The 121896-nt window shown below is 43.2% G+C and overlaps 3 protein-coding genes across 6 annotated transcripts; 2 read left to right on the top strand and 1 right to left on the bottom strand.

The window, feature by feature from the left end:
• Positions 1-1061: 1061 nt before the first annotated feature.
• On the bottom strand, positions 1062-89508 carry DOCK7 (dedicator of cytokinesis 7; the record flags this gene model as incomplete). Of its 4 annotated transcripts, none has more annotated exons than XM_079536160.1 (51): positions 1062-1104; positions 1578-1745; positions 2720-2826; positions 3675-3818; positions 4223-4459; positions 5178-5267; positions 6163-6297; positions 10703-10717; positions 11692-11823; positions 12491-12634; positions 13183-13375; positions 13887-13987; positions 14225-14383; positions 14783-14935; positions 15653-15787; positions 16458-16554; positions 18208-18225; positions 18660-18756; positions 19484-19619; positions 20091-20273; positions 20844-20998; positions 22262-22431; positions 25905-26044; positions 27098-27268; positions 27613-27726; positions 27897-28037; positions 28165-28260; positions 29269-29358; positions 30537-30629; positions 34813-34982; positions 35863-36027; positions 37206-37437; positions 38193-38279; positions 38785-38886; positions 39080-39218; positions 40053-40123; positions 40621-40738; positions 55089-55251; positions 56834-56927; positions 58837-58979; positions 59651-59816; positions 61338-61418; positions 63359-63508; positions 64683-64749; positions 66384-66469; positions 66874-67086; positions 67193-67322; positions 69736-69804; positions 69962-70137; positions 82097-82202; positions 89471-89508. In XM_079536160.1, 51 exons carry the CDS (start codon positions 89506-89508, stop codon positions 1062-1064), a joined length of 6423 nt encoding a protein of 2140 aa, XP_079392286.1. The 4 variants fall into 4 exon arrangements, with proteins under 4 accessions (XP_079392286.1, XP_079392287.1, XP_079392288.1 ...); XM_079536161.1 differs by having other exon boundaries at positions 6163-6288; XM_079536162.1 differs by lacking the exon at positions 18208-18225 and having other exon boundaries at positions 6163-6288.
• ANGPTL3 (angiopoietin like 3) lies at positions 45871-52982 on the top strand (the record flags this gene model as incomplete). Its single annotated transcript, XM_079536164.1, has 7 exons — positions 45871-46368; positions 47323-47433; positions 48207-48327; positions 48979-49092; positions 49951-50046; positions 51257-51529; positions 52801-52982. The coding sequence occupies 7 exons, from the start codon at positions 45871-45873 to the stop codon at positions 52980-52982; spliced, it is 1395 nt and encodes a 464-aa protein (XP_079392290.1).
• A 10380-nt stretch (positions 89509-99888) lies between the features above and the next one.
• Positions 99889-118703, top strand: ATG4C (autophagy related 4C cysteine peptidase; the record flags this gene model as incomplete). Its single annotated transcript, XM_079535627.1, has 10 exons — positions 99889-99967; positions 100476-100559; positions 101224-101457; positions 104564-104891; positions 106851-106921; positions 108323-108459; positions 111161-111239; positions 111901-111977; positions 115993-116112; positions 118533-118703. Exons 1-10 carry the CDS (start codon positions 99892-99894, stop codon positions 118701-118703), a joined length of 1377 nt encoding a protein of 458 aa, XP_079391753.1. The 5' UTR covers positions 99889-99891.
• Between the last annotated feature and the right edge of the window lie 3193 nt (positions 118704-121896).

Genomic DNA, 121896 nt, shown 5'->3' with positions numbered 1-121896 from the left:
TGCTTCAATGCAGAGAGGATAAAAGACACCCAGACTGAGTGGCTGTAGGGTTGGTTCCAACTTTGAGATCAATTTCCTTGAAGTTCTGTGTCAGCCACCAAAATCACTGCCTTACAACAGATCCTTTCATCACACAATTAACAACGCGACGACTGCTGCCCATGTACGCTCGTGACTCACTTCATCTACTTTATCATTTTGTTCTTGTCTTGAAATTAGTTTTTAAACTGAAAAAGGGCCAGAAGAAGCAGCCTAACTGCAAGTTGCTGAGTTGAACTGCACACTGACACTACACTGCGTTACTGTAGTTGGACTTCTAGTTGGTGTGGGCAGTGATGGTGCTGGAATTCTCCTTCACTGCTACCAAGAGAGGTGCAGCACCAGCAAGGTGTGCCTTGATTCTGCTGATGGTGACAGCTGGAATTATTTCCCTTAGCAGCAATTTGTATTCAGTTACAAAGAAGAAAGGGCAGGAACAGCAGAACAATCACAGCTTGGATAAGAAGTGTTAGTAAAGACTTACCTCGTTCTGAAAAGCTTCCCCAAGGATGGTGAGCTCTGAAGTCCAATTCAGCACAGGGAATTAAAGTGTAAACATTCACATATTTAATAGTACCATCAAAATAACCATCATCACTACATTAAAAACTTCAAAAATGCATTTGCGTATGGTCCTAATATAAATTAAATATATGAACTAAAAGTAAATAAATTTAACATTAGAGAATGCTATTATAAATAAAGGTAAATGCGTTAAGTGTACCTTTGAGTCATAAAAATGCCTTAAAAAACAGGTAACTTTACAGCTTATCACCAATACTCTGGATACCACTTGGATTTTTTTCTCAAACATGGATAAAGTAAGTCTACATTTGACAATTCAGAATGATTTGTTTTGGCCACTGAACACTCTGATGGAGGAGGAGGTGTGTGGGAAGTCCAGGATGAAGTCCAAGTTTTATTTCACAATAAAACTTCTTTGATTCCCAGCGCTGATAACAAGGCTCTTTCTTTTCAAAACCTTACTTTTAAGTGCTTTTTTATTTTGGTTTTTAACTCGTTTAGATATCCATTTTGCGAAGGCTCATCCTGCTGAAGGAGTCTCTGAGGGAGAGAAAACACAACGATGAGCTTGTGTTTTTCAGGGTCAGATAAGAAGCCTCTTCAGATGAGAGATACATAATTATTTCCAGTGTTTTCTACAGGAGAAGCAGCACAAACCCCCTGCACTCCTTAAAGATTTGCTTGGAATATCCCTATCACACTCTTTCCAAATTTCTCTTTTTGCAACGCTTCTTTATCTTCCCCGTTGCTCTTTTCCTCTGACCAACACTTCCATGAGAAGCTCAGAACCAGGGCCGTGTTCTCCTAAGCCAACTGAGGAACAAAAGGGACCATAGCAAACACCACCTACCAGAACTGCCCGGAAAGGGACGTGCTCTGAGCTCAGGAAAGAAGGGGAAAAGGGACGGACTCAGCCAGAAGCCCCACATTAAGAACAGGTTTCACAAGAAGGTCAGACACCCCCTCTTCCCACCCTCCTTATCTCTGCAGAAAAAATAAAAGCAAATATCCACCTGTGGCATGTGACTGGCAACACGGCCTTATACAACTGCGGGATCTTCCTGTTTATCAGCGGCTGCAGGGCTTCCTTTAAGCGGTGGTAATTCCGCTCGAGCTCCCGCTGGTATTCCTTTTGGTCCGGGCCGATCAAGCTCTTGTTCTTGCGCAGAGCATCCTCACATCTGGAAAACAAAAGCCTGTGAAACTTGGGCACGTAAAAAAAGGACAGATTTGTTAATTTAATAACACAACAGCTTTCGTTTTCTACTTCTGGGATGACGCACAGTATCCTTTTCTATCTTGTCTTTCGGGTAATAAAGACTCAGCTAAAGCAGCTGACCTCCGTGGGGAAAGGAGAGGGTGTCACGTTTCCAGTTTCCATTTCTAGAGTGGAAACTCGGTTTTTATTTCTGTTTCATTCTCCAATTACATTTATCTTTGCTGAAGAGAAATGAAAAGCCCATCTCCACACAGCGCTTCCAGTCCGAGATTTAAAGACCTACTGTGAAGACAGACCTGAAAGATGTTCACTGGGAACTTCTACTGGAAAGACGTGATTTAAACAAAGGGCATGAAGAGAACTCTAACATCACCACCACCTATTATATATGGAAAAACTACATTGCCACTGATCTGTCTGCGCTGAACATTTCAATACGTATTCTTTTAATTCTTCAGTGCTTACAAAAGATACTGGCTTAAGACTGCAGTTTGCATTACTCAAGAGGAAAGTACAGAGGCCAGAATAATTCCTTGAGAGAATTCTGCCAACGTACTTCCACGTGGCTTGGACAAATTCACATCAGAAGGAAATCAGACCTCCTGGCCCTGCCAACCTGTGAGTTCATTTGTGCCAGTGTGGCTAGCTGTGTTCTGAAATGGGAACACTTGGTCACGACTGAGCTGTGATCACTAACTCCTTCCCAATATTCAGCAAAGCCAAATGACTTCAGCACTTGACCTGATGGAAGTCACGGACCAGCAGCACCAGAGAAACAGGGAGCCAAGTGGGAAGCTGAGGAATACAGCTGCGTATGGAAACCAGGCAGATGGTTACAACACAAGCACTCCTCTCCCAGACAGCCCCTGTGTTAGTGCTCCTGCCTGGCGCAGCAGTACTAAAGGCACCTGGCAGCTGGAAGAGAACACTCCATACCTTTTTGTGAAGTCTTTGAAACAGAGCCGTAGCTTGTTATGATGCCTGAAGAGCTTTGGGTCGTTGGGTATTTCTGATAAGAAAACTTGTGCAACTTCTAATGGTCCCTTTAGGAGCAGAGAGAAAAAGTAAGTTTCTCAGCGCTGTCACAGCCACTCACTGCAGACACTTCTTGCACACAGAAACATTTGTAAAATGCAGCATTATTTCCTCACAGCGTGCTTCTTAAAGAACTGCAGCTGGTAGATCTGGCATAAATCACCAGACATCATGACTGCTGCGTGGCTTTTAGGCATTTGTAAAAATAAAACTCCGCTTTTGGAAAACAGGGTGACAATGTGTGCAGATTCTGCATTTGTTTTCCCTTACAATGAATCCTGACAAACTCTGCAGAACTGACAACTAAGTTTAAACAATGCAGATGGAACCAAGTCCTTGCCAGCACTGTGAACTCGGCCCAGAACTTGAAACTCCAGCCTTGTTTTTCCCAGCTTGTTCCTTAGTGGAGGTTTACTCATATTCACTCAATTTTTCCTCCATGTTTCTCCACTCTTCGCTTCGCTTTCCACTTTGTTCAAAAACCACAGCAGGACACAATCCCACTTTCAAACACCAGTCCAGCTAACTGAAGGTGAAGCAATAAAATCTCATGTTTTTCTTTAAACAGGGGGAGGAGAAGCAGTCAGAAGTGACTGCAGATGCCAGGAAGGGACAGATAATGAGGGAGAAGGGCTATCTCTATCTACTCAGCCACTTCCCAGATCTAACCATGTTTTCAGGACTCTTAGTCAAATTGCGAAGTTACCCAGAATTGGTCTAGACTCATCAGTGATCTTGAACACATTCCATACACTGAATGGTAAAAAAAACCCACAGTAATTTGGAAATAAGGCCCAGTGCCTGAGCAGAGCGATACACAACCCCACTTGTCTCCAGTTCAGAAAACGGTTCTCACCTGATTCACTGTGGTACCTACTGATCCCTGTAGCACCATCTGCAGCATCTTTGGGTCTGCAGGGTCTTGGTGAGTTGCAAAAGCTAATTCTTGTGTTTTCTTCTGCATGTCCTCTATGGCAACTTCAATGGGTGTCAAAATGATCTAAGCAAGCAGCCAAAACACAGGACACTCGTTACGGTGGAGACAAGTGGCAGAGGACACCAACAGGACAGATATTGTGTGGCAGTATGAAGGGATGACAAGCATTGGAACTTGCTGCCCAGGGTGTGAGGTGGTCACTGTCCCTGGAGGTGTTCCAGAGCTGTGGGGTTGTGGCACTGAGGGACACAGTCAGTGGGCTGGGATTGGGCTGGATGATCTTAAAGACCTTTCCCAACCCAAATGGTTCTACAATTCTATCCATGACTCCGTGCGGCCCTGGGGTTTAACTAAATGATGTACCAAGGTACACCATGCAGGAGTTTCAGCAACATCTACTTCCCTTACTGTGTAATACTTCAAAGGAGAGCCGTGGGGATGTCTGCTGGGCAAAGTGCAGGCCTCACCTCCTCTTTGTGAATGACGTTTATCCTGGTTTTGATGTAAGGGAAAGCGTGGGACGTTGTCAGGATGGTTTTACGCTTGAACTGCTCGTGCAGCTCCCCGTGAGCTCGGCCATCCAGCGTGAAGGGCGTGCAGTACATGAAGCGCCGCAGGTTGTAGTTCTTGTCAAAGTAAGTTATTCTGTCCTTCATCTCATACGTGTCAAAGTAAGGCTCCACATAGGTAATCTGGATGTATGCCTGCAGGAAGGAATCCAGGTAAGCACAGAGATGAGATGACCTCTACTCCTTGCACTGCCATAGCCTGGTGTAACTCCTCTGCAGAACTAGGATTGCTCCTTGCCTTTACTCAGAAACATCACACTGATGTTGCTGGAGTGCCTGGTGAGTGCTCAGCACCTTCTGGACTAGATACAGCACTCTGCCCCTCTCCTCTGAAGCTCTTCACATGAAGTGTTTCCTCCCTTTCTCTGCAGATAATACCTTCTTCTAAACTGGAGTGTTAATTTCCTAGCCAAGCTCCCATTATTTCTGTTACGCCTAAAGGAGCTTAAAAGACATAGGACAAGAATGATAAAATGCTACAGCTGCAAAAAAAACAAAAAACAAACAAAAAAACCCTACAAGGCCAGTGAATGGAAAACTCCCTTCCTTCCTTCCTTGCATTTCATAGACATTACAGAGACAGGCAAATGCAGCCCGAGACTGCAGTGTCTCTTTGTCTCTTCACCTTCCCTTCTGCCAAGCCCACAGGACACATCACAGGGCAGGAAGGAAACGGCTCATTCTGCACTCCTTTGCTGGGAAGATTTTCCCCACCTCTCTTCTTTGAGACGTTCTCTAGCTCTCTTCATGGAAACATCACCTACTTGGTGAAATCCAGGGCAAGGATTTGGCCCACCATGTTCATGTACATTCGGGACCAGTTCTACTGCTGACTCTGTACTCGTGTTCTTACCTTGTTGGGATCTAGTTTACATTTGTCCACAGGATTTGAGTCCTTGATCACTTCAAGCACATCTTCACCAAACCGTTCTCCATAAAATCCCTACAATCAAGAGCAAATGCACTGAGATACAGCATCATAGGCATCCATCAAAGGTGGGGGTTGGAGAGACAAAGGGGGAGGTGAAGCTTCAAATGCCTTCAAGCGCATCTGCACCAGGGCTGAATGTGATCTGCTGAACCTAGGAGAATTCAATCAATCGCATTCCAGGGCCAACAGGAAACAAATGAGCCTAACACCCGGAAAGCCAAGAGAACTCGGGAGCCTTCCAACTGCACACACGTGCTGCAGGGCTTTGAACAGACCTCTGAGCTCACTGTGTGTCTGTGAGCTCAACTGAAAGCTGGGGTCAATGCAGGATCTGCTTGGAAATCAGGTGCCGCGTCAGAGCGCGGCTCTGCTGGGCCGGATGAATGGGTCTGAACTCAGCTCCGTGCGCCCAGACCTCAGATAACACTGCTGCTTTCAGTGCCATGTGACAGCAACTGAAGCATGAGCAACAACAGGAGAGCAGATCTATTCCAGCAACTAAACAGGGCCAGGTCTGAGGAACGAACTGGTGCTTACATTGGCACCCAAAGCCAAGGTAGATTTATGAGAGTTGCCTTCGCTTGCTCACAGCTGAAACAAACTTCAGACACCTGAGAAGCCCACTCTGGGGGCTCCGAAACTCAGCTTCTGTTAAGGGCACTGTCTCTAGGAGAAGAGGAACATAATGCAAAGGTGAGAGCAATGCTTTCCAACAGCTGGATTCTGACAGCATCTCAGCCTTTTTTCAAGCCTAAGTCATCCCACTGCACCAGACAGCTGATGAGAAATGCAAACACTGTGAAAAGCCACAGATCTTCAAGTGATCATAGCAGGTCTGCAGCACTCATGATTTGTGAATGACAGATGGAAAACAGATAAACTGCAGTTCACAGCGAGATCATCTCACCTCGAGCCTATGGGAAATCTCAGCTAACTTTGTTATCGCAGGCTCCTTGTAAACAAACTCTTGCTCATCCAGGTCTCCAAACTTGGTTCCATAGAAACCGACCCTGAAGTAGGTGCCAAACATCCTCTTTCCATCCTAGGTTTGGAGAAACAAAAGGTTGTTTCAGTGCGGGGACAAGCACAATCTAAGTGTGGCTGCAGGAGGGCTCCTGACGTTATGCAAACTCAAAAAAGAAATTAAAAATGAACCAAGAAAAAAACGGAAAGAAAGAAAGGAAAGAAAAACACACCTGGAACTCAGCATGAACACGCTTAGCAGCAGACACCGCAATGAAATTACAAACTAATGTGAGGTTATATGGATCAAGGATGACCATCAGCCCAACCCCGCAATGCCTTCTGCCACCCCAGGAGGAGCCTGAGGGCGTTGGATGTTGGGGAACAAAGGTGAGTTCCTACATTTGGGTATTACTTCAGGCCTGGCCCATAGCTGCCGACAGCCTGCAGCACGCAGGGAGGACACAGCACACAAACATCCCTGGAGATGCCCTTCAGGGCCCCACGATCCACCCTGAGCTAACTGCAGGGTTGGGCTGATGTCCATGTCCAGGGCACTCACACACGCACACACAGCAGTGCTGGAACAGCGCACGGCCCTGGGGGTGTCACAGCCTCCTAGGGACTGACTGCCAGGATGGAGGGAGGGCCAAAGTCACTCCTGCTGAAAGCAGATGCAATTCACTGTGTCATGTACCTGCTTCCTTTTGAGCCAGTGGTGAATTTGGCCCAGAAATGCAACAAAAAGAAGAGAAACAGAAAGATTTTTGCTGGAAAGGAACAAAGAAAATCTGATTAACAGAAAGAGGAAAAACACTTTAAAAATAAACCACACCTCTAATCTTGTTAAAACAATTCACTCCGCATGCACAAACCAGAAATGCTTTTCAGCAAGAAACTGTGAGATGTTCACCTTTACTCTCGTGAGAACGTGTGTGCACAGCGCTCTGGTTTGGGTTCAGAGAGCAGCTGTGGTGTCCTGGCTGCTGCACATGAGTCTTATCTGCTATTTATTTCTTATTTTTGCTACGGCAAAACTGATCTATTGTGATGATGGTGAACACAATCTATGGAAGGCAAGGAGTGTAAATAAGGATATCTCAGGAGAGCTCTGAAGCACTGCCATGGTGAGGTGCTGGCCTGAAGAACACGGTGGGCAATGCTTGTTTTTGGGGTGAAGCTGCTGCCTGCCCCATGCTACAGAGGGCAGAGCTCAGCTGTGCCCAGCTCTGACCAGAACTGACCAGGATTTGGCCCTGTCTTTGGGCATGTGAGGTTTGGGGTACAAAGCATTTGCAGAACCTGGTCCCTACAAGGTAGGAGCCGCACAGCCATCTGCACATCACTTCTTATAGCTGGTGGACGTTGCCATAAAAATATCAATAAGAGGGGAAGAAAACGCTGTCTATTATCAGCTCTAATTAATAAGTGGTTCTGGTAGCATTTACTAAATACATAAAATAAGAGCCATGTGGGACTGGGAAGTCCAGGGGCTGGGAAGCCAGGTGAGATCCAGCTCCCAGTGCACGCTCCATCACCATGAAGTCCAGCTGCACCAAATTTCCCCTATCAATCCAGTTGCTGACATTCAGTTATCATGAGGACCTCATGGAGAAGGAGCACTGGTTGGCCCAGGTGGGACAGAGCATCTCCACCACACAGCCCTGAGCCATCAGCCACGGGCTGAGCAGTGACGGCTCCCCAGCAAAGGAAGCACCAAACCCTTTGTGCTGCCCTCCACAAGGTTTTGTAGGAGTGTCTTTGGAGTGAAAGGGTCTGCAGCGGGAGGAGTGGAGCAGGAACGCCTCCATCCTCTTTGTAGAGGCAGTTTCCCAGTCTGAGGCCATGTCTGGCAATCTCAGCATGGAAACACTCCTCAGGTGAGCGAAGGCCCACAGGCTATTCCCTGCCCCTTGGGGACACTCAATAGCTGTGAGCCCCACGGGATGAGGAGAGCTCAGTTTCTTGCCTGGAGTTAACAGGAGACGGCTCTGCAAACCTCACTAGGTTGAAATTTAGCTTACACCAAAGTCTCTGGAATAACAGTACTGAAATGGAAACGTGTCACTTAAAAATACTCCATGGTCTTGTTTCTGAAAAGAGCTAAAATGCAGATACGAGGGAGAAAATATTAAAAGCATTTTATCTCCTATTATTTTTTGAAAAATAATAGGTCCTGGGGAGGAGAAGAGAATGAAGGTGAACACTGAATAGCCATCACAGAACCGGCAGAGCAGATAACAGCCATCATGACATATGAAGGTTCATGATTTGTTATTATGCATGGTAAATACCTTTCAAAATTGCTGGGAATCAAGTTTGAGTTATCTCTTGCATACACACAAAAAGCTTTGCCAACAAGATCCGAAAGAATCCAACACTGGAGTTCTGCTCTGCTTTCTCCACCAGCAGAGCTGCAGCTGCCTGCAGGCAGAGCCAGCCCCAAATATGCATGAGGGAAAGTGACTCCTTCATACACACTGTGCAGAATGCAAAATCCAACCATTTCTACCAAAGAAAGCATTCTCTTTTCTTGCCCAATTTCACCCAAGGTCCTTTGCAGCATTGCCAACTATTGCAACTCTTTCAATATGCATTTTTCAATACTTTTTTGTTTCTGGAGTGCTGCTGTTCGAGGCAACATCACTTTGTATGCTGAAAAAAAACAAGCAAACAAACAAAAAAAAAACCCACAAAAAAGGGATTCGATATTTATAAAACCAAGAGCAGAGCAGAAGAACCCACCACTCCAAAGGCATTGGTGCCACGTGGGACACTGAGGCCTATAGTTGGCAATGCTGCTTTTCCTGGGACACATGGGGTGTACCCTGCTGTTGGCATAGCTTGTTGCTACAATGAAACTGGGATTTCCACAGAGAAAAACAAAAAATAAAAAGGGGGTGGGGAGGGGAAGAGGGAAGGAGGAAGCAAAAAAAAAAAACAAACAAATCCACAAGTAGGAACTTACCACAACAGACAATAGTAAGAGTGGGGAGGAGGGTCAGCAACCAGGGCGATAGAGGAGAAAACAGAAAGTATTTAATTAGGGAAATTCCAAAAAACAAACAAGCAGCAAATTGGCAGCAAATAAACTTTAAAATTAAAAAAAAAAAAAAAAAAGGGTGAGCATCAATCGAGGTATTTAAAAATAAGGGAAAAAAAAGGAAAAAAAAACATGCAACAAATCTGAAAGCTACGAAGCACAAAGATCAGAAAAGTGTGGCAATGAAAGAGCACGATGACAGACGAGAACATAAACCATGGGTGTCTTTTACCATGCAATAAAACATGACTGAGTGATGTTAGAACCATAACCAATGACAGAATTTTCTTCAGGGGTCGATTTAGGGGCAGACTAATCAAGATAGATGCTCACAGGCCTTCACGTGCATTGGCTATTGGATGTGGATGGTTGACATTCCCGTGATGTACTCCAAGTCTCACCTGCTGGGACTTCTCACAGGAGCAAGCAAATGATTTACAGGGCCAGTCCTTCAATAGCAGGGGCTATTTTTAAGCTACTGAATTTCACTTCTTGCTGGGCCACAATTGAAAACCATCTTTGAGACATCATCAGCCCAAATTATTTGTCACACAAGTCAACGAAACTTTGATCTTGGCCCCAGATCAGACAGTGTGGGCTTAAACGCTCTCCTGTGATGGAAGGTTGGGGTGAGATGGCTCACACTGAGTCGCCTGATTCACAGAAAAGCAGAGACTAACCGGACAGCTGAAGTCTATGTGAATAATGCAACACTCATGAACCATTCAAAGTTTCTTCTGTGACTTCTTGACACTCGTGTACCAACTGTGTCAGCTGGGCTGGGCCCTCACTGATCCAACCCGTCTGTGCTGGGTGCAGCACCAGATGAAGCTGACTGCTATGCTTGTTTCTAAGCCAACATGTGGTTCTCATGGTGTATCGCTGCAGAAATGGGAACAACCAGCCCCTACAAAAATGGAAGCAGCAAAACTGACTCCAGTTAACACAACTGAGCTGTTTTACTGCCAGATACAGCTACATAACAAATGGATTGTTCTTAAACGAACAGAACAAAGGAGCCTCTTGTCTGAGATACAGTTTGCACATGCGATAAACCAGTTTTGTATTCCAGTACCTCTGAGCACTATTGCTTAAATCGACCCCTGTGGGTGGGGTGAAAATATGGCATGAAGGGATGTTGATGCTGATGAAAAGAAATATAAACAAATTATAAAAACAAACTAGTGATGATACAGTGGCTCATTCACCAAAGAACCTCATTAGTGGAATACATCAGCATCCATGCACTACCTACAGCTTCTTATGAAGAATTTCCTACTACGACCACGATCGGTTTATTGGTATTTCTTTGGTTAATGAATTCAGTTTTAACAGCAGACAGCAACAGAAATACCCACAACTAGCACATGTGGGCAAGCATTGGCGTGAGTCATCTGATAAATCTATTAGTGTTCTTTACTAACTAAATGGAGTTACCTACCTCCCAGCCAGTACTCTGTGTAATAAAAAGTAAAAAGCGCATGTCACAGAAACAAAAAAAAAAGTCCAAAGGCCAAAACATGACCATCAATGTAAGGCAGCATAAACTTGAAATGGTTTCAATGATTTTAAGACATCATGCAACCGAAACAGACTTCTCTGGCCCAGAATGACGCCCAATGATTGCTCCTTATTGGTTCATTCAACCTCACAAACCTGGCAGTGCCAGAACATGGGAAACAACCAGGCCCTCAGCTGCTGAAGACCAGCTGGAAGTTGATGCACTGATTGACATCCACTGTTAGCATAAGGGTAAGTATACCAACAGACAACAGTGCACCAAGCAGCCCACAGCCAGAAAGCTGGCAGGGGTGGGGGCTCAGAGTAGCACTGGCACTTACTGCCCACGCCTGCCTGCAATGAAGGCATGCACCCATCAAGTATCTCCTAGAGGCTTCTAGAAAGTTGCCAAGTGCTCTCATCCCCTGCTTAGCTGAGGTCTGCTGGGCTTTGTGAAGGCTGGTGAAGTCTGATGTCTCCCATCAAATGCTCAGCACCTACGCTGGTGGGTTTTGCACCAAGTTTAAAAAGGTTCTTTCAACAGCTTAGCTACCATTCTAACAGGCAAATAAAACTCCCAACATTCCTCTGCGTTACCTACCAGGCTAGAGGCAAGAAACAGTGGTTCTCCCAGAAACAGAGCATGCAAAATACATTTTAAAACAACATCTGAAAGAATTAACTGGCACGCGATTGGAACTTTTTAATGCTTGGATAATTCTGAAGTCACAATAAAACTTGGTATGCAATGTTCTCCTAAGTTTCTTAAGTCAAATACACACAGAGAGAAAACTCCAGTTAGTGATCCTTGCATTTACTGCAGATCACCATTTGGCAGTTCTTGTGTAATCTATCAAAATGTTTTTTTCCTTAACAGGTAGTTTTCACTTGACCACAATTCACACTGCAGCTGAAAATCCAAATCATTACCTGGTGGACGATCTTGCTAAAAGCTTCTTGGAGTTTACCATGAATAGTGGATAGCTTCTTGGCATCTCTGTTAGCTTCATGAATAGGAATAAGGACTTTGTAAACCTCATTAACTGCTTCATACATGCCAGCCTAAAAAAACAAGGGCCATCAGATTGCTCCATCAGTTCAGCAGCAAGAATGATACACACTCCCAGCATTTACATTTTAAGACTGCAAAATAAAAAGGTGGCTCACACACCAAAAGGCACTGTGATGTAATCAGCACCTTTCCCTTACAATATAGCTATGTCTCTAATGGAGATGATCGATGTAAAGAGACAACACACCGTGCAACTTAGCCAGCCTGCTACAGCACATCTCTTTGCTCCAGAGTTACTGCTGCTTGTACTTAAACCCACTGAATATTTCATACTGTGTTGTCGGATATAATTCATTGTTTTCACTTGTTTCTGATGGATACACTACCACCAGCTCACTAACACTGCTCACATAAAGCTCTCAGCCTACCCACTTTGAATAGGAAGAAAAACAGTATGGCCTTTATCTGCCACTGTGAGCTCCAAAATGTGCAGTGTTGAAATGAAAGATGCTAGGAAACCAAAAAGCCCTTTGCTCCCCGACCCCGCTCGCTGCAGTTCACTTGAGAGGGCAAACTGAGCTGTCTTGAGCAGCTCAAACTCCCAATGCTCCACATGAATTAAGCAGTTACAACAGAGCTACACAGTTTCACTGAGAAAACATTTCCCATTCTTTTGCCCAGGAGAAGGAGAGAGAGAAAGAAATTCAAGTCTTCTACCATGGAGAAAGATGCTGCAGCCTGCTCCAGCAATCCCACCAGACCAGCTTCTGTGAAATACTTTCCAGAACAGATACCTTCTTCATCTGGTGACACAACATCGTCAGAAACTGCTGACTCTTCCAAAACATTAGAAGATATGTTCTATGGAGACACAACACAGGTAAAAAATTGTGCTCAATTTCAATGACATTCAACACTTTGAAAGCTTGATGATTTCAATCGAATCCTACAATGTTCAAAGCAGCAGCTGTTACGTGCTTTTTGTTTCATCTCCTTCTAAAACAACAGGATACTTCAGCACATGGTTGAGCTGATTGGAGTGGCCCATGTGTTCACAGCTGTGTGCTTGTTTGCTCTGCTCAGCGTTGCCCTGCCTAATGTGAGTCACAACAACCCCTCCATAAGTTGCTTCGGAACAACTGCACTCACTTCACAGTGACTGGACTAAACAGATGGTAAAGAATTACAACTTATATGAAGAAATAACCTCAATTGGATTCATTCAGCCTACAGATGAGAGGCTCAGGGGAATCAAGCCGTGTTCAAGCATAAAGATTATTTTCAGAACTTGCTATGATGCATTCTCCTCAAAATAAACTGAGTGAATGCAGTGTGAACGTCTAAACATAGGAATATCTGTCAGCAGCAGTGACAAAACCCCAAAATACACTACAGAAGATAACCTCTACCTGAAATGTAACGCATCCTACAGGGAGGTATTTTCGGTCCTCGAGCATGCTCAGATACTCAGCCACCAAGGCTGCAGAGTGGACCAAACACTGTGCTGACTCTGCATGATTGCTCCTCTCTGAGTGCTTTCCAGCCATGTTCTGTAACCAGGTCAAGCGCAGGTCAGGGGAATTCTGATAGCCCTTTGCAATCCTAGTTAAAAATAGGGAAAAAAAAGAGAGAGAAAAAAAACACACACACAAAAACTCTGCAATTAGTATGCAGTCATTTCTGTTTAAGCAACAATCACTTCACAGATTTCTTAGCTAGCTACTGGTGGGCGAGCAACTGGATCAAGCTAGTGATGGCTCACTGCTTCTAAGGGTGACTGCTGAAGCTCTTGACTAAATTTCATATTTCAGACTAGAACTGCAGCGTCACTGCTCCAAAACGATGCTCTGTAAGGGCTCAAATGGACAACATCTGAGTTCAAAACCAAAGAGCAATTACCTGTGTTTATATTAGGTGACGTGTGAATCACAGGAAGCAGTGCAAAACAAGCTTAAGTTAAAAGTAAAATGATTGCCAAATGCATGATCAAGATTCACAGCAACACAATACTCAGTGCTCTAAATACAGAAGTGCCCTAAGTACTAAGATTCTTCAAACACCAGCTGGACACTGACATCTACTGTCCCTGCTGTGCAATGGGTATGGACTCTACCTGTACATCAGGTCAATTAGCATTTCTGGATCTTCCTGGTGCTCCTTCATTTTAACTGTGTCAGAGAGGATCATGTGCAGGTTGAACACTAGATCTTGGACCTGTAAAAAATACACTGCTGTAATGAAGTAGCAATGGGAATCAAGCTACTTACTGCTATGCCAGGGCCACAGCTGCTCTGAGCCTCTGTGTGGTTACCTCACTGTCAGAATTAACCAAGGATCTGGGTTTGGTGTACTCAGGTCACAAAAAAAAGTATGAACCTCCTTCGAGGAATGCATGCAAATATTCCACGCTGGAAATAAACTAAATGCCACTTATTCCTGTGGTTCTTTTACCTGATCAGGAAATGTTGTCTCTCTGAGTTCCAGATCTTCTTCAGCATATGTTAAAATAGTCTTCAAGGAACGTCGTAAAAATTCCTCATTGAAATTCTGGGATGTCCCCACCAGGGATGAGAGAGACATAGTCACCTGCATTTTCACTCTGGCAAAGTTCTGCAACAGAGAAACTGTATTTCAACAACCTGCCAATATTGTGCACTCACTGTTATCAGAGTCAGTGAATCCCTCCAGTTCTGCTGCTCAGCCTTGGTGAGCACTTTGTGACAGACAGGCACGTGGGTACTTGCAAAATACCAGCTGGAGGAGCTGAAGCTGAGAACTTTCTTAGCACTTTGAAGCACATGTGAGTTAGTAAACCTAAGATCTAATTAGAAATTAGTAACATCTGGAGGAAAACAAAAATCCCAGTATTTCTAATTCATTTTCATGCTTGTCTAGCTGATAAGCCCTCTAACAGCCTTTCTTTCACATGAATGAATACACAGTGCTCCATCCAGAGGTCCCCAACCAGTTCCCATATAATAACCTAATGAAGTGCAGCAGGACACTCACATTCCCAATCTCAAAGTTTTGCCTCATCAGAAGGTAAAGTGAGGCACTCGCGTGTGACCGTATTGTGCTGATGCTGCTGCTACAGTGTCTCAGGAGCCTCAGGCACAGATCTGCACACTGCTCCGTCTCCTCTTCAAACAGCAGCTCAGGGAACTGGAAAAACAGCATATGAGAAAACTACTGCCTGGACGGACAGAAACAAGCACTCAGACGTAAAGGCCACGATGATCCTATCAAGCAATAATACATCAAGCATACATCAGCATTAGAGGAAGTTCAATCCCCTCAAAGCTTCCTTTGAGGGGAATTGTGCTGGTTTGAATCACTTCACTTTTACAGTTAGAGAGATGCAGAATCACTGGTAACACTGGAAGACATTTTACCTACTATTCATTTTACCTACTCCACCACTCCTTCCTTGCTCCTGCATATACACCTTTCGATTGATTCACACTGATTCCAAAAACTCAGGCTTAAACCTTTGGGCTATTACCAGTACATATGCAGAATCATAGTTTAAATTATGGTACAAGTAAAAAAAAAAAAAATCAATTTTAAGCAAGATTCATCCTTAATTTCAGCTGTTCCTTGCGCTGCCTGCTGGCTAAGTACATCTGCTAGCCTCACCATACTCACTCCTCGTGAACTGCACCTTTGTGCACAGCTATAAAACCCAAACTGCATAAAAAGAGTGCCCCAATCACAAAAACCATTCAGGTTTTATCCATCCCGAGACCCCATTTCCTGAAAATTAGTCCTGCACAAAACAATAAATGCTTGGTGAAGTGACAACGATATGAAGGGAAAAAAACAGCCCCATCCTCCATCTGCACTGCTCAGGATATATTACAGCATCTGCAGAGAATTCACCTTTGAGACCAAAGCTCTCTGTGTGGCGAAGCAGTGTTGGAGATAAAGTGCACTTTGGTTGCAGGCCATGCTGTGCAGAAGCACCTTCAGCACCCCGCCGAGGATGCTCTCTTTGGACTCCGTCACAGAAACAGTCTGCAGGCAAAAGAAAACCAAGGGTCATACGAGCACAAGCAAACCTCCTGGGGGAGCTGTAATAACTCTGCTGAAAACCCCTTTGGCACGGAAAAACTGCCCACTTTGCTGAGCCTGTGGAACAGTCGCATTTCTGAATCGGCTCCAGGTGATGGAAATCTGACCCGTGAGCTGAAGGAGATGGAATGACACAAAACTGCCGTGTGTCCATGCTCACTAGTGGGTAAAGGGGAAACAGACAGATTTTGTACCACAGCAAGGAGCCTGGAGGCATTCCTGCACTGTGCCACTGTGTACAAACACAAGAGACCGACCTGGAACTGAATGACTGGAGGCAAATTTGGGAAGGAACCAGAGGAGTTGGTTGTAATAGGGCAATACTAGCCAATTTTCACTGTTCATTAATAGAGTTTTAAAAACAAATACTTCTTACACTACAAAAAAGGAACAATTTTCAAAAACCCTGAAGAAAGCTACAGTACTTAAAAACCATACTGTAAAGGGCTGAGGATGAGGAGAGGCATTACAATCCTTCCTGCTGCAGCAGTAGACCTGAACAGTTCTGACAGTGTTCAGGCAGTTAGAATGGCAGGAAGGCTCTATTTAATGAACTGCTGCCAGGCCAGCTGATCCTAATGGTATCACATCTCTTTTCTTCTACCATCCTTACCTGTACAACTATCTCTAGTGTATCCAAAATAATTAGATTTGCTTCTGTTGCAAGATTTCCATCAATAAGTGCTTCATGTTCTATCTCTGCTCGTGATCTATTCGGAGAAAAGAAAGCAATAAAATTACCTTCTGTTTAAGAAGTAAACCCAATATTATTCTCCACTTGAAAATATTTCCTCATTGGCAGGAACCCCTTGATTACAATGCACATACTTATTGCTGGACAACACAACGATCCTTGAATGTATCCATTAAGAGGACAGGAAGACTTGCTTTTTTTACATATACAAACTTACAGGTGATTTACGTTCATCATGCTCAGGAGAGATCACACTACTTCTGACACTTCATTTGCTCTCCCAGGAAGACAACAGGCATTTAGAATCAAAGTCCAACTCAAACTGGTTTAGTAGCATTGTAAGGCATGCAACAGCGAAACCAGGAATAGAATGAATGGTTTCATGTTGTAGGCTATGGACACACGGTGGTGCTACACGAGCTGGTATTTATGCACTTTGTTCCCAGCAGTCAGACTAGTTGCAGGGCAGAGTGCACAGTGTGCAGATGTGATTTCTGCCCTCTTATGCTACATTACGTTACAGTTTTTGAAGAATATCTTCCATGCCACGAATAAAAAACCCACACAACTTTGCTGTTTAATACCAGGCACTCACTTCCCTCAAAAGGCTGACAAAGTTCATATCCCCACTCACAGCAGAGGTCTCAGGAATTCAGCAGAAACCACCTCAATTCAGTGACAGGAGCTGCACTTGGCAAAGCCCCAGTGCTACATCTAAAGGGCCCAGCTACAGCTTGCCCGACTCAGGTGCTATCTCTGACAGATTCAAGCCAGGCCAAATGGCACTGAAGGCATGATGCAGAGTACTGACAAAATCCAAACAGAGCACACATCAAGGAGGATGGAGCTGACTTGGTTGACAGTGTTCCTGGAACCTGTATTGCAGCAACACTCCTGTGCCACACAGCTTCCCATGGGAGCTGGGTCATACACTCATTGTCTACTCCTCAGTCTCCAGAACATGAAGGCTTGGCGCCTCATCCTTCTGGGCCAAAGAGAGAGGCCCAGCCCCTGTGTCAGTAGTGAAAGGATGAATTCTGCAGGCCAAACTTTAATCCAGTAAAAGTGCCCATGGCTCGAGTTGAACCATGGTGAAATTTATACCTACATTGCTTCGTGAGGAGGTTTAAAAGACACTGTTGATCTGGCTTTCCTGATGCCTCAGCCAGACTGCAGTCCTGGACAAGAAGCCACTACCTGACATAACAAGAGATCTACACTTCTGTGTTGGACAAAATAATGATAAACTGTAAAGATGTACTTTCAAATCCAAGAAGTATCTCTATGTCCTTGTGGGTAAAATTTGGCCTGACTTCCATCCAGGCTGAGGACCTGGCTCCTCAGTTTCTTCAGAGCTTCACTTGGGCTGAGATTACTTTCCTAGGATTAGGAACAATTCCAGACTGCAGACTGCAATTTGAGGAAACAGAAAACATGCACTGCAAAGCTCAAACACAACTCCTGAGCCTTCCAAATTAAACCACACTGGGAGAGGGAATTATAAAGGAAATGGGTGTAATAAGCAAGAGGAGCTCATTCCAACCAGTTGCACACACACGCACACACACACTGAAAACTTCTGCCAAGCATCACAAACAAGGCTGTGATGATTGAATCTGCAGATGTATAAATGGCAATTTATAAGAACTGCACACCAACACTACAGTACCTGGCTGGTTTGTGGCTTCTAAAAGCACAGCACATGTGGAAAAACAATCAAAGTGATGGATTAGGGAAGGAAAGGAAAGTGAGCTTTGACAACTCCAGAATGCTCTTATGTAATAAAGGAAATATGACATGGGATATATATGCTATCTGTGAATACTGTTCATGAATCTTCTCTCTAAATTACAGCTTACTACAGGATTTTTAGAAGGCCATGGATTGTATTAGTCTTGTTAAATCTCTTTTAAAAATACAGAGAAAGTAAGGAATGGTGGAAAATAAGAGTTAAAACAGGGCAGTGTCAGGCAAAAATCTATTTGTACATTGCCAGACCTGCTCCAGTGGAGGGCTCAAACAGGCTAAGTGGACTGCTGCCACTGACCATCACTGGTGAGAGACCCTGCATTCCCACAGGCACTGTGACATGGTTAAAATAGAAGAATAAGGCAGAGTTACTTGTCAAGCTTCTCCGTGTTTTGACGCCAGTGAGTCATATCCTTTCTCCATCTCAAATTCTCTTGACTTCCAAAAGCGCTCCCAGAAGGACTTCTCTCTGTAGGATAATATTAAAATAATAGTAGCCATTTAATTTTTATTTTTTTTTTTTTTTAAGTAGCAACTCTACGTTGTTAACAAGCAACAGGTGACAGCAAGCTATAACTTATTCCTTAGATCCAATGCTGTGGCACTCAGACCCAAGCTGTCTATATGGTGTCTCACTAAGTGCCATGAGAGGTAACTTGACTTGCAGTCATTTTCACCCAAGTACTGAGTACAGACTGAGCCAACTGAGACAGACTGCTGAGAGGTAACTATCAGGGTTGCTGAGAAGCAACTTCTTTGGACTATTCAGGAGCCTAGGTTTAGCAATCCTCAGCAGTCTGACACTACTGTTTGTCAGCTGAAAACAGTGATGTCTTCAGGATGGTGCTGAGATCCCATTTCCTGCTTCACAGGCTATCTGTCTTTATTGCCACTGCTGGAAGGGCAGGGAAATTTCATCACACAGCATCCCAGATAAGAGATAAAGGCAATCAGGTCAGATTTAGGAGGGAAAAAAAAAGTACAAAGGTCCCTAACTCTGTGAAATGACTCATTAATTATGTCTCTAAAATATTTATTCAATGTAGCCCACTGTGAGTGACTCACATGTACCAGGAAGCCTCCAGCAGAGTAGGAGACTGAACCCAGTTGATTCTTGTCCTAATCCCTGGGCCATGTAGGGAAGGGAGTAGCAGCTTTTGAAAAATATGTAGAGTGCAGAAGACGTCTTTACTCACCTAACTGCCCTCTGCTTCTTCGGACCATTTCCTGCCTTGCTCCTATGCTTCCCAAAATAGCCTCTTCAAGCTTGGCTCTCATGTCTTTTGACTTCTTGAACGTCAGACTGTTCATTCTTTCAAACACTTTCTTGCCCTGCAAGTTTCAAATGATAGTGAGGGAAGAGACTTTCAATTTGGATTATTTATTAAGTGCAACAACTCAAATCAACTTCATTCCTGTATGAAGAGAGAAAGAAAGGAACATAGCTTTAGTTGCTAACTAGATAATCTACCCAGATCCGGCAACACTTCAAAAAGCTCTCTTATTGTTGGGAGCAAGCAAAATGACCAAGAGATATTTCCTTTGCCTTGCTGCAGTTCCCAGATGAGTGGCAAGCAACACAAGCTACATAAAAAATGAAAGGAGACAGAAACACTTACATGACTGAAAAGTAAACATGGAAGAAGGCCAGAGGCTGTACAGAGAAGTGCTTAGCCATGGGATTTAGATTACAGGAAATACTGAGAGAACAGGAAATGCCTTTCTGGAATTGTACAAAGGATGGGAGTGTTACATTTCTCTGCGAGCCTTAGAAGAAACTCCAGGAGGTTTAAATACCAGTACCTTGTATTCAAAACAGGATACGCAAAGATAAAGCAAATCCAGCAGGCGATTGAGCTGCAGCACTGACAGGTCTGTGAACCACTTCTGTAAGACACTTTCATCTGCATTCTTGAGCACCCACAAGAGACAGATCAGGAGGCTGCGGCTGGACTCTGTTGAGAAGGTGGAGTGCTGCCTGCCGCTCTAGAACAGATAGGACAAGACATCTGTCACATTGGATTTCACATCCAAAAATGCTTCAGTCACCACTGAAAGGATTTCCATAAGGTGCTACTCTGGCCTAAATAAATGCCAGGTAGGAACAGAAGTGAACAGGGAGAAATGGAAGGGTCTGCTAGAACTGAGGAGATTCCCTTTCCTGTGCAGAGAACAAGGGAAATGGCCCATTTACATCTTCAGCTAGGTAAGACTTGGATGTGGTAGGAATTTTTGCTTAGAACTTATAACAACCATTGTAATTCAAAGAGCTTTTATGCAATTGTTTCAGAAAGAGAGAATCTTTATCAGAAAATTCTTACATATTCTAAGGTTTGTTGATTCTCATCCCTGCCTGACACTTATAACCCCAATGAGACAGGTACAACAACATTCAGTAGTGATTTGTTCCCTTGTCTTTCACCCTCTACAACACCCAGCCATAAACTGATACGAGTTTCTGCTGCTCACTGATCAGCCCTACATGGCGTGCACGTGTAAATATTTGCTTATTGACACAGGGTGAGGGTCAAGGAATAGGCAGAAATAGCTTTGTACCGATGAGGTGAGTAGAAAACTGCTGGGCCTGGTGAGCTGAGGGACCGATGTTCCTGCAATGGCCATGGCAACTGTCTGGCTTATCATGCTTCCACTCTCGCCTTCATAATCATCAGCAGTGACGCAGCTCGGCCTCCCTCGCTGATTGTGACTCTCTGCCAGAAACACACACATCCTAGTTAATCCCCAAACTCAACACTTTAATCCCCAAACTCAACCCCAGCCTCCCTCCACAGTGCTTGTTTCACTGAACCATCTAGGAAGGCAAACTGAGAAACATCACACCCACTGATAGGGTCCTGCAAGTAAACAAGGCTTACTATTATTTGGGATTATGCAAGGCTAAGACAGTAACAGTTTTTAAAAGCAATCTATACAACCTCAATATCTAGAACACTTTTGAAAATAGACTTTTCACTCCTTTGAAGTCCCAACACCACAACTTTACTTTTTGCTTTACTGTGCCATTAAACTCAAAGGATGGCAAGGACTCCAAATCCCAAACTGCTCCAGACCAGATCACCTGCCCTGAGCTGACACATCTCACCTCTGCTTCTCTGCAGGACACACCTGAAATGACCTGCTGATAGAGTACACACAGAAAGGAAGTAGAGGAACTCTGCTCCTTCTTTTTAACCTTTGAAAGATTGAGGGGTCCGGGCTTGTTTAGTTAGGAGAAGAGAAAGCTCCAGGGAGACTCACTGTGGCCTTCCAATACTTGAAGGGAGTGCATAAACAGGAGGGGGAATGGCTGTTTGTGAGGGTGGATAGTGACAGGACAAGGGGGAATGGCTTTAAACTGAGACAGGGGAGGGTTAGATATTAGTAGGAAGTTTTTCACCAACAGGTGGTGAGGCACTGGAACAGGCTGCACAGGGAGGCTGTGGATGCCCCATCCCTGCAGGCATCCAAGGCCAGGCTGGATGTGGCTCTGGGCAGCCTGGGCTGCTGGTTGGTGACCTACACACAGCAGGGGGTTGGAACTGGATGAGCATTGTGGTTCTTTGCAACCCAGGCCATTCTAGGATTCTATGATTCTAATTGTTCTGAGCCCTGCACAGTATATGGGATGACTTTTGAATCAGGTCAGAGCAGAGAGACAGGCCAGCCTTATGCAGATAGCAATTAAAATGCACTGCTCACTTTTCACTTTATGCAAACAAGTGGCCAAATGCAGCTTTGAGTGTTCAGCCATCGAGGATTTTGCAAGTGCACTTCAGGAAATGGATGTGGAAACACATCAAAGTTATTATACTTCAGAAATACAAACGACCTCATCCACCAGTAACAGGTCTTGTTTTAGAACCAACGGAATTTGTTCTAGGCAAGAAACGCTCAAACTTGGTGAGCAGCTGAACATATACCCACAGCACAGAATATGAAATACCTGTAAAATCATAGCACAGAATACAAAATACCTGTAAAATCATAGAGCTGAGGCACCGTTTCCATGATCACACCAATCAGAGGTAGATACAGCATTGCCACCCGGGCCTTTACCTGCGGGTCAGCGTACCGCGGGTCCGAGTCGTGACTGGACAGTAAGTTGTGTACCATGTTGATGACCTTCTTATGCAATCCAAATAAACTGTTAAAAGAGAGTTGGGTCACGCAGATTAGTTAATGCCTTCAAAGCAAACTGTGTGTTGTAACTGAGTGGTTTCGGTTAAAAAAAAAAGGAAGAAAAGGAATCCTAGTTTGTATTTTTAACTTTGCATAAACTGTCACTGCACATATTCTTCCATCACCCAAGGATTTTACAAATGGCTGGCTGCTGACCATGCCATATAAAAGGTATAAAAACATCCTGCTGAGGTGTACACTCAACATGATGCAAGCACTCTCACATTTTCCATACAAAGCCCCAGCTTTGCAATGCTGCTGTACCGAGTCAACTGAAGAATGTTAGGAGAGATAGGGAAATATAGAGGATGGGGAGAGAAACTCAAGAGTAGGTTTAGTGACATCACTTGTAGTGCTCTTTTCTGTTTCTATTTAACTCCATTTACAGAGAGAAAAGCCCTCCTAAAACAGAACATTGCTTTTATCAGATGATCAGGAAGATTCTGCCTCAGTTCCCTGAATCCCCATGCAATTATTCAACCGAAACAGACTACAGCTCAGTAGCTGAATGCAAACTGTCAGAGAAATGGAGGGGCAGAAGGAAAAATCCAGCAAGAAGTGGCCTTCCTCATTATTAAGCTGCAAACAATGGCAGGGCCCAAGCACCATTCCCTCTTGCACAACACTGTGTGTAAGCCTACTGGTGCTCATGCCTTATGAACATAAACCCCTTTGACTCCTGACAACTCACTCTGCTCCTCTCAGTCCCCTCAGCCACCACACAGAGGGCAAACTCTTCCAGAGCAAATAGCATGTATCTCTGTAGCTATTTGCTTCTGGAGGCAAACCAGTCCAATGCAACAACCCTACCCCATGCACAAAGCAGCCAAAGAAGCTCATACATGATGCAGTAGCAAAACATAAGCTTCAGTGTTCAGACCTGTGGTATTAAAACAAGGGCCGAATTTCAGGCAGTATCCACTTTACCTGAAAAGTAGAGTTGAGTTCTGGTTAAAAAAGACGAGAGGATCTGACTGGATTGTTGTGGGTTTAAAGTGGTTATAAAGACACCAGTACAGGTTAGGAAGGCATCAGGTAGATGAAACTACGTTTCTCTCTGTGTTTTTTACATCACACCAACATAAATCCTACAGCTGCCTTGTCATTATCAATGAGATCCTAAACAGCTAGGAAGGAAATGCTTATTTAAATAACTGGCAGCACAACCTTCAAATTAAGGTTAAAGAAAAAGCTTTGTATTGTTTTGAAGGAGTGGCATCTAGGCTGCACTTGAATAGCTGGAAACAAGCTATCCAACAGGCAATGGAACTAAGCACAGGGAAAGCACATTCAAACAATGCAGTGTAATTAAAACCTAGGGCTACATGGGTTTCTTTTTCCCTTTTCCTGAACAGAACGGGTACAGGATCAATCTGCATGGAGGAGGAAATGTGACCTGCTTATCTTTCTGTCTGATAACGCAATGAAGTGATCCTGCTGCCCTGCACCAGCCCCTCTGACATCTCAGCCTTGGATTTGTGACAACAGTGCACACGTCTGCAAAACTGACTTTTGTTGGTGAATACCCAGGGTCAAATCTGATTTTCTCATATCTGCCCTGTAATGTCAGTCAACACAGGCACTACGAAATGAGCAGTAATTGTTGTTACCATTGAATAATCAAGACATGCAGTGCTGTCAGCAAAGAAAACCTGTTCAAGGTCTATCTGCCTGGGCTGACTCTCAGCTTCTTTAATCCACATGCTGTCTCCTCTTTTAGACTACAGGTGCTCTGGAGGAGGACTGTGACATGCTGTGTTATTGTACAGCACCTAGCACAGGGGGATGTAACCAAACCTCTAGGCAACACAGCACTGCAGTCTTTCCTTTTCAGTGGAATCCAAGGAGCTCTTATACAACGGGTGAACTAAAATGTAATGTATTTTACCAAGGGAACAAAAGCATGGAAGGAATAAATATAAGGCTCTACATCACCTAACAAGATCTAATGCAAAGCTCTACTGGAATAAGCAGCTAAATGGGTGGGCATCCCTCTCCACTCCTGGGATCAATTGTAAGCTTTTTCCAACAGTGGCCAAAATACTTTAATGGTAAGCATGCCTAAAACCTCCATTAATCATCTGGTAATGATCCTCACACCTGACCATTAGAACTCTTCTCAGGCATGAGAACGATAGACCCCATGGTGCATCTATCAGGGCAAAGACAGATTTAATCCTGAGAAGAGCCAATAAGCTGCAAACCACAAGTCATTCTGGAGAACTGTAACAAATAAATGCTTTACTGATACACATCTTCACCAAAATTCAGGAGCCTTTGATTAAAAGGGATTTCCAGAACTGAACTGGTATCAGTGGGCTTTTGCTGTCTACAAAGGGCCCAGATAGGAGCTGTCTCTCTAGTGGACACAAATCATACTGATGGCTCCTCTGAGCAGCTGGACAAAGAGGTCCAGCACCCAGGTCCAAGCTTAAGGGCTGAGAACATCAAGGTGACAGAGCTCAAAAAGTAGTAGGTGAGAAAAGAAAGATTGTGAAAATAAGGGGAAATGAGACCAGAGACAGGGAGTAGGATGTTCCTATGCTACAAATAGGATTTCTGCAGTGTGTGAATGGGTAAAGATTTGCTGCTTTTTCAGACCAAACAAGTGGGACTACAATGTGTTATGCACACATACAGGACAACAAACACATTTATGGCATCACTTTCTTCTCCAACAAGAAACAGAATTAATGTTTAACTCCTGAGACCTCTTGGTAAAGGGGCAGAATTACCCATGAATCATCAGTATTCGCCGACTCTGCTGATATTTCTGGGTCCACCTTGAGAAAATGCCTGTGAGAGAACTTAGGACTGCAGAAGCAATCAATAATTTCTATTGAAATCCATTTCAAAGGAGCAAGGCAGAAAACAGCCTTAAATAATACAAGTAACAGACTGGATGTCAGGTCTACAGGCTACACTCCCACTTCAAAAAATTATTTGCTCCACAAGCCAGGCAAGTCACTGACCAACTCTGCACACTTGACTCTATTTGTCTATTTATGTAACCCATGGGGGTCTCACTGATGCATAATTTATGTTGAACAGAGGGGACTACAGGCAAAATGCACTGTAATATTTAAAAACACCAGCAACAGAGACTTCTTAAACACAAAATTATTTTTTTGTTATAGTTGATAAAAGCAGTTCTCCTGTTGGAACTCCACTGGTGCCCCTATGGAGCTGGGGGCTCCAGAGGGAATCTCTTTCCCCCCTCAGCTGGAAAAATATGATTGAAATCATGTTCACAGTGCCAGTGCTAAGGAACTGAGAAAAAGAGGCAGCAAGGAAAAAGAGGATTCTCAGAGTTAAAGGTCCCTTACCTTCTCAACTCACAAATATAACTTAATTCTGGCCATGCCAGAATTTGCTTGCTATCCACCATTTACTTGGAACTACAGAAAATTCTTGAGGAAAAAAATTGCAAAGATTTACCCCTCTGCATCAGGATCTAAAATGACAGCCAGTTCTGTTAACACAAGCCCAGCCAAGTAATGCTGTTGACGGAAAGGCACAGACAATTCAAACATATTTGCAATCTTCTGGTCTTGGACATTTGTGGAGAACCCGGAACTCTGGAAAAAAAAAAAAACAAAAAACACAACTAAGTTTCACCAGCTGCATCATAAGGATCCTTGGAACACAGAAACTCAAAGCCCAGGAAACACAACAAAAGCAGTTTCAGAATTAGACACGATCCCAGGTAAACTATTTTTGTCATGTTTTGTTTGGATGTAGGCACGTTTAACTACAATATATCCAAGCTTTCTAATTCTTCTCTTAATTGTTTGTCATTATTGCCTTCTCCCTTGCAAGACAGCCTTAGAGAAGTTAAGCCAAATTACCTTGGAAAGTGCATTAGTTAAACTTTTAACTCAGGCATGGATCATTTCCCTCAGGCTTAAAAAAGCTTTAATTTGAGTAAGTTTAATTAATTTTTCAACTAATTAATCTACCTGAACAAAACACTTGTTACTCTACTTTTTCTCAGCAGGTTGGGACAACACTACAGTATACAGAAAGTCCCTTGTTTTATAAGAAAAGGGTATAAATAGTGTACAAAGTCTTTTTTTAATGGCTCATTTATGCTCATGCATAACATGGAAAGAGATTAGGTGCCTTGGGACAAAATGGTGTGTGCACACTATGGGGGTACACATATAGGCTTCTTTTTTTTTTTTCCCAATGATACAATACCAAAACAAGTGAAAACCAACACAGCAGGAAAAACTGTTACACTTTCCCCCAAAGTCTGAATGTGAGAGATGCTTCCAGGTTCAAGATGTTGCAGAAAGAAGTAAAGCCAAAACTGCTGTAGCCAAAGTCACATCATTACCCGAACTGCCTGCAACCCTTGCATGGTTCCCATAGCCCTCATCTACCCATTGCAGCCTTTCCCCAGCACATCAGTGGCAAAGGGGGCCTTTCAAGTGAGAACTCTGTCTGTGTGCTTTCCAGCTGTTCACCCGTTCTTTCCTGAATGAAGTTAATTTCTAAATAAACATTTCCAACAAATACTAGCAAGCAGAGACTGACAATATGGATTACACATCTTCTGCCTCATGTGAATCAAGCCTCAGAACAAAGCTCAGCTTGAATTCCCACAAAGGGCCCTTGTTGCAGGGTACCTGGGAAGTTGCTGAAGACACAGACGGTGATGGAGACGCAGGCGGTGTGAGCAAGCTGCAGGGTAAATTCAAGGTGACATAGTGTTCATGGCTGCAAATGATGCGAAGGAAGTCCAGCCTCAAAGATGCCAGGTTACTTGGGTTTGTTAAGGAATACAGCTTTGAAGACACCTGGCAAGTTTAATCCGTAAGACTGCAGTTAGCACCAAAGCAGATTACAAATGCAGCACTGGCTCTCCTGCCCCACTACCGCTCCCAGAACTGCTTCCAAAGCAAGAATTAAACAACTTGACATCATTACATGACCCCATCCACATTACTTCTCTGTGCTACAGATTCAACTTCTGATGTGCAGGAGTCACACGCCTCCCAGCCAATAACAGTACACGTAGCAGTACAAGATGTATATACAAGTCATATTTTTGCAAGCATATTAAGTCCATACTTCACTGTCTGTCTAAAAGAAGAGTTATGCCATGGATCACAGCTAAGTCATAACATTTATCTGCATTCACCTGTTTGTAGCAGGTCTTAATAAGAACAAAAACAAATCCTCTGTCCATGATAGACAATAGATCATTGAGGAAAAATGCAAGACTGGTGTTGAGCCTTTCAACCATTTCTGTATCCTGGAGAGAAGGAAGAGAAAAATGGAAAATGACAAAGAACACGCTGAGCAGTAATAGAGCAATACAGTGAATCCAAATGAAAACTCCTGCTCGAGGCATCAGCAAAGAACACACAGTAGGGTCTGGTGCCTGAGCTCTGATGTGAGCTCACTTTAATTGTTTGTCATTACCTTCTGAAACCGAGAGACTATATCACCAGCAATTGTGCTGACCAAAGCAGTTACATCATCCATGAAACGCTCAGGAAAACGATTCTTTCTTGAAGCATCCAGTTTGTCAGCAAAATACAAATGATGCACCATGCTCTTCACCTATAGGAATATAAATTACAGTGGAGTCACACGTGGAAATGAAACAGGATGGAGACTCGGTTGTTGCTGTTTGTGTTTTAAATGATGAATGTTAAAGCAGTAAGCAAAGTGCTCCCAGTCTGCTCACCATCAGCTCGAAGAAGAACCAGGCCTGCTGCAGGGCTGCCTCCCGCACACTCCCACTGCACACGACCCATTGTAAGGCCAGCTCTTCATGAAAAAGCTACACAGAAGCAAATCCAGAGTTAGTCCAAGCCTCAGCAGCAGCTCACAAAACAGTCTGCATGAGAAATGGGAGCACGGTCCATGGATAGTATGGCAAACAATGAGATTAAGCAAAATAATAACTGAGGACATGACAGCAGTGGTGGTTCCTTAAAGAAATCCCCAACTAACAATGAAAGATGATGTCATGATATGGAATGTGAGAAACGTTCCAAAGCATCTCGCTTCAAAATTGAATTTCAAGTGTCAAAAGGATTTTCCACCCACCCAAAAGGAAAAAAAAAAAGGTTTGGTGCTCATATTAATTTATTTTAAAAGTCTACCTTTCTGCCTGGTCTGATTTTTGCAGGAAAAAGGAGTAAAAAGTGGACATATAAAGCAATTTGTACAAAGATAAACATTTACTGTGAGAAAGGACTTAAAACAGTAAGAAAGAAACGTGGGGCTAAGAATCAGCTTTTAGATTTCTTTTCTTGGGAGTACCAATCCACAGACTGGACACTGTCAGTGACCACATTTCCCTCACACAGAACTCTGGCATTTTGCCTTTCTGATGTTGTTCAGTACGATCTCATCTCCTTAAAGGGAATGCACTTCCAAGGCAACTCCCTCCCACTTTCGGGAGTCACTCTGGATTAACACCTACGTCCCTGAGTTCAGAACACATCTGCAGTGCCAACCATCTAACACACTGTAATTTTGCACACAAGGATGTGTCATTTACATGTCTAGACAGTGCTATCCGTAATTTAATGTAAAGCCACAGATACTTTGGCTCCAAACGGCACGGACATTAAATCAGACAAGCTACTCCTGATGATATTATTCTTCCCAATTCGGCTCTGTCAGAATACCTCACATTCACCACAGCCTGGATGTTCAGAGGTGTTAAGCAACAGCGGTTCCTAACGACCTCAGAAAGAATCAGGCTATAGATAAAACAGATGTTTTCAGAATGACTTGACCTCCCTGCCCCACAACATCAATTGTCTTCACTGAAATCTACCTTTTTAGTTGGTAACCGTCCTGTTAATGTTTGTAAGAAACTTGACGTCTCAGTGTGCGAAGACATACGATTACAACTTCGATCCGTAGCCTACGGAGTGGAGATGAATGAATGATGACAGGACATTAAAGTTTGCTGTGGATGGGTTTTGCAGCTCAAGGACAACGTACGTTTACAAAAATACTGTTCCAACTGTAGGCTTTTACTGCCTTTACACCTTTTTATGCATTCTCAAAGTCTTACTCATTTACAGACCTGCTTTAAGCAACATGACAGAACTTTTTACTGTTTTAAGACACATAGGCTAGTTAAATAACTGCGTGTTCTTATGCACAAGGACATTTAGTGCTGCAAAGCATGAAACCTTTTCATCACTCTATTTTATCAACATGCATACGTCAAGGAAGTAATACTTGTAATTTCAGTGCCATACCTCTCACTCTACCAGACCAAGTACGTGCGGATGTAACACTGCTACTGGCACAGAGAATGAGAAAATCACTTAAGTTATTTCTGGTGGCAATAATTGGCAGGAGTACAAGTGACTGGGTACTTGTAAAAGTGGCAAACTTGAAAGGAAGTACAGTTGAGAGGTATGTTCAAGGCAACCATGCAGTGGAAAGCAGCAGGCAATGGGGGCTAAAATAACTTAAGTCTTTTTGACCAAAGCTGCTATAAAGTTTTCATACTTTGCAACATGGAACAGATACAATTGGACCCAGAGAATCACTGGTTCCAGCACTTAAATTTACACCTTCCAAGAGAGTTTTACATGTGTATCAATTTTGGTTTAATAATACTCCACTCAAGCAGACATGAAGGATTACTTGACTATGAATACTAAATGCTTGATGAAAATGGCAAAATGGTTCACATTAAAAGAAATGGCAAACATGGACAAAACTATGAGGCTGTGATTGATGTTCCCATTTAGAAATGTGCTCCACCTGAAGCTGAAACTAGTGTTAGAGAGAAAGAGAGAAAAAAGAAAGGAAAAGCAGTCACAGCATTTACATTTCACAGACCAGCAACCACTGAAATGAAAGAAGGGGACACGTTCACAAGTTTTGGGGTTTGTCATGCAGTGCAGTGAGGTGGTGGGGGAGAAGATGCTGATTTATACAACGAAACTCAAAGTTTACAAAGAGCAATTAAATAAGTAAGTAAATAAATAAGCAAACCACCAAAATCAGAGTATGCACTGAGGATATTCTACAGGGAAACATCAGAGAAAACAAAGCCAGAAAAACCTCTACCGAAGACACCACCTGTGTTGACTCTGCACTTGGGCTGGGGTTGGATCCCCATGGGGCTGCTTTTGGACCACCAGTGTTTACCCAGGAATTGGAGCGGTCTAAACCCTGGGCATGTAATAGAAAGCAGTTGGGAAAGGAAAGAAATATTACACGTTGCATGCCATACAATAGTCAAATCTTAGTCCTCAAAAGCAATCAAACAGGTGCACTGCAAACACATCGCCAATTACAACTGTTAAAGCTGCATTTGTTGAGAGGCTTACTTTTGTAACTCATCACACATGTACAGCACATCAATATTCCAGTCCAACCTGTTCTATCTGTAATGCTTGACATTCAAAAACTATCATCCTCCTGAAAAATCCCACTTCTATCAGTTGAAATCCAGCACTTCAGCAGATGGAGCCAGCCCAAATTTTTTATGTGACAGAAGCAAATTGGTGGTCGGATGTGAAAAACAAAGAATGCTCTCAGTTTTTCCTCAGATCTTTTTAATAAGGTAGACTACTTGCTAGCCCACAGACTATAAGCTCTACAGATCCCATGGAAATGCTACAGAAACTCAAAGAGATCCAACTGTCAGCTCTCACAGGTTTTCATGGAGGAAAAATCCTGCACCATTGGTGGAGTAACCTGTGGAGAAGCTTCCACGTGGACTTTTGGCCATTTCCTCTGTGGCAAACAGAGAAAAGAGGACATACCTTTTCTGGAACCAATCTGCTCTGCCAAACAAAACATTTGAAAAACTACCTTGCTTTTTAAAAAAGATTTATCTCATTTGTACTTCAATTTTAACTCTCAGTGGATCATATGTGCAAAATTACTGCAGATCCCTCCTCTCCCTCCACTCTTTGCTCCTCTCAAGAAACTCAGAATGAAGAAAATGAAAAAATCAAACTCGTGTTTGTCATCCAGGCTGTTCCCATGTCAGGAACCCTTAGTGGGATGCAGTGGACATTCATGGGTCTCAGGATCCAGCTCTAACGGAGGCAGTTGTGCAATGCCACAGACATTCCCTATAAATGTCACACATCATTTTTGACCCTCACCCGAGAGAGCTTTTATCTCAGCTCCCATGCAAGCCCAGAGCTTTTTTCCAATATGTGAGGCAAAGGTGCAGACTATTTCATCACAAAGATTATCAGCTGCAAAGTCCATCACGCCTAAAAGTTTGTTTCTCTCATGAAGACAAATCTACCCAAGGATTGAGCCTGGGATTCAAATCATTAATACATCGAGCTATTCTCTATGCAAAGTATAGCCATGCTGTAATTTTGCTTAAGTTGTCCAATAAAAATATACTGAAGAGACAGAATGAGTGCTTTAATCTCAATTACTTTTTGGAAATAATAAATCAAACCTCTCCATCCTGCGTAGATTCATACAAATGTTTTACTTTGCTCACAATGAGTTCATATCAAAGAACTGTGCAGAATGCTGAACTGAGTTCACCTTTTGTAAAGCAAGGTTTAATTCTGAAAATGCCTTTATCCCACTTCCTTTTTCATTCCTATGCTTTCTAATCACAGCCCTCTGTACATGTCTAGCCTCAGAACCAATGTTGGCAGAAGCAGATTTTGTAAAAATCTGAAGAGATTCCTTCATTTCATACTTCTCTGGAAGATAACAGAGTGCAAGAGCTTTTCTGGCTTGGTAAGTCACTTCCAAGTGCACAAAACTCTTGTTAAATCCTGTCCTGTTTCTGGGTTCAACCTGCAGCTGGGCACAGAATGCACATCTGTGAACATCCACCATCAGAGCCATGACACTCAGAGTGTTCTCTTTCTTCCCAGCACATCCCCAACATTTCAGGAATACTTTAAGCATAAAAATCTCAACATACTCTTTTTAGACAGTTAATAAATCCTCTTCAGTAGGGAACAAAATTTACATGGCTTCAGTTCACAAATGAAGGCAAAATAAGTGACAAGACCTAAACCCTCCTCTATTATGCAAAACCACAGAAATCTTCTAAATCCTTTAAAGGGGATGACTGCTTCAATGCTCAGAATTAAGCACAATGCTGATGTAAGTAAGACCCAAAGCAACTTTACCAAAACTATCAAACACATTACAATAAGAAACAACAGAAGACTGAGCTCTAAAGAGTTCCACCACACATTATTTTTTCTTTTTAAAAGCAGAAAGACTCCAGATAGATTCAACGTGAAATGTAAGTTCCTTGTTTGGGTGTATATGTGCTTAAATTTTTGCTTGGAGAAAGAGAACAGAAATTTATGCATCCCTATACTCCTTCCAGCATCTCAGGAAGTATTCGTGTTTCTAGTGACATTAAGAAACAGAAACAATTACATTAAACCAACATTCTGTATAGTCAGACCAAGCTTAATTTCTGATACTATCTGGCTAACATGAAAAAAAAAAATTCCCCATCAGCAATTATGGATATATTTGCATATTTAAAGCCTGGAGTACCTCTAGAACAAAATTTCTCTTCATTTTGTACTGTGACATTATTCACTATGCCAGCACATGTAAAGCTTCTGATACCCTGTGTGAATTCCATGAGAACATTACTGCCTATGGCATTTCACAAAAGGTCACAGTTGATAAATTAGCAAGATACTGAGGTGGTCTTTAAAAGATTTTAAGCCTTTGAAGTCCAAACTTTGATGAAACAAATAACTGTTTGCCTATCCATGTTACTTCAGCATCTTATTTGCTCAGAAAAGCAAGTCACTATTAATTTCTCAAAGATAAATTTCTTTCTCAAAGAGGTTTTCCTTATACAACCCAGGACTGTGTCAAGCTTGTCTGGTGGGGCTGATGGCTGCTATTTTGCCAGAAGGATCAAATCAAAAGATCAGACTCATCTGTGCTGGAAGGGACACAAGTGGGGAAAGTGTCTCATCTCGGTGCAAGGTGTCTCAGTTCAAACACTAAAAAAGAGCCCAAACTGAACTAAGGCACTCCTCTCAGGTAACAGATCTGCCAACACAGGTTTGTCCTGCCTCATGTCACCTATTTTATACCTACAAAGTATCAGTAGCAGCTCTACATACTCAGAACTCACAAGAGTGGGACAAGAAGGTGATTCATACCTTGTGTGGCATAAATCATCTGCTGAGAAGCTTTTTTTCTCTATACTGATTACACGGAAAGCCCTGACAACCATGTTCCCAGAACAGACAACATAACTGAGGTTAAGAAAATCTAGTCCAAAAACCATGCCATAAACATGCACACATATAGAGCACCTAAGAGCTGGAGTAAGACCACACCAGATGCTTTGTACTAATCTGCCCCCACTCCTTGAAAAGCCACTTTCAGCAAGTTACAAAGGCCATAGAATCATAATAGAATCCTGGAATGGCTTGGATTGAAAAGGACCACAAAGATCATTTCATTTCAATCCCCCTACTACGTGCAGGGTCACCAACCAGCAGCCCAGGCTGCCCAGAGCCACATCCAGCCTGGCCTTGGATGCCTGCAGGGATGGGGCATCCACAGCCTCCTTGGGCAACCTGTTCCAGTGCCTCACCACCCTCTGGCTGAAAAACTTCCTCCTCATATCCAACCTAACCCTCCCCTGTCTCAGTTTAAAACCATTCCCCCTTGTCCTATCACTATCCACCCTCGTAAACAGCTGTTCCCCCTCCTGTTTATACGCTCCCTTCAAGTACTAGAAGGCCACAATGAGGTCTGCCCACCATAAAGGTGGGGAGTCACTGTGGATGCTGAGTGAGTACATCAAAAATTCATACTGCAGCTAGACTGCAGCTCAGTTGCTAACCAAGTGAAATCTTTCTGGCCATGGAATATGTCTGCTGCGTGCAAGGTACTTGCTTTGGACATAAGTAACACAGAGAGCATTTGAGCAGCTGTTAGTGCTGAACACAGAGGAGAAGAGAGAGTTTTGGTTTGGGAGGTAACACTGGGATCAAAGGGTGGCAAAGTAGGGGATGCAAGGTTTGGGGAGACATAACAGCTAGTCAGAGGATACAGCTGCTGGCCATGTGAGAAGTGAGAAGAAAGCTGTCCTTGTCTTACTGGTCTTGGGGAGGCAAGTCCAGAAGGACTCCGGCCCCAGCCATCATACCCGTGGAAGTAATACTGGCAGGATGGTCTCTAATAAATCAGAGACAGAAGCAGCAATTTTCAGGAGTATCAGGCATGTTTTCCATAACCATCAGAATAAGCCTGAGATGGGGCTGCTAGTGAGGACAACTTTTGATAGGAAATAAAACACAAGAACTTCCCCATCATTACTTTAGATATGAAATAAAAGACACTGCCATCCCCGAGCCCCTTGGCTGTGCATTTGTACCTTACTGCCAATGATCGAGCGAACTTCATCATCGGGTGAGGTGGGGGTCCCAGATATATCTGGGTTGCTGTTGCTGAGGCTCCGTGAGCGGTTCAGGTTAAGGCTTGCTGGTCGGACAGCAGATCGAGCCATGGTGGCATAATGCACCGATCCCCCTAAGCCACCGGGACCTACAGTGCCATACGAAGAACATCTTGTTGCACCTCCAGTCAAAGCCTCCATCCCGCCCTGCTTTACACCTTTTTACTACAAAACCTTTGCATAATCAGTAGCTCTGGTCCGTAAGGAAATCTCCCGTGCTTCCCCTGCCTGGCGCTCCAAGGTTAGCAGCTGAGAGATGGGATCAACATGCTGTTTTATTCTGTGATCTGTGGGAAGCAGGAAGCTCCCTGTGGCTTCAGGCAGCCAGCATGAGGTCTGCCTTTAGCCAGATCACAGACTGGAAATAGCAAAGCACTGAATTCTGAAGTATAGTTCTAAGCACACAACTTTTCCAGTCTCCTCAGCGGCCTTCCATTCCATGCAAGAAACAAGTGCTGTGAACAACAGGCCTTCCAAAGCCTGGTTTTCTGTATCTCCATTCCAGCAGATGCCTTTCTTGTTCTCAGCAGAGGTAGAATCAATGTCATTCCCTCCTGTACACATCTGTATTTAAGTATTTCAGACGCCTCTGCCAGCGCATCAACTTTCTGCTGGAACTGAATAAAAGTCCTAAAGTACCAATGAAAGAGTCTGGGAAGCAGGATAGGCCACAGGGTATCCCATCCATTTGTCACAAAACAAACTAAATAGAACAGTATTTTGTCATAATTTCACCTCAAGTTCTTTCAGTAATGGCACTTTGAGACCACTGAATAGTTAAATCCTTGACATGGCTCTAACTGTAATTAAACTCATCATCTAAATGGCAACACTGCATCGCAGAGAAAGTTAATAACAGGACTTGGCAGGGAACCAGTCATGCAATTGGAGCTCAGAGCATCTGCCAGGAAGCACTTTCTGCTTGCTTTTAACAAACTGTGACTTGAAATAAAGTGAAAAAAGAGCTACCTGGTGATGGCGAGTTGGGATAGGTATTTGGTAGGCGAAAAACATAGTAAATATAGGAAGCAAGAAGGCTGTTTCTGCCATGCTGGTCCTGGTTTCCATCCAAGTTCTTGTGAAGTCTGTTTATGATTGAAGCCATTGCTTCAAAAGATGCTTGGCCCAGGTTAACTGGAAAAAAAAAAAGAAAAGAAAAAAAAAGTTGTTTTAGATTTCAGCAATCCCCACAAATTCTGAATATGCATTTCATCCACCTTCTAAAGGATAAATGGTGAAGCTTGTTAGAGTACAGCAAGCATTTCTCAAGAAAAACTGAAGCTGGTATTTGAAGTAGGTCTAATAAACAACTTGACAAGAAGGCAGGTGCTGCAGTGTTGCAGTTCCTCTCATTTTAATAACACTTGATGAATTTAGGTTTGATTTCTGGAATCAGACCAACTTTGGCCCCCCCAGTTTGCAATGGTAACAATATCCTGGTTTAGCTGATGCCCTCTGGATATTTGTCAGACATTTCTCAGTAAACTCTTGGCCCCATTTAAGTATCAGTCAAAATACAAAGTGAAAAAGAGCAATTCCATTCTGTTTTCAAGTAACATTCTGTTCAAAAAACTGAGCATAGAAATCCACACATGGACCTGGCTAGATATTTTAAACAAATGAGGGATGAAGCAGACTGCAGCTGGAAACAGTAAATCTAACGTAAGTTGGTTTACAAAGTGCCCCATGTCAGTACATCTCCCTTTCCTCTCTGCAGTCAGCACCTCCCTGTGTATTGGTGTGCTCAGAAAACACATCAGGAACTTCCTCACCAGTGTTTGAATTGCCGGCTTCCTTTCTGAGAAGTTTAATTAAATGCTCAGTTAGGCCACTTAGACAAAGCCCATAACAGGGAGCAAAAGAAGGGATTATTCATGCTGACAACATCAGACTAGAACAGCTACAGAAACTACAGCATCTACGTCTTCTTAATTTACCTACTTCAAAGTTCTCCAAGGGGGCTAGTGAGACTGAAAGTCTTAGCTTCTGAATGTCAGTATGGAGACACATTAACAGGCTCCAACGCTAAGAAAGCACTGGGCATCCAACTTTGAAAGTCAGGCTCCTTTCTGGTGTCTCAACTTGGACACCAAATTACCACCCATTTTTGAAAACCTTTCCACTGAATGCTGCTCCTGTGTATATCATCACTGGTCTGGATGCCAGAATGTTTTACTTTGAAGATGCATGGTATATCAGTGGCACTAAAGTAAAGGATAAAAATGGACTTATTTATTTCTACATAAATATGATAACATTGGAAGTGTCAAATTCTCAGCTATGTAATTCTCTATAAAACTTAAATAGAATACCTATTTGGCCTGCAATGACAGGAGGTCTTACTACCAGAAGAATCAGTTTGTCAAGCAGGAGATGAAGAAATCGCACTACCGGCTCCAGTTGAGAGGAATTTAAAGCTGAAATGCTGCTCTTCAGTTCATTTTCCAAGTTGTTTTCCATAATTCTCATGTCTCCTATTCGCACAGGGAACATGTGCTCGTCCAGAGCATGGACAAGTGCAAAGAACTTGTCAAGGTAAGGGTCCTACACACAAGCACAGAACAGAAATCAGCAAGAAGCTCCCAAATGAACACCGCTCTCTGTGGATTTGTCCTCATTGATGGATTCTCTCTTTCCCCTCTTCTATCTGGACATTTAATTCCACAAAATTACCAGAAACTCAACACTTGTGAGAGCTCTGCCTATTTAAGCTCAGCTTAAATCAGCCAGTTCAGAAAGCGTTCAGGCAAAAGTAGAGAACTCACAGACTGTGTTCTTTAGATAAACAGACAGAAATGCACTGAAGTCATGGTACTATTGACAGCACAAACAAAATACATCAAAAAACCATCAAAAAGACACACGAGGAATTAATAAACTAAAAGTTGAAACGATGAGTTTAAAACGATTGCCATCTCTCATTGTGGATCAAAGACAGACAAAAAATACACATGGAAACAGAAGTGACAGGGAGGAAAAGGAAAAACAAGAAAACATCATATGCTTGGACAGCATGTTAGATCTGTTGTATTTAAAACAACAGTCAAAGGTCTGAAAACATTGTTGGCCATTCAACCCCTGTGAATAAAGGCCAAACCATTCATGTTTTTAAGCAGAACTTCTCAGATATACTCACAGCAGAACGTGGAATAACAGGTCTGCTGGCTCAGAACTGAAAATGAGATTGTAATTTCACTACTGTAATTGCTGTACTCTTCATTACAAACTCTTTGACAGTGTTTCAACTGCCAAAAGATTATCAAGATTTTTTTATTAAAACGACAGATCTTAACGCTTACCTGAGTATGGAGGGATGAGACAGCAACAACTTCTACATTGAAAACTCCTTTGTGATTATCCACCCACTTCATTCCAGGAAGTGGAACCTACAGGTGAGCAGAAGGATGAATGGAGATGTGACAGAAAGAGAAGCTACAGTAGTTCTCATTACAATTGCCATTTCATTTTACTGTCAGACCATACACGTGGTTTTAAACTGAGACAGGGGAGGTTTAGGTTGGATATTAGGAGGAAGTTTTTCAGCCAGAGGGTGGTGAGGCACTGGAACAGGTTGCCCAAGGAGGCTGTGGATGCCCCATCCCTGCAGGCATTCAAGGCCAGGCTGGATGTGGCTCTGGGCAGCCTGGGCTGCTGGTTGGCGACCTGCACACAGCAGGGGGTTGGAACTGATGAGCGTTGTGCTCCTTTGCAACCCAGGCCATTCTATGATTCTGTGCACAAACACACACAACTATACTTAGCATTTAGGAAATACAGATGCATGCACACAGAAGCTTATAAGTGCACATATACTTCTCACTTTTTTTCTTTTTTTTTTTTTAAAAAAAAGAAGTATTCTCCTGCTGATTTTCAATGTGAGAAACTACTCACCTCTGGAGAAAGCACTGAATATGCCTGTGGTGGTTTTTCCAGTGAGACAGGGAGACAGAACTGACCAGTCTTTAACCGTCCATTTTGAAGCATTGGAATCCACTTTAAGTAATTGAACAACAAGAAAAAATGAAAATAAAAACTTCTTAAGGCTTTACTGAAATCCTCAAGCTTGACTGTCTCAAACTCTACAATGGTATACACTGACAGTTATGACTAAAAAAATTGCAAATAAATGCATTATCCATCTACAGAATATTATCCTGTGCTGAAAAAGAGATTGAAAGCCACTCACGGTGTATCCAACTGGAGTCTCCAGGGGAGTGTTTTGTTTTTGTTGGCAGCTGACATGGTAGAAAGTAAAAAGCAAATGGTGGTGATCGGTTAAAGTGGCTGGAAGCTTAATCTTGATTTCCTCATGAAAATCAGGTGACCTGTGCAGAAACCAGACCCTTTGTTTAGTCATCAATATAAGCAGTGTGGTTTTCTATCTTGTGCTGCAGATCTTTTGAGTTAAACTATCTGGAGGGAAGGAGTTATAAGGAATACTCTAAGGAATTTAAAGCTTTTCCTTCTAATCATCAAGGACTGGAAAAACTTCCATAGTTTATTTCCAGTCTACAAAAAAAATACAAGCAGCATCCTGGTGGGCTGCAGTGCAGCCCCTCCTCACACAGGCATTCTGAATTGTGTCTCTCCCCATGAGGCAATGAACTTTTCCCTGATGCCACAATACCCAACCCGAAGGACAAGATTTTCTCTCCAGAACAGCCACAGAGACAGACAGTATGTTAAGGTCAGATTCAGCACTCCTTACCTGAGCTGCTCTGACATAATTTTCAAAACCAAGTATTTCTAATCTGTAACTACATCCTAGAAAGCTCTAAATACCTAATTACTCAACACAATAGCAAAGTATTTGCTAACGAGTGTTTATATCATACATTTTCAGGTCTAACTTGAAGCTTATCCTTAGAGCATCTGCTGAGTTGGGCTAAATGCTCAAGATCACAGCCTGACACAATGCTCTTGACACGTATCAGAGCAAACAAAGACTCCAGCTCCTACTCATTGTATCACGCTAACTACAACACTACCTACGGTGTCAGGTGATGGAAGTGCTATGCAGACAGTCTTTGATAAGTAAATGTCAATGAGGAAGATTCACTGGTGAGCTCCACAACTGTTTCACTGGTAAACATCCTTTTGGGTAGAACAATACTATCCTTAGGGACCCATCTCCATTTACAAACTGTCACAGATTTTACCTGTTGTGATATACTACAGCAGTGTATGCTTCTTTGGAAAATTCAGGACAGCTAGATTTGCCAAAGATGACCTGTAAAAAAGAAGAAAAATAGCATACAGAGAGGTGCCACGAGTCTGTTCCATAATCCCATTCACAGTTCTATTCCATGAAGCTGTGTACAACACCAACTTGTTACATACTCCTTTGCTTCTATGCTTCTATTCTACCCAGTCACTGAAGATTTACAATTTTAATAGTCCTGCTCACACATGCACACAGATAGAGCTAAGGAACTGATGATGCATGTAACCATCCCCAGACAGAGCCAACAAAGATCAGGATGATTGAGAATTCAGAAGTCCCACTGCAAGCATCTAAGGTCAAAATACCAAGTGCTATATTGTTACTTTGCATACCCGGTACAAACACCCCCTGGGTTCAAAAACACTGTGACTCTGTGCTTCCTGGAATTTATTTGGAAGTGTATTCCATTGAGTTTTCTTTAACACAGAGATTTTATGGCTGCAATGTGTATCCTGCCTTGTTGGCACGAAGCATTCACGTTGAGCACCAAGCACTCCCCTCACCGGCATAGCATTGCTTGGGTCCTCTCCATACATGAACTGGACTTTCACAGTGATGTTCCTGGCAGATCCTTGGCGGTTGGCAAAGTTAAGGCTCTGAGGATAGACATAAAGAAGATTCCTGCAAGACACAAAAGCATTTCTGGGTGAGAATGACGGGGTTCACACTGTTATTAATGCTGTTACTTCAAACCCCAAAGAAAACAGAGAGACAAAGTGAATGTTTGACATCTTCCATTAGTCAGGTGGTCTTCTCCTGATCAGAAATGCACCCTCACACAAGTGACTTGATGACAACCTCTCCTTTCAGGAGACAAAAGTCACTTCTTTAAGCTGTCGTGATATTTTGAAATAGTTCCTGTTTATAAAGATGCTTGAAAAATACATCCAAAAATTGTTATTTGGCAAATTCAAGTGGAAAGAAGACATCTCAATAGGGTGGCTGGCCTTTGTTAAATAGTTGACTTGTTTTGACCTTTCAATTTTTACTTCAAATCTCCCTTTATCAAGATGACTTCAGGTATAACACCTCTCCTCCAACAACAGATTGGATTAAATGAACATCTGCATCTTCAGCAGACACGCAGTCTTTGCAGTGACTCAGATGGGATGGTGTCTTCAATTCCACACCTGAGTACCACACTCTGGGAAGGACAGGGATCAGGTAAAACAGATGGCTAAGAAGTGAGAACACTCAGTAGCCCTGGAAGCACCTGAGGTGACCAGCTAAATCATCATAGAATGGCATACATTAGACATTAAACAATCTAGTTCCAACCCCCCTGCCATAGACAGTGTTGGCATCCACTAGAGCAGGCTGCAGAGGGTCCCATCCAATTTTGTTCTGACGTTTCTAATTCCAGTTGCTCCCCAGTACTCGTGAGTAATCTCATCTGCACTGACACCAGCTAACACTGGTCCTAAGGAGTGCTCCAAGAGCCTCAGAAGATACTTCCCTGAGGTCAGCATCTGCACAGGGCAGTCCGGATGCACAGCTCCAGAAGGCTCTGTGGGGCTGCACTATGGAGACCGACTTCTTTCCACCCTTCCAAGCAGAGAAATATGCTTAGCTGGCACATGGGAAATTTCTTCCTTTTCAAGTCCTTCATGCTGAATTAATTTTTTGAATCCCATCCCCATTGTCGCTTTGCCTAATCAACGCTCTCCTACTATTTCAGAGAGGGCCTTTGCCATTTTTGTGACTCTACTAAATTACTTTGTTCTGGCATGAATACATTTGCTCCTTGATGTTCTTTTTCAAATGAAAATGGATATGAAAATTTACTCTAAAATGTACATTGCTCATAAAACTTTTATTAAGTATTATTAGTGCTCTAAGAGAAGGATTTAATGTATTTGGGAAGCCTGGCTGCAGGATCCCTATATTAAAGGCAGTTCTTACGTGTGAGACTGATTTACGAATAGCAGAGCTGAGCCTGAACCAAGCCTCCAGTTCTCCTATCACCTCTTCTGCTTTGGCTTGGGAGCAAAGATGACATTTCAGCAAATTGATGTCACTCTAGAAAGAAGGTGGAAAGCTATAAGCAGACACCAGACCTGACATTACATCCCAGCCACAGCTTCAGCTGACTTCTCAGTTTCACCTGTGTTACCCTCTTTCCTTCAAGTCATTGCACTGTAAATCCCCACCCCACTATCTGTATGCACAAATACCAAAGCTCAGTAGAGTCTGGAGGACACTGGAGGTACAACCACCATCCTCTGTGATGGGAAAGGATCTGCCATGGAAATAACACCACGGTGCCAACAAACACTGATAAAATACAAGGAGCACTAGTCCTCATGCTTTCAAGCAACAGCTACTTCCTGGTATTATTTGCAGATTTCTATCACTAAAGATTTTGGCCAGAAGCTTTAAACTCAAGGATCTGCATCTGGAGCACTTATTATAATGCAAAACATATGCAACGCTTACATTATTTTCTCAAACAGATCTCAAAAGTACTTCTACCTCTGTAAAATAAATGGCCAAAGCACAAAAGGCCAGGCCTTGGAAATAAACATAAAGACTTGACCTTAAATCTTAAAAGAGATGTCTATAAACATTATTAAAATTCCCCTTTCTGGTAAATCCCAGAGGCCTTTTTCTCTGCTTTATTCCCACTATCAAAACCATGCAAAGCCTACTTAAAGAAGGTCACCCAGGTGTATGAAAGATCCTTAGGACCATGTCTATTAAATACATCTTTTCTTGGTTAGGCCAACAGAGACGAGATTCGCCCTTAGGGTTTCTACAGCTCCTAAATCTTACAGTTTCATCGTGCCAGAGGGTTTTTCTTCTCTGTGCCTTCCTACGCCCTACTTTGCTTATGGACTCTGTGACTGTCAAGACATCTGAGAACTGGAGGGTGACATTTCCAAGCACACTTATCACTGCTACATTTTATTGGCACTGGCATTAACAGGGAGAGTTCTACAGCTGCATGTGCTCGGCAGCCACTCGTGATGTTGTGACATTTGACATCAGAGCATTCTGACTGCCTTTCTCATTCATGAAACGGCAGTGTCACGTCTGAGCAGCACTCAGGCACAAGTGAGCTCCCATTTTGTGCTCAGCTACTATGCAGCAGGACATGCAGGGAACCTGCTAACATTCCTGACCCCAACTGTTTGGTTATTTGTGTAATTTTTCTGAAGATTAAGCCAAGAATAAAGATTTTAGGAACAACAGGGGCAACATAAATCAGAACTGAGAAAACCTTCTTGACAGTAAGTAATAGCTAAGACAGAAGAAAATGTTTCCTCTGAAATCCTGTAAAACCAAAGCCATCCCAAGTATTCTGATGTGGACTGCAGGAAGTATTTATTTAAAAAAAATATTTTACAACCAATTCTTCAAGTTTTGCAGCCCCAAATTCCTGTGTCAGATACCAGAGACTGGACTTTGCTCCCTATCACAGAGCAGCATCAGGCCCAGATAAAGACTTTGTCACTTGTGTAGAGGAAGTTTAGCTAATCTGATGATTCTCCCTACAGAAAACATGTACACATTGAAAGCACACGTTTTATCTTCCTTTTTCAGACCCGAAGTGTCTAAGTGGGGTTACCAATCACAATGTATCTCAGTCAAAGCTAAAAGTATCAAACCTTTCATAGTTCAAACTGTTAAGGTGCCCAAGAGCTTCCCACACAGGCACAAGACAGGACCAATTCCTAGGATATTGGATCCTGCACATCCTTGGATTTTTTGAATAGCTCTTCATACATTTCCACTGGTATTAAGAGATGAGAAAATGCTGCAGAAATGATGACTCACTGCAACCCTTACAGGCTTATCAACTTCCAATGAATTACTCTAATTGTTCTGACTATTTTCCTAACAGATTTTCATTAGGGCTGGGTAAATACTAATTTGATGCGTTCCTTTAATGACAGCCTATAACCAAACTCCCTGTTGCTCGCAGCCTTCCAGACTCCAATGAGCAATTAAGTAACTGCCCTCCACCATGTCTTACATCTGCCAACTGTGAGCAGATGCAGCCCCGTCTCACCCAGCTGGGCTCAGTTCTTGCTTTGCATGGGTCATCAATGGGCATTTAATTGGTAAGAACCTCTTTCCATACCCTTCAAGTGCACGTTTCTAACCTGACTTATGTAAGCTGTGTGGAATTGAGCAGAACTAGGAGAACCATGGGGTATCTCCATATTGGCCTGCACCTATCACAGCTCTTTCCAGTTTGTCAGCCTGTCTCAAAAGGCAGAAGGATTGTATAGCTGCAATATCTGGAGGGCCAGAATTACCTGTTACCAATACACTGCCATTCAAACAAAGCAAAGGCTATCTGAATCCTTGGCAGAATGCATAGCAGAGCTCAGGGCTGTCCTTGCCCTCCTGCTCCCCAACTCTTCGCACAGCACAGCCAGAGTTAAGACCTTCAAGACAGTCTGTTGCAGCAGGACACCTTCCAGGACTGGAAATTACTGGACTATTCTTCACAAGACAGCACTGCACGTTTGGGTTGTGAAAATGCAGTGCTGCTTCCCATTACAAAACTCTGATTATTGACTGTATTTAGGGACAATTCCCACATCTGCTCCCAATCTATGCCTACAAATCCCTTTGAATATGTCCCCATTCTCTCCAGTGCCAAGACTGCTGTTTTTGTATGCATTGTGCAGATACTCCAGTAAGTCTGATTCAAGTCATACTGGTGCAAACAATTCACCAACTAATCAGAGACACTTTCATGTTATTTAATTATTAGGGAGGAAGGAGCAGGTTAACTGCACGTTATCAGACCTTCATCAGACACTAAGCCCAGGCCAAGTTGAGCAATGACCTAAAAACCCTTCAAAGTAGAGACTATATTATGCATGGACTGATTTCTTGGATTGCTATGAGAAAGAAAAATACCTTTCATTCATACTGCAATACTCCCTGAAAAACAAACACTTCCATGCAGAGACCCAGTGCAGAGCTGGACATTTATTTCAAAGCACCCGCAGACTTGCTTGGTTCACTGAGAATCTTAAAAAGCAAAGGGAATTGTAAGGTGAGAAATGAAAGCAGGACATTATTTATCTCACCCACCTCTGGAAAGCAGCTCTTAAAAAATAAGCTTTATATGGTGTAAATTACTGCACAAACCTTAAGATAGTAGAATCACATCCAGGCAATCTCTGGACCTAATTCCCACTTTCTCACTTAATCTGAACTAGCTGACAAGCAAATCCACTGCAGCACGATGAGTTACATCAGAAAATGGTACAAGATGAAAATCAGATTGTGTGAATCATCGGAGAGTATTTTGCCCTTCCCCAGCTTATCTAAAAGCTGCATAACCTGAAGTGCAGCATCCAGTGCTCCTAAGTAGGGCAAATCCTTCTACATTCCTAAGGGAATAAGAGAAATCACACAACACAAGAAGCAATTTGGGCTCTTTAGTGAGATTATGTCTCACAATTAATCCATTAACGAGTGCTGTGTCAGAAACGCATCCTACATCATCAATAACATTTTAAAACAGACTGTCTGGCAGATGGAAAAGTTCAGAGCCAGTTTTATCAGCAACGTGCCTGCCTCTCAGGTTTACCTTCCCAGGCATCAACCTAGATTCGAGTGGGGTTACAATTGTTCAAATTTGTTCAGTTTAATGATCAACTTCTTGGTCTGCCTCTTCTAAAATGAAGAGGAGTATATATAGATTAAATTCTTCAACAGAGCATTCACACAGTGAAAACTATCTGGAAAAGTCTCTGCTGAACAACCAAAGCATATCAGGAATAGAAAACATGAAAATCATTTTACTCCTTCTATTCACTGCCCCACTTGCTCTTTCAGTTAGGGCTGAAAAGGACTTCTCTCTCCTTGATTCTGCTGCATCTCCTGAGACAAAATCAAGATTTGCCATGCTAGATGATGTCCGAATCTTAGCCAATGGACTCCTCCAGCTCGGGCACGGTCTTAAAGATTTTGTCCACAAGACAAAGGGACAGATGAATGATATCTTTCAAAAACTTTACATTTTCGATAGGTCTTTCTATGAGCTCTCACTGCAAACCAGTGAAATCAAGGAAGAAGAAGAACAACTCCGACAAACTACTGCGAGACTGCAAATCAACAATGAAGAGATAAAGAATCTCTCGCAGGAGATGAACCTGAAGATTGAAGACCTCATACAAAACAAAATCCAGCTGCAAGAAAAAGTATGGGGACTGGAGGACAAGGTCACAAAGTTGGCCATTATCCAGCCTACAGTGCAGGAGACAAATGAAATTTCTTCACTCAAAGTAAGTAGATTTGTGAAAGTCCTTTACACATAAAGCCAAGTAAATTGTAATGCTATTATCTGTCATTATACATTAGAAACTGATGTTTTCCCTGCAACTTCACCGCAGTATTACTGTGCATTGAGAAACAGATCACCACAGTAATCCTAAAGAGCCAGAGAAAACGGTGAAATGATTGGGCTCTGCATCATTTCAGTACATTTTGCAAATCATTTTTAAGAAACTCTGTAATAATAATGAGGATATAAAATTAATTGGGAAAGTGATTTGCTTATGAAGTCCAAAGCTTCATATGTCATTGGCTCATTATGAGTCAGTGCACTCGGGTCTGTCTGCTCAGCATAAAATTAGGAAGTTTTAACCTTTAGAGAAGGATATTTATAGTTCCTGTATGACACCTAGAACAAAGAATTTTGTATGTGTTAACAGTTTTAATGTCAATACATGCAAATACGAGGGTGGGTATAAAACTTCCACTGGAAAAGGAAGTATGAAATGGATTCTGCAAAAGCATAAAATGGTCAAATAACTTGTGTGAGAAAACACTGGATATTCATGTGAGAGAAGAAAGAAAAAAGAAACCCCCAGCTAATACCTTGAACACCTGCCATCATTTCTCTTTATGGTCACTGCCATATATTTACTTTGAAGCAAGGACCAACTTCACAGAATGTAAATGTTTTGCACGTGGACATGGAAGGAAAGTGACAGCAACAGTAAAAGCCTACGAAGCTGCCAGCACTTTTCCTCCATCAAGCATTAAAATAACCTGGGTACTCATGTCAGTGGCAAAGAAATGTGTGCCTTTAGAGCAAAAGCAGACAATCCTATGGAGAATGCAACGTGAAATGGTTTGTGCCTCTCACAAGTCACCCCACGATGTGTTAGGTTGGCACTGTGACAGCCTTATGCTGCCTTTCTCTAACTGCAGCCTCCCTCCTTTGCTGCCCTCAGGCCTTTGTGGAGCAGCAGGACAATCACATCAAGCAACTCCACAAAATCGTGGAGGACCAGCACGTGCAGCTGGACAAACAGCACAACCAAATAATGGAGCTGGAGGACAAGGTACGTGAACCATCACATTCCTCGCTTCTGACTTTTACATCTCTTATGATGTTTTGGGAGCATAAAGGATGCTAGACGTGATTCTGATCACAGCTGGGACCTCTTCAGTTGAGAGCCTGCTGTGCTGCCAGGCTGGAGGCCAAGGCCATTGCACGCAGCAATGGAGATCACAGCCTCAAACCACTGCCCATCAGTAATACGTTGTTCTATTTCCTGATTGCTGTTTGTGTTTTTTTCCTCATTATCTATTCTGTTATTGTTCTTCCCTTGGTCTTCTCAGCATCATCACTTTCCATCTCTTTCTCCTTTTCCAATATTCACTCCAATAGGGAACCATGTTCTGCAGCCCCACATGTGTAACCAAAAAAATGGGCGTAACTGACATGCTCATATTTAGTTTATTCCTAAGAGGAAGCTGTAAAAGGGAAATGCCTTTTACAAAAATAACTGTTCTGTGCTCTTCAGGTGTTGCTATTATTTGTCTCAGTAATGAGAAAGTAAGCTAATTATATTTACTCATTAACATGCACCTCATGAGAACTGGTCACATACCCTGTGAATCCTGTGTTGTTTGGGCAGTGGAATAGCTGACATATAGAACTGAAATCCACCAGTGTGCTTCTAAAGTACTTGTATGTACTAAGTTGGGTATTTTAAATGGTTATGTTCATGTAAAAAATTACTATCTGTACTACGTTGCTCAGTTTGATACATGAATCCAATAATTTCAGAGCCTTGGGAAATTAACAGTCTGTAATTACGGTTCTTGCCAGCTAAACCACATTGAGCTCCAGGAACTCGCAGAGAATTCCTTCACCGAGGAGCAAGCAGAATCAAATGAGGGCAGCCCCTTCCTTGGGCACAACTCCACAGCCATAATGCACAAAGTGGAAGGTGAGACCACATGCCTTACGTGCACTACAAAACACCTTGTTGGGTTTTAGTAATCAAGGGCTCTTATGTTACACGCAGCACTTCTGCAAGGAGCTGCATTTTCTGCTTTGGAAAACACATCATCTGTTTAGCCACTCTATGTGTATACTTGTCTATGGGGTGACACACAAACAACATCCAATTGTGCCATCATCCTCAATCTTTAGCCTCCATTCACTCCATTTCAATACATGCTGTGACAATCTTTGCAATCCACTTACTGATGCCTGTCTTGGAGAGTATGAGCAGCCAACTAATTTACTTCAGCTCATTACAGGATTTGGAAGACCCTTTTTTGAAGTTGAGATGCATTTCCAAACTGCAGCAATGGGAACAGAATTTATTGGGAAAGTTTTGAGGTGTGGCAAAATCCATTTGCCAGAGTCCAATCTTAAGCCTTAAAAATTTTGCAAAATTCACTTAGAAAACATACATCAGCTGTATTATCAAAGCAATTTGTCCATTTCTTGACTTTTATTGTAATAATGACCAAAAAGACTCTTTGAGTTTCTGTATCTGCCCTGCCCTATGAAAAATCCAAGTTACAAAACTGAATTAAAACTTACCACGTACAAAACAGGATTTGTAATTGCCTGCTGTTTGCCTTCCTAGGTGCCACTCCTGACTGCACTGCTCTCTACAACAGTGGCACACGCTCCAGTGGTATTTACACTATTAAGCCCAACAGCTCAGAAGCTTTCGATGTCTACTGTGAAATGAAATTTGGTAAGACAGCTGTGCTAGCAACAGTCTAATTTTCTGATCTTCCTATGAGCCAAAATACTGTATATCACCCAAAGTGCATAAAAGCTTACTGTCTTATGCATCCTTTTCTCTTATATATATATATGTGTGTGTGAGAGATGTGTCTCAAATATACTCATGCTATTATAATTCTCAGTAGTATCCATGCAGTTAACATGAACACATTAATATTAAAAAGTCAAGTACTTTTTGGTGTAAAGATGAAAATGGCAACTATAAATGTCACTACATTGCAACCGTGAATTAAGTTTTCCAAATAGAAAACAAACAGTGAACAAAACTTGGGTTTCATAGCATGGACTGAGACTCAGCTGTACCAAACTAACCCGATGAGGTGAGCCCAGGAGGCAGGATTTCTGTACCATGTTTAGGGGAGCCATATATGTGCCTGGAACTGTGGCTGCACCTACCCAAGCTCTACCTTTGTAAGAAACTCACTCATTTGCCTGTTCCCTTTGGCACTGCCCAGAGATGAGAGATAAGAGCACCCTGCAGTGCTGCCCTGTGCATGTCCTCTGCAGCTTCCCTCCTAAGCCTCTTGTCAAAGCCAGATGGGGAAGAGGCTGATGCAAACGTAACAGGGCAACACAACATGTTTGTGCGTGTAAACAGAGTGACACGCAGCTGCCCTGTGCAAAAAACTGCTTTGCTTACTTTTGCTGAAATGTCTGCCATGGGGTTGTCATAACCTGGGCAGGAGAAAGATCTCAGAGCAGTTCTAGCCAGCAGCAGCCTATTGGCTCCATTAAACTCCATCTTCTCTCCTGTGTTTTAAGCACTTAAGCCAGGTTTATGATTTATTTCCCTCTGCATTCACAGGCACTTCCTGGACAGTAATCCAGAACAGAGTGGATGGATCACTAGATTTCAACCAAACCTGGGATGCCTATACAAATGGTTTTGGTGATCTCAATGGTAAAAAACACTTCTTTTGCTTCATTTCTTTGTACAAATTGATTTTAGAAGGCGAATCTTCTCAATGAAAGGTGTTCACATGAGAGCAGACAAAACCTACACACAAACTTAAGCAGCTTGCCTAACTAGTGCAACACCAGGAAGAATAATTTAGTAAAATTCTCAATGCCGCATCTTTGGGATGCATGTACAGAAGCTCCTGCTGAATCAAGGCAAGGACGTGCTAAGTGCTGTTTTAATAATTAACAAAGCAACCCTAAGCATTGTGGAATACACACAAACACAATGCCTCACCAAGATCACTACTTTCTCCTGAACTTTCTGCAACCACGTCTTCCTAACAACCCCCAGACAGAGCTGCCCAGCCTCAGGCTGTGTGTGCTCCCTTACACAGCATCACTGGCTGCCCACGAGGTGCCCAATGTCCTCCCCCCTGGCTGGGCAGGCTGAAGAGACACTTCTGCTCACCTATTAGCCACCAATTCCGAAGAATTTCCAGCACCAAGAGTTTCACACCAGCCTCCCTGCTTTGAACACTTCCCCTGTTTTTCTTTTGGTTTAGAACATATTTTTTACTTTCTAGGCATAGATTAAAACTTCACTAATTTGGGCACCACAACTGACATGCTTCCACCTCGTTTACAATAAGGAGCTGCAGTATCTCAACGCCACCCCAGTTTGGGATAGCAGCTCACAACTGAGGTAGACTTTTGCCTATGCAGTTTGTCTGATGCTACTGAAAGCTACAGTTGCCCCTTTATTGGTCTCCAACTCTCATATACTAAACCAACATTAGGAAGAGGTAAACTCAGAATGCAGCAGGAGACCTCTGAAAAGATCAACAGTTCCCGAGGCTCATATAACCGATTTAATTAAAGCAATGAATAGATCCTTTTAAATACTGTATTTTCACATGCACCAATTGCAGGTTACCTGTAAAATTCAATAGCAGTTCAAGTGCTGTGGGTTTTCAGGGAACATTCAACCCATTACACTAAAAACTCTCCTCCAATAACATCCAACCTCAAATCCTCACCTCTGGCATACACTGATTCTGACGCTGTGCTGCTTACTCAAACAAATAGTCTCAAATAATGCATTTTAAAGGTGAATGAGTTACCTGAGGTATGGTTTAGATATCTGAGAAACATGGTAAATGCATTCAGATTTGGCTCCATAATCACACCCACTATTTACTATGATTTCACAGAGGAGTTCTGGCTAGGCCTGAACAAGACCTACTCCATCACTAAACAAGGGGACTACATCTTACGGATTGAGCTGCAGGACTGGAAAGATAATAAGCGTTACATCGAGTATGCATTCACCCTGGGAGGCCCTGAAACAGACTACGTGCTGCAGCTCTCACGGATCTCTGGGAGCATCCCCAATGCACTGCCAGAGCAGACAGAACTGCGCTTCTCAACTGCAGACCATGATATGGCCACAATAAATGACCTCGACTGCCCACAAAACTACCTAGGTATGCTGGGTGCACGAATGTGGATGTTCCCTTGCTAAATGAAGGATGGCAGTATGCTTTAGTGAGTGCTTACTGATATCTGGCTGGCTTTAGAAGCAGAAAAGAGACAATAGCTGCAGGAAAGAGTGGGAGATGCTTTTTGTTGGGCTCTACAACAATGAGGTATCACTTTTCTACTTTATAGAAGGGAAAAGAAAAGCAGAGTGAAGCTGAGTAAATAGCCAGAGTTAGAACCAGCAGAAGTGGCTGAAATAAAACCTAAAGCTGAGATAGTGAGCTACGGAATACAGCTCCTTCTCTAAAGCCCGCTCTGCTGTGGCAGATTTCTTCCCTTCTTGCAAAAGAGAAGAGGACAAAATTGATCTTAGATCCATTTTGACTACAAGCCAATAGCTAAGAATAGAGGCAAGCTTCCACTGAAAGGAAGACTTAAGCTGCTTGTCAAAAGTGTATACTAAAATTGCTCTCAAAAGAAGAAGAGAGGTGTGAGGCTAAAGATATATCTCTCCTTAAAGATGATTTGTTTAAACATTTCCTAAATTCACTGATGTTATGAAGCTTTTACGTTTTGCTGCTTTGCAGAAAAAAGCAAACAATGCAAAAAGCAAATAATGATTAAACTGCGGGATACAAAGTGCCCTGCCAGGCAACTGCTTCACACAGCAAACATTTTGTTTCTAGCATTCTCAGTTTGAAAACTGGGGATGTCTGAAACAATGTTGAGTGTTATAATCTGTAGTGGACATAACACAGATGAACAGACTTTCAAAATGCTGTACTTTTATATTTAGCACCGAGCCACAGCCAGTCCCTTACCTCTTGCCAGCTGAACTGGGCTTCCAGTTCAAGATGGTGGTGAAGGACCCTGGCCAATAAAAAGTGATTTGTTTACTCCTGTAGATGCAGTTACTTGAGAAAAATATCAGTAAATTAATAAGTCTGTTGTGGAGCTTTATGGGAAACTATATGGAGCAGACCCAAATGTCCTAGTTCAGTGGAAGCATTTGTGTGTGAAGTTTTCTATGCACCACTACTTCTACGTGAAGCGGCCACTAACAGGTAGCACAACATTTGCACAGTGGCCTTCAAGTGTCAAGCATCAAGTGGCTCCACGTACAAGCAACATTTCATTTGGGTACACTGGGTAATTGTCACTTTTGCTGGAACTGGCCTAAAGATTGATGTTGCTAATGGGAACTGTGTACTCAAGCTGAGCACAATAGGTTAAGGAACAACTGACAGTAAATGATATTACAATATTTTTTTCTCAGGAGGCTGGTGGCACAGTGAATGTGAGGAAACCAATCTTAATGGGAAGTATGTCGCACCAAGGTCAAAAGGAAGACTAGACAGAACAAAAGGCTTATACTGGAAACCTAGGAATGGAAGATACTACCTGCTCAAGTCAACCAGAATAATGATACACCCAACAGATTTAAAAATTTTTGACTGAATGCTCAACCGGATGCATTTCACAGCTAATACACTGAGCATCAAAGAAATTCCTATTATGTTTAATATCAGATGTGTGTCCAAATCCATACACTGTATGGTGCATTCTCCAATGACATAAACCCTGAGGCACATATGATGGTCTTACTGTATGTTTGGTGAGTATTCTCATTCATCCTAGCCCAAATGTCAGTGTGCTAGAAGTTCAGAAGAGCTTTCATCTCTCTAAGATCAAACCCCATTGCCTAGGGAACAGATGCCTATCTATTTATTAGATAACATTGCTTGGGGGTTTTATGGCTGCTGCATTAACTTCTGGGCAGTGCAGGAGGGCACAGGAAGTGTTCAAGCAAACAGAAAGTGCTGGCAAAGTACTACAGAGGACCTGTAGGTATTGAGACCGTGGGAAAAGAAAGAAATTGTGTTTCATACAGTAACTGATTAAATGTTTGGTTCAATTCACTGCTGTTGAATGCTCCAAGGAGGAAATGAAAGATGAGGAACTCCCTATTTTAGGGTTCTGTGTATTTCCAGACAAACTTTTGGCAGTGTACATTAGGCCAATTTTTGCTGAAGTACTGTACTCACGCAGCTGCAGAGATGTACACACACATCAAGTAAGCCATGGTGTAGACCTAATCTCTTAGATATCACACTTCAAAAAGTAACTGAACCACACTTTGAAACTGAAACTTAAGGGCTAAACTTCAAAGCTCACTGAAAGGAGTGGGAGATTTTCTCATTTGAAAGAGCTTCAGACCCATTCCTTTGTGACCCTTCAATACACCTCACTGAGAACTTAATAAGACTAAGAGAGCACAGGACAAAACAAAGAACAGCTGAGTAACCTGTGCCTGTGGAGTCCATGGTACCATCCAACAAACCCTGCAGGCCAACCTGTGTGCTGCTGCTCCTGAAATCATTCATATTTGTTTAACTTCAGCTGCAAAATCCTCCAAGGCAGTAGGACTGTCAACATGTTTACAGATGGCTGTTTATTGACAAAGCGGAACTGTTTATTGACAAAGACCTCAATTCTACACTTATACTGAGTCATATTGACTTGTCTATTTTACCTTGTACAGCATGGATTTTCTATGTCAACATTTGCAACCATACAAACAGTGGTTTTAATACGTGATTTGTCAGGGTAAAGAAACTGTGAACAGAACGTGCTAATCACACAGAAACTGCAAGGATGCTACAACTTCCTATGGATTTACTGCAAAGCAGAAAACACACAGTGCTGCGCATTTGTACTGGAGTATTGTAGTGTATAATTACCTAATTTCCACCAAAAAAAAAACAAAATCCAACAAAAACCACAATAAATTAAATTTCTGAAAAGACATGAGGTGTGGAACTTAAACTCTTTCTTGTAAGCTCTGTTTTCTAAAAGCCTCGTCTGTATTTATCCAATTTCAACAACAAGAACCACTGATTTTGCAAGTTAATCTGGTGAAATTACTCAACTGAAGAAGGCACTGCCCCTCAGAAATGTATCATCTTCAGTAATACAGTGAAAAATCTTTAAATTAATAAAGGAAAATAATGAAAAGAAATCTGCTCCTGCCTGCAGCATATGGCTATAGGAAGGTTATTGTTTTCTGAAAATGCTCAAAAATATTCTTCCAGATCTTTATTTTGTTAAAGCATTGTAAACAAGGAAATTGCTTTTAAATCAAAGTGGAAATACGAATGGATTATTCATTTCCCTCACTTTTTAACCTCCACTGTAAATTAATGAAAATAAGCCCTGGAAAGTAACAGAAAGCAGTAAAGCCAATTAGAGAACACTGCCTTTAGCACACAGACAAAATGAAAAAGACCTGCATAAATGTGAAAAGAACTCCACCAAGTTTGATTTTGTATCTTGAGAAACTAAGAAAGCTGTGCCACCCTCCTGCCTACAGCCAAGTTTTACGCAACTATGTTAATCCCTGCACATCTGTGTATTTTCTGCTGTGTCAGTCTGGACCCTTTCTGTGTCTCTGGCACAGCACACCAACTGATGCAGCAAGTTTTGCAACAAAGCAGCTGATAAAGTAAAAATCTCTGGACCTGCCAATCTGAGGCCTTGAAATGTGAGACGTATTTCAAAACTAACCTGTACGTGGTATTTGGAACGTAGACATCCCTGGCAGGAAACTCCAGGATTTCTCTTGTAGGTCTAACTCTGCTGTCTGGGTAAAGTTTCACTTGCAGCAACTCTGGAGTTAGACAGTAATGGGGATTCTCTGGAGCTGGAGATATGTCTATCTTCAATTGAGCTGTAAGAAGAAAATGATTTAATTATAATAAATAGAAGTTAAATATAAATCAAAAAGCATAGTCACACTTTCTTTTGCTACGGTTAATACCCAGACTTCATAAGTAAACAGATTACAGTTTATGTGGATTTAAGAAAACAACAACATGTAATAGTGAATCAAACTGGTATCTAGCAGAATCAAAGCACTGCATGGTAAGAACCAACAGAAAAGAGACATCTTAACAAATCCCAGGTGCTGTTCTCATAGCTAAGTTAAGGAAAGTCTAAATAATGTTACTATGAAGCCCATCTAGCACTAAATCTTGGGAATCTTACTTATCAAACTGAAAAGGTGTACTAGGAGTTAATGAAAGCTGATCTGCAAGAAGATTATTGAACATCCTCCTTAACAAGTCAGCAGGCAGTACCAGCAATACACATTACGTGCAGATGTCACCGAGGTTGGAATGATTTTCGAACATTTGGAAGACAGGAGAGGTGGAAAAATGGCATCAAATGATGAAGGGGGAACACAATAAAGAGTGAAGGGTGAAGAAAGAGAAGCTAAACATATAGATTTAAAAAAAAACCCAACAACCAACAATTGGCATAGATCAGTTCTGTAGAAAAGTGCTGGGTGACAACAGACAATAAGGCAGTGTCCCAAAGAAAGTTATAACCATTAGGGAATGGCAGAATCTCCTGAGTTGGAAGTGAACTGCAAGGATCACTGAGTACAACTCCTCAGACTTCAAAGACACTGGAGACAGATTCATCTGCTGTGGACAGATGAAGTCTGAGAAGGAGGAGAGCACTCTGTTCAGAGCACCAGACTAAAAGAAAACCATGGATAGATTCAAGGAACTCTAGCAGAGTCCACCAAAACAACAAGCAATTTTAAAATCACAGCCCTTGAGAGAAGGCTGAAAAAAAGCCCCAGTGGCTGCAAAATGGACACAGGTAAGAGTGAACTAATAACAGCATTCAAAGTATTTGAAAGGTTGGGATAACTGGGCATGACATACCATGGTCAGGTTACATTTCAGAAAGATAATTTTGGGAAGCTTTCTTAATACCTAACCTCACCACAGGGACTGGTGAGTGCTGGGAGATAAGATCTAAGGAAGCAGCAGAACTGCTGTCACAGGGGATTTTTAAGAACGGGTTAAGTAAATATTGTCAGGAATAGCACAGGTCAAGGACTGGTGATGTTTCAATGCTGGCATGCTAGCATTTCTACTTTTCTTTCTCAAATAGAGGTGGAGCCTGTTCCTACTGACCAACTGGAAGCCAACACACCTCTCAGTTGGTGAATGGCATTTTATTCAGAAAAAGAGAAGCCCTTCAGCCCTTAGGGGATTTAGGGCTTTGGGGTTTTGTGTCCTCTGCTCACAGATGCTACTCTCAGTGTGGAAATGCTGCACGTGCTCATACATCAGTGAAAACACTGTCAGATAAAAATGCTGTTGGTCCACCAAGAATTATTGCCAACAATCTCCTAGGGCTTCTTTCGCATGCTTGTTTTTAAGAACTGGGTAGGAACTGGGAAGGACTAACCAACATGCTTAGTGAGCACAAGCCAGAAAGGTCTTGTTCAGTACCTGTGATAGGTCTCAATCTCCGTAACACTGATGACGGCCGTCTCATGTCAGCCAGGAACTTGTACAAATCTTCATCACTCAGGCGATCACCCTCCTGTCGAAGAGATTATGTGCACAACTCTCAAGGACTACAGAAGTATGAATAAACCATCAAATGCACACTAGCCTCTCACCTCTGACATCAAAATGTACCTTCACAGAATGAGGTGCTACATTAGCATGCTGAATTACTGCTAATTTCTTCATCCCTTTTCCTTTCTTTTCTTCTTATTAATCACCATGACAGCTGCAGGAGCTTTTCATTGAAAACCTTTTGTCTCCTCATCAATATTATCTTTTTTAAAACTGAGAATGGTTGTTAGAAGATTTCCCTAAAATATCCATTTTTTAGCAAGTATAATAGCTTGAAAAAATATCCATCATTCCAATGGTGATCCTCCTTCCTTTTCCTCTGCTTTTCCCTCAGTATGAGTCTGAGAGTCATACTTGACAAAAGCATTGTTAAGAAAGGATGGGAAGTGAAAGGACTTTGTTGTCAATCTTCCCTGCGTCACATTCTAGTAGTTCAAAGTTTTGTTATAACATTACAGAAAATGTCACTTTGCTACCTTCCATCTCTCCAAAAGTAGAAGACATCTGATAATAAAGGCAATAAAACACATTAAGAAGAAAAAAGCAACTGGAAAGAGAAAATGCTCAGTGGTATTTGGTTAATTGTACTTGAAGGGATTAAAGGATACAAGACAGAACTAGAAGTTGACATCCTTCTAAAAGGAATTTCCTGTGCTGTTCTGTGTCACTGAGGCTCTAAAGATACCATTTGCAGAGCCCAATTTCAGTTATGCTGAGTTTCATGAAAGCACTCAGCAAAAGAGGCCGTTCATTTACATGCTTTCCGCCAGTATAACTTCAAACCCTAGATTACATTTCTCCTTCTTTATATTACTGAATTTAAGAGCAGAATGTGACTGGCTTCCCACAGTGAAACTGGCATATAACCAAAACAGTCAGAAAAAAAAGAGAGCTTAATCAGCTTTCAATATATAGAACCCACATCTTTGTAATCCCAATGACTGAGGAATCAGTCCAAAAAATATCTGGTTGTACACTATTAAATCCATTTTATACACGAAGGTGACATTCAAATAATAATTTTCCTTAACCAGATGTGGCATTAAGCAAACCTTAGGGAAAATTAATGAACTGAAACCATTTTCTAAGCTTCACTACAGATTTTATTCTGTTTAATCATATTTTCTACTGTTTTTCAGGAAAATCCCAAGCTCCGGTTAAGAAGAGCTGCCAATCAGCAAAGAAGCATGAGAAATGTTCTGATGTTTTGGGCATCACTGGATGTGCCGACTGCAAATTACATTCATGAACCTGTTTCTGAGCCCTCCAATGGGACTGGAAAGGATTCTCTGTCATCTAACGAAACCAACAGCATCAAGCAAGCATCAGGACAGAGGCTATGCAACTCTTGGACTAAGGACTACCTGGAATACTTTTTGTGACATACTAACCCAAAAAGTTATCCTCAGCTTTTGTGCACTTGCTTTTAAGAACATTTTGCTAAATATGTTTACCAAAAGGCCAAACAGTGATTGTCCCAGCACACAGTAGAACAGTCTGGAGCAAAACACACCAACATTCTTCTGGTCATTCTTCTGGACTGTTTCTATTAGAGCGGGTAACTCACTGTGCCATAATGATAGTTCACTCTTCAAGCAAAAACAGCAAATAGTTTCAAGTTCTGTAATGTAAATTACTCACAGTACACTCCCTGAAAGAATCCACCTTTCAACTGCAGACCTGCTGGTGGCAGGATGAGCACACAATCTAATAAACTCACAGTATGTTGCTCAAAGATATGCCACGATGAGGGAACAGACATTACATACTGAAAGTATCACAAAGAACTTATTCAGATCTAAACTGATTCCTCACGATCCAATCACTCTGTACAAGAAGCAACCTTTTGCTTAGATGGTTTCATACAATACCTGCTTAAAGAAGTTTGTCACTGTCAGAGTAGCTGGTCTAAAACTGGTCAAATTGCAAGCCTCATCACCGCTTGTGGTTCTCTCTAACGAACGCCGCCCAACGATACTGGAATTCCTTCTCTCTGACCACGAGCCTTTGCGTTCTTCACAAAACAAAATAGAAAGGGAGAGTAATTTAAAAACAAAAAAAAGAAAAAAAAACAACTGTCCAAGAGCCTACCTTTGTTCCAAGCAGGATTTTCTACACAAGAAGATAGCTGCCGCCTTTGGAAATTATGCAATAAGCGTGATAGAAGAGGTGGTTATGCTAAGACAATCACACTCCTGAGGCATCAGGAGGCTATGAAGCACAGCCAACTACTTCTGCTCCTCTCACAGCAACCTCACCCCAGTGCCTTACTGCTATTATAAAAGTCTTTATCGTGTGGAGATTTATGTGTTTCCCTTGCTCTGAAAGATGATGAAGTTGGCAGTTTTGGGGATGCTGAAGAGCAGTTTCAGATGAGCTGTGTGGTTTGCAAAGATTAATCCACTCCTTTGGAAAATGTTCATCAGCCTGTAACACTCTCACACTTAGAAGCCTGGTTTTAAATAATATAACAGATGGTTTGCTTGTAAAATCCTTGAAAGATAAATCCATTTGTTACCATGGACTTCCCTGTTTCACTTCAACCATGACCTGAGACTATCGGAAGGCCTAGGGCAGGGGGAGAAATGGGATTAAAGGAGCAATGGCAGACACAGGGTGTAAATCAAGACTTCCTGACACTCTAGATTTGTCCACGCTCACTTACACAGATGCCACACACTTTACCTCCTGTGCCAACTTCTACTTCTGTGGAATCTCTTTCCAAACTTCCAGCACTGCTCACAATGTTCATTAAATGAATGGCTGTCCACGCAAAAGGCATCCGATATTTGCCCAGTCTTTGGCAAAACTGTTCTGCCTGGCATTTCAGTTTTTCCAGCTTTTCCTTATTCTGTGAAGAAAAGATTAAACCCAAGAGTGTTAAAAAGAGAGGTACAGAAACAAAGGTTCATTTCACAAAATCACTACGTAACAATGGCATCACTATGCATTATGCAGGCTTCTGCTTCACAGAACTGCAATCCAACCAACAGCGCCAGGTACAGGACAACCTGACATCCAGAGCAGCTGACTCTGTGCTCTTCAGCTTCCTCCATAGCCTGCACAATCCCTGTGAGCTCATCTGGCCCACCACCCTTCCAAAAAAAAACAAATTTTACTCTATGAAGTCTGAAATGACCTCTCTCAACATGATTTCATGCAGCAGGCGCCCAGATCACCTGGAGCCAAATGGGAAGCAGAGAATAGTCCTCAACTAAGCAGTTCCATATTCATGCCACTACGAAAAAGGGATATGAAATGACTGCCACAATTCTGCATTTTAAGCAGCAACTTTTTGCTTCAATTTGTTAAAAAAAATCCACTGACAGAGAGCTCAATAACAACAGTAAGCTGTGCTACTTGCACCCTTGTAGTTCAGCACGTGCCCATGCACCTCGCTGCGAAGGAGACCTTCATCACCTTTTCACCTACATTCCCTGCAAATCCAAAGCCTAAATTTCACGTAGGCACATTTCAACTTGTCAAACACAGGAAACTGAGAGGTTTTAATTTCTGTTTGCTGAACACCTCAGGTGAAAGATAGATTTTTTTCAGTGTGGTGCAGTGACATAGCTTCTTCAGCTAAAGACACGTTAGAACTTCAGCAAGGCACAGCTTTTTTAGTGTTTCAGGGCTAGCCCAGGCTATCCACTGCACTTTAGAAGACAATGCCCAAACTGCCAAAGAATTAAAGGAATGTTAATGAAAAAAATAGAATACTAAAATACAGATTTTCTTATCTACCCTTACTATGTGTAAGAACAAAAGCTTTACCCTGCTGTTGACTATGGACCTTTAGAATATTAACAAAAAGAAAAATCAAGAGAAAATAGAGGAAAAACAATCAGAACTGCAGTGTGACTCAAAACCAGATTTGACGGAGAATCTCCTGTTAATGTATTTTATCAGTTTATAACCCTTCTAGAGCAAGGGAGAGGTACTATGATGGAGATCAGCAGCAGACAAGTTGAAATCTTGCTGCACATTCACATCTAAGCCTGCCTAAACCACAAAGACATCTAAACCATCTGACCAAGCTAAAAGCACAGAGCTGATCCTTTGGGACACAGAATTACAGATGACTGAGCTTGATGGTAACCACACATCTCCTCTGTCACCTACAAAAACTGATGACCTTTAACTACTCTTTCCCTGTGTGGCATCAAGATTCAAGGGTCCTTGACTCTTTGCTACCTTTTAGAATTTGACAAGTTCCTTAATTAAAAATGGATCTTTTTAAAATAGGAGCAACATCAATGACCCTTGAGATCAAGGTGAAAGAAAACAATGTGACAGCGTGCAATTTGTTAGCAAGAAAATACCTTAAAATGCTCATAGCCAAATTTAATCAAAACATGTAAGAAAATCTTACCTTTGCTGCATCGGATTCTTTAAAAATCATGTAAGGCTCAGCACATTCACCAATATCTCCCTGCTGTAATACTTTTTCAAGCTGAGAAGGGAAAATGAACCATTATAAGAACATGTATCCAGCAAGCATTGTTAAATTAAACAAACACGAGGAAACAAAAACATTCTTTCAGAAGAGTTGAAGCTTGATTTCCCTTTGTGTGTCAGGAACAACCACTGCACTCAATCTGTTAGAGCCATTAAGTTCCCACATTTCCAGCTATAATTAAATCAGAAGAGTAAAACAGAGTTTCAGAGGGAACTTATACCAGTTCACTTCAGTTTAGTATAGTTCTATAGTTCTAGAGCCACTTCCAGCTCATTTTTCAGGTCTTACAGACAGCCTGCACTGTCACCACCATCATCATTTACAGAAGACTGTTCTTATTTCGGGTTTCCTTATTAAGGAACTCCTGCAGCATCACAAGAAGGTCATTTCCATTGTGTTAAGACACATTGTGTTAAGACACACCATTCTAAATCAGTGTGTTTTCAAATCAAATAACGAATTATAGCAGCCAAAGAGTACATATTTTCTTCTGAAGCCTCTGAATAAGTCAGTGCCCACTTAGCAAGAAACCCAGCTTTTGATAGAAATTCCTTCCCTAGCACAAGCATGCAGACTGCTTCTTTTTAGAAGCATCCTGGCACTGCATTCCATGCTTGCTACTGTGCACATGTTATTGTTATTGTTAGACTACAGCAGCCTTAATGCTCTCCCACACTCAAGAAGTGCCATTTGCACTCATCAATCACTAGAGGCACAAAAAGCCACACAATATAAAGAACAAGACCACTTCCTTTCGTATCTTACACTCTCTAATGAGTTAATGCCAGCAATAGTAGCTGTACAAAAACAGGATTCACAGTAAATAACAAGAAGTCCCATGCAAAAATTCACCTGGATAAGCACACCATGCATCTGTCTCCTTTATCCTTGACTTTATCTTTTTCATCATCAAATCAAAAAATCACTTAAGTAAATCACTACCAGCTCCTCTTGGATCACTGGTTTTACAAGCACTGATGTGCAGTCACAAGCTCTTTTGGACAGATCTCCATTTCAGAAACACAGGGTTATCTCAACCTCCTATCTTGTGAAAATCAGAAAATCATGTGTGTAAGACACGATTTTTAGAAGAAATTTAGAGACAAAAAAAAAAAGGAAATCAAATTATTCCCTGAAACACTGACAGCTTTTTTCTCATCTGGGAATTTTCTGTCACGCTAGAAAGTCTTACTTCACCTTCAAAAGCTTACACTTCATGTAAGATGCAGTTCAAGAAGAACTTGTACAAACTCATCAAAAAACGCTGCTAGAAAGCAAAGTATCCACTGTCTGTGAACTGAAAGTATGCATCAAAATCCTCATTAGGGTAGGATAATATTTATGCAGAGACAAATTCAAATGCCAGTCTGACCTCACAGCATTTCTGTGCTCTTTCAAACAAATGAAGAAAAAAGAGAAAACTTCAATCTTTGTATACTTTATTCCAGGAGTGACCAATGTGGCATTTAATTTCAGTTATGGATCACACTTTCTCAGCAATTCAAATCTGTAAAGATATTTCAAAATCTGACTTAAGGGCATATACCTTTCTCAAAGGAGATTCTGATTGAGATATATTTTTAAATGATTCATTTCTCCATCATTTTAAGAAGTCTGCATGTCATTTCACCTGAAAACCAAGGTCAGATTCCAGAAAGCTGCCCTGTATCAAGCAAAGCTATGCAGTTTCTGCTCTTTTTCAATAATAATAATGTATACCTCCACTGAACTGCTCCTGTTATTAAGGAACTCTATGTGCTAAGTGAGAGGATTTGAAAGAAAACAAAAATGTGTTGTTCCAATGTTTATACTTCTGAGAACAAAATACTGCTTTGCAAGTGTAAGTAACAAGTTGGGGAGTGACCCACACTTGGTTTTACTTTAATATAAATAGAAGTGACAACAGTAATTAAAATTTCTCAAGCATTTCTTACCTTTATTACCAGAAACACATCTTGAGAGGGATAGGTGATTGAAAAGATGGCAGACCTGGCCAGCGTGGATATAGCAGCAGGGGGAACATGTGGACGGAGCATTCCCTTCATTTGTTCGGAGTTTAAATCAAAGTAGAAATTTTCTGAAATCTGAGGAAGAAGTTGGGCAGAGTCAGCATCAGTTCTTCCTATTGTCTGTGAAATCCTCACCAACATCACGGGTAATTCAAGACACAGGTGAAAAAAAAAATACCTACAGCATCTCGTTTCTAATCCATGCATGAAATGATAAGTATGGCATAAGAGCGGGACAGTAGGAAAAGAAAAAAGAAGAAGAGAAAATTAATATACAGTTTTGTCTTCCTCCTGTAGGACATGCAGTTCCAATCACAGGATTAGGAAACAACTGCTATCCGAATTGAAATATCAAAATATTAAAATAGAAAATGATCTTCTGGAGGAGATCATCCTGCAGGAGACAGAGAGATCCTCACACTGAAATACCAAATCCTCCACAGCACCAAGGCTTCGTTCAAGGCCAAAAGGAATGTGAGCTGGTTATCAACACCAGAGGTCACTAAAGAACTGACTAAGAGAAGGGAAAAAATGGAGTAATGAAATGATAAAATTGGCTTATGAAATGTGATTTAAATATTAAACAAAGTTCACATAATATTCCGCGTGTTCTCATCTACACAACTTAAAACTCAATGCATTAAATTCAAGTCTCAAAGAGATAAATGTCAAAATGCATATTTTTAACATTTTTCTCTCTGCTATTGCTAATATCTTGAATTAGGAAAACTAAGAGACTCTTTAAATATTAAAGATAGAACATAAATAGGGAATAAATGGATTTTGTATCTCCTAGAGCTCAGACACTGAAGACTGCTGAGTTTTGTTTCAATTTTAGCACATATAACTTTCTTGTGCATTATTAGAACGTTACTTGGACACACAGCGTGCTGAATCTCAAAGAAAAGAAAAAGAAAGTCATAAAAACTTAAATAACTGAAACCTTTTATTGAGATTAAATTCTCTCCGGGGAAAAGACTTCTGAAAGCCAAGATTGGAAAATATATATATACTGATTTCAGGCACTCACATATTAAATAATATTTTTAGAAAAGTAGTTATACTTCAACTGCTTTGCTAAGCAGAAGGAGAACACGTAAGGAAGTTCATGATGAAATGCCCTCATCGCTCTTTCAACCACTTGTATCTCACTGTCCTCCTGAAGTGTCTGTTTTCAGAAAGAAACCCCTCTGTTTTATAACACAATCTGTAACACCCGGGCTGAAATGTAAAGTAATAAGAAACATACCTTTTTCTTTTCTTTAACATCATACAAAGCCAAACTTGCAAAAATGGGCTCAATTTCTATCTCAAACCTTGAAAGAAAGAAACATATAGATTCAAATGACTTGCATTTTGTACCAAAGAACAACAATCTACACGCTTCCCAAATCCTGCCTGGGTAAAGCGACCACCAAGCACTGTTAGTTCAGATATCAGGAGCAGCAGAGCCAACCTAAGGGCTTCCTGTGTTGAAAAGAGGGAGGTCTCACTCCCCTTTTCCCCCCCACTCCTCACCTGTCCTCGCTCCTATACAAAATTAAGACTGAAATGCAATTCTGCCTGCACAGTCAACCTATGCAACTAATGTTGAATCCACAGCAGCATCCCCCAGCACCTTGTGTTCAGAGCTCTGCAGGCTGGAACCCTTTCTGCCATCAGGCAGAACAACATATAGGGCTGTATCATCAAACAGGTATTTTCTCTAGTTCTAAAACAAAAGTCAGATTAACTTGAAAAGGAGCCTGCTGATGTAATTTTACATTGAAAAGTAATCTTTCTCTTTTACCCACATTTCTCTTTAGACTGAAAAATTCCCCGGGGAAGAGACTACACACTTCTTGTGTCATTAAGACAGCACAACCTTGGATGCTAGCTATTAAAACAATAAATAAAGTTTCAGAGATTACTGTGGTACACAAACAAGCATGTATTTGGGCAGATTAGATATAAATTTAGAGCCAGCTCAAATAGCAGAAATCATAAATTTCCAGAATTTAACTTATTTGTGCTACAGACACCATCCTTTGGAGAGGAAGCTCCACTGCTACTGCATATTATGTTGTTCCAGTTCATAAAAGGCTGCAAAATCAGTTCATCTCTATGGCTATATTAGGTCCTGGATTACTCTACAAGCAGGAGATATGTCCCACACATATATCTCAGTTATGAGCTGCAATGTAGTCTAACTGGGGCTCTCTAATAAGAAGGGTTGACCTAACTGAGGACACAGAAGATGAATACAGCAGTGTGGAAAATCAGTTTTGTACTTTATTTCTCCAAGGGAATAACAGTAAAATTTTACCTTGTGTTATTAGAGAAGAGTTATAGGCAATGAACCAGCTGCAGGTAACCCTACATTCAGGAGCTCCACTTCATTAAACTTGTTTAACAGGTTTCTATTCCTTCAGTTAATGCTTGCTAAGTATATAAAGTCTTCACTCTTAAAGGGACACAGTCAAGGTTGTTGAGCCTAAACTTCGACGAATCTTTGATTTTCTAACACTGTAAAGTGTTAACCTTATGTTTTTAAGGCTCAAGCACTTTTGATTTGTTTTTCTTGCCCCAGTTACATATCCTTGTTACAGAGCTGAATACCAATGGGTGGCCAATTGCAGAGCCCTACACAAGCAGAGCCAAGATGTATGCTAGCAATATGGGACAGGTGTAACTACAGATTGGCTGAAAAAGAATGCAAAAAAAGCCAAGTAGAGTGAAAATCTTCTATGTCAGACCAATACAAAGGAAGTCTCAAAGATAAAATCATCTGATGCACATTACTGCGTATGGTGCACTTCAGAGAATTAACCTTTAAGCCCATGACCAAATCAAAGTTACAATGTTTTAAGGATATTAAACAATATGGCAGAGTTATCCCAGAAGCATCTGGATGTAACAGACTTAAATTCTCAATTTCTATAGTGTAGCTCTTTGTTGGAGTGATACTTACTTAAGAGACAAACACTTCACCAGGAGTCTTTGGCCAAAGTGCTCTTTGGGTACTTCAGGAATGCTAAGTCGTTCTATAGGCTCCTCCTGAAATGTACACAGGAACAGCAGTTTAGACAACACTTGTACAAACCACTAATACCACTATGACACAAGTACACGTGGTGCTTTTTCCTTCTAAGACACTAGCATCAATCCAACCCAAGGTTTACCAATGTGATGTATGCAGCAGCAGCCTCTAATACACTAAATGAAATCCCTCTAATGTTTCTACATTACAGTGATCAGATATCCATAAGGGAAAATGAATCTTCAGAAAGCAGCATGTATGTAACATACCGAAAAACTCTCAACTCCTGCAAACCAGCTGAGGTTCTCATGGAAATTTAACAGAGATGATCTTGACTCTTTGAATCATTGGCAGACTGACAGATTTCACATTCTCTATATCCTCCACTTTTTTAATCTCACTCCCATACATATAAAAATACCTCATCTGGAGCCGGGTGTAGTGCAAAAAGCTCCTTATGCCTATTGGACTTCCTCTGATCTTCATTGTGGTGGTCAATCTCTTCATTGGGGGTTCGGTCCAGCAGGTTTGGGAGAAGGGCATCTGGAAGGGAGTTCTTCAGATCAAAAATACTGCAAGCCCAGCTGCCCCGAGGAGTATCGTCAATCGACATTGAGCGCCGCTTAAGGTCATCCTGAGATTCAACAAATTGAAAGCAACTTACAGTGGGAAAGGGATTGCACTTTTAAAATGCAACTCTACATTAGGTTTTAGGTGGCAAGGTTTGAAAGGTACATTACTTGTTCATCGTGGTAACTGTTGCCATCTGGAGCTTCATCAGACTCAAAGACCTGTTTGGGGAGCCCCTTTTGCCTCTCCTTCTGTTTGTCTAAAGTGTTGGGATTAAATCCAGTCCCCAGTTTGTGATACCTGAAAACAAAACATTTCAAGAGCACTTTTAGCATTATTTTTGATCCCAAACCCAGAAGCAGAATTACAGAACAAACGCAGTATTAGCAGTGCGGATCATCTCAAAGCATGAATTGCTCTCTGCAAACAGTGTACCCACTGTAGCTGTGTAATAATCCAACAACCAGTATTCTTGTACTACAGTGTGACTTTGTTCAGCTCTGAAGAAATGCTGGGTGATGTCCAAGGAATTATTATCAATGCCCAATTAAGGGCATCATAAAATGAGCAATTGTGATGCCAAGCTTAAGACAGGACAATAAGGAGAAGATGGAAGGCCAGTGGTTCTGTAGGAGCAGGAATTGGCTGGGAGCAGACAATATTAACACCATGCAAACCAAAGCACCAGCACTAGGCTGGACTGCAAGCAGCACTGAGGTTCTGAGTATGCTGGAAAACATTTGAGTTTCTGACTCCAACTAAAATGAGCATCTTCCCAGAGCATCTTTATAAACTGGGTCCTACAGAGCATTCCAGAGCTCAAGAGCACTTGCTAGTAAACAATCTGTCTGCTGTTGCTAACAAGATCACATCTCTTTGACTAACAAATTTTAGGATACCAAATGGCACTGTGTCTGCATTCACACACATATGGCCTGAGCCATAGCCTCTTTACAAAACAAACTCAGTCAGTCTGGCTTAAGTTAAACAAAGTCAATTTCCAAAGTAGTGCTGGGGTTGAACCTACAATCAATTGCTTATATCCTGCCCTGCTTCTACAGTTACTACAGAAAGCTAAACAGACATGGCAGGCACATAGATGTGTAATGAATGGAAGGTGAAAGAAGAGGAAAGCAAAGGCATATATTCAGTCTGAATACCATTAAACTATTCACCTAATGGACAGATTTCACTGTCCCCAAATATATTTTGGTAATGAAGAACCATAGAGAAAGATTGAAATAAAGACTATTTCCCCTGGCGTGGAGGAGAGAGAAGAATAGCACGGCAGAAGTCAAGCTCTTCTGAAGCTTGATGATCAGGATGTTGTACCCCCAAATCTGGCCAACCACTTGTAACCATCCAGTAAGAAAGACCAAGAGAAACCAGCTACCATCATCCAGTAACAGATTCCTGATCTGGTAGACAAGACGACCTTACTTGAAAAACAATTCAATTCTTTCCAGTCGTGCTTTTGGGCTCCTGTTCTGCTACGACAGCAACCTTCTTGTTTCTATGCAGTGCACTGCTGTGATTTTATCACAGCAAAAACTGCTAGGGATGCTTATGGAACTGCCTCTCCTCTTCCAAAGGAGCAAGGCTTGGGCTGCAGCTCAGCAATCACTCAGCACAGCCTCGCCCCACTCAGACAACTCTAATGCCTTTAGCTGCATGCCTTCCTTGGCACTGACCACATCTGCACAGGACAGAAAGCTTTGCTGTTTCCAACCAATCCAGTGTAGGAAACACAGCCAGGTGTTAGAGATTCCACTAAAAGTCATTGAGAAGCTGCGAGGTATGCTTGCTGAGTGGGTCACACCACCCAAGCCTATTGTGCAGTCCTGGCTCTGCCCACAATGGCTGGGAGTTAATAAAACATCCTCTCTCAAGTTTCCTTTTTTTTTTTTCGCTAAGAGGTTACAAACCACATTTTTATTAGGTCATCTTAGCACTGCAAAGCATATCTTCAGCATCCTCTGGAGCAGTGCTCTGGACAACATTAAACCAGTGAATTGTAGCAACTACTACAAGGGCAGAGCTGTAGCTGTAGTCAAGTCATTTTAAGGTGATGCACATCACATGGATCACTTATTCCTCGACAATAGCTTCTGAAGTCATCAGACCTTCAATCATCTGAGAGAGTATGTTCAAAGTAAAGCTACTTAGAAACTTCCCAGCTAATTTGTTTAAATTGGTGCATATTCTCTGAACAGTTAGCTCACTTTGTAAAGACTGTGACAGCTCAAACACTAACAGGCATTTGTTTAAACTGTGCTCCTTCCAAATGTTTCTTTGTGAACAAACAAATGTTGCAGAATGTTGCACCTTAAGGTGCTTGCATCTGCATATGTAAACCTTACATCTTATAGGAAGGACTAAAAATGTATGAAAGGGAGCAAATGCTGACAGTTTAAATCCCTAAAGTAATTTTACATTCCCCAATATTTCAAAGGAGCTGCAGTTGATGAAAACGGCCTAGATTTTCAAAAATGCCCTAAGGGGTTTTGATGTCCATGAGATCTAATTTTCAAAACAAAAAGCATCATTTCAGTTAAAAACAAAGCATCAGTTCAGCTCAGCGAGGCAAATAAAAGCCAAGGCACACGAAAGCAGTAGCCAGAAAAACCATTTTCGAGCTTCCTCATAGCAGCCAGTCACCCTGAAAAAAACCTGAAATATGAAATCAAGCTGACAAACGTCACAGGGAACTCACTTTCTGTTCACAATTGCCCAGTCTTCCGTGTAACTTCTCACACAGTCCCTCACGTGAGGGTCCATCTCACTGTAAAAGAATAAGGAACAACATCTTTAGAGTGGTAGACGTGCAGACTTTCACTTCAGGCACATTACAGACAAGAATTCCAGACTTCACCCTTGCAGATTTTCAAATGCAGAACAACTGACTCCCTTGGGCAAGGTGCTCCCCTGTCTCCTCCTACCTCTCTTCAGGAACAGCTGACACAAGCGTCCGACATTCTCTGGGGGTGTACACAACCTCAATGTCATCGGGAGGAAACTCGAGCAAGTCTCTCAAGGGGCCAGACTCGACTGCAATGGGGTGTGTGATAAGGTAATCCTCCAAATCAACCGGGTCCACTGCTTCTGTAAGCGGCACCTGTGGAAAGGCAAGCAAAGGAAGGGTCTTAAAACAAGGACAAAGAAAACAAACCAATCCATCATTTTGCTTCTAAACCAGGTATTACATTTTACTTGCCATGTAAATGACTTTGGATTTTTGTTTATTTTTTTTTCAGTTGCTGGTCTGGTCACAAAAGGGACCTTCATCCTGATTGAAAATGCAAAAAAACCAAACCCTCTCACACTTCAGCACAGCCTGCGGACAGGAATTCAAAGCATGGGCTGATTTATCAGCAGCATATGAAGTCATAGAGCCTAGAAGACTAAAGCTATTTCAAATTAAGTGACTTTTCCAGGGAACACAAAACACAACATTTCTCTGCACACTGAACAATCTCTTCTGATGCTGGGGACCTTTGGGGCCCAGATTACACAGCCCACACCCAAAGCAACTCTGCTCCAACCAATACAGATCCTTAAAAAGCATCTTTTGAGGGCACAGAGCTTTCCCATGAAGCACAGGGAATGACTGAACAGTCACCCATGCAGAGGAGCAGTAGGTTTCACTGGAAGCACTGTTCCCACCATAATGCAAAAAAAGTGAGCTAAAAGGGCCCTTCCTTTTAAATGCATAAGCTAGACATTGCATAACTGTGTATTTTAACATATGCATATTATATAATACATATATATTCTGATATGAGATCACCATACTATGAGGCTGCACATAAACAGGTATTAAGAAACATTAAGAACACATTTTGAGGAACCCACTTCTGCAGCAACTGACACGTTTCCTACAATTCCCCAGCACACCCCAGTGAGGCTTCATATGAATCACAATAGCAGATTAAAATTCAGCAGTTTTTCTCCTGCTGCTCTTTCCAGACACCCAGATGACTTCTGCGGGACAAGGAAGTTATCTTTTATTGGAGGTTATTTTAATAAGAACACTCAGTACTCAAATTTTAAGCACATTTCTCTAAAGCCTTGTTACCCCAACCGAAAAAAAGTCTACTTTTTAAACTTAAGCTGCCAAAAAGTTCTGAAATAAACGGACTTTTTATTCAAGGCAAAGACTTGGCTGGCACAGCAGTACTGAAAGAATCACTCTTGCCACAGCCAACCTCGATGAATACTGCAATTTTCTTCAAACACAGAAGGCCAAACCTTCAGCAGGAAGACGGCACAGTGCCAGTAAAGCCAGGTGAGTTAGACCAGATGACTTCATGCCAGCTGAGAATCTGAACCACACACACACACACAAAAAATAAATAAATAGAACAACGCATGTCCAGAATCTCAGTACTAAGCTCTGCAACTTACGAAAAAAGCAGAAATTAATTTCATGTATTTAACTCCAACCCTGGGACCTTTTTGTGGATGCCCCATCCCTGCAGGCTGGATGTGGCTCTGGGCAGCCTGGTCTGCTGGTTGGTGACCCTGCATACAGCAGGGGGTTGGAACCAGATGAGCATTGTGATCCTTTTCAACCCAGGCCATTCTATGGTTCTATGATTTTTTCCCCTTCTAGTCCTTTACTAGGAAATGAAGTGGAGCTCTGGGATTAGCAGAACTTTCGAAAAAACAGAAGTGTTAACTGCTTTTGCCACAGCAAAACTCACAGCAAGAACGCGTCACTGCTCTTTCCCACACAGCAGCCAACATGTCACCACCTCACACTATCTGTTTCTTAAATGTAGATAGACCGGCTCTGCTTGGCACTGGAGGACTGACAAAACTCACAGCACGGTGTCACAGTGCACTGTTGAGGAATTGCTAGAAGTCCAGGCTTTTTTCAGGAGAGCTGCTGCGTTGAAGCAAATGGGAGCACACAGGACTGAGCAGGGCCTGCCACAGCCGCACCACCATTCCCACCTCACAGCACTCCACGTCTCAAATCTCACTTGCCCAACCGCAGCATGATGATGTGTTTGATGAAAGAAGACCCTAGCAGCCAATGCTCCCCTAGGACAGCCGTGCTGCGGGGCTGCGCAGGCTCCATCTGTGCTCTGGGCACCTCCAAGCCCTTCACACACCTCAGCATTTGGCCCAAGGTTAACGCTTCCCAATGTTCCAGTTTGTCTCTTCAGATAACTATTGTACCATGAAGATGTAAACACACATAAAAGTCAAACCCAGAAGCCTGTATTAGACTCGCCATCTGTGCAGCCAGAAATACTGTCTAGCACCTGAGTAAACAGGCCAAACATAAGTTCATGGCTACGAAGAGGAACTACTTCACATCAGACTATTGGCAGATAAAAGGCAAGCACATTATTTTAAGCCTTAGATATTTGTGGGGGCAGAAGTGATGAAAGAGGAGGAGGAGATAGGAAGGAAGAGGTGCACCAAAAGGTAAGTGAACCCAAATGGCATCACAGCCTTTGAGCTGAGCCACCTCTCCCCTCCAGCTTCACACTCCTGCATCCCTCCGGAGCACCAGATGAGACCAAGAACAAAACCAGCACACAAGGGGATATTTTTGTATCTGCAACCTGGCCAAAGCCTCAGCCACCTGAAATTTTCCAACAAATCCATCAGATGTAGCGTGCACTGAAAGAATTGGACGAGTTCAGATGAAGAGCAGGTTATCCAATCTCACCACCCTGGCCTTGTTGCTGACAGAGGAGCAGAACCTGTTTTATCTCATCCCCAGCCCCTGCCTGCCTCCACACAGCATCCAGAAAAACAAGGAGCTCAGCAGCCGACTGCCACAGACTATGAGGACTGTGGTTCTTCTTAGTCGGCAGGACTTTGGTCTTTAACCTCACGCATCACCCCTGACGTACAGCTGATCTCCAGATCATCACACCAGCAGCACATCCCACTGTCAGCCGCACGTGGGGAGGTTTAGAAATCTCTGCTGCAGAAACGTGGGGAACATCTGAAGGGTTGTAACGCTGTCCTCTTCCACAGCACTGTGTGCTGATGGGTCAGAGAGAGCAGCATCCTGCCAGAGGCACACAGCCTTCTCACTGCTGCCAGGAAATGCCTTTTCCACTTGTGCTGACAGCTCCTAGGAAGCAGGAGAGGTGCTTCCTCCACGTATGGAGATTGTTTTTCATCTTTGGGCTTCCAGCTGCATGGAGACAATCTCAGTCAAGTATCTGCAAATGTGCAGTCCGCCTACCAACCCACTAATGAAACCCAGGAAGGAAACACTGGAGTTCTGCCCTTAAAGAACTGCTGATGAGGCATCTTCATAGTTATTAGTAAGGCCCTCCAGAAACAGAATGTGTGCAGAGGCTCTCATCATATCCCCACCTAGGACTAGGGGATGGTTTAAACTAACAGTGAATGCACAAGAAGGAAAGCCTACTCTCAGCATTGTGATTACTGCTCTTATAGAATAAACCTGTCAATTTTGTACAACCTGTAACTGAAGATCAATTTTTGGACAGTCTTTCAGGTAATTCCTCAACACAGTTTTTGCTCAGTCTTGATCCTATGGCCAGACACTGCCACCTCACTAAGGAAGGGCTCTTCTGAGGTGACAGAAATTAACAGGGAGAAAGAGGATCCTCAGCATGAGTAAGTGGGGCACAGTCTGCTCCCTTACCAACATAACCACCAGGTACAACACACCAATGAACTGATAGTACAGAACAAATCCAACAGGACACCCATTTTTTAAACAATCCATTCACGCCGAATCAAACACCGCTTGCAAGTCATGATTCTGCATACATCCTTAATCTGACCATGGATCCACACTCAGTCAGCTTAACCAAGATGCCATCCTCATTGATTTGCCTTATACAAGCTGTTTAACACGTGTAATCCATAGGTGCATCTGTGCTGCTGCAGTTATGGCTCTCAGACGTTGCATTACAAAACCCTATTTCACAGGTTTATAACTCTCCTGAAACAGGGACAGTCAAGCTTTCTTCTTTAAGGCTGTGTTATTCTTCACTGTTATATCCTCTTAAAAGCCTGAAAATAAACTTTCGTTTCTTATCGACTTTGTCCTTTTCTAGACAGTAAACACAGTATTTTGCTGTAGTTTTAGTGCACCACTAGCCAAAATGTCTCTCCCTCCTATTTATTTCCTTTTCTGAGCACCTGTATCATCATCATCAGTTACAGAAGCAGCATCTGCTCAAATCTGGCAACAGGGGCATGAACCTCAGCTGAAGGACAAGGTATAGCCCCACGGAGACAGCAAAAGCTCTCTCTTGCTTCAGCCCAGCAGCTCACCCATGAGCTGCAGGGGCAAAGGGCTGACGCAGGAGGAATGCTGCACACAGGGCACCATGCTGCAACGCCCACAGCCTGTTCTACCCCATCAAGGAAGCAAAACTAGAAAGCAAAGGGCAGAGGCACACTGTGGTGTTGGCTTTGTACAAGTGGCAGGGATGGGGTCAGCAGCAGCTGGTGCACATGGAGAGAGCAGAGCAATCAGAAATGTGCACGACAAGGCAATTCCAGGGACAGCGGGGCTGCCTCGCTATCACAGCCGTGAACAGGCAGTGGGTATGCTCTCCATGCATCTCCAGATCCACTTCTCCATCAGGTTTAAGAAATGACCAAAGATGGATTTAATTAGGATACCATTCATTACCCATCATTACGTGCCCTTGTCTGAACAACCTCCTGCCCCAGTTTGCTTCCTTCATGAAGCAATTCATTAATCTAAACTAGTATCTGAAATGTAAAGGTCTGTTGTTCTGGGCAGTACAGAAGCCCAATAAGGGATCACAGCAGCAAAGAGGGCAGGAAAAGGGACAATTATTATCTCCATCTCACAGACACTGACTTTGAACACAGAGAACACCCAGTGTACGTCACTGCTGCATGCCCTGACATCCACAGGCATTCTGACTTTTGCCTATGGGACTTTAATCTGTCCTCTCCCTCCACAAGCAGCTGTGCAGAGGGGATATTTCTAGATCTATTTGAAAGTTTGTTGCCTAGCTCACACACAGTACAGAGCACCACAAGTACTCTGGAGGGACACGTGCCCTAAGCAACACAGATCCTACAAGCTAGGGTTCTGCAGATTTCCTGCTAGCATACATCAGCACAGCCACGAAAATCACCATTTCCTTCTCATTTCCTCCTCCCTGTCCTCTCAAGATGCTGATTCTCATGAGGGATCACAGCAGCTTTTTAAATGTTTATGTTATCGAAAATCCCTGAAGGGAGAGACTCGCTCTTTGCATTTGCTGTTGAGGATCACGGTACAACTCTGGGCCTTGTAAAAATCACAGTGACAAAGACTGCAGGGTTGTGACTCCCGTGTGGGAGTAAACCTCCCTGTGCAGCCACGATAGGGACCTTGAAAAATTAACTTTGCAGAGCTCCTCATCAGGAGGATTAGGGAGGATCGTGATTGTTATTTTTAATTGGCAGCGAGGCACTTTTTCAAAATCAGGGTGATATTTCTTGCCAATTTTGAAAGTAGGACGAAGTTCCATCTTAACTTCAATACCGCCTTAAATATTAAACAGTTCCTAATGTGCTAAAAGTGTAACAGATTGTGCTAAAGCTTCAAATTCTAAATTAATACCAACTTCCCACCCACTGCCTCCCTGGGCTACATCTTGGAAGGACAGAAGAAACAGATTAGCATTTCAAAGCTGAGCCTCAGCCTTCTCTCAGCTATCTCTGGGTCTGCAGGGCACCCTGGCACGTCCCTCCCAGCAGCAGGAAGGCAGATGGCCTGTCCTCATGGCAGCCACTCTCACAGGGACGCTGGGATGGCAGAGAGCTGCAGGAGTCAGCACATCTGGTGGGCCACAGACAGGACTCAGAGTTCAGATATTTTATTTCACCTTAGTGCTTACTCCAGGAACAGTCATCGAATCCAAATTCTAAGGCTCACATATTCTAAGAAGCGCCCCTGTCATTGCATTTCCAGATGCATGCATATGTACAGCACATAACACCCAGTCACAAAGCCATGGGAGGTTTTCTGTACGAACAGAACTAGGTTATTTGCTGTTATAACTGGCTGTTAATGCAAGGAGCCACTACGGGTATGGAATTATTAATTAGTAACTAATTCGTTATCTGAGAATATTAAAGCAATTTCTTACGAAATGCAGGAAGCTACAAGTTGTGCCTCCAAGGATGAGTAAGAAGAATCCTCTTTGATGACTCAGAGTCATGTAATTTCACCACAAGAAACTTCAAAACCAGAAAGACTTTGATAAAGGAAACGCGGGCGCTGAGCTGAGAGTGATCTAAAGAGACGGAGACCCTCTGATGAACCGCACTGAAACTGAGAGTGCCGAAACCGAGACAAAGAAAACATCAAAGCTCTCTACTGTTAAAGAGATTAAAAAATCAAATAGTCTGACCAGAAAAATCACAGCTTCCCACTTTTGGCAGAAACAATACATCAGAGCAGCAGAGATGGATCCCTCCCGACCCTCAGGGTTTGCAAAGGCTCTGCACAAACCAAGCTGCAGCAGCCACGTGCATGCATGTGCTTCTGCATGGAGAGCACCTGGCTCTGTCACATCTCAACTACCAGTGGGCCACTCATCCACAGCACGGATTAAGCACATAACTCAGCACCCCGAAGCAGCAGCCTTCAGCCCTCTGCTGCCTGCTGGGACCATGACAGCTCCTGTGGGAAGGGCACTGCAAACACACCAACAGGGATAGGAAAAAATTCCTTTGTAATTTGAATCCAATATTAAGAATGCTTTTGCGATGGAGGGCATTATCAGCATTTCCACGGAACATCAGTTTGCTTCTGTGTTTTATTCCTGGATTTAACTGCATTTTTAGATGCTGACTATTTATTAGCAGGCCTGTCGGGAATGCTGTTAAGTAAGAGAATTTACTCAGTATTTTGCTAAGATCAGTTATCTCTGCCAACATATAAACTGTTTAAATTATTGCAGACAAATGAGACTCACTGACCATTCAGTGACTCCCAGACTCACCAACTTCATGTATAAAAAGCTTGATCTCTGCAGCAGGGTTCTACTGATTTCATAACTGGTACACAGCACTCCGAGCTGCTCGCTAGAGCAAAGTCAACCATGAGCAGCCCCTGATGGGAGGAGGAGGGGAAGAGGATGTGGATGCCTCTCCCATCCTCTCCTGGCTGATGAGGACAGACCATCCAGGCAGGCAGGGCACAACCTCCAGGAAATCCATATAATGGGACTCACTATTAAGCCTTAATCAGCTTTGAGAGAGCATTAAGACTTGGCTCATTTTCCTTTTCATTTTAGTAATTTTGGTGATAAAATTACTTGGCTCTGAACACTTCAAAACGCCCTTTTCTATCCTGCATTTTTATTGTCAGGTTCTCCCTTGCAGTGTTTTCCATTCATTTGCATAAATTATCTTTTCCTCTTCTTTTAAGCAATGCTAAAATAAACAATGGAAATATATAAAGGAACCTATATTCTCTTATTTAATAATTAGATACTATCTCTGAACACAAAGAACAAAAGCGTGACATCCAATAAATCCAAGACAAAGCTTCAATTAGCCCTCATAATGCCCATAAAGCTGGTAGTGCCTTACAAAGATACATAAATGTCAGCACCTTTATTTTACATGAAGAAAATGGAGCACTGAAAGCAGATGAGGTCAGATCACATCATGTCCAAGAATCCACACCCTTTCATTCCCAAACTAATTATCATCTCTGATAACAGTGCTCCTCCTCATAGCAGTGTTCAGCTATGCAATACTGTCCTTCAGTAGCATTGTCTGCTCACACTAAAGGCCCACAAACATGGGGAAAAAACTGATCCAAACCTGAACTCTGCTCTTCTGAAGCCAAATGGGCACAACAGGCAAGCCAGTAAAGCCAGCCATGCACATCAGGTGGTGGAGAAACCTCTCAGTCACTTCAGCAGCACTAATGGCAATCCCTGTGCTGCCCAACAACCCGGCTTCGTCCAGGTACAACTACTGCAGTGCTCTGCCACACCACAGTGTTTGGCAGCAATTACAGGGTCAGCAGACAGTTAATGAGCACCATAGCACGAGGAGAAGCTCAACAGAAAAAAAACAAACTTAAATAGAAAAGAAAGTGGTTAGTCACAAGGCATTATAATAGAGCATAGTAAACAGTCCAGTTCATCAAATAAACAAAGTAAATGTCGCATGCTGCTGGGAATTCTCTGAAAGGAAGTGAGAGCTCTCTGTTTTCATAGAATCACAGAATGGCCTGGGTTGCAAAGGAGCACAACGCTCATCAGTTCCAACCCCCTGCTGTGTGCAGGTCACCAACCAGCAGCCCAGGCTGCCCAGAGCCACATCCAGCCTGGCCTTGAATGCCTGCAGGGATGGGGCATCCACAGCCTCCTTGGGCAGCCTGTGCCAGTGCCTCACCACCCTCTGCGTGAAAGGAGAATTCAGCCCCACTGGTCGTCTGAAGCAGCTGTTCAGTGGGAGCAGAAGTACAGGTTCCCACCAGGGAGCACCAAATAAATGCACAAAGCTGAGGGCACCGCCTGTGGTGTACAGGCCCAAACCCAATGGCAAGGTGCAAACACATGCTCTATTTACCAGTGACTTGCAAATGTAGCTTCAAAAAAGAAAAGCTCCTTCATCTCACTAGGACCTTACAGGCTCCTTTTTCTCAGCAATAAACCATCAGTGCCTTCTGTTCTGGATTTCAAAAATAAAAGCTCCGTGCTGTAAAGGCTGCACCATGTGAGGAGAGCCATCCAGCACAACAGGGTACACAGGAAAGGCTTCTGGTGGCTTTGGGCCTGCATTGTGGTTTGGGGAACACACCATTAAAATCAGCTGCTCCTGAAGTGGCAGAAGGACGGAAGTTGACAATAATAAACCACAAACACTTGTGCAGCCAGTTGAAAGCAGTGCCTTCTTCCTCCCCAGCATCACCAGATACAAAATTAGAAACAGTTCTGGTAGCATTTTGGCTGTTGCTCATGAAGCAGAAGTGAACAGACTTGCTAAAATTCAGCTGACATCTCTTGCACTACTCTTGGGTTCAACCACATGCAAATGCATCAAGTGCAAGAAGTTCCTGCCCTGGCTTCAGCCACTGAGAAGCAAAGGCTCAGCATTGAGGCTACTCTTTCACAAAAGCATAGATTTCTGCTAAAGGATGTCTACATCAGTCCAGATATCATGAGACTTACAGAGGAGTTCCCAGAAGCAGCTGCTGTTGGCAGCAGACAACAGAGGATCAGCGTTGTGACTTCCTCTGGATCCTAACTAGCTGTGTGAGGAGTAAGATGCACTGGGTAGGAGAGTGCTTTATCATTAGAAGTCCTCCAGGTCCATGCTGCACCTTCAGCAATACAACTTGCTGCCATTGTGGAGACAATCACATGAAATTCAATCAAAGAATTAGTAAGATATGGAAATCCACACCAGGAATCCTACTTCAGGCTTTCACACCAGCACAGCTACACAGCACTGTCACACAGATTCAGGGCCTTCCATTTCTGCACCATAATAGTAATATGACAGATAAACTTTTGAACTTCTCCACAGCAAACAACTATTCCAACTGAAAGAAGTCATGTTTCCCCTTTACTACCAAACAGAACAGACAGGAACAGCAGATTCTGAGGGATGCTTAAGGGAGAAAAACTAACCCAAAATTCCTTATAAGCAAAACCTCTGCCATGTGATGCAGCCTCAGGACAGACTCATGACTTGCCTAAACACACAGACTATCTCCTATAAAACACCACTCCACGTTAATCATTCTTCTAAAAGCATCTCTGCTCAGCACAGAATTTAGGATGACAAACTAGCAGCTAATCGCATCAAGTGTCACGCAATGCATTTTGATGGGAAAGGCTCAGAGCCTGCTTCCAGTTAGCATGACCTTATCTAAGATTTTAGGGATGCTCACATAGATCTACCAAAAAAACCACACCAGCAACAGGATAATGAGAGACCAAGCAGTAAAGACAGAGATGACAAGACGGTGCCCAACAAATCTGATCCTGTACTATGAATTGCATGTGCAGGTTGACAGGACTGAAGCTTTGAGCGCGTACACTTAGTATCATAGAATCCTTAGAGCTAGAAGGGACCTCTGAAGGTCATCCAGTCCAACTGCTCTGCAATGCACAGGGACAGCACAGCTAGGTCAGGTTGCCCAGGGCCTGATCCAGCCTCACTCTGAAAGTCTCCAGAGACAGGGCATCCACCACCCCATTGGGCAGCCTGTTCTAAGTGCCTCACTACCCTCACTGTAAAAGACTTTTCCTTTATACCTAACCTAAATCCGCCCTCTTTAAGCTCAAAACCATTTCCCCTTGCTCTGTCACAACAGATCCTGCTAAAGAGTCTGTCCCCTTCTTTTCTGTAGCTCCTCTTTACGACAGTAGGCCGAAAAAACCTTAGATGTAGAAACAAAAAGTGGAAGAGATGATTCATATGGACAACCAATGAAAAATAGTTATCACATACATGTCTGGCTGAAGAAGAGTTTGGCAAGGTATACCAAAGAGATCTTACTTCATGAAAGCAAAGGGGAGCACAAGGGCAATTCACCCAACTTGTTCCTCAATGAAATCATGTGAGACAAGCGAGGCACAGAAAGCTGAGGGATGGACATCCAACGGGCCCTTCAAAAGCAGACATCAATCCTCAGCTATCCATCGCAGCAGGGAAGTGGGGGCATGACCCCAAGTGCTCCATCCAGTCCGTGCCACTAATAACAGGGCTGCCTCCCCTCCACCTAACTACTGGGTGCTAAAGATGGTACAGAACCACCACATCAAGGTTTTGCATTATCATCCCACATCTCTACAGATTGCTACAATGAGGCATTATCCCTGGAGACGCCATTCTTGTAACCCCTCCCTCCTTTGTGCTCACTCAGCAATAAGGCCATGCACACAGCTGACCAAACCAGCCCTCTTCTCTCCCAGTACTTACACAGCTGATGTACAGGGAAATGACACAAACGCCAGTTCCCAGCAATTCTAGCACAGCCGTATCTCTTTAAAGATGAACTTTCAGCCTGCAGCAAATCATTCTTTTTAAGGTAGGGGTCAATTTAGTCTCTAAGATCCTGTTTGAGATGGTACCAGCCCTAAGGACGCATCTGTGCTCTGCATAAGAAAGCTTTCTCACATTGCATGGGATGCAGAGAAGCATATGAACCAACAGTACCACGCAGGACATTACTCCAGATCAAGAAGAGGACTCCTGAAAATTCAGGGCATATTTCCAGCACTGCCAGAACCAATCTGAACCTCTTTGAAGAAAGCAAGATCCGACAGTATTTGTTTTCTAAGTTGACAGCTGCTGAAGAAACTCCATGACCCAGGGCAATAATCCAAATCAAAGGAACACATCCAAAATACAGCTCCAGCCTGAAAAAGTTTGTTGAACTCTTGAAATTTGTACCACCACACTGAATAAAATTTGAAGGTTACTGAGAGTCTGTGCAAGAAAATCTGATTTCAGAAAGGGTGTTCCTGAAAACTTGGCCTACATTTCAACCACTCTTAGAAGTGGACTGTGAGCACATAAATAAATACACATTCCTGAGGAATAATTATATTCAAGCTTTCACCGTAATATTTAAAATACATCTGAAGACCAGATGAGCTTTGTAACTGTGGTTCTACTCTTAAGAATGTCAAAGAAGACTAAAATACCGTACCTAAAGAGCACGAGCATGCAAAGAGTTCTTTGCAGAGACCCAGACATGCGCGTGGAATTTAATGTCCCATCCAAGCTCCTCTGGGATAAAGCAAATAAGAGCTGGTCAAAGAAGCCTCAGTGTCCTACAAAGCTTCTGCAGGAACACAGACTCCCAGCCACACCAACTGATGTGCAGGACAGACATCTCCAAAATCAGCACTTCTTGCACAGAATTATTTACCTTAGTGTTATCAGTGTTAAGACAACAACATGTCAGAACTGCAGAATCACAGAGTACCTCAAGTTGGAAAGGACCCATAACAACCACCATAGGAGTCCAACTCCTGTGTGAACAGGCACTGCAATTTCTTTCTGAACAATGGTCAGAATAACCATGCACACCTCCTTCCCTCTTCCGTGTTCCAAGCACTACTTACAGTTGTGTGATGAGAGACGCTGCCTCCAATATTGAGGTTTTTGAGAAGCTGGGGAGACCCTCCATACTGCCCTGAGATCTGCTTCCTGACTTCAGCTGCCACGGTTCTGAAATGAGACATGGACAACATTACCACTGTAAAAGAATGACAGTGAAGACAACGAATCAAACGTGCTATATTCTGCTGCTGGAATAAAACCAAGCTCTTAGTGTGCTAGCTGGAACAGGAATGGTGCTGTCTGGTGAGAATAAACCATGTATATTAAACTCCTGGAGAACTGCAAAATTCTAGCAAGGCTACAAGTACATTTTTTTTCCTTTTGTGAACTGCTCTTCAGTGCACATACGTGGCAATAGAATACATGACATATGTACAAACTTGTTCCCAGCAGGCTCTTTCCAGTTCCTACCATGGAAAGATCTTCTCCAGAGCTCTCCACATCCCACAGCAGTCCCAGGTTTGGTCACTCATCCTCCCCTGTGCTCTGCTCTCTCAGCTCTTGCCTACTTTTGGTTTTTGCAGCCATGGCAATGAGGACGGGCAGCCACTCTCTGTCCAGCAGCCAGCCCCTCCAACAGCCCACCCCCGGGGGCAGAAAAGCCATCCCACATAGGGTGGGCTGAAATCACACAAGGGAAACAACCAGCTGGGTCACAAAAAAACATCTCCCCCTTTTCGAAGAAGGAAGGCGGCAGTAGGACCATGACACATTACTGTGGTGCAACGGCTGCTAAAACCCTGCACATAAAGATGGTTAAAGCTTTCCTGAGCCTCAGGCTGCTCCTGATTTAGGGCAGGGGTGGAGACACATGGAGGCAACTGATGCTGGTGTTAGAGAAGGAAATTGAATGGGAACTGACTGGGACAACCAAGCCTACCATGAAGAGCAGATGTTTCCTCATGCTGGACGACGGCAGTGAGATTAGCCAGAGGAAGCATTATTTTGTCTTTTAAAAAAGTAGACTTCAGAAGGAAAAAAATACCAAAAAGTTTTATTTATTGTGGTTACAAGAAGCCATTTGCTTCGTGTTTGCCTTTATCTGCAGGGGACTATGTTTTCACTTCTGGAGGGTGGCTTCTGAAAGCAGGGCAAACAGCTTCTGCTGGGGATGGACAGCACTCAGGGTGTCAGACCGCCCTCAGAATAACCATCTTCTCCATCCCACCATGCACATACAAAACAAAGCACACATGCTGCCAGTATCTACAGGAAAAATTGAATGTATTAAAATGGCTGTTCGGCATGGAAAACATAAAGCATCTACAGCTGATGGGATTTAAAAGCTTGCCCAGGGTTGTAGACAACCTCTGCTTTAAGCCTCATCTCTAACTCCACACATATTCTGTGCAGAATGGCAGATCAGAGCCTGCATTTGGCCATGCAATGCAACACCAGAAAAACTGAACATCTTTCCCCGCTTCATGAGAAGTGCACTGCTCCCAGGTGGAAAGCACAGCCAGAAGAGGAAACTCATCCTCTGCTGGGAGGCCGCTGGAAGCTACAGGCATCAGCACAGCACTCAGCACAGCTCCTTCTGGTTACAGCAGCTCTCCACGAGCCCAATGTGTGGCTGGTGCCCCATGCTCTGAGATCAGCTCCAGGGAGACTCCTGGTCCTTTTTTCCAGGTGATGGCTCTGTGTTGGTGGGAGAGTGGCTGTACCTGGGATGAGCTGGCTACACACAGACCTCAGGTTCCCTACAGGCCTCTGCAGGATCTCCTACAACTTGCTCCATGCCTGCAGTCTGGTGCACAGACCTACCTGGCTTCTGTACCACAGCATTCACAAACACAGTGAACCACTATTGGAAAGCATCATGCTTCGGATGCTACATAACCCCAAACATTATTTCTATGCCCACCAGAATCTAAGCTTCCTTAGATTAGAAAATATACTGCACCAAACATAACCAGAAAAAAGAAATAAATCTCAAAATAGTATCCAAATGAAAAAAATCCATTTGGCAAAGAGGATTCTGCCCCTTGAACAGCTACCTTATATTCATCACGTCACCTGGGATCCTTAGACAAACCTTCCAGTTAATTGCAGCTCATAGCCTCATGAAGCCCAGGATCTCTGTGTTTAAAGTGCATCTTTTCCAGCCTTCCCCTTCCGACCTCCTTCACTGGTTAATTATTGTTATGTGCATGTGGTTTACACAGAAAGAAACAGACAAAGGAGAGTGGGAAAAAAAAAATCCCCTTGGAATTGGCTTCTAAAGCAAAACACAGCTGGTCATTTTCTAAGCGCTCGGAGCTGCAAACGGAATGCAGCCATTTGTTTGTACTTCCATCTTTCTTTATTACACACAAAAATACATTTTTGCTTTTATAGGGCTGATGCTACCAAAATGAAAAACCATTCCTTTTTCATTTTAACTTAAGAAGCACACTGGAAATACCAATTCTTCCCAAGGAAAGGCTCGTGGAGACCTCAGAAGGAACCTCATACCCTTTTTGTGCTGGGTTATGTCAATTAAGGTTATAAACTCTTCTCCTTCTCAGAAGAGCCGGCTCAGGATACAGCCCGGCCCATCTACATCATATGCTGCATTAACACTTAGGGATGTAACATATAACAGAAATGGAACTGGCAATCTTTGCCCAAAATGGAGCTTAACAAAGGGTTTCTATTCCTATTTCTGCTAGTACAATCTAGTTTAGCACCAAGCTACTCAGCACCACGCAGTGAGAGCTGCCATTTTTGGGTTCTCCATACAAATACTCAATTTTTCTTGCAATGCATTTCATAGGAGACATCTCACTTTTTCCATACAGTTTGAGGAAGTCTCTTTTCCACAGCCTGCCCTATTTTGAGAGAGTACCGCAAAATGTTTGATTCACCCCTCATGCTCATTACAAAATTATTACTCCTGTCTGCAATTTGTGTCTCAAACACAGGTCTCTGCATTCAGTGAGCATTTGCCTCTTGAGAAAGGCAGCCTGGTCCAGCAAAGCATCTGCACCAATCCATGGCAAAGACTTGGGCTGGAATTCCCAAAGCTGAATGGCACCAGTTAGTTTTCTGTCTTGGGCTGCAGGCGAGACAAGCTGCCCATGTGTGCCCCTCCTGTCCAACAGGACAGCACCATCCACGCTTGCTCCATGGCATGAGTCAGTGGGTACGTGGTACAGCAGACAAGGAGCCCAAGTAAGATACCAGTGCAGGCACGCCCTGACCACCACCTTCCTGCAAAACCTCAGGTCCCACTTCCTCCCTTTGAGTGAAACGGGTTTGATTTACAACCCCCTGCTGAGGAAATACTCAGCCTGATCCCAACCACTGCAGGATAAGCGTGGGTTCTTAACACGGAAGATGAACAATGTGTTCCCTTCTTCTTTACCATCAATTAAAGCAGCAAACACCATGGAATGCTACCTGGGGTGCTCTTCTGACAGCATCTGAGTGCTAAGGCGGAAAGGGTCACCCCTGGCTGAGCTCCCAACATACCTGCCTGTGAAAATCACCACAGGGCTGGACCTTTCAAGAGAGAACAAAGGCACGTCTCACACTGAGGAAAAACAAGGAAGCCTTGGACAAAGTAAGCTGAGCTGTAGGGACGAGCTGTTCTCTTCTTGCTTTCACAGAGCAGTCAGGGATTCCCATACGCTTCTTGGAGCGCTGCTGGCTCCAGCACCAGACATCCACAGGGCAGGCAGCACGACTTTCGGAGAGGAGGAAAAAGCTGCACTAAAGCTCGTGTTAAAAATACTTCCATCTATCTGTGAGAGCATTTTGACAATGCAAAAGGCATCTGAACACGAGAAGAAACTCCCTGAATACCTTCCTGCAACCACATTTCTGATGCTGGTGGGAGCCAGTGACAGCTTTGCTATCACTTTCAGTGGGCGCAGGCTTCACACCAGCTCTGTTTACCCCTAGGCAGGGTAAAGGTGTTTGTCAGTCTCCCTGGAACATTGTTCAGGCAACGCAAAGGGGCTTCAAATGAACACCAACACAAATGGAGTTTTTCCGCCAGTAAAAATCAAACTTGGAGAGCGTGAGGTTGAAATGCACAGGAAAACAGAGGGCAAGGAAGGGGCATTATTCCAGGCCAGAAGAATCGTGTTCAGCTGCAGAATTCAGAAAGGATACAACTCATCCAAGCACCTTCCAAATGGTGATGGTCCCACTGAAGCAGCAGGATGGCTTAAGGACAATGAGAGGGCACAGACCAAGGCTTGTAGGAAAGGCTATGTTCATCTGCCCAAACATGTATGCTGCATGATGTTTATAGAGCATTTCTTCCATCTTCTTTATTTGAATTCTGACCAAACCTGCAGAACTTTTCCACCGTTTACCCCTGGAAAGATGGGCTGTGTGATACAACACAATTCAGCAGCTAGGACTACGAGCTCAGTACTGAGCTTCACAGTACAGGGCCTCCACATCCCATTTCTCTGCCAAACAACAACATACCCTGAAAAAATATGGGGATGCTTCAACTGGAAAAGTGCAGTGCTCAGAGTTGAAGGGGTGAGCACGTGGCAGGAACCCCAGGGGGGCCAGATGCAGCACTGGGACTGTAGGCTCAGCCCCTGCTGGGAGAGGACAGGCAGTTCAGAGTTCCTCAGTTGTTACTTTATGTTCCTCAATGTATTACTGACATCTGTTTGGCTTTTATTGAGAGGTCTTAACACCTGCATTTACCTCTGACAGCGTGGATCTTAGCTTTACCAACTCTTTTCTAGTCCCTCAAGCACCATATGAGCTGAACAGAGGCACTGAACAGAAACACAACTCTTCTTTTATGCAGAGATGGAAGAAACACTAAAGCACTGGCACAGAGAGCCCAGAGACGTGATGGATGCCCCAACCCTGCATGCACCCAATGTCAGGGAAGGGGCTCTGAGTACCTATGGAGCTATGGGTGGCCCTGTTTGTTGCAGGAGAATGGAACCAGGTGGCTTTTAAAGCCCTTTTCCAACTCAAATGATTCTATGATTCTGTGAGCACTGTACAAGCGACTACAGAAGTAGCATGATGCTACAGAAGGATGTTCCAATAGTTACATAGAAAAATGATTAACAGTGTATTTTCAATTAAAAATTAACCATTTCAGATATCATTTACCACAGTCTAATAAGTTTAACTCAAGAGTTTCTTCTGCTAAGGTCAAGAATTAGTAAGCGCACGTGATGGCCAAAGTTCAAGCTAAAATCTGCTGAAGCTTGAAGCCTTCCAGTAGAAAAGCAGTATAACCTGGTCAGAAAGACATCTTCTAGCAGGCCAGATTTTTCTGAAACTGCTGCAGCAGCCATTGAGAAGTGCCCACATGAGTATTTAAATGCTCCAATAGTGATAAACAGACTCCACAGGGCACAGGAGTTCTGTGCCTATCTTTGAGGTGTACCACAGTGGTTGAAGAAAGCATGATAAATCAGTTCTGCAAAGACCACATCCGCAGTTTTTCTAACAAAAAGAAGATACAATGGTTTTTTTCTTTCCTTCCTCCCACTACTGCAACAAGCAGCTTAGAAACTTCTATCTCTTTGCTAGGTAAGCCTTAAAGAAATTCACATTTACGGATCTGAACTACACCCCAACTGAATTACACACAAATGGCCAAACCAAGAGCAGTGTGACCACTTCCTGTGTGTGAATAAGACAAATGGTATGTGTACCTCAACGAGCAAGCCAAACCGGAGGGCAGAGTGTGAATATGGGATGGATCTATTCTTCTTTAAACAATGCAGCCGGGGAGGGCTTCCAGCAGCCATCAAGACAGCTCGTGGGACTTCCGGATGCTGTTTGTTGTGACCAAATCCCTCAGCTTCTGAAACTGTAAGTTGCAGAGCAGCATATTCTGTGTTGGTGTGAGAAGGGCTACAGCTCAGTGTGAGCACCTCTGGGTACACATCTCTGCCCACAGGTTTTTGGTTCACATGTACTGGGTGTGCTGCCCATGAATTACAAACCTGAAGGCAACACTCCAACATGGGAAATCCCAGGCAGAAAGGCAGCAGTCATGTAAATAAGGATATCCTCCAGGATGAGGACTTGGAGATCACAGAATCATTTAGATTCAAAAAAACATCTAAGATCACTGAGTCCACTGTGCCCAGTGCCACATCCCTCAGTGCCACGTCCCCATGGTTCTGACACACCGCCAGGGATGGTGATCCCACCACTCCATGGGCAGCCCATGCCAGCCCGACTGCTCCTTCAGGGCAGAATCTTTCCTAACAACAACCTAACACACGGCAGTTCTGTTCCAAGCTGATGCCACTGCACGCTACCCAGTGCTTTAGCAAGCACAGCATGCAAGAACATCCAACTCCACAAATGAACCTGGCACATTAAAAAGACTGCCTCTACTTGCATAAAATGCCACCACTGGGTTGGCATGAAAACACATTGAGTGCATTACATCAAAAGGTACAAAGATGGCACAGCTGCAACCCGTGCCGTAGCACCCTGTGAGATGAATACCAGAACCACCAAAGTGCATCTGTCTTGGTGGGTAAAATCTATCTACCGTGCCAAGCTGGTGGCTGGCAGAGGCAGAAGGTGCACCAGCAGCACTGACCCATCCTAGGGCCATTTTATGGAACTTCCCGTCACGCTGCTGAGCTTCTTCGGTCCCACTTCTACTATTTGTCCCCCATGTGATGATTTCTATGGCTACAGCCCGGCAGCAGAGCATTCCGGAGACGCTGAGCCCTGGCAGAGCGCAGAGAGGAGCAACGTCGGGGTGGGACCGCTGCCGCCCCAGTCCTACACAGCCCTTTCCATCAATTCCCTTCCTGGCGGCCTTTCTCCACCATCGGATCAGACACAGCTCCCATACTCGCCACTTTACCACGCACACACGACCCAGCCTTCGCTCCTGCTCCCAGCCCCATCGGCCGGGGCTGGGGAGGCGTCCGCTGAGAACTGCCAACAGAACCGCGAACCCCGTCAGACCCCGAAGGGGCTCGGGAAGGCGCGGGGAGATTTTCCATAAATATTCCTTCGTTACTAAAGAAGTAAACAACGCACACAACGCCGCGATGCGGAGCCCGAGGCCGCCGGCCCCCCGCTCCGTGCACACAAAGGGCCGTACCGGCGGGCCGGGCCCATTGTGCGGGCAGAGCGAGCTGCTGCGGCGGGCGGCTCGGTCCCGCTGTCCTTCTCAAACGGCTCCGTTCGGTTTATCCCCCAGAGAAGCGGCACCGCGCGCACGCCGCCTCCACCACGCCTTTGTCGGGGGAACCGCGGCCCCCAGCGCGGCCCCCAGCGCGGCCCCGCAGCCGGCCCTGCCCCGCCCCGCACGCCCCGCCGGGCCCCGCCGAGCGGCCCCGGAGCCGGGACGCCGGGCCGACCCCGATGGGCGCGGCGCAGCGCGGCGGTGCCCCCCGCCGGCCCCGGCCCCCCGCTCCGCTCCGCGCTACCTGCTGATCTTCTGCGCGAAGGCGCGGCGCTCGGCCATGGCTCGCTCGGCGCTAGGAGCCGGGAACGGGCGCCGTAATGCTCGGCGGAGGCGCGCACCCGCGCGGCGCTGCCGGCCCGGCTCCCCCCGCGGCGCTGGCAGTGCCCGCCCGCTGCTCCCCCTGCTGGCGGCGCGGCGCCGCTGCTCGCAGACATACGGCGCTCGGAGGACGCATTGTCCCCGCGCGGGCGCGGCCGCCGCTCAGTGCCGGCAGCGTCCGCAGCCCCGGCGCCGGCCCCGCGCGGGCGCCGCCTCCTTCCCCGGCGGGCTGAGCCGTGCCGTTGCCGTTGTGAAGGCTGAGCGCTGTGATGCTTCGCTCTCCTTCAGAACAGCAGGGTTTGGCTGTTGGGAACAAAGAGAGACCGGCGTATCGCGCTAAGCTCAGCCCCAAAGCCCCAGCGGTGCCTCGAAGCGGCGTGACGCGACTCCCATCGCTCTGTCCTGAGGCCGTGCTGCCGTGCAACGCTATTTCAGTACTTCAAAGGCAAAGATTGAATCCAGGCCGTGTCCGCGCAGATAAAGCAGAGCCAATGCTGCGCCGACACGTGCCGTGCATTAATCTAAAGCAGAGGACTATTAATAGCAATCCCGGAAGTGTCCCAAAGTTGCAAGTGTGAATTGGGCCGATGCCATCTGTGTGCGATGTGTGATCACTTCCAGCACCCGTTACACGGGGAATGTCAGGCCCTGAAATCCGCAAATATATGCATGTGTGAGCTGAGCAGACTCTGCGAGTACGAAGTGAATCTGGTGGGGATGAGGTTGTGGCCTGCTACACAACTGTGCTGGCACGCGCTGCGCAGATGCGCACACACTGCACGCAGATGGGGATGCAAAGCAAAGCCCCGTTGTATGCGATGGAGAAAGGGCTGCTTCTCACCACGGGGGAGGGGAGGAAACATCCCCAGCCTCTGCCAGGACAAAGAGTTCTGCTGCTGAACTACTGCTGGCATGTGGAATTGCAGGTGGGATGAATCCATCACAGAGGGTGGGCAGGATAAGCCGAACAGCCATTCATTCACCTCCTGACGTCTGAGTTTTTGTCCATCCTTCACATGCAGAACCACCAACTATATTTCCTTGCATAGAATTTCTTTTCCGAAGAGCCATCAGTGGACATGCAGGAGGACTTGTTTCATTCTGCTTGAAAGGAGAATGTTGCTGCCCAACTCTTCTATAGTGAAACTGAGAATCCTGCATATCTGGAAAGGAACATTCTTGTCACTGCCAGGAGGTGCCACAGAGCAATGCAGCCCCTAACCCTGCAACACAGACACAGTGTCAGTGGTTGATGAAAAGACCTCCTGGATTTTAGGTTTCATTCTCACCCCTGACAGAAGAACTTGTTTTGTTGGCAGTGCATGCAAAGTTGGCTCAGTATTATCCCCCAAAGCTACGTATCCCTCATTTAAAGCTTTCTACAGCTGGTTTGTCAGTGTGGGCTGTCAGAGGTCACTACCACTTATCTGTCAGTGCCCTGCTCTGCACTGCCTGTTCCTGAGCTGAAGCTTGTCCAGACAAGCTGCAGCAGACTTGCTTCCAGCAGCACAGCCACATCAGTGCTGGAAGCAACCAGCAGAGGGGCAGTGGGTGAGACACAGATGTGCTCTGACATCTGAAAGCACAAGGAAGCAGAGCTCTGAACTTTTGGCTGAGGTGGGGACACCCGTCCTGCCCTGCCACTCTTGCCAGAGAGACAGCAGCCTTGCCGGAAGAGCAGGAATATAGCTGAGAGCAATCAAGCTTTGAATTATGGCAACAGTCTCTCCTGTGCAGTGAAGGGCCTTTGTACAACTTGCTATATGCTAAAATGGGGCAAGGGAAGGAATCATAGAATCACAGAATGGCTTGGGTTGGAAGGGACCTCAAGGATCGTGAAGCTCCAACCTCCTTGCTGCAGGCAGGGCCACCAACCTCCACATTTGATACTAGACCAGGCTGCCCAAGGCCCCATGCAACCTGGCCTTGAATACCTCCAGGGATGGACGGGGCATCACAGCCTCTCTGGGCAGCTGTTCCAGCACCTCACCACTCTCATAGGAAAGAACTTCCCCTTGGTAGTTCACCTTTCTTCACTTCACCCTCATAATGAAGATTTGTTACTCACCTTCTAACAGCCCAGCAACAGCCTACAAAGTTGGTGTCAATGACTTTAAATACTGAGAGATCTCAGGCTGGCCCTTGTAAAGAGATCCTGCAGATTGAATCCGAATGTTGCAGTGTATGGAGTACTAACCAAGAGAAATCAAGGAAAAAGAAACACGATGGGAAAAATGGGAGTATTTCACAATCAAAAAACAACACCAGACACGAAAATTCATGGTGACAACAAATCCTGACTCCATATCACTGACAGATCAGTGTGATTGACGTTGTGGCATGTCTGTATTATTTCGAGTGCTGTCACTGACAGGCGCTGAGTCACATAACCTATCTGCCTCTGTTTCCTCATTTGCAAGTGAAGATAATTAATAGGAGGAAACGTTTTGTCTGAAGAAAGAAACTCATGCTTCATAAAGAGAGTGTGGCCAACCTGTGATGCGGGATTTCAGTGTGCAAAACACTTCTCTAGACATCTCTTTGGAAACAAGCAACTTCTGGTTCAAAAGCAACTGTTGTGTGGCACATTTTACCTGGAGTAGAAAACAGAACTATTTTCTTTAAATTAGAGTGACATTCCTTCAGTACACTGTAATTTATAACCCCATTTTAGAAAGCAAAAAAGGAGGCACTTGTGTTGTTTTGCATGTGATTCCAAAGATGGGATGAATCTGCCTTGGAAAGACCCTACTACATCCCAAAGAAGTTAGCCCATCTGCACAGCCATCAGTAAGGCATCTGCTGCTCCAGGTAAGCACACTTGTCAGTGAAAAGGGGTGATACTTCTCCTGGGCACATTGATGCTTCAGCAGGACAGAGCATATGCTGAAATGGGAGGTGAGGGACACTGTGGAGGTTGATGAGGCTCCACTCTATCTGTTGCATTTCCTTTCTAGTCACCCCGCTGATGTGGGGGCTCAGGAGGAGCCCAGCAAGTTATCATAACATGGACTGCCACGTTGAAAGTCACTCTTCTCTAATAAACGTTGTTAAGGAAATGCAAGGGACAAATAGTTGTGTTTATATCTGTGAGCTGTGCTGGGTCTGAGCAACTACCCGTCTAAAGCTCATAGCCTAGACAAGGTGCTCTACAACACACGTGTATCTGTGAAACATCTGCCCTAATGAATGAAGAAGCATTCCTTCCCATAAACCACATGCATCCTTTAAAATAAGCGACTAAATTGTTTTTGGTTTTGTTTTTTAATTGAGAACAAATCTTACTTGGTTATAACGAAATTTGGTAAGTGCATGTTCTGAACACAGGTGCAACTCATTTAAACTGATAACTCCTAAATTAAGTTCTGCACAAGAAAAATCTTTTGTGCTGTAGCTGCAAACCATTTTGCAAGAAGCAAACTGATCCCATGCTTTGTTTGTTAGCAGTCCATTTATTCATTTACTTATTGCTTCCTTGTTCTTCTTACGTAAACTTCCTCAAAGCAAAAACACGGGATACATTTTCCACTGCAAATGTGTCCAGCATTAGTCAATAAACAAAGAAGTAAACATGGGTCTGTAAATTCAGAGAGCCATCTACTGGCAGCTAAGTGAAACGAATTAAGTTAATTAAGGGCCAAATCTCTGCCTGTCTCTTGAAAGTCATTTCTTTGAAGTTAAGGAACTAAACATGAACAAACTCATTTCAAGACTTGTGGCAAGAGTGAAGATGTTGGAGTTCTCAGAGCAGGAAAGAGCAGCTTCATTTGCCCAGTGCCCAGATTCTACTGGGTGAATGGGAAACTAAGGATAACAAAATAAAGGAGTGAGGACTGTTGGAGCGCCTGCAGCCTTCCTCACATTCCTCATGTCGATGCTATTTCTTTTATAGACAGCTCAAGACAGGCATAGCAAACACTAATGGAGCTGAAGTGCCCTACGTGTAGTGTTTCAAAGATCACTTTTAAAGGGAGCAATATTCTTCCTCGCTGCCATCAGAAGATCACAGGAGTTACAGCAAGAGAGATATGCTGCAGTTCTGGGGACTGAATTCAAATCATGTCAACTTCTGCAAAACAGCTCTGCATAAAACAGCCTCCTGCCTAGAGCAAAATTTCCCAGCCTGTGAGCCTATCCCAGTGGAGGATCACACTTCCTTTCTTGGGAACAGCAGTCCCAGGCACTGGTGCTCTTCCCTGGCCTAATCCCAGGAGAAGGTAAGACAATCTGTTTTTGGATGGAGTCAGTGGTACGAGCAGAATCACACTGGCAAAATCTGTGGAGGCAAATACCTAAACTGCAATCTCTGCAGGAGCCATGCTCAGTTTGTCCCTTTCATTCTGCAGAAGTGCTCTGAGGATGGTGCACATACTGCTGCCTCAATTGCTCCCACAAGCAGACGGACACAGCAGGCACACGTGAGCAGGCTGACACTTGGTAGAAAGGTGGCTTGTCTAGAAAAGGACAGCTGGGCTGACAGCATAGTCACAAAGTCTGTGCATACACCAGGGAAAGCAATATCAGAGAATCCTTTGTTCCCTGAAAGGTTTCCTCGGGTGTACACGTTTCTTTGTTGCTTTGCTGTGTGCTTGCACTAGCTATTAACCTTGAAGATTCCAGTTTCCTTGGGAAACCCATGACATTCTACAGTCACAGGTTTGCTTCAGAAACAAAATATTCATCGCAGTGGTTATATGTTAATTAAAAACACTTGTAGTCTTTACAAAGCTCTGCATTCTTTATCTAACCATTCTATTTCCAGTAGTGTTGCTAAGTACAAACAACCCTGTTACAAGCGTGTCTGAGGTTTTCTGCTCCTGAGTGAGTGGGAGTAACCTTAGAGTAAAATATTCTAACAAGCAGTTCTGAGAGCAGCAGAATTAGCGCAGCCTTGATTGCAGTCTTCCCCCTTTAACCCATCACAGTGTCTCTTTCTGCTTGAGCAGCTATTGCACAAAAACTGGAGGCCTGTAGTATCTTCAAGGCTCTACAAACCTGATTCAATTGCCGAGTGGTCTTCAAGCTTTCCAAAGGGAAATGGATCAGAAATGGCTTACTTCCCTAGGAAATTAAACTAAAAATGAACGATGAAAAATTCTTTCCAGCTGTTTGACCTAAGGTCTGCACTGCTTACAAAACACACAAATGGCTGCTTATAAACATATTGCATATTATTGGCGGATGCTCAGATCCCAAAGTTGAACTAGCTGCAGATACAGGAGCATCTTCATTCCTCTAACTGCCCAGCATTTTGGTGCTATCTTACCATTCTGCAGTGAATAGGAGTTGTGTTACCATGGTATCTCAGATATCCATAAAGCAGAGAGCATCTTCTCTAATTCTTAGTCTTTTTGATGCTGCCTCTTTGTGTTACCTGTTTTGCTTACCTACTAAAAAAGGAAAGACAAATTACATCTTCCATAATCACAGATTTAAAATATTTCATTACTCATCCCATACTAATTTAGCACAAATGGATGGTTTGCATGGCCTTTGTGGTATTAAAATGTTGCAAGTGCAAACTATGTGACGTTCGTTAGAATTCTGTTGAACACAATATGTTCTTTCCCACTCCTTCTGCAAATCTTTCCTACAGAGAAGGAATTAGTCAAGGTGAAGGAAACTCTCTTTACAGATAGTTATTTATGGTTGCCTGTGGAATTATTTTGCAATCAAAGCTTTGTTTTGCATGATCTGACTGATGCAAAAAGCAGAAAATAAATATCTTCATTCTCATAACCTGATTGCCTGAGGGATTTACAATGTATATCCAGATGGCATATTGTGTGGCCTATCAAATCAGGGCATGGTTATTAAATTTCAAAGCAGGAAGGTGCAGGCAACTAATTTCAGGCAGGGGAATAGTCATTTCATTTGATCAACTGAATAATTCTTTGTTCAATATTTACCCAAATCCAAGCCATGTGAGCTACTGAGCTCTCAATATTCGAGACCATACACAAACAGACAAGCACATTCATCTTTGTCTTTGAAAACATAAGCAAAGATGAAACTTTAAAGAACTATTATTTCTAAAACGGGTCATAACATTCGGAAGGCGGGAGGCCTGTCTCCTTCTGCACTGACAGATTACCTGGACTGTACAGACAGTCTTTCATGACTTTAATACAAACAGCAAGCGTGTTTTACTTTAAAATCTTTATCTTGGCTTGGAATATGCACAGGGCACGAGATCAACTTTCCCTGCATCACTGCTCCTTTCTGGTTTTGAGAAGGAACAGCAACAGCTGCTGCGTGGAGATGCTCACTGCTGGAGCTTGAAGGATTCCCCCAAAGGACTGGGATGGCTGATTTATGGGTGTGCAGCGGTGAGCTGAAGGGCAGTAGGGCGTGGAGTGCTGAGCTCCTACATCCCGGCTCCAACCCAACACTTACATCCTTGAAACAAGGTTTGTCTTCTGCTCTGCACGTTAATACCCAAGATCTTGCGTGCTTATGGACCCGATCTGTGTGGCAGTACATTAAAAAAAAAAAAAGCAGCCAACATTAAAACCAGTTGTTGGCGCTTCTGAAGGTCACCTTTAGATCAGCACTATAACGTGCTGCTATAAAAAATACGTAAGCGCAGCCCGATGGCCTCTAGCCTCCAGAAGGCAGTCATACCATGACATGGGAAAAAAACAAAAAGCACGTTTTCCTCACCATCTCGAAGGTGTGCCGCTGCAGCGCCGAGTGCAGGGACAGCCTTACTCAAGGGCAGCAGGGATACGAAATGGGATATGAAATTTAAGCTGCATCCTGCAGTTTTTTTGTTGGTGTTTCTTTTGGTGTTTTCGGTTTTTCCTGGGGGGGGGGGAAAGGCAGGGCAGCATTGGCTCCCCACACATCCAGTGGTTGTTTTTAAGCTGAGAACTGATGAAGAACCGCCTTCATGAAACGCTACAACCAACCGCTCAGCAGGTTGCTCCTCTCAGGAAACTGAGAGGCATGATTCCTCCCTACGTACTTTCAGAACATCAACTTTAAAAAGCGATTTGAAGTGTTAACAGCGTTAGCGTGCACTGAAGTTTCAGCTGGGGTTTTAAATCCCATCAGTCCCCACAGAACGTGAGGTTTTTGGAGCCCCGTCGCTGTGGCGCACCTACAGCCGGTGCGCGCGAGGGCGGCGAGGCGCCGTGAGGGTACGGCAGTCGCCGCGCCCTGCGCCCGCCTTCCCGCGGGCTCGCCCGCAGCCCAGCCCTCCTCCCGCCGGACCACAGCTCCCGGCATGCCCCGCGCGGGAGCGCCGCCGGCCTGGCCGCCCGCCGCCGCAGCGCCCTCTGGGAGCTGTAGTCCCTCGCGCGCCCCTCGCGGCTAAGCACCGGCGGGCCGCTCCTCGGCCGGCCGCGCTACGGGGCTCACCGCGCGGTAAGCGGCGGGCCCCATCCTGACCGTCAGCCGGAGCGGAGACTCAGCAGAGAGCCGCTGTACCGGCCGCCGCTCCGCCCCCAAGGTACGGCGGCCGCGAAGGGCCGTGGCGCTGCGGCGGCGCGAGCGGGGAAGCGTCTATCACCCCGCGAGGCGCCGGCGGGGGGAGAAAGGCGAGCGCGGGCAGGTGAGGGGGGCGAAGCGAAGCGGAACGGCGGCGGCGGCCGCGCGTATTCTCGGGCGGAGCCGGGGGCAGCGGCGAGCGCGGGACGGGCCGGGGCCGCGCGGTGCCGATGCTCGGGCCGGCTGGGAACGGCCCCGCCGTGAGTGCGGCGCGGGGAGGTCCGAGCGGGTGTCACGAAGTGGCGCGCGGTGTGACGGAGCGCGGCTACGCGCCGTTCTGCTTCGCGCGTCCTTTAGGAAATGTCGGCCGGCCGCGCGCCTGCAGCTGGAAGGTCCCGTGCGGCCTCCCGGCCTTCCCTCGGGCGTTTACGCGTGGGTCGCGCTCGCTGTCGTTGCACGAATTCCGTTTCTGTACTGAGAAAAAAAAAAAAGTGAGGGCGGCCGTCATTCCTTAATTAATAAACGGTGTAGTCGCATTGAGAGGCTACTCAGCCTTCAGCGCAGCTGCTGGGCTGCTCGGCTGGCAGTACGTACGGGGAAAACCCCAATGAACAGCCACTGAGCTGCCTGCAGCCCAGCACGGAATCACAGAATGACCGGGGTTGGAAGGGACCTCAAAAATTCTGAATCTCCAGCCCCCCACCGCACACAGGGCCACCAATCTACCCATCTAATACTAGACCAGGCTACCCAGGGCCCCATCCAACCTGGCCTCAAACACCTCCAGGGATGGACAGGGCATCCACAGCCTCTGGGCAGCTGTTCCAGCACCTCACCACTCTCTCTGTAAAGAATTTCCCCCTGCACGCAGCAGGGAGCAGCAGCCCATGAGGACGGAATTCACCCCGAGAGCCATCGCTGTCATCCAGAGTCCCACATAACTTCTATGTGAGACAGCTCCAGTATAAACCAGCAGCTGTAGGTTTATAATGGGTTGCACTGTGCCCAGTGGGTTCAGATCTGTATTCACAGCCACCTTCTCTCAATCTCAGTGGAACTGAAGCTCTTGCGATAATGGGAGGGCTGTATTTTTTAACAGAACAGGTTTGGCTGTTTCATGTTAGCATTTTTCTTTGGAATCCTTTTCACATGTTTAGCATCACACCATAAGGGCTAGAAGAAGGATGTGCACAGATGACAGCGCATTGTCTTTAAAGGAAAATGAGCTTTTTCTCATTTCATCATTTTTCCTTCAGCCCTTTTAGGAACAGTAGAGCTTGTTCCATTCCTAATTTTAGCCAGGGGAAGCTTTTACAGTTACTAGCTTTTGTGGCAACCACTGGTCTCTACATAAATGGGCATCTCTGATCCATCACATAAGCACTGACCAGAGGAAGCACACCTCACCTCCTGCATACATGACTCTCACCAGTTTGGCCAGCAAGTCAGTGCTGCTCATCTGTGCAGCCTTTTCTTCCCTAAACAAAAAAAGTGGGAGTGGGAGAGGTGACAAATCAAGTCCCAACCTTTAACTGTCTTTCTCTTCTTTCCCCTACAAAAAACCCAGCTTAATTCACAGCTAATCAAACTTGGGTTTTGCCAACTGTTACTTCTCAAGAGCAGAAAGCCATCAGTGTTCCCACATATTTGTGTGCTTCTTGTTGGGTCAAAAAATTCTTGATGAATTTTTATAAAATAATAGGATAACAAATAACATGTTAGAGAAGGCCTGGGCAATAAATTGTTGTGTTCCATGCCCTACCTGCAGTGCTCTGAACAGTGCTTTCACTTCTTTGGGCTCTGACGACACTGACTCCCCAACATCTTTACCCTCTCTTCACTGAGATACCAACAGTAGGAATCATGCCATCAGCAGTTAAGTTTCACTTACTGAAAATGTGCTCACAGTGGAAAGAAGTAATAATGCTTGTGTCTTCATCTGCTTTTGATCCCAGTTCAATGGAGAACAACACAGGGAAAGGTAGATGCAGCTCAAGATTCCCTGTTTAAAATAAGGAGGATAACATCAATAAATTCCACTCAGCAATTTAGAGCTAGTAAATACACACATTCTTTTACACAATTTAAGCACTTTTCTACAAGAGTGATCTGCACAGCAGTGCCTTTCACCCCCATTTTACCTCTCTCACTTTTGTAATACAGTTAAACTGCTGCAAAAAAAAAACAACTCCACAATTCAATCAGAAGAGAGCCTGTTTGCACCGCAGGTGGTATTTAGAAGGGATGTAAACTACACATGGATTTGATGGCAGTATTCTGCTCATCTTCTGGCAAGTAAATTCTGTTCAGAATTATGTCATTGCACACATTGTTGGTAACTATTTTCTGCCATGTACACACACAGCAAAACATGTTCTGTGTCTGTCAGTTCCTCCCACATACACACACTGTGGCTTAGGAAAGTCTTGATTAGAAATCTAAAGCTAATGCAGTTTCTCATGCCAAGGTAGGCTTGTTGATGCTCTGAATCTGACAGCAGAAAGAGATACTTCCTGTATTCCTCTCAGTGGAAAAGAATAGTGTCTGTTCTGTTCAGTGAAATACAGCTCTTCATTGCACTGCAAACTGGAACGAGCATACACACACACTAGCACAGTTTACATGCCCTGGATCAGTTTGTTGTGCAATAGAGAGTTGTTGGAGAACATTATATTTTATTTAGCTTTGTATGGTAATTTTACTAGTGTATGTTTGGAATTAAGTGTTATTATTATTTATTCATGGAACATGCGATTGCCTCTCAGCAACCTTATTACTGTTTCTGGTCACGTGCAGGCAGTGATAATACACCCTGCATTCTCTGTGCCGTGGATACATTTATATTTTTGTTTTTACAGTAGCAGAATTTAATGTCTTGCAAGACAGCGATGGCTTTTCCTCTAGAATTTGAATATGGAGGCCACAGGGACAGATGAAGTGGAAAAGATCAAATCAAAGTTTATGTCAGCATGGAACAACATGAAATACAGTAAGTGAAATGGTGTTTGGCCAAATCCCATCCCCACTGGATGGAAGGAGTTTTCCCCAACCAACCTAATGTTGTGATGAAGCATGGTTAGTTAATACTACAGGAAAATTGATAGTCTTGCACTTCCATTGATCATATGTAGAACCTATTGTATGTTAATGTAGGGGATGGAAACCCCACCAAATCAAACCACACAATAATGAACTCCCAGTCAAAACAAAGCAACTTGAACTCAGCTTCAGCACCTCTGTATCTCAACAGTTTCTGCACCATAGCACAATTGCATTAGCATTCAAGTGTTCATGTATGGATAGCCATTAAGTTTAAGACAGAACACTCACCTCTGTTTTGTAATATTACCCATTTTTGTGGAAGTGAAACCTGATTTTAGTGCATTTACTCTGTACTCCTCCTTCGGGGCTTACCTTTGGCTTAATCAAATGCTACTAGCAATGTCTTATGGAAGTAATTCACTCACAGATTTGCATTTGTTCTGCATTTATTTCAGGTTGGGTATTGAAAACAAAAACTTACTTCAGTAGAAACTCTCCAGTCTTTCTGCTGGGAAAATGTTACCACTTCAAATCTGATGGTACGTAGACATCACATAACACATATGTGAACATAATTTCAGTCTTACTTGGCAAGATCTCTGTATACATTTTTAATCCTCTCTGAGGATTCTTCTTTCATGATCACTGAATTTAAAATGTGAATGCGAAAAGCTTAGAAACTTTATATTCAAAATATGTTGACCACCACCACTAATGCAACCCATCCTAACCTGCTTCATCTGCATTTTGCTGTGAAGCCTTGTTCTTTCTGTAAATAGCAGCCCTCCAGATCACACTTCATTTACCTATCAAACTGGCATTTTCTAAAAAAAAATGCATAGTGACAATTCTCATGAGGAGTGACACCAAAACCTTCATTATCATTTTCCAGAATGCAGTTTTCAAAGTTGTTTTTTTTTTTTCCTGAGTGTCTCTATTAGACTACTTACATTTAAGTGAATTAAGCAGTTGTTTCCTTGCAGAAGCAATTTCATTGACACTTGTTGGCTCTTATTCTTTTTTTTCAGCCAGCACACTTCTCATGTGTTTGCTGTGCAATTTTCCCTCCTTGTATTTGAAGCAACTGTTGCTTTTTCCAACTTTGCCCTATCTTTCTAATTACATTGCTGTATATTGTATTTTCATCGCAGTAACAGAAGCCCCGTTCCCACCTTACAACTTAAACTGTGCTTTGCTTTACAGAATCTGGTGAACTCTCTACAGAGGGATCCAACTTTGATAAAATCAACACAGAGATTTCAGGAAACGTTGAGGAGTTTCGTAAAGATTTCATCTCTAGGATATGGCTGACCTACCGAGAGGAATTTCCTCAGATAAAGGGGTCTGCACTCACAACAGACTGTGGCTGGGGCTGCACACTCAGAACTGGTCAGATGTTGCTGGCTCAAGGCCTTATGCTTCATTTCCTTGGCAGAGGTAAGTTACAAGCAAGGAGCTTTGTATTTGGTGTGATTAAGCACGGGCATTTTGGTGGGAGCACAGAAGTCTCCATACAGCCAGAATTTGAAGTTCCAGCTAGTTTTGGTTCTGGACTTCTTTTCCTTGATACTAGAATTTGTTATGTTGTGGCAGAGCATTGCTTTAGCTGATCTGCTCTTCCATTTCTGAAAAGGAGAGTCGCAGGGTGTAGCAATTGGAGAAAGCAATACAATGGGAAAGGAGTTACAACAAAGGTGTGATGATGGGAGGACTGGCATGATAGAGAGGTGCTATAAGGAAAGGGAAGAAGATTACTCACTTATATCAGAAGATGCTAGGCTTGCAGGAAGAAGCTTCACCTAGGAGAGATCTCCAGAGATTCTTCCCTAGTGACAGTCAGCCCTTAAATGAGGTCTAAATGAGGAGCCAGGTTCCACCCCCTCCAGTCACACAGCTGAATTGCCCTCACCTGTGCTCCCAGGACTGACTTTCCCCAGGTGCTCAATCAGTGGTTCAGGCTGTGACACAACAGTTCCCATACACAGGGTTTGTCAAAGAAAGATGCTGGAAACTGGAAGTGAAATACAAGCAAAAATTGTGATCCCATACCTGTGTATTGCTATTAGCCCTGTAAATGTCCAATTCTCTTGAATCTTCCTCGTTTCTCGAACTGGAGATGTGGAAATGAGTTCCACAGCCCATAGCTGTGGGCTATAGCAAAAGTGATGTTCTTTTATCAGTTTTTAAGTTGTACATTATTCAATTTCTTCTAGTATTAATATATTGAGTTAATAGAAGGATTTTAATCTAACTTCCATAGATCATTCTTTGTGTTGAAATTTTCACTAGCTCATTTCCTCCCTTTCCCCATGTACTTCTCTTTTTTTTCTCCCCTCCTCGTCTATCTCAGAATACTCTTTCAATCACAGCTGTTTGAAAGAACTAGCTTTAGGAGACTTGGAACACTTTCTGCTTTCAAAGGCTGAGCATGCATTCCAGCCCCATTCTTCTAAGCTGAGCCTTGTCCTGCCCAGGGCTATTTCTGGATCTCGCAGTTACCCACCTTGACTTTTCATCCTCTTTTCCTCAATCCCTTCCATAATCTACCAGACTGCCCCTTTCAAAGAACTGTTCCTGTCCTCTCTCACCACTGTTTGTTGCCAAAATGATCCAAGAGAAGGGCCTGAAGCCATCGAGGCGCATTAGTTAGGATACAACTTATTGTTGACTAGGCTATTCGGTATTCCTCAGGAATATTTTAGTAGCAGATAGTTTTGAAAGCCTGTGTTGATCATGCTTTGTACTTACTATGCAAATATGATGTAAGCTGTAGCACAGTCCCAAGCCAGCTGCATCACAAAGTTGTCTTTCTTGGCAGTGTCATCACTGAAATGTCAGCTTGCCTTACTGAGTGTCCTTTTGCTGAAGATATTTTAAGTCATAAAACATACATTAACATTATTCCTTTCAACTGGTTGAAAATATTTGAAAATCTTGTACTGAGAAATACAAATCCCTTAAATATAACTTTTTTTCTATACATACATTTAAAAAAATGCAAACCAAAACGTGAGTGGGGCTACCTGGGAGTATGGGTTGTGACGGCTCATTCCGAAATAGCTCAAAATAAAAAAGCCCCAGGTTTATGCTTTTCAAATCAATGGTTACAAAGAGTTCCTTGCACTGTCCCCAAAGAGTCTCTGTTTAGAAAGTGATGTGGTAATTGCAGAATGCCATATTTCTGGGGCAATCCAAATATGTACAAAAGTGGAAGTGGTCTGCAACAGACCATGTATGGTCTTGCAGTATTTGTGACCGTATGGAGCCCTAAGTTGGATTTTGGAATTAAAATGCAATTGTCTCTGTGCTTCCTTTTTGTTTCTTAGACTTTTACATGGATACGTCAGCAAGAATTAAAAGGAGGGCTGCAGTTCTTGCTCTCTGAATTTGAAAGGATTCCTCTTGCTGCTGTAATGGCAGCCTTGCTGAAATGTGTCTTGGTGGGCAAAAGCGCCTCGCAGAATGAATCACAGAATGGCCAGGGTTGGAAGGGACCTCAAGGATCATGAATCTCCAACCCCCCCCACAGGCAGGGCCACCAACCTCCACATTTCACAGCAGCCCAGGCTGCCCAGGGCCCCATCCAACCTGGCCTTGAACACCTCCAGGGATGGACGGGGCATCACAGCCTCTCTGGCAGCCTCATCTATAGTGTTTGTTTCCTCCTGGCACACAGCAGCCTGCCCACCGCCTTCTGGGGCGCTCACTGAGGATTTGAGAATGGTTTTTGATGTAACAGTAAGGTCACTGTTGTAGAGATTTCCTCACATCCTCTGTGTTGCAAATAGTTGTTCAGACTTGTGGGAGAGACTTTCAGTCATCTGACAAGCATTACTGCTCTCTAGATGTGCTGAACCACCATGATGTTATTAATAGGAACGAGACAGGGAAGATGCATTGTTAGAGAAACCTCTTACTAGAAATGCACGCTGCAGATGCTGTGCTGAACATTTAAATGTGTTTGCCTTGTAGTCCAGGTAAACCTGGGAATTGACACATTCATTAACTAAAGAAATGCCGCGTATTTTTCTGCCAGTCTGCTTTGATGCTGCACCAAGAAGCAGCATTCGTTTTTACATGAGAATTTCCCCAGTCTTGCCTGTTTTTTTAATGTCTGACAAACCATTATAATAAAAATCAGGGTTTGAAACTTCTTCTTTGACGTGAATGAAACTGTTCAGATGGTACTTGGTAGCTAATTTCTGTATTTAAAATATGTGAGACTGTTCTGTGCCTTGTAATCAGGTCAGTCTTTTATATGTTAGCTAAGTGGGATCACACAGTCTGACCTGTGATCTCAGCATAAATTGCTTGCCAACACTTCTGATAGCTGTATTTCTTTCCTCCCATCTTCTAGCAGAAGATAAAAGCAAATCTTGTTGCATTTCAGTTCTTTGTTTACATTTTAGCACTGTTGGCATCTTGTTGTATGAAGTACACATTGTTGGCCTGGAGAACCTGTGGGGAGAAAGGAGGGTGCTCTGCTGATTGTACCAAGAAGTGAACAGTAAGCCTAACGTGCATCTTCAAATTCCCCCTGCAGCCTGGGTCTGGCCAGATGCCTTGGACATTGAAAATTCAGATTCTGAATCCTGGACAGCCCACACAGTTAAGAAGCTGACAGCATCGTTGGAAGCATCGCTTACAGCAGAAAGAGAGCCCAAGATCCTGTCAAACCACCAGGAGAGAATAAGGAGAAACTGTGGCGATGGTGAAATGAGAAATGAAGTTTATCACAGAAAAATAATTTCTTGGTTTGGCGACTCTCCGTTGGCAGCTTTTGGCTTACATCAGCTAATAGAATATGGAAAGAAGTCTGGGAAAATTGCTGGAGATTGGTACGGGCCTGCAGTTGTTGCACACATTTTAAGGTAAAAGTCTGGTTATTCTTTGTTGTTACAGTGCTGTGCACGTTATGGGTGAAGCATTTCTGAGCACCATGAGATTACTTCAGCTTAATTGAACATCTCACTGATCATTATTGGCTTCACAAAATGTCCGTATCAGCAGCAATTGGAGAGCTTTTTTCAGAGGCAGGAGTGCAAATAGCAGCAGGTGCAGGAAGTAAACTCAGCACCGCTGTTTGGTCTTAATTCACAGCAAGCCTGCGCTCCTGTTTTCCTGTCCATTGGGCAGTAGGAGTCCCAAGGTCTCTCCCAAACCCAGGCTTTTAAGTAGAGCTTCAGTTTAAGTAGAGCTTCATTGAGTGAAATGTTCTAAAAACTAACCACTCTTTCAACCTTGGAACATGCATAACATTATAGATTTTTTTTTATACTGTAACCTGGGGGCTGTAATGTACTGATAGTGTAATGAAATGTCAGAGCTAAAATTGATGTTTTCAGCATTTCTTTGCACATATCAAATTCTTGTGAAACTGTAAATGTATGGGACTATTAATATTATAATTATATCACAGTAAAAGTAAAGGGTCTGTGACATTCAGTGTGGCTTAAAAAAAAGTGGAAAGTCAAATTTCTCCATGCTGTGGTGCCTTTCTGTACCATTTCTTTGAATATTACAGTTTTTTTTTTTATAATCTACGTTTATGTTATTAGATACCAGTTCACCTATAAACTACATCACTAATAAGTCATTGAAGCAGAAGAAGTCAAAGTCTGTGTGTTTCTCCGTATGTCAATGAACAGTTTTGCTATTCAGTATAGAAGCAGACTCACCTCAGGTGAAACCTGCCCAGAAATGCTCTGGTGTATGTGTGTGGGTTCATGCAAATACATGCAGTGATGTGACAGGTTAGCATTGCTTACGTGTTTTCTTATGTGTTTTGATTTTTTTTCTTGGTAATAGAAACTGTCAGAATTCCTTCTGCTTGCTTTAAATTGCAGTTACCTATTTCCCTAGTATGTGGGGAAAAAACATCTGTTCCAGCATCCGTCTAACAAACTCAGCAGTGCTCTGAAGCAGTGCCCAGGATTCCTTTCCCAGATCTCACTTCTCTTCTGGCAGTGCTTACAATGCACAGCACTCCCATCACTTGAGAACGACTGTATTAAACAGTTCTTCAGGATATACTGTGGAATAAAGGGACAGTGAGCATTTAATGCAAGCATGTATTGGAAGCCAGAGGCCAATCTTGTGTTTTGAAGAGTTTAGTTCCTTTACAAATGTTGTCCTTGAATAATAATCGTGCTTCAGACTACTGACATATATTTGCTTCTTAGTTTCTAGCTGCATTACTCTTATCCCTCTGAGGGCAGCCTAATGCTGCAATGATCTTTTAGAAACTTTTGGCAAAACCCTGTAGCTTTTTATGAGCTGGCTTTTATTTCAGGAGGGAAGGGGTGCCGATGTGTGGCTACTTGTATGAACTGAGGTCAGCTAAGGAGAGCTATCAAGTTGCAAATAATCTCTTTGTCAGCAAATTTAGCCTTTATTATGCCAGTGCACATGACAGAAAAATGTTCTAAATGGAAAGGTGTTGGTTATTTGAATATGAATTTCACTGTAAGGTAATGTTGGGGTGTTTTTGTTGTGGGCTGTGTGTGTGTGATTTTCATTTTTTCCTCTAAGTAGAGAGGCAGTGCTGTCTCTGCTTGGAAAAAGCATTGCCTGGTACACTAGATCTGGGTTGCACTTGTATTGTTTGTGTGTTTTTGTTTGCTTTTTTTTTGTTTTGCTTTTTTGATTTCTGTTTTTAAAAATCTCCCTGCATCTGTATTGACCAGAAATAGAAGGCATCTTGAATTAAAAAAGAAAAAGCACCAACAGTTGTAAAAAACCCCGACGTGTTCATAAAAATCAAACAATATGTGTTTATTGAATGTTATTTTTATTATAACCTGAGATGATAGTTTTGTGTTTGTACTTAGAAAAGCTGTTGAAGAAGCAAGAGACCCTGAGCTGCAGGGAGTAACAGTCTATGTTGCTCAGGATTGTACAGGTAAATGCTGTGACTGTAGATTCTTGCTAACATTGTAGATGCTCTTTATGCCTTTCATAAGCTCTCGACAATAAAGCCCTAAAGGAAGAAAAAAACTCAACAATGGAGCCATATAAATGAGATTATGTAGACAAAGGAGTTGTTGATACGGGCAGATGTTTGCTCTTTTGAGACTCAGACATCACAACTTGAAAGCCTCAAACATTGCTTGTGTGGTTTCTTACTAAGACAGTGAAATTCAGAATCCAGGAAGTCTGTCTGCCTGCAATAGCTTTGTATTTGGGGAGCCTGAGCACTTCTCTTATTAATCCTTTTTGTATTCTGCTTCAGTGTTGTTTGAATAGTAGGCCACTAACAGCTTCCGAATCTACTTTCAAGATGAAAATCTCTCATTTCAATTAGAGTAGCTTTGCTATTTACATTTTCTTTTCTTTTGCATCAAGGGTTTCTTTTTTAGCCATTTTCCTAGTGGGAAAACAAATGCTGAACCAGTACCTCAGAATAGGAAGAAGACCTTTTTGCTTTGAGTTCAGAGATGCGAGGAGGATAGAGAGCCAGTCAGGGGTGCAGGTAGCCTTCCTCGTGCTGCAGCACGGCTCTTGGAGTCAGCAACAACGGGCAGAGCAGCTCAGGGCTCTGGATGCTCAGGAGCAAAAAATGATGACAAAAACAACCCAGAATATGGTGAAACATAACACTAATGCATGTAGTCTTTCGAATGTAAGTTTTAGTGGCTGTGTTTAGCGGCCAGAAATGCTCTGTATGTCACGGCTGATGCTGGTAAGACGGAGAACAACAACCTTCCCTGATGGGAAATCAATCACACCAGTTTTAAACAGAAACTGGTTCATCGTATGCCCTTACCTGACCTAAAATGACAGTGGAAACTTCTGTTTGTTTCTCATTTCTTTGCCCTGGGATGATTTTCCTGTCCCTCTTAATTTGGAGGGAATAAGCAGTAACTACATGAAGTACTTCCACTCATTTTCAGTGCCCGCTTTGTATTAACTTCTGGCAGTGAACATGAATATTTATTAAAATCAATTATTGATTATTATTATTACCAACACGTTTATGATTCTGCTAGTGTAGTGTTTCAAGTTTTAAATTACCTTTCTCCTTTAAATTATCTTTCTCCTAAGCTCTTCCTTCTGCATTTTCCTGGCAGCGTGTCTTACTTCAAGCAGCAGTTGATTGCTACAAAATATTGCTGAAAACAGGGAAGGATAACATTGTCAGGAAGGATTACAATGTCAGGAGTTGCTCAGGAACTGTGTTTCAGGAGGACAGTGATATTTTCAAAGGGCTGCAGTTACACTTTGTCAGCCCCAGTGATGTCATTCTGTAGGTGTGCCTGAAAAGCTGTGTCTTACATACCAATGTTTTTGTGTCTCCTTTCAGTCTACAGTTCAGATGTTATTGACAGACAGTGTTCTTTTATGGATTCTGGAGAAACAGACACAAAAGCTGTAATTATATTAGTTCCAGTGAGACTCGGTGGAGAAAGAACAAACATGGACTACTTAGAGTTTGTAAAGGTATGAAATGAGAGTTCAATCATTTTTCAAATCGGAGCACTAGGAGACTTCACGATGGCAATCTTCTACCTATTAAATGTGTGGTGGTGATTTTACAGTTGAAGGTTGTAAAGTTTGACTTTACAGATTTTAAATTTCCCTATTACAAGATGAGACGTAATTGCAGAGCACTTGATGTCCCTTGGTAAAGCAGTGAAAACTGTTCTACTCCTGAAGCAGCTATCTGGAAAGACATTAACGCAGTGGCTCAAATTATAAATGATAATTTAGTTACATATGCTGCCAAAGTTGTGCTATAATAAGTATCAGCCAGCATTTTAAAATACAAACATAGCAAATACCTTATTCTGTTTCTTGTTTCCTTAAATGCCAAATGCCTTAAGGTTGTTTCCTGTCCTTCCCTTTTTCATGTTCTCCACCTTGAGAGAGGGAATAGAATTTTTTGACAACATTAGACATTACTTCAACTACTGCTTCACTGTCTGGCCAGTTGGATGAATCCTTCTGAGCACAGTGATGCAAAAGTAGCAATTGGTTACCACAAATTAAAATGAACTGGAAGAAAAGTGAAACTTAAGGAGAAAGCAGAGAAGAGAAGAAAGTCTCTGGCAACCTGTTTGTTTTTTTAGTGGAGGCTCCACTTACAGTGTTAACACTTGAAGATGGATGGTAATACAATGGGCAGCCCCCACTGAGCACAAGAATACTCACCTTAGTGAGGAGATTCTTCTCTTTGCCCTTCTGCTTTATCTTTCTCCATGATGCAGTAGGAAATGTTGTCTTCTAAGTATTAGAACAAGAATTAAAGTTGCACACTCTCGAGTCATTTACAAAACGTGAGAGTTGGCCTTTTCTGCTGCATCATCCATGTGTTCTGACTCACATTTCTACAACATTTCAGGAAATTGTGGCACAGAGGCAAAAAGAAGCCTTTCATTTCAGTGATGATCTACCAAATAGCTTTTCTTTCCCGATTCCTTTTCTTTCCGAGCGGTTTGGGAAAAGTTTTAGTTCATTTGTGCTTTATTCTGACACAGTTAAGCTGTACACATGATGTACAACAACCTCACTTTACTTCCAGCATCAGGTGCAAAAGTGCCTTTGGATCAGTCATGTCCAGGAAAATGCATGGGCCTTTCCTTTGTAAGCTAACAAACAGTTGCTTTTGCAACTTCCATAAGGTTTTCTCAGCTAAGGGAAAGTGACTCCAACTCTTTTATGTTGGCTTTTATGATTGATGGGTGTCTGTAGCCAGTCCTACCCTGCAGAGGCTTTCTCAGTTTAGCTATCGAAAGCGCTTTTTTGCCAGAATGAAATATGTTTGCTTGGCACTGACTTTCCAAGCACAGGCACATTTAGGTTTGCTTAGCAGCACCAGCCTCACTGAGGAGAGGTCTGTGCTGCCTCACCAGGAGCGGCGCTGCCTCTCCCAGTTGCTGATAATGGGGACTGTGATAAGAGGGCTTTCAATTGAGTCTATCAGTCACCCCAGTCTCTCTCTTGGCTGCTTGCTGAACAGTGACTGAATTTCTTGGGGTTTGGATTAAAGTTAAAAATGCAGATTTTAGAATGTAGTACCAGAGGTAATTTTTACAAAGGGTTTTATATTTATGGATGAAAATTGATAAATATTTCATAATTCAGTTTCACAAGAAAATGTCCATAGATTAAACAGTTATTCATTACTTTAAATAGCTTTGCTCTCCTCCTGTTTCACTGGCAGAGGATGTGTCGTTGTCAGCTGATGCAGCCTTTCCCTCTCCTCTGCCTAAACCTACTGTAACGTTAAGTATCAGGGAACATTTTCTCAAAAAGCCTTCTCATTTATATTTTAAATAAGCATTTTCTCTCAGGCTGGATAAACTACATTGAAGCTGACTTTGTTAGTGTCTCAAGTTAGGCATACAACAATTTTTGTCATGTTCCATTATTTTATCATTGTCTGAGTAAGGAAAAATTTATCTCAACAAGAAGCCTTGGCCTTAATAGAACAGGAAATATCAATCACTTTGTTGAGAGAAATTCTCCCAGCTTGGACAATGATAATGTAATGGTTATAATTTTAATGGGTGATATCCTAGAGGAGAGGATATGGGTATGATTGCCAGCTAATGGAGATTTCCTTTTAGCTCAGATGGTTCTCTTCTGGATTGCTGTCCCACTTCAGGCCAGCGTCCAAGCGGTGAACCCAAGGTTTGTGCAGTGCCACCAGAAAGCCACCATGATTTACTGATTTTTAAAGGCTGCTCACTTTTCAGAGTATTTAATGTTCTTGGGCTTCGATTGTGTTAGAACAGTTGGGCTCCATTTCCAAAGCACGCAGTGTGGGCAAAATGCAGCTCCTGCTGGAGCTGATGGGGAGCAAATGGAGAGCTGTGTTCAGCCAAGACTGGATGCACACAGTCCCCCAATGAGCCCCACAGAGAAACAGAACCTTGTGAGAGGACCTCCACACCAACTTATTTTGCTTTGTAGGTACTTATCTTAATAACCCAGGTTGGATTGGGAACTCTCAGGAGATGTGCAGGATGACATAGCCAGGAAAGTAATTCCTAATGTCAAGTACCTGGGGAGTTTGGGGGTGAAGAAGAGAAAAAATAGTGATCTGCCTAAAAGCAGTACAGGAAGATAAAAGATTTTGATTCCATTTGATCCTTTTTCTGTTTAGCACTGTCCTAATTATTTAATGTTCTGCTTGTAGGGTATTTTAAGCCTTGAGTATTGTGTTGGTATTATTGGTGGCAAACCCAAGCAGTCGTATTACTTTGCTGGATTTCAAGGTTAGTACTTTAATATGTTATGACTCTTCAGTGTTTTTCTTTAAGAGTTAGGAAGTTAATGTAGGGCCAGTGGGAAATAGCATGATTAAAATAGCAAAACGAGTACCTTATTAATTCATCATATCTACCAAAGTCCATTCATTTGTCATTCGCCTCATATAGTAATTGGATCCTGTAAAATGTACATTTAATTTCCCTTGTTGCATAAACAAGGCATAATTTATCTGTTTCACCAAACTTCAGGAGCTTTGCCATTCCTATCTGGCAGTTCTTATTTACGTATTTACTTTCGGCTCGTTTAAGTGCTGGTAGTTGATGCTCAGATGACAAGCAATATATTCTTCCTGTCAGGATGAAGCAGCACAATACATTTTTCATATGCAAACTCCAGAATATAATTGTATGTTTGTAAAAGTAATTTTATCACCAAAAATTAAATGACAGTCTCATCACTTTATAAAAATTCTGCTTATACAAGCATGTTTGATTATGCAAAAGTTAATCTGTCCTGCAAAAACCTATGCTTCAGTCAATGAATATCAGCCTGGCAAGCAGTTACTTGCTGGTGTTTTTTTCTGCTGTTCTGCATAGAAATTGGATTGTAAGCAGTGTAATAATAAGGTGTTTTTTGAATTACTTGTCTTCTGTTTTGTCCTTGCAGATGACAGTTTGATTTACATGGATCCTCATTACTGCCAATCTTTTGTAGATGTCAGCATAAAGGATTTCCCTCTTGAGGTACTATGGATATAGACCTGGCACTGTTTTCTTCCCATATGAATCAAACACTAATTATTTAGAGATGTTCTAGCTAGCTGCATCTTTATGGTTTTACAGTTACGAGTTATTTATCAAAGTTCTGCCCTCCTTTATAGGCCTATAATCAACAGAAATGACCAGAGGTTAAAAATGCCATATGAGGTTTTAATTTTTACATCGTTAACTTACATCTTTTTATTTTTAAGGATTGGAAAAGCTCAAAACTAGATGACTGCTTTACTTACGTATTTTTTCTGTTGGAGAAAAGGACCAGCATTTGGAGATCTCAAACCCGACTAACTTGGATATACACTGGGTTCATTCATTTTTGGTTGTGTTTTCATAATTTTATTGTGTTGGAAATTCAAGCTGCAAGGTGCCCATAGTCAGTTTGGAAACAGAGTTTCTTCTTTAATGAGTTTTATTATTTTTAATCAAGCTGTCTGAAGGTGTTGGTACTGGGGTTGCTCTTTCTTTCCCTCCCAGCCCTTTTTAGGCCGTGACTTTCTTGGTGCCAGTAGGTGCAATGTGTCTGTGCCTGGGTGTTACAAACCATGTGCTTTATTTTACAGTACTGTTTTCCCTTTTCTTTAACTTCTTTCCAAATAACTCGCATTGAAAATAGATAGAGCTTCAAGGAGGTTATTAAAGGACTCCATTTACAAGCACCATGGGAAAACATTATCAGCTGCAGAAGTTCAATAGCCACAGTACTCACAGTGAAAGCACTCAGTGCCATCTGTACAAACTCTCCTTGATCTTGGTCTGTCCGACTTCCTCGTGAGCACCCAGGCTCCTCCAAGCAGCTCCTATCAAGCTGGAAATGCACACTGGGTGCATGCATTGCTGAGGACAGCATCCAGGCTTCTGGAACAGAGCTGGTTATTAGTGCTAATTCCTCACACCACTGTGTTCTGCACTGAAGCACTCCTAAAGTGGAAATGCAGCTTCAGAAAAAACCAGCTGCATTTAAATAAGGAAAAAGGGTGCATACGTATGCCTGTCACCCCCTGAAATACTCTCACTTCACATTGGATTCTTGAAGGTTTGCAGTAAAGTCCTGCAAAAGTGGAAGTTTGTCTTAAGTAGCTCTTGAACTCACAGCTCAAAAACAGAATAGGTGTTCTTAAATTGGCTTGGTACACTGAGAATGCAAGTCAGATGGTGTATAATGAAGTTATATGGCTTCTGGTTTATATAGCAGCTAGGAGTTAACTTCAGCTGAGAGAGGACAATTGAATGAGTGTCAGCATTCTAATTACTATCATGAAAAGAAATACCTGCTAACATACCAGTTCCAAGGAGGTAATATTTGGAAATTGATCACAGTACCTTAATCACAACACCATTAAAAAGTATTAAGTATTTAGAGAAAGAGATTACATATATCATAATATGTATATGTAATAATATATCATACATAAATCCTAGGGCTGACTTAAAGCAAACGTATTTTTCAGTATGAGTGCTTAGCAAGATGCTGTAAGTGGCATGGCTTGCCAGGTGGAATTCTAGGGACCTCTGGAAGGTTAGAGGGTTCTGAATTCAGGAAGAGAACACGGTTGCTATTTTAGTGTCAGCCAAATGTATCGGAAAATATCTCTAAGAATGATACAAGTTTCTGCCTGGGATATCTTTGGATTTTCCCTGTCGAGGTATTTGAAGGGAGAGATGCTGAGTCCTGGCTCTCCACCTATTTTGCTGCTGCTTTGTGGCAGCAGCCAGCGATTATAACCAAGATCTTTGCCCCTTAATGCTAATAACTGCTCTAAAATACAGCGCCTTCTCTGAAGATTTTACACTTTAATTGGGTAAGGCAGACAAAAGGTGGGGAGAGCGCAGGGATGTGGAGCTGAAGTGACTTCCTTAAGGTCGCACCGCAGCTCAGCAGCCAGCCTACAAAGCATACACATCTTTTTGTCTTCTGTTCCCGTGACTAATTCTGCACATTATGCTGCAGGCTGGCATGAATATGAATTTCCAAATAATAAGAAGGTTTTCAAATGTATTTTGAAGGCACGCAGGCTGCCAGCTTGGCTTGATCGCGCTGTAATGCTTTTCTGCAGACGGAAAATATATTGCAATTTAATGCTTAGTGCATTTAATAGCATTATATCTTTGTCCAGAAATGTCAAAAGTAAACAGAAATTGCTTTCTTAGTGTGGATAGTTGCTTGTTAGATTTATCTGTAGGGAGTATTTTCAAAATTGACAAATTGTCCAGAATAAGTTGGAAATCAATCCACTCTGTATTGGCTTCCAGAATCCATTTGTTTGGAGGAGTGGAAAAAAAATGCCTACCCACTTCTCTTTGTTGTGTGGTGATTTGTGTAGCATTAAGAATACTGCCCTGAACAGTGCAGCACAACTGCAGGCAGAATGTTGGTGGTGAAATGTGAGATCTAAGGCAGAATAAATACGTAAAGCATTTATGGATTTGGTGACTCAGGAAGGAAGCTTCGGAAGATTCAGCCTTCAATTTCTGCTTTTGAAACCTGAATTGGGGAAAAAAAAAAAAAAAAAAAAAGAGTCCAGGATGAATATTAATTCTAATCTTTGCTTGGATTGTTTTTTTTGTTTGTTTGTTTGTTTTGGTTTTTTTTTTAGCAGAGGTTGAATAGAAACAGCTCTCAGGTTTGTAAAAGCAACTAAGCAGCAGCACCCACCCCTGTGTAACACGCTGTCAGATGCTCTCACACCAGGTAACCGGTGCTGCTGTCTGCTGTAGATTGACTTTGCCTAGCAAAAAAAAAATGTTAAAACTACGAGATGGGTTTCTAGCCTAGGCACTGCTTGACGTTGTCTGTCAGGGGTTGCTGTTGCTGCAGTCGAATTGCATTGTAGCAGCTGTGATTCTGTGCAGAGGAGCCGTGCTGGTGCTGCTAACGGAGCCCCGGCGTTGCGGTCTCAACCCCGCGCTGCCCAGCGCCGTGCCCCAGCAGCTCGTATTGAACCGTGCAAGGACACAGAGCACAATATGCCCTGGGGGATGCTGATCCCCGTCAGAAGTTGTGACCAAACCTGCGTTTAGGTCGGGCGGTCGCTGTGTTGCAGCGCCGTGCGGACGCGGTGCTGTTAGCTGCAGTGCCGAGCTGTGCCCGCCCTGTCGGCACGGGAGCCGGGGCTGCTGCTCCGCTGTCGGCGTGAATCCACAGCCTAACTTGTGCTTTACCAAAAGCACAGCTCCTGTGATCGGTGAGCACACAGCACCGTCAGGGTAAATGGCAGATGGGTGTCTGTTCTCTCAGATACTGCCAAAGAAAGAAGAGTGGCGAGGGTGCTTTGGGCTTGTTTGTTTTATCTTCTCCGCCACGGCTGCTGATAGCATCAGCTCCCAGGGCTGTCACATCATCATCTGTCATGGAAAGAGATTTTGCATTAAGAAAAAAATATGTATTTATAAAGCAGAACGTGCTTTTCTTTGGTTGTTTGGTGTTTTTTTTTTCCTACTTGTGGATTACTGTAATACAGGTTTTTTTTTGTGTGTGTGTGTGTGGTTTTGGTTTTTCTTAACCCATTTCATTTACCAAAGGAAAATAGAAGAGGTTGGATTATGCCATTATGTCGCTTTTATAGAGGCTGGGGGAGGGAAGGGGCAATGGGCGGTGGTAGTAAAGCAGTAATTGTGAGATAGTGCACAAGCTGTTACTGATTCAATTTGCAGAAAAACATTCACCTCCTCTGCCTTGGGAACGTTCATAAAGCACTGCTCAAGCTGCGGTAGATGTCAAACTGCCACGGTGCCACCAGCAACTTTGGCGAATGCAGCATCACTGCAAGGGGCTTTGCACACGTAAAGCCTGTGGAGAGGGGCAGAATTACTGGCATGTTGGGGGGGAAGAAATAACTTTAAGGATTTGCTGGGTTTTAACACACACGATACAGGGGATTGTATGTTAAGGCTGTTCATTAAGGCAGAAAAAGTGAACGTTTGGGTCTGTGCTATCCTGAACCTTAACAATCTATCTGATGGTTTTTAATCTTGCACGTTGCAGTCATTCCACTGTCCTTCTCCCAAAAAGATGTCATTCAAAAAAATGGATCCGAGCTGTACGATAGGATTTTACTGTAGAACTGTGCAGGACTTTGAGAAGGCTTCTGAGGAAATAACAAAGGTGGGTGTCGGAGCTGCAGCCCTCAGCCCAACTGCACGTGTGCTGCGTGCGGGTAAGGCAGAGAACCAGCTCGGCCGTATCAAGCAGGAATCATTCTTTTCTCGGTATTTACTGCTGCTTTCACAATCAGAGAGATCTAGATTGGTTTTCATTCCATCTGTTTTCACCGGTACGTGAAGCTGGGGGTGATGGGCGTCGGTGCTGCCGGGCGGCGCCGCGAGGTGGCGCTATTGAAGTGAGAATATTGCCGAGCTGCCCCGCGCCCCGCGGCGCCTTCCGAAAGGCACCGAAATCCCTCGGGAGGAATTTTTTTTAAATGGAAGTATTTGATCGGGTCAAAATTGTGTGTTGTTTCTTGTTAGCCTAAGTGCTGTTTCTGATTGCATTGAAATGTAAAGCGGCGCCTTTGTAATTCGGTGACAATGTTTTGAAGTCAGGTATCACCCAGTAAATGTGTCTGCTCGCGTCCTTCCACTTGGACAGCACAGGTGGAGGTTTACTTAGGTCCAAAGGTAATCGACCTTTTTTTTTCTTGATTATTCCAGCGTATGAATGCTTGACTAATCTGTTGTATTAACGGCGGTAGCAAATAACAGTGTTCTGTGATGTAAAAAAAGGATTCCAGAGCAGCAGAACTGTTCATGATATTAATGTTCTAACCATAGCAGTTACCACATCCACACAAAGAATGAATGTTCGTGCAGCATTCTGATTGCCTTGTTAGGTGGCATTAGCATTACAGTTAAAAGAGCATTTTAAACTTCATATTCGGTAGATTTTGATTGATGTTGAAGTTGTTTCTTTTCATTCTTACTCAGAGAGGTAAAAAATTTCATTACAAAATCACTTGCATTGGAAGTTCTGCTTTTCTTTCTCCTCTTTCCTTTTGAGTTCGGGATGAAGCACTTTTGTTTCCCTGCACATAAGCTGTGAAAACAGTCACGGCTCACAGCTCAGAGACTTAAATCTGTGCAAGCTGTTTTCCTCATACTTTGGATATCCCTCTAATGTTAATGACGTTATTTTGTATCAGTGCATTTCAGACACAGCAGTTTGGTAATACAGGAAAGTTGAGATACAGATGCCATCTGAAAAACATTCGGTGGTCTTTCAGTCCTTCACATGCTTTGTTTTTTCCTGCTCTTCTGCATTTCCTCTTGCAATTTGAGCACTGTAACTCCCGAACTGTTGGCACAGTGCACTCAGTTTGCTGTGTGCAGCCGAGGTTAACAAACTCAGATTCTTGCTGCATTTGTGGCTAATAAGAGATGGGAGAAAAGGGCTTATATTGCCTGAGGATAAACCTTATGTGCCATGTACCTGGGGACAGAGAAATAAAGGCACTGAAATCAGGGGCCCAAATTGAGAAAGTGGTGAAAATCCATTCAAGTTGCCCTTTGTTTCTGTACTTGCCAGTTACTTAGCTGCTGTAGTTTAGTTTGGAATTAAATAGCTGGTAGATTGAGGGACAAGAAAATGCATCCAGACTTGAACAGTGAAATAGTAAAAATATTGGTGGTTATCAAAGCACTGTAGAAATCCCATCACAGTGGCATTTGAAGAACTTGCAAGTAAAATAGACCTATCCACTGCCATTCCCCTGTTAGAGAATTATTGCAGCAATTACAGCCCTGGGTCCCACACGTGCTTACTTTGTACCACGTAAGGCATGCCTGCAAAACAGAGCAGGAGCCATTTTTCTTGAGTTTGGCCATTGTCTTTGCCAAAGGCAGATTCAGCTGCAATAAGAATGTCCTACAGCTGGGTTCCCTGTTTTTCTGTATTATAAACCAACCCCAGCTACAGATCTCCAGAACGGCTGGTGTGAAGTGCTGTTAGAAATGAGAACTTTGCAAAATGTACTCTTTGGTGCCTTTTCAAAGTCACAAAATACATACTTTGGCACAGTTTTCTGTTATAAAATAAATAAAACCCGAATATCTGACTTTACCTGTGGGCTCCTATCTGGCTGTGTGGTCTCATAAGACTTACAAATGCTTTGTTTCCTGACCGACTTCTTTCCTTTCTTCTGCAAATACTCATCTGTTACTCTTCCTTTGCTTTTGCTTGTTACTCAGTGTATGCCTTTGCCACATCTCCTTGCCCTTTCCCCAGCTTTCACCTTAGAACAGCCAGTGGCCATTATAATAAACTAGAATGAAGTGGAGAGTTTTGAACGACAGTAAAGAGGAAGGAATCAGAGTGGCTTTTTCACTATCACAAGAAGAAGAAATGGAAGGAAATGTTTGTTTAAAAGGAGGAGGGGATGTTTAGCATGTGCAATGTGTTGTTCCAGTATGATAATTAAGATAATAAGAGATGCGTTGTCCATTTCACAGCCGTAATTGGATTAATGTAGCTACTTACCGTATTTCTTCATTTCCAGTGTGACATCTTATATCTGGTGTTTTGCATTGTAGATGCTGAAATCTTCATCCAAGGAAAAATACCCCTTGTTTACTTTTGTGAAGGGTCATTCCAGAGACTATGACTTTGCTTCCAGTCCACTCCATGAAGAAAATGACCTTTTCTCTGAAGATGAAAAGAAAAGATTAAAGAGATTTAGTACTGAGGAGTTTGTCTTGCTGTAAGGACATTTCCCACCAGGTGATTGGCAGCTGTCCAGGAGAACACTTGCCTTCAGAAAAAAAATAAAATAAAATGTGTCCTCCTCCTCCAAAAAGGCAAGCCGTGCTGAAATCGGTCTATTTTCATAAAGAGGATAATGTTTTATATGTTAATAGTCTTCAAAATGTCATTTCTAAATGTACTAATTGCTGTGGTTCACCACTAGCTGGATGATGTGAAGGTTGCCTGGCGCTGGCGCGCAGGGGTGGCACTGCTTAGAGGCAGCTCTGCTGACGTGTGCCTGGCTCCTGGTGTCACCTCCTAAAGAGCTGCTCCCAACCCCGACCTGCAGCCCTCGCGTTCTTCCGTCTGGGACAGGTCCTGAGCAGAGCTCAGCGCTTTGGTTTTCTATCACAGGCACCCAGCCCTGGGTTTTGGGACCGTGGTACTGCATGTGCTGAGGGCAGAGCTCTGACCTGGGTCACGTTAAGCCCAAGTAGTAGTTAGTGCAGTACTTGTGAGTTACCTTTCGTACACCGCGCTGCTCAGATGGGAGTTTGATACAGCAGTCGTAATTGTCAGTTGCAATACTGGTATAATTATATAGGCTCAATTGTGAGTTAAGATACTATTTAGCAGTATGATTTTATAATGGCTTCTCATTAAGCTTGCTTTGGAACCTTAATATGAGGAGTGAAGATAAAGTATTACCTTGCCCCACAATTTTTAAAGGTTATACTATTAAATTAACTGCAACCAATCAAAGCAGCTGAGGACAATTACTGGAAGAGTGGTGTTTGTTTCCTGATCCAGCTATCGCAGTGCTGAGGCTCCTTTCCTACTGGTGCAGCTTCTAGATCGAAGCAAACAGGGCAGTGGGTGTTTAAATTTCCAGGTGTGATTATTTTTTTATATGTTGTTACTGTACAAATGATGACTTGATAGCGTGTGTTCTCAAACTGCAAACAAGTGTACATAAACAGGTTCATGTTTTAACAACGTAAATGCAATATTTAAAACGTGTATTAACGCTGCTTAGAAAATAAAAAAGGTGTGAGACACGAAATGCGTGCGCCTTCCTCCTTTGTATTAGAGCCTCTAAGAGTGAATATAATCCTGCATCTAAAAAAATACTGTAAGGTGTGAATACTGTGTTTATTTGCAATAAAGACAAATTTTATTGTTGCGTTGTAAACCAAATGTTAACCCATGCTAAGTGCCATTCAGGCACAGAAGGCACAAATGTTGTCTCTCCAAATAAGCAGCACATGTATTCATTAAAGTACCTTTTTGCCTTTTATGAGAAAGAAATGACGAATAGTTGGGCTTCAGGCAGAGCCAGCTCTGTGTGCACGTGTCAGGGCTGGAGCGTGCGTTTTCAGGTGCTAATTGAGTTAATATTCCAAGAAGCCAAAATGAGATTATTGGTGGTTTCATTGTTTTCAGAAACAGAAAACAAAGGCACACATCGTTTGTCTAAATTAGTAACCTCTGCACGGTTAAATCACAGCGATAATTGGCATAATATTTTTACATGCTGCATGTATGTGAGGATGTTTGGCTTGGATCTTACTTAATATTTTTCATTAATAGCCCAGAAGAGGGAGTAAACGACGTATTTATGGAATTTAGATGTCAAAATGAGGAGAATTGGGTATGTCACTGGGAACTGGAAAATAGGAGACTCCTGATTAGTGAGGCTCAGATTCATGGAGCTTCAGCAAAGAATGCACAACTGTCCCCTGGATCCTTTGGGTGACAGCAGGCAGGAATCAGGCATGCAGTTGCTTCGTGCTTTCACAGTGCAAGAAGTGTTGGAGGGCCGATGCTGGGCTGCTGCCAACCAAGCTGGCCCAAAGGCCGACACACGCAGCAAAGAGCAATCCTGCATGCAGTGGATTAGCTGAATCAATAATGCCTTTTCCATTTACAACTTCTGTTGTTGTAGTCATAATAATAAAATGTAATAAGCTTTAGAGACTGTAAAGATCAGGAGCCTGCAATAGTAATGAAGTTGGGAGCGGTACTCAGCTGCATGAAACTAAGAAAAGGCAGAGCCGTGCAGTGGACTTGCTCCTGAATGTGGCATTGCTGGTTTCTACATTGCAGGTACGTGCAGAGCACGGCTCAAGTTCCTGCAGGCCTACACCAGGAGCCAGCTGGAGCTAAGGGACAAATCTGCCTCCCGAGCTGCCCTGGCTGCGTGCAGCTGCCCACTGGGCTGGCTCTGACCTCGCACCAAGCAGAAAGGAGCGGCTGCTCCAGGCCTTTGGGTCGGAGGTTTTGTGCTGGGAATGGCCACACGGAAATAAGAGCTACAGTGCACTTGTTAGGAGGAAAAATGTCAGTCTGCCATCCCGACGGCAAACTTAAAGGGGAGAAAAAGTTCCGTTTGTCTCAGCCTTCTTGCAACGTGTTCATAAAGAAACGTAGTGTTGGAAACACGCAGAGTTTATTCAAATAGTCCTTTCAGGCTGAGGGCTGCCATTGTTCACTATGGTTCCTCGATCTGTTACCAAGCCCTTCTCCTCACCACAATGGTGTTTTGTGAGCAGCTGACCACAAGCAGCTATTAAAAACTGACAGCTATTTTCAGATTGTTTTTCCTGTTTCTCATGCAAGGCTCCAGCACTGAGAAGCCCACTTGTTGCCCTGGTGCTGGAGATCCATGTACAGTGGTGACACAAGTTAAATTACCACGTTACTAGAAATTAATGTTTTTCAGTAACTACAGGGGACTTTAATTGGAAACTATGTTAATTGCATAGTAATTCTCTTCACCTCGTCTGCATTACCTTCTGAAAACCGTGCAATTAATTTGTGTCATCACTGTTGCTGCTGCTGCCTTCAAACACAAACCAAAGGAGCATTAGTTACCCACACCCAGCAGTGGCCTTTTTCCTTAGAGGACTCCACGAACCCCTGCTTGGTGGCACCGGACTGCACAGACCACTAGCTAGTGACAACTCATCTCTACACAAAGCAGCCTGGAGGATTGCAGACCACCTTCCAGAATGTCTCAAAAGCCACTCAGGACCATCGCCTAGGCAGTGCCTTGGGCTTACATACTTCTTCCCTTCAGTGGGTTGGTTTTTGTCCCCATCCCAGCCACGAAATGCTGGCGGTGGAAGGCAGGTGAGTCAGTCAGTGACAGCGCCACGTGTTTGAGGATGCAGAGATGGATCTCCTATTTGCCATTAATTACAGTAAGAAAAC

The sequence above is a fragment of the Tetrao urogallus genome, assembly GCF_951394365.1.
Source record: "Tetrao urogallus genome assembly, chromosome: 5".
Taxonomy (NCBI): Eukaryota; Metazoa; Chordata; class Aves; order Galliformes; family Phasianidae; genus Tetrao; species Tetrao urogallus.
The sequence above is the reverse complement of the archived record's forward strand: the minus strand, read 5'-3'. Positions and strand labels throughout refer to the sequence as shown.